General features: G+C 41.9%; 2 protein-coding genes and 2 non-coding genes across 5 annotated transcripts; 2 read left to right on the top strand and 2 right to left on the bottom strand.

Moving 5' to 3' along the window:
• Positions 1 to 13,290: 13,290 nt before the first annotated feature.
• Positions 13,291 to 28,534, top strand: RTRAF (RNA transcription, translation and transport factor). Its single transcript, XM_045567139.1, has 8 exons — positions 13,291 to 13,542; positions 15,169 to 15,293; positions 17,374 to 17,473; positions 22,299 to 22,385; positions 23,762 to 23,850; positions 25,924 to 25,992; positions 28,037 to 28,085; positions 28,209 to 28,534. The coding sequence occupies exons 1-8, from the start codon at positions 13,482 to 13,484 to the stop codon at positions 28,361 to 28,363; spliced, it is 735 nt and encodes a 244-aa protein (XP_045423095.1). The 5' UTR covers positions 13,291 to 13,481; the 3' UTR covers positions 28,364 to 28,534.
• A 94-nt stretch (positions 28,535 to 28,628) lies between these two features.
• NID2 (nidogen 2) lies at positions 28,629 to 87,396 on the bottom strand. Of its 2 annotated transcripts, none has more exons than XM_045567116.1 (21): positions 87,093 to 87,396; positions 86,133 to 86,441; positions 79,144 to 79,376; positions 73,187 to 73,926; positions 62,799 to 62,948; positions 62,151 to 62,399; positions 60,697 to 60,897; positions 59,050 to 59,280; positions 51,040 to 51,183; positions 49,837 to 49,965; positions 48,799 to 48,942; positions 41,821 to 41,940; positions 40,779 to 41,012; positions 37,122 to 37,343; positions 36,345 to 36,514; positions 33,522 to 33,651; positions 32,846 to 33,017; positions 31,873 to 32,030; positions 30,479 to 30,602; positions 29,515 to 29,627; positions 28,629 to 29,310 (listed from the first exon to the last, which is right to left on the bottom strand). In XM_045567116.1, exons 1-21 carry the CDS (start codon positions 87,318 to 87,320, stop codon positions 29,300 to 29,302), a joined length of 4,212 nt encoding a protein of 1,403 aa, XP_045423072.1. In that variant the 5' UTR covers positions 87,321 to 87,396; the 3' UTR covers positions 28,629 to 29,299. The 2 variants fall into 2 exon arrangements, with proteins under 2 accessions (XP_045423072.1, XP_045423082.1); XM_045567126.1 differs by having other exon boundaries at positions 86,133 to 86,365; positions 87,093 to 87,266.
• LOC123631258 lies at positions 60,161 to 60,224 on the bottom strand. The gene has a single exon (XR_006733102.1). It is a non-coding gene; the product is annotated as a U7 small nuclear RNA (small nuclear RNA).
• Positions 87,397 to 115,842: 28,446 nt separating the features above from the next.
• On the top strand, positions 115,843 to 115,949 carry LOC123631095. Its single transcript, XR_006732971.1, has one exon. It is a non-coding gene; the product is annotated as a U6 spliceosomal RNA (small nuclear RNA).
• The last annotated feature ends 9,501 nt before the right edge of the window (positions 115,950 to 125,450 follow it).

Here is a 125,450-nt window from a genome sequence, read left to right as displayed (position 1 = left end):
TTGCTCTTTCCCCTAAAAGTTTGCTGAAAGATCAACTCACAATTAAGGAAGATTAATAAGAGAAAGGTTTATTTACCATGAGCATTGGGAGGATCACAGTGATTACTTAATATCCCAATTTAGTTCAGATATTTTTATACCTGTCTTTTTGGAGGGGAGGGGAAATGAGGAGCACGGGTCATTCTGTTTAGAGGTGCTAGGGAGGACAAATGGATGGGGGAGACAGATTGACTTGTAAATGATTCTCTTTGCAAATTAAATTAACCTGAGGGACAGTTATTATATGTAAATGATTTGGGCCTAGTTGCATTGTTGATCACTTTTTCCTGCAATATACTGAGATAACAGGGAGAGGAAGGGAAGTCTGTTGTTCTTTTTCAAGGGCCTGTTAATCTCTAAAGGCCTAATTCAAAATACCAGGGAGTCATATTGTGGGATGAAATTTCCTGAGCTTCTTCAGTATAACCCATACAAACCAAAGCCCTAATAATTTGAGGAGGTCCTCAATAATTTTTAAAAGTGCAAAGGGATCATAAAGTTTGAGAACTGCTGTCTTATATAATGTCTTCTAGTTCAACTCTCTATTTTGCAGATGGGAAAATTTAAGTGTCATTCAAAATCATATAGCTATTTAGTGATAGAGTCATAAGTAGAACATAAATATAAGGAGGAGACATTCAAAATGGCAAGCTGGGGCCGGGTATGGTAACTCACACCTGTATCCTAGCACTTTGGGAGGCCAAGTTAGGAGGATCACTTGACCTCAGGAATTTGAGACCAGCCTGAGCAAGAGCGAGACCCTGTCTCTACTACAAAGAGAAAAATTAGCTGGGTGTTGTGGCTCATGCCTGTAGTACCAGATACTCAGGAGGCTGAGGTAGGAGGATTGCTTGAGCCCAGGAGTTTGAGGCTGCAGTGAGCTATGATGATGCCACTGTACTCTACCTCAGGGCAACTGAGTTAGACTCTGTCTCAAAGAAAAAAAAAAAGTCAAGCTGGAAGTGTCTTATGTTATCCCCTAGGATGCTGTACAAATGTTTTATAGAAAAACATCCCTGAATTCAATCTCACAATTATACGGCATATTAAAAGATAATTTTCCACCAGAAAAGTGTAAAATCATGACTACCATACAGATGTTAAATGAACACATCTCAAAGGTTTTGTTTAAGTCATTATTAGTAAGGAAACCAGGCAGATGTTACAACTGGTCAAAGCAAAAGTTAAAAAGCAGAGATATTTGCAGATAAGGAATACTGAAATGAATTTGCAAATCGATGTAATACTAGCTTCTTTCACAAAGAGGGTGACAAGTCAGTAGAGCCTCTGCTAGACAGAATTTAGTTGCATGTCCAAAGCAAGAATTATTTTGATTTGCTATCAGTTATCTACAACTTACAGCATTATAAAATAGCTCAAAGCAAAGAAAGACACAGAGCTCCCACAGAATCAGAATTAGATAACGTGGAAGACTATACTCTGGACAATGCATGGTTTTCCATTGAAGTGCAGGTTTTTCCTTACAATTAATTCTCTAGGTGCCAGGCACTGAGCTGAGCTAAGTGAGTCAGAAAAAGAACAACTTGGTGTGTACTCTGCTCTCAAAGATCTTTAAAAAAATTTTTTCAACCCTCAAGTGGAACCAGATTGATTGATTTTCAAACCCTCAAGTAAAACCAGATCAAGGATCTTGCAATCCATTCCTATTACATAACACATTGATAATGTTGGGGAGTACCCCGGTTCTCTCATAGCTAGACATAGACATTTCTTAGGGTTCATCTCCACCTATTGGCTAATAAAAGCTACCACAGTGTCTGCTGTGTTTCAGGTTCTTGACATCCTCCCTAAAACTCCACCAGGTAATAATACCCCCTCACATTACAGAATAGGAAACAGAAGCTAGAGAAGCTAAGTCACATGTCCGAAATCTCAACCGGTAAGGTTCTGTTTGGGTTCAAACTCCCATGTACCCAGCTCTATCTACACTCTCTCCCCTAATTTGATGCCAATCCAGTGGAGGGCCTCCTTGGCAAGAAATGCATTTTGCAGTTAATATTCATACCAGAAAGGACAGTAGTTGGATTGACCTTGAGAATCATGTGTTTTTTATTAACCCCTCAACTCAGTCCAGAATTTTCAACAGCTCTCTGCTCAACAGTAGACATAGTAGGACCTCAAAAAGATGTTTTGGATCCTTCATCTTTCTTGGAGGATGACTACTTCTACATGGTCCCAGGGAGAAGAATTTACAAATATATTCTCTCAGAGAGATGTGGACATTGTAGATGGAGTTTAAAGGTTAGGCTGAGGGTCGGCTTAGAGTAGGAGTTGGCAAACCACAGCCCAGGGGCCAAATCTGGTTGGCTTTTATGTGGTTTACAAGCTATTAATAATAATGGTTTTTACTGTAAGGGTGTGGAATTCACTAGGAGCTCACAGCACAGTAGAGAAAGATTTCTCACACAAAGATTGGGATATAAAGAAGTAAAAAGTTTATTTTGATTTCTTAGAAAGAGAGAGAGCAAGAAAGGGAGAGAGGGAGAGAGAGAGAGAGAAGGGAAAGAAAGAAAAGATAGAGGCCACAAAAAAAAAAAAGTACTAGTCCCTGAACAAAAGGTACACACACTTTTTATGGAAACAAACAAAAAAAATAGTGATTACTGTCAGCTGATAATAAAAATGATGTTAGAGTCATTGTGTCTAGATTTTCTCTTCTTTTTCCTTTGCTGGGAGATGTTCTTATTTATATTCTGGCGAAACTGGTCTGACGAGGAAAATTCGCAATTCTTTTCTGTCTACTCAACTCTGTTTAAAGACTATAAAAACACTCTCAACATGTGATCAATTAACAAAAAAAATCTCAGATGATTAATCTTAAAAACAAAAAACAAAAATTAAGATACATGCCTGTTACTTAACAAGAGTTAGATAATTTATTTTTCCCTGTTAATTTATTAACAAGGCTATCCTATCATTTACATTTTTTAATGAGTGAAAAAAATTAAAAGAAAAGGATGCCATTTGGTGACATGTGAAAATTATATGAAGTTCAAATTTCAGTGTTCATAAATTTTCATTAGAATACAGCTTCACCCATTCATTTCATATTTTCTGTGTTGGCTTCGAAGCTCTAAGGGCAGGTTTGAGAAGTTGTAACAGAAACTGTATAGTATGCAAAAGTGAAAATATCTATTATCTGGCCTTCTACAGAAAAAGTTTGCCAACTCCTGGCTTCGAGTCACTTTCTGTTTGAGAATAATTTCTCAGGAACCCCAGAGTGAGTAGTTCAGAAGGATTTCAACATGGCATGTCCTAAATGTTAGAATTACTTGAGGGAAATGGTGTTATTGCAAGAGTCTTGGTAAGAAGGCCAAGCCCCACCAGAGGCTTGAAATCCGAGCCTGATACCACCGTGGGAAGGTTCTCCGCTGGGTTTCCCGCAGTTGGCACCTCTATCCCTCCATGGCTGGTTTATGTCCTGTGGAATCTGCTTGCATTTACCATTAATTACAATAATTAAAATTAAGCGGTGCCTCCTGTGTGGGAATTTGGCAGTCCCTGACAGAAACGCTTGCAAATTGTTCTTCTTTCTTAAGAGCACCCTCTGCTGGTCAGTTCTCAGAAAGCGCCACAGCGTCACATTTCCATCGCAGATGGGTTTTGCTGCCGGGAAGAATCCAAAGGCAGATTTTTGCTTTATTATTATTATTTTTTTAAGACGGGATCTTGGCATATCGCCCTGGCTGGCCTCAAACTCCTGGGTTCAAGCGATTCTCTGTCCTCAGCCTCTCCAGTAGCTGGGACTACAGACGAACACCACCACACCTGGCTCAAAGGTAAATTTTGATTTAGAGACAAAACACTTTGGGTATTATCTGGGTGCCTGGTGGAGGTTTTCACAGTACATAGGCATTAACACCTGAGGATATAGAACTTCATTGTAGAACTTGGTGAGGGAACAAAACTGTCTCTGAATGCAACCTTTTGCATGCAAACCAGCAATCCCCTAGGTAAGCAAGTGAGCCCTAGGTAGGTAAAGCCTTGTTGCATGCTGGCTGCCCAGACAACCTGGTAATAGGGCAGAGCTGAGTTTATCGCTCCCACCATAAGGAAGTCTGAAAGGGCCTCAATAGAAGAGGAAGGTCTGATTCATTAAGACTCTGATGTCTGGTTTAAGGCAGATCTTTTCATGTGGGGGAGGGAGGCCTGATTCGTATTGGGTAAAGTTTGTGATCTAATAGTTTAGGGTTGTGGACACAGCAAGGTAATGTGAGTCTAGGAATGTAAACTGCCTGTGGATGACTTGATGAGACTTTCCAGAAATTCTTACAATGAAACATGAAGATTTGCAACCTTGCTCTTCCAGGACAAGAGTCTCTGAACTAGTAAAGTTGTGCTAAGGAAGGTGATGGAATAGTAGATAGTTTTGGTTCTGAGCCTCCTAAGATGGTGAGTGTAGTCTGGGAGGCCCAGTGGGGATGGAGTGTGGGCAGAGTCAGTGCCCTGGTGACTTGGGACAAAATATTGGGCCTTCTCTGGGTTTGCAGCTTTGTTAGGAGTGAATGGAACTGTGTTTATAACTCTTTGAGTGTGGGGATGTAGGGATTCTGCAGCTATAAGGTAGCCTGCCAGGAAAATTTGATCCTTGTAGGCCACTACAGTGTTGGTTTGACATGAGCACCCGCTTAAGGCTGGAGGGTGCCAAGGTGCATGAGAGACAGCTCCTCGGGATCCCGCCCCTCCTTGGGAGCAGCTCTACGGAGGCCTTCGTTAAAAAGGTGCACAGATGATAGCATTCAGGCTTGGCTGGGAAAATCAGGGAAACCTGTACAGAGTTAATGTCAAAACTGAGACTCAAAGGGTGACGGGAATGCACCAGGTTGGAAAAGGATGAAGGCAGGGAGACCTCTCAGTCCTGGGAAACTGGATCAGGAATGCTCCCAGCATGTTCTGGAAATGGCCAGTGGTTCCATGTGGCTGGAGTCCAGTCTGCTTTGGGAACAAGGGAAGGAAAGGAAGTTTGAAGCCAAGTGGACACAGGCCTTGTTGGAGAAGGTGTTGGGCTTTACCCTGGAGGTGGCATAGAGTCCTTGGAAAGGTTTTAGCAGAGAATTGTCATGATTTAATTTATTCTTTAGAATTCCACTCCAGCTGAGTGGTGAGTGGGTGCAAATGGACCAACAGCTAGAAAGCTGTAGTCTCAATAACAGAGGCTGAGGACCTTCACAAAGAAAGTGGCTTAGAAGATGAAGAGAAGGAAAGATTCATGATGAAGAGGTAAGATCACTGTGCCTTGGTGACCCATTGAAAGTGGGGAGGAGGAAGAGAGAAGGATTTCCAGCCCGGATTGTACATTAGACTTTGGTTCAATTAGCTGTGATGGGAAATGCGAGAGAACAAGCGGGTTTATTGTGGAAGGTGATAAGTCTGGTCTCAGACACGCGGGCTCTGAGGCACAGAGGATGGGGTTCTTCCAAGAAATGCAAAAATGGAGCTTCTCTGAGAGGTGGGAATTGCACAAGCAGATTTAGGCTTCACTGACAGGTAGAAAGATGAAGCCATGGAAGAGATATGGAATAGCTGAAATCAACAAAGGAGAGAGTATAAATAGAGAGTAAAGATAAAGGCACCCCCTGAAGGAATGCAGGGTCAATAGCTGAGCAAAGCTGGCCACCTTAGAAGTTCCTATGCTTCTCCCTCCAGGGACAGAGGTTCTTAGGACATGTACCTGTATCAAAATTGGGGGGGCACCTGCCCAGCGAAGAGGGCCATAGGACAATATAGAGGCATGTGCTTGGAAAAAGAAGGAAAAGAACCCTCCCACCTCACAGGATAGAACAGGGGAGGACAGAGAAGGTAATTAGTTTTCGTGGAACAGAGAATTTGGCCTATTTCTTACTCTGGATTTAATCAACTCCGTGCCTGAAAGGTTGGGAAACAACAGAAGTGGGAAAGAAATGCTTCCAAATGAAAGCTGCCTCCCTGGGGACCCAGCGTGCAAGCTGCAGGGGAAGCAGGGCTGTGCCTCGGCTGTCACTCGGGTCTCAGCGGCTGAGCAAGAACAAATGAATGGTCCTGAAGGGAAGCAGGGCAGGGTTGGGAATGCCTGTGTAGAGAGGTCAGCCCACGGGAAGCCCACAGCGTTCCCCGGGACAGCTGTTCTCAATCTCTCACGTCAGGGTCACCTGTAGGGCTTGTGGAAACGCAGATGGCCAGCCCCATGCTCAGAGGTTCAGAGCCAGCGAGGCTGGGGTGGAGCTGGAGGACGTGCAGCTCCAACGAGTTCCCAGCTGTGGCTGACGCTGCTGGTCCAGAGACCGGTCTTTCAGAACCGCTGGTCTATGAGATCCCCAAAGCGGGGTGCTATGGTTTGAATGGATCCCCCAAAACTTCATGTGTTGGGCAGGTGCTCTCCAATGCTGCAGTGTGGAGATGTGGGCCCCCATTTGCAGTCCGTGAGGTAGGCAGATGGGGCTGAGGGGCTCAGTTTCACAGGCCACACTGTGGCAGAGGGTCAGTGTTCCCTGGGCCACAGGGGGCACAGAAGTGGAGTTCCTGACACTGCATGGTATGGGAGCAGTGGGATGTTCCCATATGGCTGAGAGAACCTGCAGACCTGGCAGGGGGCACGAGGAAGGCACAGCAGTGACCCCAACAACCGTAGACTGGACAGAGATGAGAACATCCTAGGGGGTGCCAGGTTGGGCCAATGAGGAGACCAAACTGATCCGCAAGCTGCCACCCACTTCTTGGCATTCAGAAGTTCCCCCAAATTTAGGTGCAACCCCTGAAAAAAGAGATCATAACTGATTCATCGTAAATTGATGGTGATTTATCTTCCACCATGTGTGGAAAGGAGATGTGAAGCATAAACAAGGTTCACACTGTGGACTGTTGTATCACTTTCTCCAGAAAGCCTTGGAATGAACAGGCCGGGACAGACTTTATTTCCCAGGGTGCTATCAAAGACAGCTCATGACCAGAAGATCCATACTTTTTTGAAAACCAAATTCCAAATATTAATATTTCCTGACTGTGAGGGAAGAGTGTAAAAATGGCAGCAGCTTTAGAAACACACACTCCACTGAGCTCTAAAGTCTAAGGCTGCCAGAAAGTTGGGCTCTTGGGGGAAATAACTCAAACCCTCATTAACAATCTAAATTATTTATTCCTACAGAGTCATTAGTGGCACCAATGAGGTCAGGTCTCAGGTTCCACCAATGCCATCAGGGAAACTGTGCGTGATTACAGCTGGAAAGGAAAGGACGGGGGGATTGCTTTTCCTCGGCATTTGCTAACACTTGTGCCCAGCACTGAATATTAGAAACTGAGCATGCAACTCCCAGGGAGCTGCTGCTCTTATCTGCCAAAGCTAAAGTAGGAATGACCCAGCAAACGCAAAATAAACAGAAACAATGTGTTCAAGTAGAAATGAGTATAAACAGCAAAATTTTTCCTCTTAATTATTAAACTCCAATATAGTAGCCCATTTACAATATTTTCCAGGGAGCTTTTTAAAAGAAAAGATGTAGAGGTAAACTGCCTTGCTTTTTCTGAGCCTAAGACAGGAATTGAGGCCAGCATCTCTTTGGAAAATAGGAAAATCTGTTTGAAGTAAGAGTCACAATGGTATAGCTGGGAAATATGTCTTGATTGATAAGCAGCTATATCTCTGCCTTTCTTTCTAATGTGCTCATTCTCTCAGCTTTAGAATTTATTTTTCTGTAATTGAAAAATTATCCACATGGCTGTCCTTTTCCTCTAGCATTGTCGAGTAGTCAGTGGGAGGTATGAAAGTGAGTAGTTCATACAGCTGGTTCTCAATCGCCCAGATGATGGCTGAAAAGGGAGCAGAGTGCAATTTTCAACAGATAATCCCCCATACCTTATGCTACTAGACTATGCACACAGCTTTGGACACTTACCATTGCCGCTTTACCTGACCTTTGCGACAGCCTCCTAAACTGGTCTCCCAGCTTCTTACTCTCTGCCAGCTACATTCTGTTCTCCACATGGTAGCCAGAAGGATCTTACAGCCCAAGTCTCAAGCTTGTCACCCTTTGCAAACCCTTCAACGGCTTTCTGTTGCACATGGAATAAAGTCCCTACTTCTGACCCTGGCCTTCAGGCCCCTGCCGGGCTGTCCCTCCACTCTGTCATGCCCTCCTCGCTCCCCATCGGCACCCCCACCCTGCTGGCTCACTGCCCTCCCTGGGCTGGTCTTCCCCAGTGCCCTGACAAAGGGCCTTTAGCTCATGCTTTTGCTCACGCTCTGCCCCTTTCCCTCCTTTGGAAATCCAGTAACAGCTCAGATTTTATAACCAGCTGAGATTATAAAATATATGAGGCCTCCCCTGAACACCCTATTGAACGTAGATCCCTTTCTGTGGGTCTCTACCTCCTTTGCCTTGTTGTTGTTTCCTGTCTCCCTGTTGGACTGACAACACCAGTAAGGGGAGGATCAGGTCTGTCTTCTTCATCGTTATATCGCCAGTGTCTAGCATGGTACAAAAGAGGTGCTCAATAAATACCTGCTGAACGGATGAGCGGATGTTCTCCACCCTCACTCTTTACCCAGGTCTGACGTTCCCCTTAGTTGACCCATCATGAACTACCCGGGGCTTCACGTGTCATGAGCACAGAATAGTTACAAGAGACTTTGAAGGGGAAGATGGAGTATCTTGTGTTTTCCATCAAAATAGAATTTTACTTAAAACGTCCACAGGTCTGAGAGCCATGGTGGGATCAGGGCAAATCTGAAGGAGCTCCCCATCCCCCGCCTTCTCTATAGCTTGCAGGCTCGACTCAATGCTGTGGTTTTAGAATCCTGGAGGTCTGGCCCCAAAGTAAAGCCTGCCATTTGGAGTTTGCCTGTCAGGCCAATGCCTTTCCCAAGATGGTCAAAGGTTTTCTGAGGATCAGACTACCCAGCACTACAAGTATCCCTACAGTAGCAGCCCCTGCCTAACTCCTAGCATCTGGGAGAAAGACCAGTTCTCGGGAATTTGAAACAAAGGGAAATGGCTGAGCTTTTGTGGGCATCTCAGAGTTGGCAAGTCTGTCTGCAGGTTCACTGAGGTGCTAGGGAAAGGGGAGAGAGAACAGGAACATGCACAGGAGATCAGTAAAGCAGACGATACAAGTTTGGCTGTATGTCAGTCAATAGTATGTGGTATCATAATCTCTGCCTTATTCATTAACTGCATTCAAGCATTCAGAGGTGGCTTTTCTATAATTTTTAGGGGAAGCATCCACAGAATTCTATCATCCAAATGTTGATCTCTGTTGCTCCACCCCCAACCATGCTTCTCCAAGCCCTCTACTCTTTCAGGACTTTTTTAGGATACTACATATTCCTTGTTCTCTTAATCCTTTCAACCACTTTTCCCATACTCCAAGTCTCTTCCTCCTACTCCCACTTGAATACAAATACCAGGTTTTCCTAAGACTTAGTCTTCAGCCCTCTTTTCTTTCCCTCTTTCCTCAGGGAGCTCATTGCAATGCTTTCAACTACAACTTTATGCTGACGACTCCTCAATGGACATCTGTAGTCATGTCCACCCACTCATGTTCATTCCTGGCATCTCAGGAGTGACTATGGGCCGCATCTACCATCGCCTCAAACTCAACAGGTCCAGAAACTGATTATTCAGCTTCCCCAGACTGGTTCCCTCCTACCAGCACTCCTGTTTGTATGCATTTGTAGGGATTCACTCTTCATCACCTGTCCAATGCTCAACCTTCCAGAGATCCCCTTTAAGCCATCTGTCTCATTCTCAACCTATGTTGAGTCCCCTGTGGATCATTTCTTTTAAATCTCTCTGGACCTTGTCCTCACATTAGGACTACTTGAGTTGTAAGTGACAAAACCCCAAACCAATCTAGCTCAAGCACAAAAAGGAATTTATTGACTTGCATATCTGAAAAGTTGCATCTAGCCCCTCAGCAAATATTTTTTGGAATGGCCTCTCTCTACCTCTTGGCCCTGTTTTCCTCTGTGTTGTTTTCACAGTTTGACAAGCTTTTCCCCTGCAGTATCAGATTTGTTTGAACATATTGTTGTGGAATATGAATGCTTTCTGTTCCCTGTATGACTATGTAGGTTCCTATTCATTCCTATTCAATTTCTACCAATAAAATTGAGCTCCACTGCCCTGCTTTTTGCTTTTAACACTAAATCATGAAATTCCAGAGCCTGACCTTAAAAAAAAACCAAAAAGCAAGTCTTCATATTTAACAAAAAACAGCCTTAGAAAGAGATGAAGGAGATGTTCTCTCTTCAAGAGGCTCCCCCAGGTAGAGAGATCTTTCTGCATTATACAACTTGTTCAAACAAATTTCATGGAGTGTTCAATTGATAATATTCATTAGAATATAAAACTTGTTTTTCTGTACACTGTAGAGACTTTTGTGGATATTCCTAAGTGTTATCAACTTGTTCTGTTCACTGTCTTCGGAAGAATAATTTGAACAAAGTTATCTAGTAAAATTGCTAAGACTTTACAAAATGTTACAAGCTGTGAAAATAACCTTCAAAGAGTGACTCGTACCTCTGATGGTTGTCTTTCTTGATAATGTGTTGCCCTGGTAATAATGTTGAAATTTCCACCTCTACATTTCTGAAACCATATATACTCTTGCAAATATTTTAGGTTTTGTGAGCCACATGGTCTCTGTTGCATCTATTCTATGACACCATTAGCAGCTAGTAAGAAAATGGGCATGGATGTGTTCTGGTATGACTTTACTTATGGACACTGAAATTTGAATTCCATATAGTTTTCATGTGTCATAAAATATTCGTCATCTTTTGATTTTTCAACCATTTAAAAATGTAAAAACCATTCTTATCTTACATAGAACCCTCTTCCCCCAGATACTTATGGGGCTAACTCCCATACCTCCTTCAAGCCTTTCTTTAAAGTTCACCTTCTCAGTAAGGCCTAAGTTGACTGTCCCATCTAAAACCACAACCCTTACCATATCCCACTCTCTCAACCATACCCACCCCTACTTCTTACCCCCTTACCTTGTTATGATTTTCCCATAGGAATTAGCACCTGCTAAAATAGTAAATAATTTACTTATTTATGATTGTGCTGTTTGCCTTCCCCTGCCACATGTTTAGCTCCCTGAGGTAAAGAATATTGTTTATTAGCTGTCAGATACCTCCGAAGTGCCTAGAAGACTGTTTGGCATGCAGTTGACACTTAAAAACTTTGTTGAATAATTCAGAAGATGGATTAATGGTCTATCAAACCCCTGATCAACCATTAGATTGGAGCTCAGGTCACTGGATAATAAAAGTTAGTTTCCTCTTCTTGCAGTGCATAGAGGGCTTGGTCTTCAAAAATGGGATTATCTACAATTCACTTCTTGTTGGACACTTCATTCAGGATAGGCCAATTTGACTCTTTCAAATTCAGAGAAAAAAAGACAAATGGTTTTTTAAAATAAAAAAAAGAGATTGAATATTTATAATAAGCTACACTTGTTTTCCAAAATTTGTTTTATCCCCTGCCCAAGTCTGGTGGGTCTCTTCAGTGTTCTGCGTCTGAATCTTCCTCCAACTTCTCCACCCCTGGGGATGGTCCAGGCTGACGACCAGGGACAGTCTCCAGTGGTTGACAACTTGGAGTCCAGAAATAAAGACTAGGCCAGGTGCAAACAACTTAGTTTTTTGAATTAAAGGGTCACTTTCAGGAAACAAATGGTCAGAGCTGCTTTTCCTTTTTTTTTTTTTAAAAGAAATGCATTATTTGCAATTATATGTATCTCTTTATTATTTTCTGTTCCTTGATAAGTTTGTTTTTTCTTTTTTATGGCTATTATTTCATTAATTATACAACTAGCATGCACCACAGTATTTGATTACAGCTGCAACTTTGATCAAATTTTGTTGGAACTGAGACACTCTTGAACTTTTAAAAAATTTATTGTTTAAGTACCTTACTTGCAAAATATAGATTATCTTACAGCAGCCCCTTAAAACTGTATTCTGGCCTTATAGTACACTTTGTATTTCCCATAATTCACTTATCACATTCTAACTCTAGATTATAAGTATTTATTTACGCGTTTGTTATTACACTTAAACTTCCTGAAAATAGACTACAGTTTACTCATTTGTATGCTCCATAGATGCTAACAGTGTTTAATTAAAATCATGTTAAGATGAAATGAAACATATATAGTTGGTTTACCCGCAAAAACTTCAGTAGGGCCTCTTAACTTATAATGAGAGGCCTTTCTTAATCAGACCCCTGCCTTTGGCTATGGTCTCATCAGCTGTCATTCTTTCCCACCCTCCAGCCCCCAGAAGCTCTAGCCCCTCTGGCGCCTATTGTTGCTTATTTTTTGCCTTTGTACATCCACTTCCCTCAAAATAAGTTACCCTTTTGACTGTCTGGTGAACTCCTCACCACCTTCAAACAATAGTTCATACTTGTTTATTTGTTAATTGTTTATTTCCCTCATTAGCCTTTTAAACTCCATGAAAGCAGGGGCTTGGTCTGTCTTGCTCACTGCTGTCTCTGAAAATCAGGGGGACTGCTCAGGAAGGATGTTAAATATAATAAGAGTTTTTACTATTTCTAAGAGGCATCCAAGAACCACTGAAACATATTAAGCAGAAAAAGTTATGGACAGGTTTTTGCTTTAGAGAATACTCTTGTTGCAGGGTGCGGGGTGGATGAGGGGAGTGGATTGGAGAAGGCAAGACTGGCCCTAGTTAGATAATTAGAGTAAGCAAAAGTGATGAGAGCCTGATTTGCAGTAGTTATCAGCGAGGTCAGGGAGGCGGTGAGAGAATTGAGAGTTAGGAGAAACAGAATGGCAGGAATTGGTGACCTACTGGATGCTGTGACTGAGGATGCCAGGAGGAAAGGAGGACTCCCAGTTTCTGACTTCACTCAGCGGCTTGTGATATCTGGAACTATCACACAGTATTGCAGTTTTATGTTTCCAACTAGTCTGAAAGCATCTTAACTACAGGGACCTTGCTTTTTAGCCTTTGTATTAGCAACGTTAGAAGAGCACCTATTATGTAGGAGGAGCAATAAATAAATGAATGAATGTACTCAAACTACTAAACAGTAATTCTATAATCCAACGAGCAATGTGGCCAATAGCAAAAAAAACCCTCTATATACTATTCTCTGCACGTTGTATCAAGCAGGGGAGGAAACCAGCTTCCTAGTTGTTTTCTGCCTATTGTACGACTTGGAAGCTGACAATAAAGTTTATTTGAGCGTCGACGTGCCGCCGTGGCCCCGCCTTCCCAGCCGGAGCCGCGATTGGCGCGTATTTGCCGGGGGCCGCCGTTCTTAAGCAACGATTGGCGAAGGCCGCCGTCATTCCGGAGCGGCCCGGCGCCGGCCCGCCCTCTCGCCGCGTCGCCGGTGTCTGCGCCGCCCGCTCCACCTCGCTTCTCCTCTCCCGGCCGAGGCCCGGGGGGACCAGAGCGAGAAGCGGGGACGATGTTCCGACGCAAGCTGACGGCTCTCGACTACCACAACCCTGCCGGCTTCAACTGCAAAGGTGAGGCGGCGGCTCCGGCCCGGTCGCGTGTCCCTGACCCGGGCGGAAGTCCCCCCCTTAGCGCTCCCACCCCGTCTCCCCTCCGGGACCCTCGGCGGCCTTGTGTGCCCCGGGGGCCTCTGGGCCGCCGGCTTCCGGGCCCCCGCGCACCTCGGCTCTCTGCAGTCCCCCTCCCCAGCCCGGCCGCGCCCCCGGCCTCGGAGCCCCCTCACCCGCTCCAGCCTCGTCATCTCCACCTTCTGCACTTGCTTAACTCCATACCCCACTCCCACCCACTGCCCCACCGGGCCACCCAGGCACTGCCGCCTCAGCACACGAAAGGGAAAACCTTGCTCTTCCTCACTGACCCTTCAGCTCCGTGTAATTGGACGATACCGTGAACACCTGCTGTTACGGGCCAGCACGGTGCTGGATTCTGAGAAAGGTGCTGAGTAACTTGAAGACTAGTTCCCTGCCTGCCAGGAGCTGAGGGGTGGGTTGAGGGGCAGTCAAAACCCACGAAGCAGTTTGAGATCTAGATAGTACACAGTGAAATCTGGGACCGGCAGTGGAAGGGGAAGCACGTATAGTAACGGGCTAATTACGTTCTGTGGGTCGTGCAAAAAAGTTCATAGCAGGTGAGCAGGGAGGTTGAATTGTAAATGCGAAGTTATTTGGGATTTTACAGCATTAAAATTTTAAAAAGTAATAACAGTGCTACTCACTGTAACTCAGCTACCTTCCAGTACTCATTTCCTTCTATTAGTTCCTGGCCAGTTGTAGACTAGTAAGTTTGAGAGCGACCGAGTACAAGTTGTGATACTCAGACCATTGTATAATTCTCAAGACCTCATAATAGAAGCTTGAATTTGACTCAGAAATTGGAAGTAATTTCTAAACCAGGGTAGCAGTGTTTCATTGATCTCCTGTAGAAGCATATCAAATTACAGAATGTTGTTTTTCTTCTTTAACAAGAAAGGATTAGTGGCGATAGAGTCTAGATCTGGATTTGAATCTTTGAGCCTCAATTTTCTCATCTGTAAAATGGGACTATTACCTACCTCAAAAGAGTGTGGGCAGGATTAAATAAAAAATGTATGTACTTAATATGCAGATAACATTACGTGATAATAGTAATCATAGTATTTTTCTGAATTTTATCATTTAATTTCTTATACTTTGTTTATTAATTATTTATTTTACTTTATTATTTGTCATAAATTTAAGTCTCTCCCTTCTGCTCCCAAAGGAACTGGAATATTAGTAACACTTAAATGGCAAAACCTTGTGCCAGGCACTGTTTTTATCCACATTTATTTAATGTAATCTTCATAACAACTCTATGAAGTAAATTATTATTACCTTCATTTTGTAGCTGAAGAATCCGAGGTACACCAAATACAGGTGATTAGCCCAAGTTCACACAACCACTAGGTGTCTGGACCCAGAATTTGAATTCAGACCAGGATTTGAACAGATCATTGTTAATCTGTGGCTCCGGAGTCTGTACTTTCAACTCCTACTTCTGTCAGCTCACTTAATTTAGTATTCAGAGGTTAAAAAAATTCCACAGGACCCATTTATCTGTGGAGAAAGAAGTATTTTATCTAATGCTTCTAGTTATTTATATAATATTTTTTGTTGCAGATGAAACAGAATTTAGAAACTTTATTGTTTGGCTAGAAGACCAGAAAATCAGACACTACAAGATTGAAGATAGAGGTAATTTAAGAAACATCCACAGCAGTGACTGGCCCAAGTTCTTTGAAAAGGTAATAAATTAGGAAGTAAAATAAAAATACAGAGAGCTTTTCTAAGAATTTTTATGAAGATGAGCTTATAGATACTTTGTTCTTTTAAGATAAATAATAATGATCAGTGTTAAGAAAGCTGGATTTCAGGGATGTAGGTTTTTTCTTACCATGTTTCTTTTGATTTTAGAACAAATTATATTATCTATTCCTACCAAGCTTTTAATATTAGGATACAAATAATTTTCTCCAGAAACATCATGAAGTTTCTTAAATAAATAATGGTGTGTATTCCATAAATGGTAAATACTTCACTTTCATTTAATGGCCAAAATCAGATTTTGTATATTAGACTAAAAATATAGCAATAATACATTTATAGTACTATCTCCTATATTTAAAAAAGACATTATTGACATGCTTGAAAAGTAGAACTATATCGTATTTATGCTTATATTTAATATATACAGATATGCCTTGTGTATAGTAGAAATAGTCCTGAAAAGGTCTGTGTGTATATCGTATTTTTGCGGCTAGAATAATTTTCCCATTGACTTAGTTTGATTTTGGTAACATTTTTGAAAAAAAGAAATTGTTTTAAAATTAGTGTAAAAATCACATTTTACAGTGTCATTACTTACATTAAACATTTTCATCAGCTATATTACTTTGAGTAAGATACTTTTCTTTAAAAATATGGAAAGGGCTCAATTTTTCATTTGGTAAAGTAATGTGATAGGTCCCTAACTTTCTCCTTAAAATCAGTGATTTTATGAATTAAGGGATTGTATAAATCATATACCAGGGCAATGACTTTGGGCAAGTTTATTAACCTTTCTGTGCCTCAATTTTGTCATCAATAAATGGTAGTAACAATGGTACCTGTCACATAGTGGTGGATTTTTTGTTAATGAGTGATATACCTGTTCACAGAAGGGCTTGGCTCATTGCAACTGCTGTATACTTATTATTGCCACCGCCTCTACTACTACTGGATTATTTTCCTTTGCTCTTAAAGTATTTTTGAAGTTTTCAGTGGGCTTCTTAAGACTTTGAAATATATTGTTAGGATTTTATATTTGTTTATATTACATCTTATGGCTCATTCATATGTACAAAATAATACAAAGTTCTGCGTGTAGAATGGTATTTGAAAAATGTAGAAAAATTCTCTGAGGTAAGTAGGATAACTTAAACATAAATGTATCAGAACTTACCCAAACAGATATTATCCTTCAAGTTGGTTTCTTTGGAATGGTTATGTCATTGCTTAAAGCATATTTGGAAATTCTCTTTTGGAATTACTTTTAGATCATGAGTTACATCTTTTAAATATCCTTAGTATTGACAAATTTTTTATAGTTTGAAGTAGATTTTCTTTTTGAATCATAGCCAAATCTTGTGAATGAGGGGATTAATTTTTGATTAGAAAATAAATTATGGCTAAAAGTTACTGATTCATTAATTATCCCTGAAAGGATTTCCAAAAGGGAGTTGTAGAAGTTTTGACTAGTAACATTGTGCCGGAATTAGATTTTAAGGTCTGAAGAGGCTTATTTGAAGGACATTCATTGGGATATATAGCTTCTGATGTTTACTTAAAATACTCAGTTACACCCTTCTTCTGTGTAACATGGCTTACTCTATTCAGTGGCATTTCCATAATATGAAAATTAAAGTTTAGATAATAATTAACTTATTTGTACTTACTCCTTTTTTAAATTGTCCTTTTTATTTAATTGTTCTATGTGTATTGAGACATGGAATCAGAAAGTTTAGATTGAAGTCCCAGATCTAAGTTGTGCAATGATTGGCAAGTATCAGGATCTGTAGAGCTCAGTTTTCTCATCCATAAAGTGAGGAAGTTGTTCTAGATCAGTTCAAATTTCAAAAAAGCATGATGGAAATAATTCATTTTTTTCTTAAGATGGTACGCTTAAATGTTTCCTTTCTTTGGGTTATATAATCACATCAAAAGTGTAGTAATATAAATGTTATAAGAAATTCTTAGAGATCCAAACTAAGGTCTCTTTCAACTGTACCATTCTTTTGGTTCCTTGACTTTAGGATAATAATGAAACTGAATTTTTTTTTCTCACAGTATCTCAGAGATGTTAACTGTCCTTTCAAGATTCAAGATCGACAAGAAGCAATTGACTGGCTTCTTGGTTTAGCTGTTAGACTTGAATATGGAGATAATGGTATGTTTTGGGGGGATTGTGTGTTTTAAAGAGAGAGAGAGAGAGAGAGAGAGAGAGAGAGAGAGAGAGAAGAAAGATAGGAAAGAGGGAGAATGAAAATGTAGGGAACTTACCAGTTTGGTTTTTTGCCTCATACTGTTTTACCTTTAGTTCATTTTTATTACAAGATGTTAGAAGTACTTTCTATTGTCTTTCATTGATATTTACATTTTTCTTTTAGAATTTGGAAATGGTGTCGTCTGGAGAAGGCTAATTGACTGTCTTCTCACAAAGTAACATTACTTTGGTAAATTTGCCATCTTTCATAGTATGCACCTTAGCCTTTCAAGTTAAATTCTTGTTAGTGTTCGAGAATTGATGGGATTTTGGGGTGTTGTTGCAGCAGGTAATTTCATAAGAGACTGAAAAATGTCTAATGCCGACATACATTAATACACCATAGGCCAAAATGTGTTACTTCTGTTTGATGTCTTATCACAGATACTTCTGTCATTAGAAGCTTCTGAATATTAGTACCTATAGTAAAAAAAAATTTCCATTAAACTCATGTTTCCCCTCATGTTTCCCCCATTTTATTTTGAAAGGCCTGCCAACATCTGATCCTCTTATCTTAACTCCATACTCTCTGTTTTATGTTTTTGTCTTTTATGGTACTGTCAGTTCCAGTCCTTCTAATCATTTGCTTTTGAAGCCTTTTGATATCTTTGGCTTCTCCTTTTCCTTCCTGTCCTGCTCCCATTGATCTTTTTCCGTGTCTGTTGTATCTTTTCTTCTTCATTACCACTGCCATCACCCTAATTCAGGCTCTTGGCGTTTTCTGCCAAGAATATTGTTATATCTTCCAAACTAGTCACCCATTAGTGTCACCTTCTATTCTTAACTGCATGGCCCACCAAGCTAACTTTCTGAAGTATAAATCTGTTTTGGAGTGCTGCTTCTGGTTTTTAAAGAACAGCTCCAGTTCCATATTGAGAAACATTATTTCCCTTTGTCTGCAAAAGGAATTTCAGCTCCTTAGCCAGGTCTTTAAGGCCTTCGGTGACTGGTTCCAACTAGTATTTATGTATTTGACATCCCAGCCAAACTAGAATAACACTGATTCCTGTTTATATCTTTTTTTACTACCCTGAATTTCTTTGTTCACTTTTCCCTTGACAAATAATGCCATTTCAGTCTATCTCTACACATTGAAATCCTACCCATCTTTTTAAGATCCAGCTCAAATGCTATCTTAGTAGCAGTAATATTTCCCTCTGAACTTTCATAGCTTTTAACTTTATGCTTTTTAAGTCATTTGCCACTTTATGTTTTGCTTCTATGCCTTATTTGCCCCAGTAAATTGTAAGCTGATACTCAGCTTCGTTTCCTGCATGGTACCTCTATTAGTTTTCTCTCACTGCTGTAACAAATTACCACAAACTCAGTGATTTAAGACATAATTTATTGTCTTATTTTGGAATCAGAAATCCAACATCAGTCTCACTGTGCTAAAGTCAAGGTGTCAGCAGGACTGGTCCTTTTTGGAGACTCTAGGGGAAATCTGTTTCTTTGCCTTTTACACCTTCTAAAGGTTGCCTACATTCCTTGACTCTGGCCCCTTCCTCCATATTCAAATCTAGCAGCATAGCATTTTTCAATCTCTCTGACTCTGCTTCCATTGTCGTCTTTTTCTCTTTGACCCTCCTGCCTCCCTCTTACAAGAACATTGCAATTACACTGGGCCCACCTGGATAATCCAGGATAATCTCCCCATCTCAAGGTCTTTAATTTGATCATATCTGCAAGTCCTTTTTGCCATGTGAGGTAACATATACACAGGTTCCAGGAATTGGGACATGGATATCTTTGGGGGGAGTCATTATTCTGTCTGCCACAGTACCTGACATAGTTTCTTGCTCATAATAGCTTTAGTAGTTGTTTAATGAATGCAGTATATATGAATGTTTACATGTACTGATTTGGAATGTCAGTTTTTGCTAGTGCCTCAGACTTAAATTTCAGAAGCCTTATGGCAAAAATCTTAAGGAAAACTCTAATTTGAGACTTTTTCTTTACTTTCAATATTAGTTTCCAAAAAAAATACTTGTGCTTTTCTTCCTTTAGGAAATGTTGAAATCATAAGGCTTGTGGCCTTGATGTAGTATTAATTGATTTTGAGGACTTTTAACAAGGTCTTTTTATTTATCCTCCTCAGGTTGGTAGGAACTATAGGTGAGCTAATTTGTAATAAAGCATTCTCCAGTTTATCAAAAGTGTTTTTCAGCTATTCCCAAATAAATTCTTTGTCCCATCTCAATTTATTTCCATTTTACTTTTATTTATTCCATTTGTTCTATTTTTATAATCCTTCAACCTTCAGTGGTAGGTGCCATATGATCGTGTATCTCTACAGTTGATTATAAGTACATCTATTTCTCAGTAATAGTGTGGTTTAATGGATTAATAAAAAACTTATATATGAAAATGAAATCAATATATAATTGAAAAGTAAATGGTATCAAGAGTGTATTAAAAGTCTAAACTACAAAACAAGTTTTGTTTATTAAAATTTAGATTTCAAGAACAGACTTTTGAAAATTGATTAAAATAATACTGTTTTTTATCAGTAGGAGGTGCTGATGTTCTTTTGTGGTTTTACATTAATATATTGCCTTCTTGACTTTTTAGTTACTTATTTGAAATTTGCTGAAACCACTGTGAATTTCTATTATTTCTGCTTTACCATTTTTAAAGCCTTTTGCTAGCTTGTCGATTAAGGTGATTAAAATCAGACTTAAATTGTTTTCATTTACTTTTTTGATATTTCAGATTTGTAGAAAAATTGCACAAATAGTACAAAGAATTTTCATATACCCAGGTTCTGCAAGTTTAACATTTTACTTCATTTGCTTTATCCCTCTCTCTATACAGACACACACCCCATTTTTTTTCCTGAAAAAAAATTTTTTCCTCCTTACATTTGATAGTAAGTTGTAGGTGATTCCCTTTTACCATTAAATACGTCAATGTGCATGTCCTAAAAATGACTGTCTTATATAACCCCAGTACAATCGCCAAAATCAGAAAGTTAACTAGGATAAAATACTGTTATCTTTAGCTGTTGTTCACATTTCACCAACTGACCCCCCTCCCAAAAAAATACCCCAAAGCAGACCTGGATTATGCATTGCATTTAGTTGTTATATCTCTTTAGTCTCCTTTAATCTGGAACACTTGTTGTCTTTATTTGTGCTTGATGGAACTGACATTTATTTTGTAGAGTGTCCCTCAGTTTGGGTTTGTGTGGTGGTACCTCATGATTAGATTCAGGTTCAGGATTTATACTTCTGTTAGGAATAACACAGAAGTGATGTGTTCTTTTAAGTGCATAATATCAAGAGATATGTGATAGTGATATGTCCCATAACTAGTCATGTTAGCTTGGATCACTTCATTAAGGTTTCTCCACTGTAAAGTTACTATTTTCCCCTTTGTAATACCTTGCCGGAAGGTACTTTAAGACCCTGTCAGTATGCTTTTTTGCTCCTCAAATTTTCATTTGGTGATTCTTGCTTGGATCAGTTATTATGTTGATGATTGCCAAGAGGTGTTTTTCTAATTCAGTTATTCCTTCTACATTTATTTGTTGGCTTTCTACTGTAAGGAGGAGCTTTCCCATCTCTCCAGTGTATTTGTGTGTTTGTCTAAATCCGTGTGGATATATGGATTATTTTATTCAGTAGATCAGAACTTTTTATCATCACATATTTTGATGTTTATACTCCTCCAGATTTGGCCAATGGAAGCCTCTTCAGGCTAACTCCTGTCTGACTGAAATTTTAAGGCTTTTATTTTCCCCTCTTGTTTCATTAGCAAATCATGTAAACATTGTAGCCTAAGGTGCCATTTGGGGCATTAAGTTTAGTGAATTATTATATCATTAAGAGCTTTTGCTCATGAATTCTTTTTAAGTATTATTATTTTTCCAATGAAAGTAATAAAATCTACCTTTGGAATTCTGAATTTCACGTTTCCATCAGATAAGTTTTAGGTTTGTATATGATGGTGGTATATTTGAAGTGTTGCTTTTTTTTTTTTTTTTTTTTGGAAAGCAGGGTTTTTGGATTCTGTATACAACATTCAAAAGAAGATTGGGGATAAACTTATTTTTTATTGAGTTTGTATTTAATCTTATGTAACCTATACTTACCCTGCTCCTATTCTTCTTTGCCAAGTTTTAGAGGAAGCTCTAAAAGCAGACTTTTTCCCTCCTAAAATTTAGATGTTTGAAATGATTTCCCTTAGAAATATTAATAAAAAGATATTTGTGTCAAGTATTTCAGTAATTTTAGCTTAATCAAAAAGATTCAATCACACTGTTTTGTTAGATTTCCTATAGCAAAGGTTAATTTCGATTGGATGAGTTGTTTTCTGCTTATACAGATGGAGCATCCCTAATACAAAAATCCAAAATGCTTCAAAATTGGAAACTTTTTGAAAGCCAACATGAAAACACAAGTGGAAAACGTATATACCTACGTAACACAGACTTTGCTTCATGCACAAAATTATTAAGAATATTATGTAAAATTATCTTCAGACTATGTGTATAAGGTATATATGAAACATAAATGAATTTTGTGTGTAGACTTGTATCCTATTCCCAAGATATCTCATTCTGTATATCCAAATATTCCAAAATCCGAAACATTTCTGGTTCCAGGAATTTCTGAGAAGGGATACTCAACCTGTAATAAGTTTGGCTCATTTAAATTCAGTAAATTAGCAGTGTTTATTTTACCTCAAGTTGCAGTTCTACAGATTGTGTTTTTGCCTATTTTTATAGCTGAAAAATACAAGGACTCAGTACCCGATAACGCAAAACATGCTGACAGTGCAACTAAAAATGCAGAGCCATTGATCAATTTGGATGGTGAGTATATAAATGCATAAAATTGATCAACAGTTTTGGTTTCCTAAATGCTGTTCATTTTTATTTTATTTTTATTTTTTGAGACAGTCTTGCTCTGTTGGCTGGGCTAGAGGGCCATGGCATTAGCCTAGTGCACAACTACCTCAAACTCCTGGGCTCAAGCGATCCTGCTGCCTCAGCCTCCCAAGTAGCTGGGACTACAGGCGAGCACTACCACACCCAGCTAATTTTTTCTATTTTTAGTAGAGACAGGATCTTGCTCTTGCTCAGGCTGGTCTCCAACTCCTGAACTCAAGTGATCCACCTCCAAGAGTGCTAGGATTACAGGCATGAGCTACCACGCCTGATCCTTAAATGTTTTTTACATCTTAGAATGAAGTCCAAGTTTACTTGGTTTTAGTAAATTAAGAAGGCTCCATGCAGACAGCATTTATGTTGCTATTTTATTCTGTTTTTTATTGTCAGTTAATGTACTTCCTCCCCTTGCATATCAATATCTGAATGTTAAAATGCTGTTCTTTGATTTGTTCCTAGTAATTTGTGGTTTTGATTTCTATTTAACCACAGAGGTCATTGTTTGCCCTCCTGGATGTGTAAATTTTTTTAAATCCAATGACACTATAAGACAAGTGGTAACATTTTTCATTATTTTAAGTCCCAGGTGTCTTTTAGTAATTCTTTCCCCTTTTAAAAGTATGAAGATTCTAATTACCTAGATTATGGTATGTTAAATATTCTTTCACTGGCTGATTCATTATGACCTATAATTTGGGAGTTATCCTTTTGAATGAAAGAGCTTCTTGGACACTCCAGAGCTGCTGCTTAGAGAAAAGGTTTTGGCAAACTGCCCGTTGAAGGGATCTATGAATTAAAACTAACAGCCTTGGGAAGAAATGTTGATTAAAACTGCTACATAAATGGGCCTTGCAGAAAAATTTACAGGACAAGCCTAATGTGAGTTAAATTAGTCATTTAATGGATTTTTCAGTTTGGTCAATGAAATACAGATAGGAGGAACTTGTTCCTCCACTTGTTTGTAAATCGAGAAACATCTGTAGTCAAAAATATCTTAAGTGAGAAATGCATTTGATATTATGGTACCCATTGTAAAATTGAGAAATCCTAAGTCTACCCATCGTGAGTCTGGAACCCTCTGGATAGTAACGAGAAAACCATTTATCTCATCAATTTACCTAATTGTTGATACTCTACACTGCTTTATGTTTTTTCTCTTCAGCAGCAGTTTTAAAAATTAGATTCGTTATTACTAGAATATTTAAAATGTTTTTTGTAAGTTTATATGTTGACAAATATGTCTGATTATATGTTTGCAGAGCTATAAAGGGTTTTTTTTGTTCATTTTTAATCTTTTATAGTAAATAATCCTGATTTTAAGGCTGGTGTGATGGCTTTGGCTAACCTCCTTCAGATTCAACGTCATGATGATTACCTGGTAATGCTTAAGGTCAGCTGCATGTTCTTGATTCTTGATAGAAACTGCATGTAGAGAAATCTTCATTTTCAAAATATTAACTATTGATATTTAAATTTATTGATTAAAATACAGTAGAGGAATGTGGGACATAAAGCAGATTTCATTATTTTATCTGTATTGGATTGTCTAGTAATAACTAATATCAGGGAGTGTTTATTGTGTGCCTGGCACTGTGCTAAATCCTTTGCAAAGATGATCTCATTCAGTTCTCCCAACAGTCCTAGAGGTAGATGCTAATGTCCTTTTTAAAAAAAATTATACGTATATGAAGTAATGGAGACTTAAAGGGGATAGATAAATAATGTCCAAGATGACAGAAAGTGATAGAGCTGGGATTTTAAGCACTCTGACCCTGTGGTCCATTCTTTTTTTCACATTACTTCTGTTTAATTTGTCCTTTTAAGGATGCATCACCGGTATTCATTAAGATAGTGGAAAATGCCAAATTTAGTAGCAGTGAATTTGGTCAAAAATACATACCCCCAAAATCTCTTTGAAAAATGAATGTTTATGTCTTCTGAATCCTCCATCCTAGATAAGGACACTCAATTCATACCTCCACTTCAGGGATCCCAGTAATCTGAAAGAGTTCTCTTGTTTTTGAAAACATGTACTTCAGAAGATTTATTCTTAGTAATTGTGAAAGTACAGTGGGGTAGATTAGGGGAGTGGTACTTAAGATAATTAGGAAATTACTTTAGAGATTGTTACTGGTTTTACGAGGGATTAAAGAGCTTTCAGTCAGACCTTGTGCATGTATATTACTTTAACCTACTTTGTGATAAATTGAATAATTTCACTCTACCCAGAAGAGATTAAACCATAATTTACCCTACTTTTCAGAATTATATATATTTAATGTCAGTTTTAACAAGAGAAAGACTGTCCTATTCTTAAATTATTACAATTTTCTATACTGAATCTGAATCTTAACTTGGATTTTCTCAACCCAGATTGGATGCCAAAAGACAAAAAGTTGTTTTCAGTGAAATTTAGCTGTTGCAAAGGCTTGTTCTTTACCCAATTATGTAAATTGCCTTGGAACAGTTCTACAATGATCAGGTCAGCTTTAATCATGAACTAAGTGAGAAGAGACATAGACAATGCATAGCATATTTGGTGTGCTTTTGTTAGACTTTGAAAACCCAATGGGAGGAAGTATAAATCAGCTACAACAAAAAGCTCTATAAAATTCTAGTCCAAGCTGCATATTAGGCAACCCCTTTCAGTTGTTTTAAGAGGCATTCAAATAATACATGACAATATGGCAAACATCTAAGGTTTGCCAAATACAAGAATGAATATATTAACTGTTTGGCAACCAGACTGTTTAATACATTTGCATTCACTGTTAAATATTGTTTTAATTAATCTTTTTCAAATATACCATTTGGTTTTTATTAAAAATAGTTTTTCAAGTTTTCACTTATTTTTGAGTTGTAATTGTCATCCCTCTAAAATTCCATTTTAAGAATCTTGTTTTTTAAGTGTGTGTACATGCATGCATTTGTGCCTGCTATAATGAAATGCCTTGGTGGTTTATAAAAAAAACACCGACAATGTATCCTTTGAAAGGTCTGAAAACATTTTACTGTAGTGAAGTGAAAATAGCAAGGTATAAGCAATGTATATGATGGTGTATTCATGCATAAACATACTTGTAATTTAATGGAGTTTTTGTAAGGATACATAAAAATCTGGTAACAATGATTGTCTTCTGGAGGGATAGCTAGGCTCCGGTAGGAATGAGACCTGCTTTTAACTATATGTATCCTTCTATATTTAAAAAAAATTTTTTTTTAACCAGGGACATGTATTACCTATTCAAAAAATGTTTTTAATTGCATCATTCCATGTTATTAAAAATTAAAAGAGTGAAAAATTTCATTACAACAGCTTGGTTTTTTAAATTTTTAATTTATTAATTCAACTAGGTAATTGTAACCTCATCAGACTGTGCATCCTAATTCTCTAGGCTCAGAGAAGAAAGGATGCAGTTAAACAGCCTATAATTAGTAAAAACAATGTTTTGGGGTTTTTTAGGCAATTCGCATTTTGGTTCAGGAGCGCCTGACACAGGATGCAGTTGCTAAAGCAAATCAAACAAAAGAGGTATGTTTTTATAAATTCTAAATTAGTTACTAATGAAAATTTCTTCTGGTATTGTCACTAGTTTAAACTTTGCATGTATCTGTTTAAGGTATTCGTTCTACATTAGAACAACCTAGAGAAGGATAGCTTACTTCAGTGCAAATGAATTTGGTTCTTAAGCAAATTGAATGTATTCAGTCACTTGCGGGGCTGATAACTAATATCAGAGAGTGTTTACTGTGTGCCTGCCACAGTGGGGGCGTCGTTTTTCATTGAAAAATGAACTTCATGTTTATTGCATGTCATACCTCAGAAAGGCTACCAATAGCACATCTAATTTCCTGGCATAAAACAGGAAAGTAATTTGAGAAAGTTACTTGGTTAAGGTCACCTAGTTGGTCAGTGGTAGAGCTCAGGCAGTCTGATTTAAGAGCCTGTATTCGTGTGGAGGATGGGGGATAAGGTTTCATGTGTGGCAGTCTGTATGCTTTTTGGTTTGCCCAGGTGAGGGGGTAGAGGGCTCTATTGGATTGTAAGGTTCACGGTACAGGTGACAACCAGTACCGTCTTTCAGTCCTGCTTTGTAGGCTGAGAAAGCTATATACCATAACTACCTTCCCCTTAAAGATAATACTTCAGAGATATTTTTTATTATATCAGAAATCCAAATATCCCTAAAGTTTCATTGACTGAGACAGTGCAGAGAATGTCCTCAGGACTAGCTGTAGCTAGAGTATTTGAGAGTGTCTCTAGCACAACCATCATTCTGGACTTTGGTCCCCACTTCCATCTCGCAATGTCTTTTGTCCTTTGACCGCTTTACGCAGGCCCAGCAGTGTTAAAAGGTTACTAGTTCCAGGGCAATGTCTCTGAAAGACACTTTTTCTTCTAAAGGTTCTTATTAGCTTATTCATTATATATGAATCAGGCCACTGGAAATTAAAGATCAGCTTATTTCACCCACACTATAGAACAGACAGTAAATTGTTCTGGCATAATAAAATCATTCATTCATTCAGCAAAACTCTGTCTTTGGTTTAAAAGGCAGGCAAATAAGGGCATAGCCAAATCTCTTTGCTCTGGTTTGCAAATTAACATTCAGTTTTATTTTCAGTGCCATCTCAAAAGATACTACCCTATAATAATTTAGTGTACTTATTTATAACCATTCATAACTAGTATTTGAGGCATGTGGTAATTTTCAGGGATAGCTATTCCTTGGTGGTCTTTTGGCAGACAGGGAAAAATGGAGCTGCTGGTACCAGACCGTCATATAAAGCCACTCAATACATTTCTATTCTTTAATTTTGCTTACTGTACTTTCATACATATAACTTATTAGCTATTTTAAAACAGACAGAGCCTAGGTAGGTTTTCATTAATAGATTAGGCAAGTATTGAGCAGTGACTAAAGCATTTGCGTAGTGACAGCTTATATGTTTGAAAGTATAAGTAGTATTTTTTTTATTGGTAATGATTTTGTACAGTATAATCAGTGAAAGTCCAGATTGCCTGTCATTCTTATTTGGTATCATAAAAGTCACCATCTTTGATATGTCTGTAGGTGCTGACTGGTTAAATGGTTTAGTTTTTCAAAGTAATTTCCAAATGAACTATCGAAAGTTAAATTATACAATCTGATAAACATCATGCTGAGAAAAATGTACAGTTTGTAAAGAAATTAATGTGCTCAGAAAGAAACTTGAGGAAAGTAAAGTAGTCCTATTTTTCCCGGTACACTGCTTACCATAGTTAAAATGGAACTCTCCATAGCAGTAGTGACAAAGCCCTGCTGCAATACAGATGTATTATTTTATGTGCCTGGTCTAAAGGATTGGATGGGCTATAGAGCTTCCTGGTACATTTAAAGGCCCTTACTTCCTAATTGGTTGTTATATGGAAGAACTTGCTTGTCCCAAGATAAATTTAAACAGAAAATTCTTAGGCCCCTTGCCACTGTAGCTGAAAGAGTTAAAAATAACAGAATAGCTAGCTGTTTTTCATCGTTTTAGATGAGAAAAGATTGTTAATTAATATAGTCTCGTTTTGTCTTTTTTTACTAAAGGGCTTGCCTGTTGCTTTAGACAAACACATTCTTGGTTTTGACACAGGAGGTAAGTGATTTTGCTCTGATTAAACTGTTTTTAGAGACTTGGTGAATACTTGGGGGGAAAATGAGTAAATGGTCTTATAAATGCAAAAATTATATATTGATATAGTGTTCTTTTATAAAATAGATGCAGTTCTTAATGAAGCTGCTCAAATTCTACGATTGCTGCATATAGAAGAGCTCAGAGAGCTACAGACAAAAATTAATGAAGCCATAGTAGCTGTTCAGGCAATTATTGCTGATCCAAAGACAGACCACAGACTGGGGAAAGTTGGAAGATGAACACTGAGATTTCAGCTTCTCATCTACTTAGTACAGTTGGGAACCATGTACACTTCCGGCATGTGTTTGGAAATCAAATGTCACATTTTCAAGGGAGGAATCCCAGGAAATTGAGAATGTTCTAGAGATTTACCACCACTTTTTTCCTTAATAAAGTTTAGGAAAGTGGAATTTTTCTTTTTATTATGTATAATTAATCTGCTTCTTTCTCTTGTGGTTGAGGTAATGTGCCAACTTGGTCATAGAGACAATATAGATCCTTAAGTCATAGGAAAACTTAATTTTATTGGAATAATGTAGAAAATGTCTTTATTAATGTATTTTCTGTGGGTACTTCTATTCTATAGAGGCACTTACAAGGATCAGAAAATATAGATTGAATCATTCTAGCACCTTTTGATATAAATAGAAATGCACTGATGCAGAGGTAAAAAAATAATGTTAGACCTTTTGTTGGGAAACCATAAACACTTGGTCTTTCCCATCAGTTCTGCATTGCCTTCTCTATGTCAAGGTTTATGATCCTTAGGATTGTATATTTTTATACTCATCACATTTTAATTTCCTGGCCAGAAAAAATCCATAGCAAAAATCAGATTTAGAGTCTTAAACTCTAACTGGTTCTTAGTTGAATTTGACCTTTTAAATATGATAAATGTTTACAAAAAGTTGCTTTAATAAGCAACAGTTAAAATTCTATTACTTTAAAACTTGCAATAACAACCTTTGTTTTTAAAGATACAGTAGTAAAGATTGAGGTATAAACTTTTCACAAAATATACTTAGTGTTTTTGCACTAAAAATGTTCATCTTGTATGTCCAGGAACTTCTCGTGGCCAATTCCTTTTCCACTTTCTTCACCTTTGTTTGCAGTACATGTTCTTTAGGGTCCAGGTTCTGACTGTAAACACCAAGTCCACCTTTACATTGTCCTGTTTACTTTCTTCCTGTGAGGATAGAATAGCGGGGAAGGTGAGTATTTTATAACTAAGTTGCAACAGCAAGTGTCTTTCATTTTGTGTGTGGTTAAGCTAGGTAGATATGAGCTCTCAGTAGTGGCAGCAGGGGTAAGCTGGGCCAAGGGTAATCAAATTATATATATGTAATCTCCCTGCTAATCCAGAGGAGCATCATGAAGCACATCCATTTACCTGTGGGGCAATAGGGGTAGACTGCAGTTATCCCGTAGAGATGAGATCGCTGCTCTGGGAGATACTCGTCAGTAAACTGACCACTGTCTTTATTTACTGATATAACACCATCCCTGGTAACAGAAAGAATGAATTCATGGAGAATCAATCACTAGGTAAAAAAGATACAACGTTAGATACAGAGTCAGTTTCAATAGAGAGAAATCTCTGCCAGCCGTCTCTGCTCAGGGGTGATGCTGCTGCCACACTGAAGTTTGAGAACTGCTGGTCTAAAATCAGTTGTTCTCAATGCTAGCTGCACATGAGAATCTATTAAAATACTGTTTCTTGGGCCTTGTGCCAGACCAATTAAATCAGAATTATAGGGGATGGGGTAGAGGGCTTATACATGTACTTTTTATGTTCCCCAGTTCCTCATTTGAGAACTAGTCTAAATAGTATCTTTCAGTTTTCCTTCGTAGATATTATGTCCACGTCTTTTTAAAAAATCAATTTAGGTGGCACATACCACCTCCCAGCTACTTGGGAGACTGAGGCAGGAGGATCACTTGAGCCTAGGAGTTTGAGGTTGCTGTGAGCTGTGATGACACCATTGCACTTTACCTGGGGCGATGGAGCAAGACTATCTCAAGAAAAAAATATTACCTCATGGTGCCACTTAAAGGTAGCCTTTTATTCTCTGAAGAACAGATTTAGATTCATGTGCTTCCTTTTTAGATAGCTTATTATCAAATAGCTTTGCCACTTTTAAGCTACATGTGAGCAATACCATTAAATTTCTGGGTGAAGTAAAGGCACAATTTCAAAAGCAGTAACACTTGAAGGATGTTATCAGTTAATGAGATAATGAAACAAAAGCCTTAGCAGAGGACTTAATTACTAGTGTCAATTTTTGGTAAAACAAGTAGTATGTCCTCCAAAACAGTCTGCCTGCTCAGGCTTGTCCAGAGTGGGTTGGTCTCACCTCCTCCAGTCCGTGTGGTAGAAGTGATCTGCATAGCTAACAATGCTGAAGGGGTAGTTGAGGTTATTTTGAATGACACGCCGTCCAGTTCCATCAGGTAGTGTGCACTCCAGTTTTTTGGTTCCTTTTAAAACATTAAACGGGGAAAATGAGATCCTTTCACGTCATGGAGAAAAAAAGAAAAGCTGCTCTGCCAAAAATGACAGTGGCAGATAAATTCCTCCTCAGAATAAACAAAGGTATTAATAGGAAATAGGATATTTTACTTCCATTGTAATCATACAAATTAGCAACTATAAAATTTCCTGTTCTATTATTAGTCTCCAGTTTGTTGAATAGTATTTCAGTTTTTAATAGAGATTCAAACTTTCAAACCTTTTTTGGAAGAAAGGATTGCATTTACTGAAATCTGGGGAAGTTTCTTCCAAAGCAGGACTTGAGAGATAACTTATATGATTTCAAACTTTAGCTTATAAATTGTAAACCTAATATCTGAGTAAATACTTGCCCTCTGTAAGCAATGTATAATAGCCAAGGCAACCTTTTAACAAAAAATCCTTAAATACTTTTAAAGAGTATATTATTTTTTCAGTGGAAGGGAAGAAAAGCAACTAAAATGGTAACATGGCTCATATTTTTCAGTGTAAAGGAGTTGGTCTTACAAATTTTGCAATAGCTAAACAATTCAAGAATTTCCAAGTTTCATATTTCTTGTGGAGCTCTGGCTTAAATTTCAAATACTCTTTTAAAATGTAATTTGTTTTGGATGGGTTATAAACGTGATCCATCTGCATTATAGTGCCTTTAATTAGATTATATTTCTTCAAGAACAGTCTTTTTCATATTTAATATAAAAAACACACAGCATCTTTTCAATTATGCTAATAATGAAAAGCACACAACAGAAATAGATAAACCTGGGTATTAGCAACCCAGATTTATTACTAAAGGAAGCCACCCTGCTACATCACTTTTCAAAGAATGTCCTTGGCAATAATAACATACTGTTAGAGTAATAGATGTTTATAGATAAATTATACTGACCAAAAAAAATAACTTCCATTCATGTATCTAAGTTTGTCAATTCAACAGTGGCTAATATTTCTTTTTAACTCTTAAAAAGTATGCAGAGCGTTCACGTTGAGGTCAGGCAAGCAGTACAAACTTAACTGCCTGATTCAGATCCCTTTCTCCCTGCGAAAGATTATAAGGACCATTTTAAAATACTCTTTAAAAGTTTACAGACCAAAGGAGATTATGTGCTATACTGTTAAAAATTTATTTAACCCACAAGGATCTAAATTACAGGATTTGGTTTTATAGTAAAATCTAGTGCAGTGCTCACACTCTCTGTGAGGAAGGCTCATCTGTTTGCATTCCATCAGTAGTATTACCTGCATCCGCCCAGCAGAGCAGCTTGGAGAAGGGGTCAAAGGTTAAACCATTGGGTAATCCAATGTCTTTATTGATCAGAATTCTTCTGTTTTCTCCATCTAAAGAAGATGTTTCAATTTTAGGAGCCTCTCTATTCCAGTCTGTCCAGTACAAGTTGCTGTAAATTAAAAATCAACATTGTGAAAGAATAGCCATGCAGAGAAAGACCCACCTTCCCCAGTGTGTACACTTCAATGTTCACAACTACCTTTGAGGCTTTGCACTAAGTATTTCATAGTCAGAAGACACTTTGCTGAAAATTAAAGCTGAACACTTTCTTCACTGATTTGAAGGGCTTCTCCAGAATTTCATTTGGTAGAAGATCCATTTAAATGTGGCAAGAGTTTCTCAAGGTATAAAAATGCTCCCTGGTTCTATCAAGTACTGAAATATCGACCAAGTCCTATTGACCAGTTGGTGACCTTAGCACTTGTCACAGACAGGGAAAGTTTTTATCTTGACTTTTGCTACAATAAAAATGAAGCCAGAGAAATAAAATGCCCAGTGTGTGAGCTTTGGTTACTGTCACCATCTAAGGGAGGTAAACCCTACTGTGGCTTCTAAATGTGTTGCGGAAGGAGACCCACTTCACTTCCAGTTGAAGTGTCATCTCCTTGCCTGATCATTTGATCTAGAGTAGCCCCCAATCTCTCACAACACTCAGTTCACTACACATCACATTATAGTCTCATATTTTTCTTATTTGTTCACTCTTATTACCTCCTAATAGAATATAAGCTGCCTGAAAGAACAGACCTCATCTTTGGCTAGAACAGTGCCTGACCCCTAGTAGATCCTCAATAAATCTTTGTTAACTTAATGCATCTGAGGTTTTACTGTCTTGTTCTGACCTTCTCCACACGGTATTTAAAATCCAAGGGTTTAAATCAGGATGTACAGGTAACAGAGGGGAATTAGGGAAGCCCAACTGACCCTCGGATTGGATCCACAGCAATGGCGCGGGGATTCACCAGATCCGTGTGGAAGAGGACATTGCGCTCAGAGCCATCCAGCCGAGCCCTCTCTATCTTATCCAGGCCACTGTCTGTCCAGTACATCGTTCTGCGGAAGTGGTCGATGGCAAGTCCTTCGGGGCTTATCAGACCTGGAAATAAAGCAAAGGCAGGACTGGAGCATTTGCAGGGCATGAGGGATGAACGTGTAGCAGAGAGATTGCTGTTTGAACAGCTTAAAGACTGTTGGGCATTCTTTTTTCTTAAGTCCCAAGAACCAGGTTAATAGAGGAACAGGCCCTGTTGTTACTTTTTCTACCACGTCTAGCTTCTCTTGGACCAACAGACCTACCAGGCTGATGGCACCAGGCATCCACAGTGCTGGGGCCAGGCAGAATAAACCATCACCACACCCCAAATTCTTACCGTGAGTCTTTCTTTTGAAAAGGGCTCACGTAAGAATCACCTTTTCATTCCTTATATGTGAAAGTGTTTGTTTACAGAGGAGCTAGCCTTGTACAGCTCAATAAAGTGACTTGCCCAGAACTTAACCTTCCCTGTGGAGGAAGATGGAGGGGAGACTTCAGCATGAAATAGGCAAGTGACTTAGTAGAATCAAATGAAATGCAAAGATTCTGCTGAGTGAAGCTACTGACCTGAATTAACAATCGTCTCAGGCTCTGCTCCCAGTTCCAGACTGGCACGGCTGATTGTCCGCCCGGCAACATCTGTCCAGTACACCATCCTCTCCCGGCAGTCGTAATCGATTCCAACAACTATGGAGCCCTTTGTGCACCAAATCATAGAATTGGAAGAATTAGGACTCTTTAAATTTCCTGAGTTCACACTCAGCTGCCTCACTCATCTACGACTGTAGTGAGCAACCCTGCACAGTGGTCTTGCAAGCAGCAGAGAGGAGCAGCTGGACATGTGGGCTTTGGAGGCCCACTCCCTGGGGTCAAACCCATGCTCACCCACTTAATAGCTGTGTAACTTTGGTTACTTAACCTCTCTCTGCCTTGGTCTCCTCATTTGCAAACCAAGGCTAATAGCAGTACCTACTTCCTATAGTTGCTATAAAAATTAATACCATAAATGCTTGTAAAATGTCCCAATCTGTAATTAGCATACAGTAAGCCCCTCAATAAGTGCTGTTACAGTTGACAGTAACAACAAAGTGATTTAATGGAAAAAAAAAAATCAGCCCCTTCAGTCATTAGAGGGCATGATCTCAGCAAAATAAGTCTTTAGTATTTTACTGGGCAAAAACTGAATCCTTTCAAATGCCAGCCCTTTTTCAAAGAGCCTTTCTAAAATTTGACAACACATGTCCACAAAATCTACTCTCTCCTCCTTTGTTAATATGATGAGATCTTTCCTCTACCTGAGCTGCAATCACCCTTAACTTCTGTCCCTGACTCTTGGGATGCAAGTGTTCAGTTGTACTCTGTATAAAAAGAAAGCCTATAATTTGATGGGTTAAGGAACTGGGGTACGGTGGTCATCCAACCTCTGGCTGGGGAAGTCTGCCTCCATCCTTTATAGCTAAATAAATGGCAAAGTCTTTTTTTAAAAGTTCCAAGCCTGTGATATTCCTTTCCTCAACTCCATACAGTACTTGCTTCATTCAGTTTCTAATCCCGACTCCTGCTCTGAGAAGCCCAGATGTGCAGAGCCAACATCTAGGGACCATCTGGCTATCCCTGAGGTCACACCAGTTCTGCCTTGCCTAACAAAGCCTCTTGGGGCTTGGCTTGCCTTAGGCCTCTGTGAGAGCAATCGGCACAAGAGACTGCATCAAACAGGATTTGGCTCCTGTGGAAAAGCAACCAGTTCATTGGGGGGGGTGGGGGGGACCTAAGGTCAACTACACTTTTACTTGAAAATTAACAAGTCATTTGCCCCAGGCAACAGTACACATATTCATGTGAGCTCCCGTCAACCCAGAGAACCATGGGGTTCATAAACCCATGTAGAGACTTCCAAGTTTCTTGGACAAAAAGTTGCAGTTCAAGGAGATTTGCTTACAATATGCTTATAACCCATGTCCCATTTCTCTTACATCTCACTCCCACTACTTTCACCACCCTGCCTGTACCAGAGCCATGTTCAGAAGTGCAGTCATGCCACCTGACTTGGCTAGAATAAAAGATAGTTGGTGACAGCAACTTCTTAGTTTCTACCACTTCCAAAGAAACTTTTACAAAACAACATGCTAGATTTTACCAGTGAGAAAAAACCAAACTTGAATCTTAAAAAGAAAGGGAAAAAAAAAACCATCTCTTTCTAAACACTGGTTGCTTCTGAGCTGTTTTGGACCCAAATAAGGAGTTAGTTCATTAAGAGAAGTAAATGCAAACATGAACGCTTTACTTTCTCATGGGTGAGCAAGTGCCTGGCATGTGAAGTTTAAAATGGAATCAGATGATTTTTCCATCGTAAGTGTCAATGCCTTTCTAGGGAGCCCCCTTCACTTTTCCCCATTTTAGAGAAGAAATCCCTCTCTCCCAAATGGGGTGCCTTGGCAATCGGGAGGCTGCCGGGTTGCCGGCTCAGGAAAGCTCCATCCTCTCCTCTGCAGCATCACGTGCTCCCCAGATACTCATCTACACGGGAGTCAGAGAAGTTAGGAAAGGGGCGGGTCAAAGTGACAGAACCAAAATAGGAGGGGAGGGGGCCCAAACAGTGAGGTGACATTAACTGATTTCCCCTTGGAAATTATCAGCTGTGGCCGGGTGCGGTGGCTCAACGCCTGTAATCCTAGCACTCTGGGAGGCCGAGGCGGGTGGATCGCTTGAGGTCAGGAGTTCGAGACCAGCCTGAGCAAGAGTGAGACCCCTGTCTCTACCAAAAATAGAAAGAAATGATCGGGACAGCTAAAAATCTATATAGAAAAAATTAGCCGGGCAATCATGCCTGTAGTCCCAGCTACTCGGGAGGCTGAGGCAGTAGGATCGCTTAAGCCCAGGAGTTTGAGGTTGCTGTGAGCTAGGCTGACGCCATGGCACTCACTCTAGCCTGGGCGACAAAGCGAGACTCTGTCTCAAAAAAAAAAAAAAAATCTCAGCTGATCACAGGAAGCACACCTTGTAGCTAGTCCTCCTGTCGTTTTATTTCCAGGATCTCTGTGGCGATGTCTGTGACATGGAGAGAACCCTGGGGACTTGGGGTAAAATCCTGTCAATTTTCCCTTGGATCACCACACAGCTTCCACATCCTGTCAACTCTGAAATTCCCCTGCCATAGATCTGAAACCCCGTGCAGCAGCCCCGGTTAGTCAGACACGTCTCCCAGCAACACAGAGCCCAGTTCTGTGGCGCTGGCATCAGGCCTGTGAAGATGGACTGCAGCCCAGAGACCCTGCAGGACGTCCGCGCACCGCAGTCCTGCGCCGGCGACAGGGCTCCGCCGGCTCCGCTGTGCGCACACAGCCCCGCCCCCGCGCGCAGCCCCCCGCCCCCCGGAGAAATCCACTTTACATGCAGCGACAGCAGGGTCTTGGCTGCGTCTTTCTGAAGCCTGGTGCCATTGAGGGGCAAGTGGCCGATCTGCTGGCCCTGAGCATACAGCAGGAAGGTGCCCATGGCCGGAGGCGTCACGTCAGGCCGGGGCGTGGGCCGGACCGTGGGCGGAGCCACCGTGGGTATACCTGGCGGGGAGGACGGGCGGATGCAGAGGGAGAGGAGAGGAAACAAGGGCGGGTGGGGAGAGGGGAAGAAAAAGTTACTTTCCCACAAACCAGAGCCTCCAAAAACATAAAAAGGTCTTCACCCTAGACAGATGTGCTCCAGATGTTCTTCACAAGAAATTTTAATTTCTAGTTTTTTTCCAAGGATCAATTATGTAAATTACTTCCAATTACTAGGGAGGAAGACAACAAAATTCTTCCTCCAGAACAAAGCAGAACAGGGTTTTTTTGTTGTTTTTTTAAGGGGAAACACAGAACCAGTATTGTGTCAGCTTCTCTCTGGGGCCCGAGGGTGGCACATGTCGCCTTTCACCCTGGGCTGGGAGGGGACAATAATTGCTTGTTGAGCTGAGTTCCAGATGTTCTAATTACAGAAGCTGCTAATGACAAAAACCAAACACCAAATCCAAATTGGATCCTAGGTGGAGGACCAGATTGTAAATTAACACAGCATGCAGTGACGACCTGGTGACCCCTCACGTCCCCACCTTCACCCACAGCTGGCAGCATCCCTACAGAAAGACCTCAGATGCCACCGAGGTGAGGGAGGGCTGTCCCCAGCACTTACACGCAGGGGTGGTGCCTGGCTGGGAGCGCGTGCCCTGCACCTCTCTGCCGTCTCTGTCCACACACCAGCAGAAGTCGCTCTTCCCATGGCACTGCAGGGGGGTGAAGTGGCCCAGGTCATCGCACTGGGGCACATACTGGTCGTCCCGGGGTGAGCCACCGTAGTGCTCCAGCAGATTTTCCCTCCAGCGCTCACAGACAGTGCGGGGCCTCTGGGTGGGCTCTGAGCAGACAGGGAGTAAAAAGCCTTTGATTGCGAGCCAGGGACAGAATGCAGCATGTACTAGAGATCCCCATGCCTGGCCCCCCGTAACGAGGTCTCAGCCAAATCCTGGACATTGGACTTGGAAAGCAAATGTGTCCCTAAGATGTTCTCTGTGGGAATCAGAAGAAGAGATCATCTTGATGCTCCTGTCTCCCTGGGCCGGAGGGTCTGTCCTTGAGGTCCAGCACATCAGGAAAGAGGTGAGATGAGTGGTGCAGGCTTCTTGCCCGCGCCCAGGATGCCTCTGCTGACCCAGCACTTGTGCAGATACTCCTTGGGGACTCAGTGGCCTGGGTGATGATTAAAGCCAGTTTTTATTCTTTCCCACTTGCTTCAGGCTCCAGGACCTGCTGCTGAGAGGGCAATCTTGAGACTGGCCAGTGTGCGTGTTAGAACATGTTCCTGAAGCCCTGGCTGTGCCGCGTGACCCTCAGTAGCCATCCACTGGAAACCCGTATCGAGTAAAAGTGAAACTGAGTGGAGTAGGTGTGTGGAGCACGGCAGAAGTAGTGGCAAACAAAACTGACTCTTAGTCCAGTTCCTAGAAGTCCTTTAAGCCACCCTGCTCCTGGGATTATCTCAAAGTCGAACTTCTTCCTGCAGGCCCTAGTTTCCTGCCACGTTGTCCGGTCCCCTCTCTTTTCTCCAGCATCCTTCCCTCCTGTCCCCACCCTCACAGCTCACCCCCTGCTCAAACTCCTGCTGGCTCTGTGGCAGAGCAGTTTCCTCCCAGGCGGCTTCCACAGTGCTACCGAGGCCCTGCCCCAAACACGGTGGTTCTCTGAGAAGACTCTGATGCAGGTTGTTGAAATAACTGGTTTATTTATGGATGGGATTACCTAAAGCAACTTAAATAAAAGTAGCTGCTTCTCCTTTTTATAATTCCTGCAACTCAAAGCCCATGATCTGTAGACTCACACAGCCAAGTACCTACTTGCTACCACCACCTGCATGTATGATAGAAATCTAGAGGAAAGCTAACAAAAACCAGGCCCAGCCTTCCCTGTCAAACCTGCTCCTCTCTCCTAGTCTTCCATATTTGCAAATAGCACCTCCATTCTTCCACTGCTCCACCCTGTCACCCTTGACTCCCCTCTCTCCCTCGACACCTGATAAGTCAAACAATCTTGTCAGCTCTACCTTTAGAATCCACTCAGAATATCTACACTTCTCATACCCTACCCTGTCACACTGGTCAAGGCCCTGGTCCTCTTGTGCTGGGATTTCTGCAATAGCCTTCTTACTGGTTTTCCTTCTTACACTTGCCTCTGCCCTCCCTCCCCACCCCAAGCCAGTATAAACTCAACTAGCAGCCAGAATGGTCCATTTGAAACACAAAGGCATTTCATGTCACTCCTTTGCTCAAAATCCTCCAGTGACTCTGAAGAACAAGTTGGAAACATTATGCTTGGGCTCTAGCACCTACAATTCCTCTGGAAAAGCAGGAAGATTGTGAACAAAATCATCAGAGCTCAAACCCAACTACTTCAACTGCATCAGGGTTGGGGGAAGCAGATGCCCTTTAGTTGCTACTATAGCTTACGCATGGCCCATGAAAAGCAAAGCGCTTTTCAAGATCTCATGGAGAAGGTAGGATTCTGACTTCCTCACCCAAATGTGTCTCGAGGAACCCAGAGAGGGGAATGCTAGTTCCTCACACACTCACCATCCACCTCAAGGTGGGATTCCCTGGAGAAGTTCCCACTGCCACCCCCGCTCCATATTCTGAACTCAGAGGATCCATTTTTGGTTCAAGGGACCACCCAACAAGGCACATCTGTTTGGAATGCAGACACACAGCACAGCCAATGGGAAATGGGTGTCTCAAATCACTCATATGTAGACATCCCTTTCCTTCCATACTGTTCAAAGCTACTTCTCAATCGACTATGGATTTCTTTCTCTTTTGTCTCTGGTTGGCATGGGTGTAGATATTTTGAATTCTTGGGCACAGGGCATTCTTACCCCCCTCAAACTGACCCCATTATGCAGACGAGACTAGTCAGAAATGGCAGCCAAGGCCAAACCAGCAGCGGGAGAGAAGTCTGGGCATGAGAAAGTCTGCACAAAAGAACTGTCCCTATTTTAGTCTTAACTTCTCACAGCCTCCTGGCTCCTCTTTGAATCTCTGTCCTTAACACATGCTTGTCCTAATAAATTTCACAGAATTCTGAACCATTCCCCTAAGGCACCTCCCAACCATCTGATTCCTTCAAATCCCAGCTGGAGTTAGAACCAAGACTTTTCAAAGACAAGGCAGGAACAAAATAGGATTTCTCTGTAGCCTTTTCTTTTTTTTTTTAAGACCTGCAGAATCTTCTCCTAAAAATAGAGACAGAGGGATTAAGAGTATTACTGTGGATCAAGCAATTGCTATTTTTTACCTACGTGAATCTGAGAACCACCGGAGTCCCAGCCACAACAAGATTATAGAAAGAAGCAAAACTGTTGGTAATTCTGTTCTTCTTACTCTCACACATAAAAAACTGAGACTAGTATTTATGGAAGGAACTCTTCTCAATAGTAAAGATGGCTCTTTGGCTAGCAAGCTCACAAATACAGGACTCATTTCAGCTAAAACAGTATCAAACCAATCCTATGTTCTTCATAATAAAGTTCTTCTATAATAATAAAAAGAAGTTCTACCTTTCTCTGAACAGATCAAGGAGCAGAGAGCTACTGTGTCTGTCTGCTGTTGGTATCAACCATGAGCACTCAGTAACCACGCCCTGGCCAGCCGGGGAACTCTCAGTTGGCCACAGACATGTTTGTCCTCGGCATCTCACTTCATCTGGGCTAACAAAAACCAGATTCCTGTGCCTCTTCTGAGGGCAGCCGAGGCAAGAGTGATTCCCTGCCAACATGTTAGGCTAGGCTAGAGAGGGCTGAGGGTTTCAGGTTAGAAAACTAGCTGGATCCACCTACAGATGTCATACTTATTTTTCCTATTGATACTAACACAGATGTCATACTGTTTCTTGCGATTCAGGAGGCAGAATTAGGTAAGATAGTTACATAGGAAGGCAGTTTTCCTTCTAGACAAAATGCTGGTCTGTCCAGATCCTCTAGCCTCTGAGATCTCTCTAAGCTGCCATAACAGATCCAGGGTAGCAGCCTCAGCCAGACCTATATACTCAACTTCTGGTCTTGTACTGGGATGGGGTCTAAGAGATCACATATGTCACATGTATATATGTCCCTATAACTTGTGGGCATGTAGGCGTGCACGTGTTATTCAAGTGTTCCTGGGAGGAAAGAGGCTATGAAAGGATGGTGACCAGCCCTATGTCTACATGGTCTGGACAGGGGTTATAATCTACCTACCACCAGTGCCACTCTGTTCTTGAGCCCCAGGCCTAAGCTGGTACCAGGTTCCTTTCCTGGCTGGCTCACCTGGTGGTGGTCCACAGTGAGGCGGGGCAGAGCCAGGTGCAGTCCGGGTACCAGGGACTTCATTACCATCATGGTCCACACACCAGCAGAAGCCCGTGCTGCCGTGACACTGCAGTGGCAGGAAGTTGCCCTGCTCATCGCACTGGGGGACGTGGAGCCCGGCCCCAGGGTGGGCGTGCTGTGCTCGGGCATAGCGCTGCTGGTGTTCACAGGGTTTCAGGCCCGAGGTAGAGTCTTCCAGGACCAGGGCAGAGGGAGACACAAAGGAGAAATAAAAGGTATTGCAACCAGCCAACCTCTTTCACCAGCCAACCTCAAAGTCTCCTGTGTTGAAAAATTTTTTTTGTGCAATTGGTAGATGGCACGACATGAGAAAAACAGCAAGGCACTGGGATTGTGGGGCCCTGAATTATTATTTTAGCTCTGCCACTATCTACCTAGTTTCTCCCCAATTTTCCCAGTTCATTGGTAAGTCCCCAGCTGACTCTAAGTGTAAAGAAGCCAGGCCCTCCCCCATCAGCCCTCAGAGCCTGTTGCTGTCTGGATAAAATGAAGAGCAACCCATGGCATCTGTCCAAACACCCAGGAGACTCTGAAGAAAACAAGTCCAACTCCACTCATCCCCTGAGGCCCAGAGTTCAAGTCTCAGAAGCTCCAGGTCAATGGCTGTCATCAGACTGCACTGAGCTGGCCAAGTTCCCCAAAGCCGTCAACCGTGGGTGCTTATTCCCGGCTCACTAGCACATGTGGCTTCTGCTTAATAAACGTCACCTCAATACATCATCTGACTCATACTCATCGAGGCAAAGCAGATCACTAGGGCAGTTAACCAGAGCTGCTGCTGGGTAGGATGACGGAGGGAGCACCTACTCCAGGCCCTGGAGAACTCTCGGTGCACTAGGCGGCAGCAGGAGGTCACCGAGGGAAGAATCCAACGAAGGCCCCAGACCAGGCTAAACCAAGAGTGGGCTGATTGTCATAGAGATACACCACTGAAGGAGCCAGGAGATGAATGTGCCTAATCTGGCCCTGCAAACCTTACCAGGTGTGCACTGAAATCCATCCCCGTGATATCCAGGTTGGCAACGGCAGGAGAAGGAACCAGGGGTATTGTAGCAGGTAGCTGAGGGGTGACATCTGTTTTCTGCGCATTCATCGACATCTGCAGGTCAGGAACAGGAACAGAGGAGGGGAAGGAAGGAAGGAAGGAACAGCATGACCTCACTGCACACAATCTGTGCTACTACATGGTCTTGGTACATGTGGATCAATATCGACCTTTAGGTGTGAGCAGAAAAATGCTGACACCTAAAGGTAAGCTTAATACGGAAAAAAAAAAAAAAGTCAAGGAACATGTGAGTTAACACTGACTAAAAATGTTCAGTATAGAAATTAAACAGGTGGTCACTTGCAGAAAAAAATATCCTGCAGTATATTTTGAAAACATCTTTCATCTATAGTGAATTCCAGGAAGTTACCTTTGAACTAACATTTAGACTATAAATCATTAACTTCCTTTCCATAATGCTACAATACATATATGTAATGATAGTTTTTTTCCTTTCTCTGTTGGCACCATCTCCCTGTAACATTCAATAACAGAGGCAAAGGAGCCAGAGGCTGCTCCAAAGACTTTTTCAACTAAGAAACACATTCAGTCTTGTCTAATCAGAGCCCCACTATCTAGAATCCCCAATTATTCAGACATTTTCTTTACTGCCTACTTTTAGAAATATAGGAGAAAAAAGCCGGGCGTGGTGGCTCACGCCTGTAACCCTAGCACTCTGGGAGGCCAAGGCAGGTGGATCGCTCAAGGTCAGGAATTCGAGACCAGCCTGAGCAAGAGTGAGACCCCGTCTCTACTAAAAATAGAAAGAAATTATCTGGCCAACTAAAAATATATAGAGAAAAAATTAGCCGGGCATGGTGGCGCATGCCTGTAGTCCCAGCTACTCGGGAGGCTGAGGCAGAAGGATTGCTTAAGCCCAGGAGTTTGAGGTTGCTGTGAGCTAGGCTGATGCCATGGCACTCACTCTAGCCTGGGCAACAGAGTGAGACTCTGTCTCAAAAAAAAAAAAAAGAAAAAAGAAAAAATAAGAGAAATATTATCTGGGGTTTTGAAACAACACATAAAAAAAGAAAATCTAAATTCATCAGGCATATCAGCATAAACAATTCAGGCTCTTCCATTCTCCACCTGGTACCATGAGGATTAATGTCCATAATCATATTTTTCAAAACTGTAAAATCCTGATATTTGAAACAAAAGTCATTTGTATTCCGTTTATTTAATGAAATCAGCACATGCCAACAATAGCAAGTCACTCCCCCCATCCCCCAAAAAGAAACTGAGAAATGAATTGTTAAAACTAATGCTCAATGGATGAGATAAGCTCTCTTAAGAGGAAGTCTTCTAGAGTAAGAGGAAGATAAACAAAGGGTGTAGGTCTGATCAAGGCTTGGCTGAAAACAAAGCAGTAGTCACATTCATAATGATGAACAGAAATTTTTTTTTAAATGTGTGAATAGCAAAAATAATAAGATGGGACAGAATTTCATCAGTTTGGTACAGCCCATGGCAGAAACACATCAGCCTGGGAAACCAGAGATCTACAGCCCTAACTGTGATGGGACTGGCCTGGGGATGGGGGTGGCTCCTCACCTAGCCCCCCACGCCCCACATGAAACCCTTGTAGGCTTCTCTACACCACCTGTATTCTGACCACACTCTCACTGAGCCACCTCCTCATAACCAAGGTGCTACAGCCCTTCTGTTCGCTGAAGAAGAATCTCTTACATCATAATTAGCAAAGTAACATTCTGCTTATCCTCTGCCTCTGGGAAGTTTAGTTTACATATATCAGTTCCTTGGAGTCCAAAAAAATTCTGAATGCTCAACACTGGCCAAGTCTACCACCACCCAGAGAGGCCCTGCCTGGTGAGTAGCTGGGTGCCTTCATTTCACCTACAAAGGCAGGAAAGTAGGTATAAATTCATCTGCAAGGATAGACAACAACAAGGTGTTCCGGTTAGTGCCTCAATTACCCTAAAATAAGCCAATATTGTCGAATTTAATTATTCTTGAGGTTGGCTCTGTGTCTCCAAAACAACAACTCAAGTGCCCAGGGGGGCGAGGCTGGTGAGCATCCAATTCCTTGGGCCTGGCAGAGGCTATAAAACTGGCTGTGAAACCAAAGCTGTAAAAATTAGCATCCAGCCAAATGCAGGAAATTAAAGCTATTCACAATACGTTGTGCGTTAAAAGTACTTCTAATGGCAACAGGAACCCCAAGCAATGACAGGAAGCAGGAATTCCTGAGACACAAGGCCTATTTCTAGAACCCATGGAGCGGTTTCTTATGGTTATTTTTGAACTAAGAGAGAGGGGATTCCCCAGAGCTACGGTTCACTGATGTTCTTGGAACCCACGGCCAGCCCGAGGACAGCCTGCCCACAGCTGTGCTGCCACCGCTGCAGACACTAAGGTTTTGGGTAGACAGTAGCTGCTGAAGCTGACCAACCTGGAGGAGAAGGCCCCGAAGAGACTGCAGGCATCACAAGTGAGAAATCCCCGTCCGCATAAAGCTAGAGAAGGTGAAGGCTCCCGACCCGCAGGCCCTGACTCCTCGGAGGGCCTCACACCAAGATGGAAAATGAGCATCCAGCCGCTCCAGGGCCTCCCCTCGGGAGCACAAGCCCTGGCGGGGGTGCGGGGGGCCACAGCTTCTGTCTAAAGAGGGAGTCGTCTTTTCTACTTCACAGGCTATCATGCATCGAGAGAGAAAATACGGACAGACTTTCAGCCCCTCAGCAAGGGAGGAGCTTTCGTCATCGTACCACTGGGGCAGGGGCCACTGACTCTGCTTAACAGCCCCGGGCAGGGGTCTGCAGGACTGACAGAGACTGAGGTTAAGATGACACTGTTCAAGGAGTAGTAGAGTCCCTTTATCATTCAGGTAATGAAAGGTAGCTCACTCCCAGCACAGTTCTCTCTATTAAGCTGGTAAAGAACCAGTTTGGAAGATGTGTTTAAAATCCTCCATTTTAAGTTCATGCTTTGGGGCTTCGACATCCTTCTCAGGGCCCTAATTCTGAGCAAAACCAGCTGGAGCCGCTTGATAACAAACCCAACCTCTGGACTCCAGTTCCCCCACCCCCCACCGCACATTTGCCTTCGAGCTGGGTGAAATTCCCTGGTGCCGATTAACTTCAGCCCACAGGAGCCCCCATCTCTCTCTGCTCCCTGTTCAGTGGAGCACCCTGCTGGCTGTACCCCTGTGCGGCGTGTGATGACCCCACCCCAAACCTGAGTATAATAAACTTCCTTTCAAGCCTCATTTCATCACCTGCGACTGTACCAACTTTACTATACCATGCCCACCATCTATGCTCTTAGAACATAAAGCCTAAGAAAGAATAACATCAGTACCTTCCCTCAGCCCCCTCCTGAGTGATGACACCCCATCATTACAGATCAACACTCATCTGTAGCCCAGCTTCCTCAGCTCACACTTGCTTCCTCCCTGGGAAGGTCCCAATGCAAGACAATCTGCTTTTGCACCTGGCAAAGTCACCAAGCTCCCTAAGGACAGATATGCCTGAGAAATACCCAGCTTGCACCAATACAAGGTTGAAATGACTCCAGACTGAGGGAAACTAGAGAACATCTAACTCTACTTGGATAAAAGCCTCCTGCTAGTGACTCAGACCACACTAAGATCCCAAATCCAAGTGCAGCCTCACCAGGGAGCTTGGGTTTTAACAAGCTGTGCCTGGAGAAAAACCCACACACTTTGTTATTTTTAGTTTGATGGAGTAGAAGAATGTGTGCACTTCAAGAATGCACATTTCCCGCAAAAGAGAGCCTCCATCAAATATCCTTTGGTGACTGAAACACACATGCACTATGGAATACCTTTAAATATAGTGCGCGCACACAGTAATATATTAATATATTTATTCTCCAAGTTACTTTCATAATTAGCCTAGCCTGATTTACGCATGGGTCTTTAGAAAAATGGCTTGTTTTCTACTACCCCACAATCTGAAAGTTTGGAAGGCAACCACGTGGTAACTGGCTGTGGCAGGCAGCCTCTGACCCCTACCTGGTGGTATTCATGGTCTTGTGTAATCCTCTCCCCTCTAGTAACTTGCTTTTATCTAATACAATACAGCCACATTGGGGGGATGTCATTTTTGTGATGATGACTTCCCATCTTACTAGCAGACTTTCTAGCTGGCTTTAATAAAGTAAACTGTCATGTTAGAGAGGCGCATGTGGCAAGAAACTGAAGGCAGCCAATGACCAGCAAGGACTGAGGCTCTCAGTCCAACAGTCCTCAAAGAACCAACTCCTGTCCATAACCACGAGAGGATCTTTCCACAGTTAAGCCTTCAGATGAGACCGCAGACCTGCCGGTTGCCTTGACTGCAGCCTGGTGAGAGATCCTGAAGCAGGAACCCAGCTAAGCCATTCCCAGGCCCCAACCCACTGAATAGTACATGTGTATTGTTTTAAGCTGCTACATTTGGGGGTAATTTGTTATACAGCAATAGATAACTAATGCACTGCAGAGGCACCTGATGGGTTTGTGAGCTCCAGAGAGAATCCTAAAAGCAGAGAACCAGAAATAAAACAGGGACCACTGAAAATGACGGAAATGAGAGGGCAGCCACAAAGAGTGGCAATACTCTAAAATTCCCAACATAAAAAAATAGCTCATTTCAGGGTCCTTATGTGACCCCAGAAGGTAACCAAAGTCTTACAGGACAAGTGGAAGCAAAAAGAAGGGAGAGAGAATGATTCTAGAAAGGATTAGAGCAAGCAGTATCTTACCTAAATTAACATCCTGATTATTAATACCTATCACATCAAGGCTGCAATTAATTTTAACTTCTTTGTTTGAAACTAAAGAGCTAAAAAATTAAATACTTTCGAAGCACCACCTCTGCTGACCTGAGCAGCCAGATGTTTAAATATGAAATTCTACAGACAAGGTTTTTTTCTGCATTCTCATTTCTTAGAGCTGGTAGTGAGCTAAATGAAACTGAATAAGTTCCACAAAGGTGGAAAAAGCATTATTCCCACTGTCAGGCTTGTGGACCTCACCCTAATTCCATACCCATAGAGGGGATCCCCTGTCTGTCTGTAACAGGGGGAGCTCTTTGGCTGGTCAAGCATCTGTGAATGACAAATCTACCTCATTCTACTTTGGGAAATACTTGAGCTTTATCTAGAGCTGGGGGTGCTTATTAAAGAGGTTCATAGTCTTGTTACATGACTGGGCCAAATACCAAGATACACAGGAATCCAAGCTGAGAGTTACCACCTGTCTTAGTTTGCTTTCTGTTGCTTACAACAGAATACCTAAAACTGAGAAGTTTCTAAAGAAAAAGCATTTGTTTCTTATAATCTGGAGGCTGAGAAGTCCAAGGTTAAGGGGCCCCATCTGATGAGGGCCTTCTTGCTGCTGGGGACTCTGCAGAGTCCTGAGGTGGTGCAGGGCATCACATGGCCGGGGCTGAGTGTGCTAGCTCGGTTCTCTCTTGCTCTTCTTATAAAGCCCAGTCTACTCCCACGATAACCCATTAATCCACCAATCCATGAATGGAATAACCCATTCGTGACAGCAGAGCCCTCGTGACCCAGTCACCTCCTAAAGGTCCCACCTCTCAATACTGCCACACTGGGGGTTAAATTTCAACATGAGTTTTAGCAGGGGACAAATATTCAAATAATCCTTGCATAACTCAACTCCAAAAATATTTAGGAAGAAAAAAGGGCTGTACTGAACCACAGCTTTGGGTCACTTCAATATAAATTATGTTTCCGAGGAAACCCCACAGCAGAGCTTCTGCACAGCATACTGAGAACAGGGCTCAGGCGGCACCACATAGCCTGCCCCATCCAGAGAGGAGCAGAGGGCCGGGCTGCCACCACGCGTTTGTCCTGTCAGTGAGACATGTCCTCAGCCTGCTGAAACCTGAGGAAAGGGGGACAAGGCTGAGAATGGGACATCTGGGGAGGAGGAGCCCACACTCTTCACATCTGCTGCGACGCTCCCCGGAGTTCCCAGGCTGTTCTCAGCAACCAGCGCGGTGGGCCCCGGTGGTGGCGGCAGAGGCAGACGGCAGCTCAAGGAGAGCAAAGCCTGCCTTTTGTTTCTATGCCCCGCACAGGCCCTGTCTCATGCCAAACCCCTTTCCCACCATTCTCTCATCCCCACGGTCTCAGTTTCCCATAACTGTGTGAGGGGCTGACGTGAAACTGAGTTTCAAGCTGATCACATACCACTGGCTAAGTTTAGAAAATCTTTCATGGTTTATGTAGATTTACTGAATAATCTCTATATTGAAGAACTACTAATCCTAGTTTCACGAACGTTTATACCCAGAGAGTTATAGCTAGTCTTTAATTAATACCCACACATATTCTAAGTTAAATTTGCATGGTTAGTCCTGCATTTTGGTTTAGTGGTTTTATAAAATACTGTACGGAGTCTTAAAGATAGATTTCTGAGAGAAAAGTTCTGATGAATTAGGTATGCATAATATCTGTTTTATCTGTGGAATTCTTTCTTTTCTTCTCTCTTTTGAGAGAAGATAGGGAAAAATGAAAGAGAAAGAATTATATATGTGTGTGTTTAGAGACTGCATGGCAGAGCAGCTCAACTGAAAGCGCCGAGTTAAGCCACTACCACAGAGACCGAAGGATGGGGACTTCCCGACAGGAGCACACGCACCTCCCCACTAAGTTCCCAGCCTGCACTCGCTCCCTGGAACTGAGGGTCACAAGCTGGCAGGGCTCTGCGGTACTCCAGGAGCGTCTCCGTGAAGGCCAACCTTGTCCAAGGGAAATCACCCTCAGCTCCCCTTTCGGACTCAAAGGTTGCCTTTTCTCTTCCCTCTTTTGGCAACTGCAAGGATGTCTGAGTCAAAGGAAGGGAGAGGCCCGGTCTATGTGAAGATGTGGATCCAAGGCTGCTTTCCAAGCGGCTGAGGCGGACCCGCAGGTACTCACCGGAACACTGGTGCCCGGTGCCCGTGTACCCGGGCAGGCAGGCGCAGCTGAACGTGCTGCCTCCGTGGTGAATGCACCGGGCCTGCCCAGCGGGCGCACAGGTGTGACTGCCATCCTCGCAGGGGTTGGGAGGCGGGGCGACCACTGAAAAGAGAGAGAAGCAAGAACGTCTAGGAGCTCAGGCCTGTGGAGGGTGAGCCTCACTCCCCACAGCACGCCCGGGGTCTGTGAGGAATGCAGGTTCTCAGGCCCCACCCCAGAGCCAGTAAGTCACAATCTGAATTCTAGCAAGATTAGATGGTTCATACACATACTAAAGTTCGAGAAGTGCTGATACAGGTTTGTGGTGAAAATATTAAGCATGAACACATCCCAAACAGTCCTTGATTACAGTTTATAACACTCCAAAGCAATTGCCAAATACAAACACACACACACACACACACACACACACACACACACACACACACAGAGTTTCTCTCATCACAGCTTTTTCATGCCACTGGATTAAAGAGTGTATTTTTTTTCTATTATCATCTAGTTCTATCAATGGAATGAGTTTGGAATTCTAGTTCTTTTGGATCCATGTTTAGAGCTGAAGCATTTCCTGGGACCCTATTTATTAGGGTCTCTTCATTAGGGATGGAGGTCTTTTGCTGGACAAGTGGTATAAGCACCTGTGATCTACAAAGCTACCTCACTCTAATCTGAGAACTACTTGAGCTGTATCTAGAGCTGGGGGTGTTTACTAGAGGTTCATAGTCTTGTTACATGACTGGGCCAAATACCACGACACACAGGAATCCCAACTGAGCTGAACATCCTTGAATGATACCACCAAAAATATTTAGGGGGAAACAAAACAAACAGGGCTGAAACTAAGCCGTAGCTTTGGGTTATTTCTATGTAAATTGTGTTTTTGAGGATACCACATCCCAGAGCTGCTTTATAACAGACATGGAAACATTAGTGGGTTAGGGTTAAAGAGCAAGATTCAACACCATTCTGGCCAAAAAGAGAAATGATTCTGGTACTCACAGATGCAAGTGTGCTGGTCATCTGCAAATTCATAACCGCTCCGGCACTCACATCTATAGCTCCCAGGCAAGTTGATACATACAGAGTTGGGGCCACAGCGATGGAAGCCAGTTGCACATTCATTTACATCTAACAAAAAACAAGAACAGAAAGGTGCTGCTTAAGTCAAGGATCCCAGAAGTGAAGGTCTGAAAACTCAATGTTTTCTAACCACTATGATGATTCAATGGGACTGATGGTTGGTGGACTAAACATGAGTTGAAACACAGACTTTCTAAACATCAGGTATGAATGCACGTTGCAGATAATAAATAAAAATTTATTTCAAGTCATTCATGCATAGGCCATGGGGAAGCAATTTTCGAATGAATATTCTAAGAATTCTTTAAGTTTTTTAAAAATGATGGATACTTAGAAGAAAAACACACTAATGATTTCTTTAAAATATAAACAAATTTCTATTGCTGCTTTTTGGGCTATAATAGATGAAAGAAACACCATGTCTGAATTTAAACAAAACCAGAAATCATGCTTTTTAGTAAATCTAAGAACTACTTAATATAGGCTCAAAATTGGAAAACTCAAAATATCCAGGAATTGTAATAGTTGTTTTTTTTTTTGTTTCTTCCACAGCTCTAGCCCAAGATGCCCCTCCTTTCAAACCTAACTAGGCCATGCTTTAGTTTTTGTTTTGTTTTTTTTTTTTTTTTTTGAGACAGAGGCTCACTTTGTTGCCTGGGCTAGAGTGAGTGCTGTGGCGTCAGCCTAGCTCACAGCAACCTCAAACTCCTGGGCTCAAGCGATCCTCCTGCCTCAGCCTCCCCAGTAGCTGGGACTACAGGCATGCGCCACCATGCCCGGCTAATTTTTTTTCTATATATATATTTTAGTTGGCCAGATAATTTCTTTCTATTTTTAGTAGAGACGGGGTCTCGCTCTTGCTCAGGATGGTCTCGAACTCCTGAGCTCAAGCAATCCACCTGCCTCGGCCTCCCAGAGTGCCAGGATTACAGGCGTGAGCCACCGCGCCCGGCCTCCATGCTTTAGTTTTTAAGTAACTGCATTCAGATTAATAGCTGCTAAAATCACGGATCAATGGAGATCACAGAGATGGCAGATGCTCGTCTCCTCCAATGCCATGTTGCTGGTGAGGGCAAAGTGCAAACCAGGGCTACCTGAAAGACACAGAGATACGGCGCTTACCCACACAACTCCGTCCGTCTCCCTGGTATCCAGATGCACACTCACAGCTATAATCGACACCTGTCCCCGGATGGCACCGGGCTGTTGTGTCACATGTGTGGCTCCCATCATAGCAAGGATTCACTGGAGCGGGGTCTGAGTCCTCTGCATGGGTAGAAAGGAAATAAAAGCACGATCTGGCTGTTGCTAAGAGAATGACACGGAAGGAAGGAGACAGAAGAGTCCGTGGAACTGACTGTGTGCTCGTCTGCTTTGTGGCACACCTGGAGGCCTTACTAAATCATAAGTATCCAAAGCCAGGTGGGTCATCTGCTTCGCAGTTTTAAACTGCAGAACGGCTCCCCATTGCCTACCCTATAGACAACTGGTACCTTTTCTTGCTTTCAGTAGGTTTGGGCCCGGGGAATAAAAATGTCCAATACATCTTTTTATTTAGAAGTACTTTTGCTCTATCATCTCCTGTGACTCCCCGAATAATTCTGTGTGGTGAGCTGTTGCCTCCACGATGGGTCATTTTCACATGAGGAAAGTAAGTGAGAAACATGGGAAAAACTGCCTGAGCTCACAGAGTCAAGAAATGGTACAGCAAGGACTCAAATCCCGAACTTCTGTCTCTAAATTTGTCAATCTCTCACTAAAGTTCACTATTTTTATGGGTAAAATCCAATTAATAAAAGTATCTTGCTTTTTAAAGATTTCTAAACCAAATAAACAGAATGACTTTCCCAGTATTAACTCTCAGGAGTAACCTTGCCATGGACCCATCCACCCACTAGGTAGTGATGACTGAACATCTGAAATCTTCCCTAAAGAACTCTATTTCTAGATACAACGTAATAGCTAATGCTCCTTGAGCATTTATTAATATGTGCCAGGCACTGTTCTAAACTGTGTGCATATGCTATTCCATTACATTCTCAGAACTGCATGGTGAGGAAGGCATTATAATCATCATTTTTCTGAAGCACAGAGAGGTCAAGTAACCTGCCCAAGGTTGTACAGTCAGAAGAGGTAGATGGAGCTGAAATAAAATAAAAACCCAGACAATCTGGCTCCAAAGCTCATGCTTCCCAGCACTTTGCTGCAGCCATCACCGAAGGAGCCTCACAAAGTTATCTAGTCTAAGCCAATGGCACAGAGAGGTTGGAAGGGGCCCAGATGGGATGAATCCATTAACTTTGGGCACTTCTGTGTACTTCTGATTCCTCAGGTGTGAAACAGAGAAAACAATGCTTATATCTACCAGAACTCCTAAAAAAAATAAATTTTAGAAATCCAATACAATGCATTTGAAAGGTGATTCCCACTGGCAAGTCTACCCAGCTTCCAGTGACTGCATTCCTCCTTCTTCCTCAGTGGGGCCACTGTTCATCCTCATTTGAGGTTGTCACTTTGTCTCAGTCCCTAGGAATTCTAATAGTAGATTCAGAAGATTTCAGGAGCCCCAACCAAGCCTATAAGGCTTTATGTTGAGCCATCTCTGCTACTAAGGGGGCTCCATCTAACTTATAACAATCGCCTTGTACTTCTGTGCCCCAGTCCCTGTCTTGATAGCCAGCTTAATATATTCCAGGTCCCACCCTGCACTCCAGTCCCCTCGCTAACCCCAGACACCAGCACCATGGCATCTGCAGGCTGACCTCGGCAGCGCCACCTCCTGGATTCTCTAGCCTTTAGCTCTGTCTCACCCACATCTCCCCAGCCCCCCTCACCCTCGTGTGGGTGAGACCTGCCCAAGTGACTTCTACCCTAGACCTAGACCCCAGGTGCTTGCTGCTGCCGCCTGCCCTGCAGACCGGGCACCCTCCCAGGGTCCAGGACAGCGGGCATCTCCCCAGCGCTCACCCCCGCCCACGTTATGGCTCTTCTCATTTTCTCCGGTAGTCTGCCGTGAACTGAGATGTCTTGGCTGAGATAGCCGTGCTTTCTGGTAAACACCTGCCATCCACTTTGTAAGTAACACCACAGTGTGATCCTGTACCAGAAAATATGCCCATATTATCGATTCCCACAAACTCCCGCCATCTACTTTGTAAGTAACACCACCGTGTGGTCCTGTACCAGAAAATATTTCCATATTATTGATTCCCACATTATTGGCTGAAAACAAGGAGGGCTATGGGTTTATCCTTGGTTCACCTCAATGATGTTGGCTGGAGGAACAGTATCTTTGCCAAAACAGCGGACAAACGCTTCCAACGCTTTGTCAGCATAACCCTCGCTCCCCGAATCACGCAAACGTCCTTGGGAGTCCCTCCCTCAGGACCCCTTGGCAGGCAGAAGCAGCACAGCACTGGGGTTGTGGTTGCTGAGTTAACTTGAGAATATAGACCAGGTCCCTGACTCAGGCCCCAGCACACATAAGCCCAGAACAACAGGGTCATGTCCTTACCGAAGGCCCAGTGTGAGACAAGAACCTGAGTCTCCCCCACTGTTATTTCTCCATTTTAGAAGATTCTGTACAAAATGCCTGACATACCCCCATCAAAGGAGGAAGTAATCCTCAAAATGTTTTAATTTATAAATACTAATGCTTAGCCTTTTTATTGAGTACTTTCCAGCATCAAAATTTCACCATGGCACATTCCAGCAAAGATTAGTGAGTTCACATGGATGTCAAGAGCTTACCACTCTGCTAGGCATTACAAAAAAAATGCAGCTCAGAAGTTGACTAGCAAACATCCTACCTGAAATTAAGAAAATGTCCATAATTACATGATAACAATTTACAATGTACTTCACTGACAGGACTGCCTATATAATTTGCAGAGCCCAGTGTAAAAAAAAAAAAAAAAAAAGATGTGGAGCTCCTTGTCCAAAAATTAAGAATTTCATGACGACAACAGCAAAGCATGAAACCAAGCATGGAGCCTTCTGAGCACGGGCCCCTGTTCACTGAACTTGGCTTCCAAAAACGTTTTAAAAATACATTTCTAAAACCATTTCACGATTCACTCTCTATGGCTTGTTAGCTTTTCTCCTATTATAGTCAGCAAAGAACAGCATTATCCTTCTTAAGACATTTTGTTTTTCACCCTCACCCTCTTAAACTGTTAGACTCTGACAGAGGATCTGGAACTAATTTATTCATTTAATTAAGAGGGGAAGAGCGGTTTTCCTTAAAGGGACAGTCTGTTCAGCTTCACAGCACGGCCCTCTGCCCAAAGTCTCCCCACTTCTCCCAAAGGACCCCTCTACAGTGGAAGGACAGGAAGCATTTGGGGATCCTGTTCTGTGACTCCCACAAAAAAAGCCAACCCACGCTTGAAGCTCAAACAATCAGGGGCGGCACTGGTGGTCAGAGTGAGCAAGAGCTGCGGCCCTGGTTCCTCACCGGGAGAGGCACGCTGGATCTGCATCCTACCCTGGGAACCCGGCTCCCACACCGGGTGGTCAGGTACAGGCAGCTGTGTTGTTTTACACGCATTCCAACCAGATAACAGCTCCCTCTGGAAAAAGTGAAAGACTCAAGATAGTGCTATGCACTGAGAGAGGGAAAAAAAGAGCTTTTCATTTTGGTTTCCTTTGTTTTCTTTTTCCTCATGTTTCTCCTATTCGGGTAGAATGTACAGTATTGCTTTGGGTGGCTGAAGTAGGGTTCAAATGCAAAGGGTTTAAAAACACACATTGCCTCTTTTTAAATTTGGTCTAAATGATGAGGCAAGTTACAAGGCCAGCGGAGTACACAGGGAACAGCAGGGCCAAGAAGGGTAAGAGTGTGGGCTCTGGAGCTGGTGCCCAGATGTGAGTCCCAGCTCACACCACTTATTGTAAAATGGGATAATAATAATAATACGCTTCCCCATTGGGTAAAGGTTGTTGTACGGCTTAAAAGATTTAATTCATGTAAGGTATTTGGAACAGTGCTTGGCACCAAGTAAACCATCCTTTGCTATTATTACTTGACTTGGGTGGAAGGCAAACATCATAAAATTCTAAGGACAAATTAGCAACTTAGTACCTCTGCCAGTTTGCTGGCTTTCTCAGACCCTTTCTTACTCCCATTTGGTGTGTCTCTAGGAAAAAGACATCCAGAGATGTATCTTTTCCCTACATGATTCCAGAATCTGAATGGACTCTATGGGCCTCTGTTTCACTGACGGCTGTCATCACAGATCACATGTCTACACCCAGCGAAGGACTGAACCGGATGTATAAAGAGAGTGTTCCCCAGTAATTTTGTTTTAATCTCTCCTTAAGAAATCCCCAATAACAATCTTTTCCTTCCTAATTTGTAACACACATTCCTCTAAAATCAACTGACATTTTCACGTACTAATTGACAACCTTACAATCCCAGCTTTGGATACCCAATGCCTACATCTCCAAACAAGCTTCTAAACCAAACCAATCAAGCAAACCAATAAACTCATGATTCTCATAAGTCACTTCTGCATCCTAGAGAGTCTAGTCCTCTAGACCTTATGTCTTGTTATCATGTTGCTGAAGTGACTCTTCCTTTTTGAGCCTGCCGAGACTTAAGGAGCCCTCAGCCCCAGCAAGAAAGCACAGACCCGCTTGCTCATCAGTTACAGAGTCACCTCTGTGAAGCGCTAATTCTGGGCTGAACGGTATCAACATGGAGACTGAGTAAGGGCAACACTCTCTTTCTCCTCATATGGCTCAGCTCTTGCATTCTAGGGGAAAACAAGACCTACTGGTTTTCAGAATGAAAATGTCCCCTTGTTTTGACAAAGTCGTTTCCCATCTCCAGTTCCCTGACTTTACAAGCTCATCCTCTGGCTTGCCTAGGATATTTTCAAAAGATTAGCAGACTTTATCTTTTAGAACAGTTTTAGGCTTATAGAAAAATGGAGCAAAAAGTTCATATGCACCCCTATATCCCCATTCACACAATTTCCCTTATCACTAACATCATGCATTAGTGTGGTACATGTGTTATCATTGATAAATCAACATTGATATATTATTAATGCTCATAGTCTGTGTTAAGGCTCACTCTGTGTTGTAGTTCTATAGATTTTGACAAATGCATAATGGCCTATATCCAACATTACAGTTATCATACAGAATTTTGTCACTGCCCAAAAAATCCCATGTTCCACCTAGTCATATTTCTCCTCCTCCCTCTGATCCCTTGGCAACCACTGGTCTTTTTACTGTCTCCACAGTTGAACCTTTTATAGAATGTCATGTTTTTGGAATCACATGGGAGGTATGATGCCTTTTCAGACTGGCTTCTTTCACATAGCAGCGTGCATTTAAGTTTCCTCCGTGCCTTTTCATCCCTTGGTAGCTCTAGAACATTTTTATATGTATTTTTTTAAAATCAGTCTTCACAGATGAGGCTAATGCTCATTGAAATTTAAGAACAACTGCTTTAGGGTTTTGTTTCCACCATTGTTTTCTTTAATTGAGATATAACTCACATGCCACACAATTCACTCACCTAAAGTACATATTTTTAGTATATTCACAGAGTTGTGAAACCATTACACAATTTCAGAACATTTTCATCACTTCTGAAAGCAACCCTGTACCCTTTAGCTGTTAACTTCCTACACCCTCCCATTCCCTCCCCCACTCCCAGTCCTGGGCGACTACTAATCTACCTTTTGTCTCTGTGGATTTGCCCATTCTAGATATTCTACATGAATAGAAGCATGCAATACGCTGTCCTTTGCGACTGGCTACTTTCACTTAGGACGTTTTCTAAGTTCCTCCATGTTGCAGCATTAATACTTCATTCCTTTTTGTGGCTGAATAATATTACATCATATGAATAATTTTTTGTATCCATTCATCAGTAGATGGACATTTGGGTTGTTCTACATTTTGGTTATCATAAATAGTGTTGCTATGAATATTTGTGCACAAGATTTTGTTTCTCTCCTAGCAATAGCTAGAAGAATTGCTCTGTCAAAGGTAATTTCGTATATAACTTTTTGAGAAACTCCCATTTTTCATGGTAGCTGCACCATTTTATACTCATAGCAGCAATGTATGAGGGTTCCAATTTCTCCACTTCCTCACCAACACTTGTTATTACCCATTTTTTATTATAGTCCTCCACATGACAAAGTAGTATCTCATTGTGTGTTTGATTTGCATTTCTCTGATGACTAATAATGTTGAGCATCTTTTCATGTGTTCATGGAATATCTGTATGTTTTTTGGAGAAATGTCTTTCCAGATCCTTTGGCCATCTTTTAATTAGATTATTTATCTTTATTATTGAGTTGTAAGAGTACTTCATATATTCTAGAACAAAGCTCTTATTAAATATATGACTTAACATATTTTTTCCCATTCTATGGGTTATGTTTTCACTTTGTTGACAATGTCCTTTTAAAGCACAAAATTGTTTAATTTTGATGACAGCCAATTTTTTTTTTTTTTTTTTTTTGCCACTCATGCTTTGAATGTCATATCTAAGAAACCATTGCCAAATTCAAGGTCACAAAAATTTACCCCTATGTTTTCTTCTAAAATTTTTAGCTCTTACATTTAGGTTCTTGGTACATTTTGAGTTGATTGTTATATATGCTATGAGGTAGGGGGTTCAACTTTATTGTTTTATTTCAGAATTTTATGGGAGTACACACGTTTTGGTTATACAATTTGCTTTTGTATAGTTTGAGTCAAAGTTATAGGTGTGCCCTTCACCCAGTGTGCACTGTACCTGTTAGGTGTGGATTTTATTCTTTTGTATATGGTTATTCAGTTGTCCCAGCACCATCTGTTAAAAACTATTCTTTCTTCATTGAATTGTTCTGGCACCGTCGTCGAAGAAGCAATTGACTGTGAATGTGGGCATTTATTTCTGGATTCTCACTTCTATTCCATTGATCTGTATATCTAACCTATGCCAGTACCACACTGTCTTGATTACTCTAAGTTTTGGAAGTGAGTCTTCCAACTTCATGCTTCTAAGATTGTTTTGGCTATTTTGAGTTCTTTGAATTTCCATTTGAATTTTAGAATCTGTTTGTCAATTTCTGCAAAAAGCCAGCTGGGATTCTGATAGGGATTGTGTTGAATCAATAGATCACAATTTGGGAAGTATTACCATTTTAACAATATTAAGTCTTCCAATCCATGAACATGGAACATCTTCCCACTTATTTGGGTTTTCTCTAATTTGTTTTTAAAAACTGTTTTGTAGGTTGCAATGTACAAGTATTGTACTTCTTTTAAAAAAATTTATTCCTAAGCATTTTATTCTTTTTGAAATGGAATTTCTTAATTTTCAGTTTGCTCATTGCTACTATAGAGAAATACAATTTTTGTATATTGATCTTGTATCCTACAACATTGCTGAACTTGCTTATATTAGTTCTAATAGATTAGTGAATTACTTAGATTTCATACATAAAAGATCATATCATCTGAGAATAGAGAAAATTTTACTTCTTCCTTTCCAATTTAGATGCCTTTTATTTTATGTTCTTGCCTAATCGCCCTGGGTAGAACTTCCAATGCTGTTGAACAGACATGGCAAGAGCAGACATCCTTGTCTTGTACCTGATCTCAAAGGGAACACATCCAGTCTTTCACAAGTATGATGTTCCTGGGGGTTTTCACACACAAATTTCTATTTTGTTTTTCTAGGCACTGGCTCTTGGTTTGGTGAAATCTTTGTTATCCTTTAAGTTTTAGCTAAAATTTCACTTCGTCTGAGACATCTTCCCAGAACCTCCAGACTAGACTCATAGCACCCTATATCTATGACTATTGTAATAAATACTTGTCAGCATCACTCTCCCTCCTACCTTGGCCCCACCTTGCCCACCCACAGGCATATTCCTGATCGGCACATACAGTTGGGGGTGGCTGCAAACCAGCCTCACATACTGTGCTCTATGCCCCAACTTTGGCAGGGACATTGTTCCCTGTTCTAAAGGTTCCATTTCTGCCTCTGTCTCCACCTCAAAGACCCTGCTTTATTTATCCTTACACAATACCGAACAGAGAGTCTATAACCCTTAGTAACCTCTGAATTGTTCTAAGGGTCCTCAAAATTTTGCCCAACACAAAAGGAAACCTTACCTTCAACAGGGCCAATTTGATTGGTCACAGCAAATCTAAGTACTCTTTCTTCATCACTGTACAAGGCAAAAACCCGGTCCACGTTCAGCTGCTGGGTGGTGGGGCCGGCCGGGTGCCTGGGGGCGTGCCTGCACACCTGGTAAGTGATGTTCTGCTGGACGCGGTAGGACCGTGTTTGGTTGATTGCACCAAAAGTGAGAGAGTAGTCTCTGGAACTTGTGGAGGTCACGGCTGCAACAGACACATTACACAGGCAAACCTGTACATTTTTAAAAATATTAAATAGAGATTTTCACGTGGGGTGGCCTTTTCTGCACAGTTTTTCATCTAATTCTTGGAGCACGTTCCCTTGGGAACTTCCCGAGTTTACATGGGGAACTTGCAAGGAGATCTCAAGAACCCAAGTGGATGCACAGTCACAGGGCTGAGAGGGAGGAGGTACTACAATTGTTGCTGTCATAACCTGTTACTCTGTGCCGGCTGTGCTGGGTGCTCTGCACGTACTGCCTCAGTTATTTCTCACAACAGCCCAGTGAGGTGAGCACTGCAATCACGCGAGCGGAGGCTCACAGAGGTTGAGTAAGTAGCCCAAGAAGCAAGGCTGGTACATGGCAGAGCAGGAACTGACACTCAGGTCAGTCTGACTCTACATCCCAAATTTTTAATTAATCCGTCCTTTACACTGCACAGAGGTGATGGCTTCCAACACCTTGCACTCATTAAGTCTGAAAGGTTCTGGGGAAAGGAAAGGATCGTTTCTGAGCCTGGGAGTCGAGCCCAGGCCAGTCATCTGCCCATTAGCCATTCTGTGCACAGTCCAGACCGCCACTTCCTGTCCTCTTCCCTGCATCTCTCACAGCATCAAGGGGCATAAGCAAGGCACTGCTCAAACCAAACTGCTGTACTGCAGAACAGCAACTGTGATTGACGCAGTATCTCACATGCAGGTAGCGTCTTACAGAATACATCATGCTTTACACATTATTGACCATGTAAAGTACACAGAAAAAGTATTTTTATTCCCATGCTAAAGAGGAGAAAACAGCCTCTCAGATATTAAGTGGTCTTCCCCACAGATCACATTTTTGTTTATATTTATTTTTTATTGCATTGAGGTTTTTTCCAGTGAAAACCAGAAAACCTGCTAGAGAAATTCTAAAAGACCTGTAACACTTCCCACATATTTTAAATGGCAAATCAAGGATATGAATTCTTATCTTCTGACTTCAAATCTAACATTAGTTTTGTAATATTGTGCAACATCTCTGATTTTTAACACAAGCTGAAATCATCAACTGAAAAAGTTATAAAACAAATATAAATTTCACTGGTCAATATTTGCCCATGCCCCAGAGGGTAGGATGGTAAAAAAACTCTATATAATTACACCATCCCTCCCTACCCCATAGACAACATTGTTATTGTTTGAAAGTATTGGAATATTGATATTCCTGTGCATAGCAGCCAGCATTCTGCTCACTTATGATATATATTTGATAATAACAAGAATAAAAATGACATTGAGCCCACATTACGTGCCATGCACTGTTCTAGGACATTCCATGTGGTAACACATTTAATCCTCATACTATCTTGTGAGATAGGTGCTATCTCCATTTTATAGACGGGAAAACTGGTTACACCTACCCGAGTCCGAGTAATGGTAAAGCTCCTTGTAGGGTGAAACGTGGGCCGTGAAATTTGCTGGGATGTAAGGCACCTGCCCCTCAATGTTGGTCTTAATGCTCAGATAGTTCTCTTGGTCAAGTCCCTCGGCAGTTTGAGTTATACGAACCCTCTCCTCTCCTGGGTAAAAAGTAACTTCCATGTCATGGATAAAGGCAGCACCTGCAGAAGAAAAAAAAAAATTCAGCACAGCAATGAAAGAGGCCTTGCTTAAAGAATTACCAGTCCACACTGCCCCCTCCCGATTTCTACTGCTGTTGGATATGAAGGAGATTATCTGATATCCAAGACCATCAGCTGTTGGTTCCACAAGTTCCCCAGATTTTTGATTAAAGAGTATGGTTTCATCCCGCCTTACCTCACACTGCTTCTCTTTGTGGGAGCTTGTATTCTGTGAGAAATAAACTGTTGAGCATTCTCTACTTTTTCTCTAAGGTTGCCACACTAACCAAAAACAAACAAGGAAGGAAAAAAAAACCACCCCAAACCAAAAACAGGGCACCCAATTAAATTTGAATTTCAGATAAGGATGTCCCATGCAGCATTTGGGGGATACTTATATAAGAAAGTTATTGTTTATTTGAAATTCAAATTTAACTAGGTGTACTATGTTTTATCTACCTACTTTTGACCCAAGGTTTTATTCAAATCTTAATTAAAGGCAAGATCCTAAAGACAGCTCTTGTGCTCTGCAGTTGGAGATGGAGGAAGAACTTTTCTCACAGCACTTTATTTTCATGCAATAGAGATAAAACCACAGGGAAATAAGCCTTTTCAGGTGAGGAGGTGAGAAACTGAAAAGTATCCGCTGCACCCTGGCTATCAAAGGGTAGTCCTCCCTCCAGCAGCAGTGGCATCTCCCGGGAGCTTGTTAGAGCAGCAAAGCAGACCTCACCCCAGGCCTACTGGATCAGAATTTGCATTTTCACGGAACCTCCAGGTAACTTGCATGCAGGTAAAAGTCTGAGACGCACTGGCCTATACTACGACAGGTCAGGGATGTGGGGTGGGAGAAGAGGAAGGGCATTCCTTCCAATGAAATAAAATCATCTCCAAGTGCCCTGGAAGTGCCACTTTTGCATCCCCATTTCACAGACCTGTGCACAATAACTCAAACAAAGCCTGACAAATAATGCTTCAACAAATTGAGGTAGGAGAACACAAATGCTCCAAATGGAATCATCTTATTTCTCAAAATAGCTGGGAGAACATTTAGAAGAAATTACTTTCAAAAAGTCAGTTGTGTGAGGCCAAACCATTCCCAGCTACCTCTGGACAGAAAACCACACACTCGTGGCTCTAGAATGTTAAACAAGCAAACCCTCTTTCCCTGTGTAAAGACCCAAGACAACATTCCAAGGAGCAACACAGCAAAGCAGTGAATGGTACCAACCCTTTCAGAGCCCCTAACTCACCTGTGAGGCTGAAGCCATTCTCAGAGCCTGGTTTTTCTAAAGCAAAGAGCCAGCCAAACAGGCCTCCGATTGGAGTGAGGGGCAGAAGGGCCTGGGCCGCTGGCTGCGGGATGTGGCTGATGGCCGTGTAGGCCCTGCCATCGTTGCCCACGACGTAGGCGTGCAGGTCCATGTCGGTGAAGCGCACGGCGGTCGTGTGGCCCACGCGGAGGTGGCCGCTCACTTTCCCATTGACTCGATGAGGTGCCCCTGAAAGACAGCAAATCCAGTCAGCTGTGGGCATCGTCCAGGCTAGGGATTTGTGCACACAGATAAAATAATTCCCCTGACAACTTCCCAAACTTACTCTTTCGCAAGTCATTTTAATGAATGCCAAAGCAGTCCATTTTCCATCTACGAAACAGTCCTGCCTGTGATCTCTTTTCTCCCATCCTCCTTCTCTCCCCTCCACTTTGGCTCTAATGAGCTGGCAAAAAGAAGGAAGCATTTCTGGATAATCCTCCAATTGGGAAGTCAGCCCAAACCAGTTACTTCCTCAAACATTTATTGAGCACCTGCAAGTTATTTACTAGCACTGTAAGTAGTGGAGATGTCAGGGCCACAGAGCAGCAGGAGTATGTGCACGGCAGCCCCAGCCGAGTAAATCACCTTCCGGCAGACACTGCTTCCCGTTTCCATAGAAGCTGGACTGGCAGTGGCAGCAAAAGCCGGTAGCGTAGTCTGTGCAGAAGGCATGCCGGGAGCACTGTCCGTGGTTGTGTTCGCAGGTTTCCTTGTTGGCCGCATTATACGTGAAGACTGAAAAATAAAACAAACTTGCATTACAAGGACTAAGTGATTCCAGCATCATTGCTGCCAAGCTGCATCGTGGACACAGCATCTGCGCCATAAAAGCAGTTTAGATTGTAATAAACAAATAGGGTTTTGATGTTTAAGAGACAGGAATAACATTCAACCCAGGGGAATTAACTTGCTTTGGCTGCTCCCGTCCAGCTGGGAGACACAGCCTCGCTGCAGAGTGGGTGAGCTGAGACGAAGCTGCACCCCCGGGCCCGAGTGCAATAAAATGAAAGCAAACCAGTAAGACAGTTAGGTTGATGTTTAAGAAACCACCATTTTTTTTGGGAATCAAAAGTGGCCAAATATCAACAAGTTTATATGGTTCAACTTGATAGTAATGACCTCCTGAGAGGAGGACATAAGAAAGGAGCTTAGCAATAACCATTCTTCTCTTCTTTTAGGTAACCCTGAACTTAAAAAACCTAGCTGGTCTGCTACCTAGATTTATTTTTTTCCCTGAGAGGGAAAGGTCTTAAAATGTTTGGGGAGAAGGGGATGCAGGAGGGCAAAGGAACAGGGAATCAAGCTGCTAGAACTCTCTATGTCCTAGGCAGGGTTCACTGCGATGGGTGTGGCACAGGCATTGTTTCCATTCATTAATAGAGAGCCTGGGCCACAGTCACAGGTCTCCTAGGAAGCCAGGGTGGACCAGGGTAGCTCAGTGCTCCTGTAGCCGTTTGTTCTATTTCCCACTTATTCTGTCCATAAAAAAAAAAAAAAAAAAAAAAAAGGAAAAAGGAGAGGGCCATTTGTGCTACAAAGAAACAGGGGAATTGGAGCAAATGCCATTGTCCATAAAGGAAATGCCAAGGGGGTAGTGTGTGGCTAGGGGTCTTGGATGGACAGGAGGGGGCTTTCTCCAGGACTCGGGGGATATGCCAATCCCAAGCATGGCCACCAGGAGGCAAAGTGGCCGCGCACAGCTCCGCCTCCGTGCCCCCAGGAGCGGGAGCTGGAGACTGCAGGAGCACGCTGAGAAATTCACGAGGAATTCTAGGGCGAGACACTGGTGGCTGGCATGAAGTGCCAGGAAGGAGGGAGGATACCCTACACTTAGGAAAAACCAGGTGGTCATTGTGTTCCAGGTTCAGGTCTGAAGAGGAGGAAGCAGGAGGGGAAGGAAGAAGTTGAAAGATCAATATTTACCCAGGATTCCAGGGGAGAACAGAAAACAAACTAACAGGGGAAGATGGAGCCTCATATAGGTAACAACATAGCCAGGATAAAGACTTGTATCAGCAAATAAAAATATAACAACGCTAACATCTAAACAGTGTTTAACATATGCCAGATACTATTCTACAAACTTAACTTTTAATTTGCACAAGGGCCCTAGGTAGCAGGGCCTATTTTTTAATCCCTGTTTGCAGATAAAGAAACTGAGGCACGGAGGATTAAAGTGACTCACCTGAAGTCACAGCAAGTGGCAAAGGTGGGATTTGGACCCAGGAAGCCTGGCTTCAGAATCTTAACTACCAAGTACCTGTAGCACGAGCTCTAGGTTAGAGATCTGACCAGGTGTTTGCGGTTAATCAGCGTAGGCTTCAACAAGTATGATCTGAGTCGTACCTTATCAATCAGGCTTAACGGTAGACAAGAGCAGAGATTATCCAGATGAAGATTACAGCATGTTGGAAAAAAGCATAAGCGAGAAGTGAGAGCAGTGGCGGCAGCAGTAACTTCTGGGCAGTGGCTGCGTGCTGCTCACAGATCCGAGAAAAGGCAGCACGCTGGGGGCCGGCAGGACAGACAGACAACCTTGATGCAAGTGGAAAATCGGATTAGGAACGTAGTAAGAATGAAGTTAGTGACTCAAGAGTTGGTACAGGGCCTTGATGACATAGCTGAGAAATTCCAGTTTGATAAAAATAGAAAATTAGGCATAACTCAACTTTTATTTCAAACAGGAAAGTGACATAAAACTTAAGGCAGAAAAAAAAAACAGATCATGACAAAAATATTATAGAGGTTGCCGTGGAGAAAACGATATATCACTATCTACCATTGACTTAAAGGAAAAAAACCCATTTTGAGTAAAAAGAAATGAATGTAACTTGGGAGTGTCAAAGTCTTAGGTTTCTCCAACTCAAAGTGACAACTAAATGTAAACAAGCATCTCTTTGAGGGACTCGACACTGGCGAGTGTTCTCACTGCACAAAGTGGCCGTCAGGACTCGCTCCGGCGCTCACGGTATGAGGGGCTGCAGAGGGTCCCAGGATTTGGGACTCAACCTCAGCTTTCGCTCAGGGGCTCTGTGGAAACTATGGAAATTCACTGACTCTGCCTCAGCTTCCTCATCTTGAAACTCAGGAAGACTCCCCCTTCCTCACACCTGCATTGCCAGAAATCATGTTTTAATGTACTTCTGAGCACCAAGGTAAAAAGGCAATCTGATGCAGGTCTACAGGGTAGTCATTTTCAGGACATTCGGGTAAAAATAAGAGCAAACTCTACACACTGCTCTGCCCACAGCTAAGGAAATGAGGGTTAGTATTGCATCGCTGATACTTTGGTTATTATGTGAAGACTTGTTCTTTGGTCCAGTTGCTATTCTCAGACTGGGTCTAAAACAGGGAGAGAGGCAATGGAGGAGAGACTACAGCTATGCAGAAGTAACTAAAACACGAGGTGTAGTCGTAGCTTTTATATAAGTAAAAAGAGAGAGGAGCAGCCCAGCCCGCAGCTTACAAACATAGCTGTGCAAAGGCTTATAAATTGGTTGGAAACCAGACTGTCTTTTTCTATAATGATAGAAATAATGGTAATGGTTAGGCTCCCAAGAAAGGCTATTGTGACACTCAAACTATGATTATGATGAATTAACTAGTTATTGGTAAGCAAACCTGGGAATCTTTTAAAACAGTTTTTCATGGAAAGCCGTACTTTTAGGATGGAACTTACCGAGCCCGGAACACAAACTCGTCCAACGAAGGAAGGAAGGAAGGAAAGTGAACTTAACCAGGGGGAATTGCAAGCTCCCTTTATAAGCCTTCTGCCACACCTGCATTCATGCCCAGGGGCACACACAGGTTTGCACACTTAGCACTTACAACGGCAGCTTGTTAGGTGAAAGGTAATGCCCCTTGCAATTTTTATCCATTCATTCAACATATGTATTGAGCATGCACTTTAGGCCTATCCCTGGTCTAGAAATTGGGGATTCAGCAAGAATCAAAAGAGATAAAAATTCCTGTCCTGTGCTGGGCAGCAGTCAATAAACAAGCACATTATTTAGGATGGTGGACATGTTAAGAGCTTTGCAGAGAAAGAAAGCAGGGAAGGACAAGACAGCAGGAGTAGCAAGTGCACTTGGCTCTTTTAAATAGCGTGGTCAGGGAAGACCTCAGGAGAGGACCATGTTTGGGCAGAGGCCTGGAGGAGGCAACGCATTAGCCTCCGGCAGGAGTTGGAAGAGGGCACTATGTTGGGCAGGAAGGGCACATGGGCACAGAAGAGGGATAGTGAGAGGAGAGCTAGCCTGAGACTTTCCCACTGGGCCTCAGGGGTCACAGGAAGGAGCTGAGCTTTCATCTGAGTGAGACGGGAAGCCACTGGAGGGTTTTGAGCATAAGAGTGACATGACCTGACTATGGTAAATCAGAAGGAGCCGGTGCCTTGGTAGTAAGAAGTGCCCATAGAGAGGATGAGAAGGGACCAGATCTGGGATACTTTGGAATTGGAACCAACAGGGTTTACTGATGGATTGCATGTGCATGGGGTGTGAGAGGCAGAGAGGGAGGAGTCCAGGATGACGTTAGATCTTGGTGTGGGAAACTGGAAGGGTGGAGCTGCCAGTTAGGGAGGCTTAGGAGGGGCAGGCTTGCAGGGGTTCAGGAGTTCTGGCAACAGCCCAAGGCATCAGAGACATTCACCCCAGCCTTGACAGCAACTTGCACCCTCAGCACGGTGCCATCCCACCCTTCACAGGGAGAGCTGCATTCCTCCTGGGGGCTTCTGGGGACCACTGCAACAGGATCACCTGAAATGCCTGTTACAAATGCAAGTTCTTGTAATCCTAGCAGTCTGGGAGGCCAAGGTGGGAGGATCACTCAAATTCAGGAGTTCGAGACCAGCCTGAGCAAGAGCGAGACACCCCCCGCCTCCACCTCTAAGAAAAATAGAAAAAATTAGCCAGGTGTCATGGCACATGCTTGTAGTCCCAGGTACTTGGGAGGCCGAAGCAGGAGGATTGCCTGAGCCCTGGAGTTTGAGGTTGCTGTGAGCTAGGCTAAAGCCACAGCACTCTAGCCCGGGTGACAGAGCAAGACTCTGTCTCAAAAAAAAAAAAAAAAAAATGCAAGTTCTGAGGGCCCACTTAGACCCACCAGGTGCATCCCAGGAATCTGCGCCTGAGACACTCCACAAGTGATTCTTAGGCCAGCTGGTGTTGACACACAGGATATCCACAAGCCTACCATTTCTGAGCTAGGGATTGCTCATAACGTAGTTAAGCAATTTAATCTGACCAATTCGTGGTTCCTGGGGTGGGTAAAATGGCAGGGAATGCTCTTGGCAGTCATTCCTGGCCATCTGGGAGTGCAGCTCTGTGCTGAGGGCGCAGTGGGGCCTCCATCCACAAGGATGCAACATGAAGACCCTTGAGGGAAGGCAGCGCAGAAGCACAGCAGCCAGCCCCTCCCCTGCAGAGGTGGAGGCCAGCCCTGGAAATGTGATCCTACGGGCAGCTCTTTGCCAAGGGCAAGAAAAGCGAGACTTCTGGACAATACAACTTCTCAGATTTCTTTGGGAAGCAGTAACAGTATTACCATTACTGTAAGTTTTTGTAGTCAGGTCTACATTATTCATATTAAATCAAAGATGCTGTATTGTCATATAAGAATTCTATAATGTCTCCTAGAGCAGTGGTTCTCAGCAGGGGTGGGGAGGTGGGGAGGGGAAAGAGGGAGTTAGGGCCTGGCACGGTGGCTCACGCCTGTCTCTGGGAGGCCCAGGCGGACAGATTGTTTGAGCTCAGGAGTTCGAGACCAGCCCGAGCAAGAGCAAGATCCCGTTTCTACTAAAAATAGAAATAAATTATATGGACAGCTAAAATATATATATAGAAAAAATTAGCCAGGCATAGTGGTGCATGCCTGTAGTCCCAGCTACTTGGGAGGCTGAGGCAGAAGGATTGCTTGAGCCCAGGAGTTGGAGGTTGCTGTGAGCTAGGCTGATGCCATGGCACTCACTCTAGCCAGGGCAACAGAGTGAAACTCTGTCTCAAAAAAAAGAGGGAGTTAGAATCATCTAGAGACAAATAAAGTGATTCCTATAGGCCCAGCATTGAACCCATGCTAGTTGGAATAGATCTCTGCATTTAGTTCAGATTGCATTTAAATTCAAAGATGCTGAACTTCTTGAAGGCTTGGAATCAAGGTCTGGATCCCAGCTCAATGAGATGTGCAATAACATCCTTTTCAGTGGTCATTTGTATGTCCTTTCCATTATAGTTTTGAGCGTATTGTCACACACTTCTCTCTATTTTGGCAAAAAGATATTACCTCCATTTCATAGATGAGAAAACTGAGGCCCACAGAAATTAAATGACCATCTGGCTTTAAATTTCATGCTCCCTCCATTACACCAGCAGTACTCAAGTTCAGGGGGCATTGGAATCAGGGGACCAGGCTTAAAAATGCAGATTCTGGTTACGAAAGTGGAGGAAGGGCATGGAAATCAGTGTTTTTAGCGAGGACCCAGGTGAGTGAGAGGAAGGTGGAAGAGAGCCCACATTGTGAGAAATACGGTTTCTATTCCACGGCCTTGTGTCTCCTGACCCTGCCCACATGGGCAGGCTGTTGCCAGACCCTCTGGGGTCCACGCTCTGCCAGGAAGCTCCTGTCACAGAAAGTCAAAAACAATACAGTGACAAGTCTGCTGGCATCTCGGGGCACAGCGGGAGGGAAGAGACTGGCCAGGCCCGAATGAGCTTTGTCACAGATTTGTTAACTGAGGATTCGTAGTTGCTAAAGGATCTTAACATGAAGATTCTTTAAATCTCGCTTGTTTTTTCTATCTACTGCTTTTTTTTTTTTCACTCTTCCCATATCTTTAATAGAATGAAAAATAGGGTGGGGATACATAAGGGGAAAGAAACAAAGGCACTGCCAAAGTACTGGAGACTTGTCCTAGTTGGGAGTTTTTAACAAAAATGCAAAATTCTCCTCTGCACTTGTTCTGACCCATCCGTCAATCTCCATTTTCCCAGAAACCCGTAAGCACTTGTCTGCAGCCCTTGGCCCACCTGCCCTCCTCCACCGGGGGCTCCAGCCCAGCCACACGGGCAGCCCCACGGCGCCAACTGGGTTCACTGTGCTGACACGAGGGCTTCACGCACAGGGTTGACCCAAGGCAGCTGGAGTGACTTTTACTCTTGACAACTTTCACTGCCACCTCAAGAAAAAGAACTGATGCTTTCGCTGCAGGACAGCTTCTTCTGAATTTCCTAACCTCCCAGAATGATTGACTAGTTAGAAAAACCATATCCAACTTTATAATGAAAAACAGTGGTATGCTTTTTCCTCCAGTTTTCATGTTTAGTTTTGATGTGTGTGTCGGGCGGTGGGGGGGCACACTGATCAGGACCCTGGGTTGGCTGTCACGACACTAACAGGCTGTCCCCACTTCTCGTGAGGGAACAGGCCCCTGCCAGGAATCTTTCCATGCTGGTGTCTTAACAGGTGCAGGGTCCCTCCCAGTTCACCCACAGACCCTCAGCAGCCTGGAGGTGCACCCAGGAGAGGGGCTTTTGTGCCTGGAAGACTGGACTGGGCAGCAGGGCCTATTCGAATTCGTTCCAGGGTGGAAGTCAAGTGGGCAACACACTCCTGCAGCGTTTGCCAAGACTAGACCACATGGGGTTTCTGAAAGCCAGGTGTCCCCCTCTTTCTAATTCATCATGTAGATGGAGATTAAATTAAACTGCTTTTGTACCACCTCAGCCAGCTTAGAACATCTAAGACCCTTGAAAGTCAACCTCATTCCTTGCTGCTGACAATACAGGCAGTCCCGGGTCCCAGGCACGGCCTCAACATTACTCTCTCTCTCTGCCCCTCTCTCCGCTTCCACCTCTGCACCTATACTCTTGTCACTCCTCTGTCCAGAATGCTTTCACACTTTTCCCCTCTCTTAACTCAAACTCTGACTCCAAGGCCTGGCTCAAACCCCTCCTCCTTCTCAAAGACTTCCCTCCCTACAGTTATACTCACAGAGAGTGCCCTTGGCTCTCTGTTTCACCTTACAGCTTTCTCTAAGTCTTTCATGGCTTTGCTGCAGTCTTGGTCTTCCTCTTCATAGTCAAGTCAGTAAGTATTTCCAGGCTTCAGCTCTGTCTCTGTAGAATGGGAAGGATAATAGTATCCACCTCATAGGGAAGTTCTGAGGACTAACCGTGATGATGCCATCTAAAGCCAAATTCCCACTTAGAATGGCAGGGAGTACTCAGTAAAAGCTACAATAACTCCCACTAGCACCTAGTTTAGAGAAGGGTACATGGCAGGTGCTCGGGTAACTTTTGGCTTAACAGCAAATCTACTGGTGCTCTCAGGAAGAACAAGACTCCCCAGACACAGGATGCTGACACATCCATGTATTGCTGGTTCTGTGATCTATGAAAACAGAACCAGAGTGTCACTAGGACATTCCTACCTGGTATAGACATAGTCTAAAAAGAATCTAGGTTTGCTTATTTATTTTTTTTTTAGAGATGGGGTCTTGCTATGTTGGCCAAGCTAGTCTCCAATTCCTGAGCTCAAGCAATCCACCTCAGCCTCTGTAGTAGCTGAGATTTAGGTGTAAGATGCTCAGCTTGGCTAAGAATCTAGGTTTCTGAATGAAAAAAGTCTGTAAAAAGAGTCCCTAAAGAGAAAAAAATTAAGAGGAAAAATATTTTCTGGGCCTTTAACTTAATCTTAATTTCTTGGTTTAGCAAGATGACTAATATGAAGCTTAAAAGGGAAACTATAATAAAATGCATTATTTCCATGCCCAATATTCCAGTTCTCACATGTATGTAATGAGGTCCTCATTACCTCCATTTTATAGCTGAGGAAAGCAGGGTATATGGCTTGCCCCAGACAACATAGCAGAGCTGGGAATCAATCTCGAGTCCACCTAGCACCAAAACCATGCACTTTCTATTGCATTAACAGAGAAGGCCAGGCAGATGGCTCCTGGCTGGGTACTTAGTACCAGGCAATGATCTGTGAGTCTCTGCCACGCCCACACCACCCGCTTCCCACAGTGAGCCCACACTTGTCTAATGGGCCTCTGGGGACCCAGTGTTTCATTTGAAAAAAATGGTCACTGCCCTCCCCCCAAAGTATTTACCAATTGCATGCTTCTCTACTTCACACATCTCCCTAAAGCCCTTTTTTAGAAAAAGGTGGGGTTTTTTCCCTCCAAGTTTCAAAAACTAGAGTTTTTTTTTCCCCTAAATGTCTCAGGGTATTAACCAGCTTTTTCACAGGCATTTTGCCATTTCTAAAATGTCAACAGTAGACTCCATCCAGCAGAGGATAAATGCCATAGTTCATGCCCCACAAGGGTCATGGCTGCAGCCTTCTGTTCTCTGCTCCCTAAGCCTCCCGCAGCCTGACGCGGGGCATGCAGTCCCTTCTAACTCTTTGCTAGTGGACTTTGTGGATCTGCTTCTTAATATCCTCAAGCTCTTTCCAGGGCAGGAAACCACAACTCACAAATGAAAAGGCCATTCAGGAATGCATCTTTACCTCAAAAATCCCTTTGTGAAAATCTTCGATACTTGGTGTGCTAAGGTTTATTTAGATACAAAGAACTCACACTGGAAATTCGGGAGATTATCAGAAGGATCTGAAGGTTCTGAAGCCTCCCAAGAAAATTCACATCTTCAACTTTATGGAAATGTGACCCCTTAGGCACAAATTAAGGCAAAATTCCTTGATAAGCACATTCTTCATTCTCTATCCATCCTCTACCCGATTCCTACTGATTTAAATCTTCCACAATTAACAGCAGCCACCATGTATTAAGAGTCAAGTAGTGAAAGAATTTCACATACGTTATCTCGTTTAATCCTCCCAACAATCCATGAGCAATGGGAGGCTTGGTGGTTCCATGAGTTGCCTCAGGTCACCCGGCCAGTGTGGCACCCAGGATTCAAGCTCAGGTCTGACACCAAGCTCTCCCTCTAATCCTTGCACAGTGCCACATTAGCACAAAATATTGTCTTCCCTCCTGAAAAAGTGCTTCTCCAAGCAATAGCCTGCAGATCCACGTCACAGCAGAAGGTCCTCTTTGCTAAGTCAGCATGTTTTTGCCACAACAGGGATAGGAAACAGAAAAGATGGAAAAAAAATTAGGATCAGAAGAAAGCTGTCACCTCTGACCTCTCTCCTACCGTTAGAGGTCAGAGGAGCAGTCCTGGGAACAAATGGAATGAATCTGTGGTCAGTTTCCCCTTCATGTCTTTCCATCCCTGACTGGGAAGAAAGAGCTGGCGTGACAAGTCTCTCCCAGGAAGAGAGGGCTGCACGGGGCTCCGTGTCTGCGTTGCTTAACACGCTCCGCTGTCGGCAGCTCCCTCCGCGCCTCTCCCTCTGGTCAGTGAGTCATGAAATGAGGACAAGGCTCCAGGGAGCTGCATGCCGAAGCTGCACAGCCATGAACCAGAAATGACAACAGACACAGGTGTTTAGTCATTTTCTCTCCCCGTGGGCTGTCCTCTCCCACACACTGCAAGTGTATCTTCCTAAGCAAGGGGAGCACGAGGGTTGGCCCATAACTAAGTATGAATCTGGCATGTCCATCTGAGCCAGCACAACTCAATGCTTAAAACGAAAGCAGTAAGCCCTCTGCCACTGGAATGTGGTGAAGCCTCAAAATATTTTACCTTTGCTGAACTTTCAAACTGAAATACTTCATTACGATTGAAAGCGTGGCTGGCATAAGAAACCCAGTTCTTCCCCACTCACTTCATGAGGCCTATTTTTTTAAAACATTACTAATGATCAAGGGATTCTAAACAGAATCCGCCTGCCAAGATTTATTCGGCAAAGGAAATTTACTCTATCTCCTGAAACACAGGGATTAAAAATCAGTTCTAATCTTCTCTTTGCTAAACTTTTCACCTACTCACTTAAAGAGAAAAACCACAACTCTATGCCAAACCAGCACTGTTCAAATGAAACCTCAGCACCCAGTTTGCTAACACACTTACCCTGGGTGTTGGAACCGATGTCATCTTCCACTCCTACTACATATGTCCCTCGACTCACGGGTGGGGTGTGACCCGGCACAGGGTAATTTGGAAGAACAACGTCTCCTTCAGGATGGGCTGGAGGAACATCCCTTTCTGAAGGCACGGCCCCCCCACCTGGGTGGGGCTGGATGCTTCTGTTTCCAGGGTGGGGTGGTGGGGCGTCCCAGGAAGGAGCCAGTGACTCTCCGTCCACCTCTGGTGGAGCCAGGCTTCTGGTCCCTGTCTGGTCTGAAGACTCAACTTTTAAATTGGGGGCCTCTGCTTCCTCCAAAGATACCCCCTGTTTGGTCTGAGGGTCCAAGGTGGCAGATTCCGTTTCAGGGTAGAATGGCCAATCACTAGGTGTTGGGTATGGCGAAGGGGAGGCCAGGGCAGACTCTGGAGGGGAGATCCCACCTCCTGCAGGCTCCGAATCAGCTTCTGGGTGGAAGGCAGCATCAATGCTGCTGTGGCTGTTGGATGCCTCCTCTGGTTCGCTTGGCGGGTATTCCACCTCCTCTTCATTTCCATCATAATAATCCAAGTTGTCCTCTGTGTAGTCGCTCTCTAGGGCTGCAGCATGGCTGAAGGAACGCTCCAAGGGAGCCGAAGAGTGGGCAGTGGAAAGTTCTCCAGCTGTTGCTGGCTTAACGTTATCCAATGGGGAGGCGCTGCCAATATGGAAAGCCCACACTCCAGGGATGCCCAGGTTGCTTAGTCTAAATAAAAAGGAAACAGTTCATTGTAACAAAAGTGCCCACTCACCCTCCTTCCTACAAAGGTGAGCAATTTATTTTAAAACCAAAAGACTACTAAGAGCTGATTTAGAGTTTGCACTGGTGTATAAAACCATATAGAAGCAAGCTTATATGGTAACTAAAATCGTGGACTTGTGATGTAGACTACCTTTTATTTAACAATATGTTTCAAAGGCAGTGTGCCATAGAATGCCAGACCATCAAGTTATCAATCTGCTCTACAATCCGAATCGTTTATCTCAAATCTGGCTATTTGAAAACAAATAGCGAGTGTGGGAATTTTTCCTCTACTTGTCTGGAAACTTGTAGCAGACTCAAGAAAACGTATGCTTAAAAATCTCTGCCAAATACTGAAACAGTAACAACTACTACATGCTTTTGAAAGTTGGTTATGTGCCAGCCCTGTGACAAGTGCTGAACATCCTTCAATATAATCTGCAAGGTGAGGATGGTGATTGTGCTCAATTTTACAGAGGGGAAAATAGGTTTAGAGAGGTTAACTAATCTTCTTAAGATCACATAACTAATATCAATAATTGGCAGAGCCTGGGCATGAATTGAGTGCTAACATCAAAGCCCATGGCTCTAAACATCTACATTATGTTATGCCAGAAGATGAATACCATATACTACAGTCAATCAGCATCTGAATTATCATTACTTTATGGAATGTTAAAGACATCTCACTGTTTATTCACATGGACTAATCAACTAATTAATCCACATAGAATGGTGAGTCAATATAAAAAAATTCAAAGAAATATAAATGCCCAAGTCTAAAAAAACAATGTGAGCAAATGCTAAAGTTAAGGGGAAAATAAAAAAGCAGCTTAATCAAAATATGAAGGATAATAGGTGAGAGGTCTTTCCAGAAACATCTGGAAACAGCTCACTAGAATTTACTCTTGAAACAGCTCACTCATTTTCTCCATGAGAAAAGAACATGGACACTATTCAGTCTTTCAAATATCCCAATAATCCATTATTTTAGGCAATGAAACATCCTAAAGAGGACAACTGCATCCTACAGAAAACAACTGCATATTCTAAAAATATGGGAAATCTTGAGCAAACAAAGGTCTAGCTAGCTTAAATACACCAGTTTTTGTACTCTCTGATGTTTGTACAAAATACTATGTGCAAATTCTCCCACGCTATGGAATTTCCTCAAAAATTAGTCAAAGATGAGTAAGAGTTTAATGACTAATAAGATAATAAGAAATTCATTGAATTGTACAAGAACAAAAGACCTTTCCTCCTTTGGGTAGGTACTCATCATGTTCATGTGGATTTCTACAGTAAAAATATTTTTCAACACAATTCCAGAATATCGTTCTCACGTGTGTGTGTATGTATATGTGTGTATGGATGTGCTCTTGTTGCTGGTGCTGTAGTTCATTTAGGGAAAGAGAAGCATAGAAAGCATAACTGTGATCCTGTGTGCAATATGCTGTGTATATTTGGCAAGTACATAAGAATTAATGTTGGTGTTTACCAGCAAGCAAATAAGAAAAACTAAAGAAGAGAAAATCCTGACGATCTGAGGATATTGAGTATATTGTCACATTAGAGATATTGCAGCTGTGAAATTTACTCTTGAAGTTAGAAACAGAAAACTATAAAAGCTTCAAAGAATAGGAGAATACAAACTATGGCAGATAAAAGCTAAATAAAATAACCTTCTACTTAGATAGAAATCACTATCCTGGCTTTTGTCATTATGCATGATAGGAAAGTAACCAATCTGAGTTCATTTTAAAATCCAAGGTCATTTGGAAAGCTTAGTGATAGAAAGAACTTTATTTCCTAGAAAGAAAAGCGAGGCTACAAAACAGGATTATACCATCTTCCTCCCTGGGATGTTAGGAGAATTAAGTGAGAAAACCACATGAAATGCCTACCATGGACCCTGCACATAATAAGTACTTAGTAACTACTGTCTTTCTTCCAGAAGATAGAAAAGTATAATTTAAAAAATGCACATATGTGCATTCATATTTAAATTTTCAGAAGAAGAATATGACAAACATTATGAATTATACAATCTATGACCTTTGAGCTTACAAGAACGAGACAAGTGTGAGCAACAGAAAGATTCCATTGACTAAGAAAATAACTTTACTTTTTAGAGATACATACCACAGTATTTAAGAATGAACTGGCATAATGTTTGTGACTATAAAACATTTAAACAACAAAAAAAGATGAATATGGCAAAATATTTATAATATATAAATCTAAATGATGGGCATTTGGGAGTTCATTTAGCTAGACTCCCCACTTTTCTGTATATTTTTGAAAATTTTAATAATGAAAAGTAAACAAAAAGATTATATAGAGAGACATTTCTATAATTTTGAAGTACAGAAGGTCTTTCTAAGAATAACATCAAGACCCAAAATTATAAAGGAGAAGACCAATAACTTTGATAACCCAAAACTTACAACTTATAAATCATAAGTAAGTTCAAAGACAAACAACACCTGGATCAAATATTCACAACACATGAGAAGCTTACTATCCTTACTATATTTTTTCTTATTTATGAGAGCTCTTTCTAAATACCCCAGTAGAAAAGGATAAGGACAAACAAGTCACACACCAAAAAAAGATATACATAATCATGTGTCACCTAACAATGAGGACACAGTCTGAGAAATCCATCGTTAGGCCATTTCATTGTTGTATGAACACCACAAAGAGTACTTACACAAACCCACATGGTATATCCTACTACACACCTACGCTATATGGTATAGCCTATTGCTCCTAGACTACAAACCTGTACAGCTTATTACTGTACTGAATACTGTAGGCAACTATAGCACAGTGGTAAGTATTTCTGTATCTAAACCTATCTAAACACAGAAAAGGTATCATAAAAATATAGTATTATAATCTTATGGGATCACTGTCATATATACCATCTGCTATTGACCAAAATGTCATTACATGGCACATGATTGTAAATGGACATTAAAGATATGAAAAGGTATTTAGTTTTGCTAGTATGAAAGAAATTAGAGTGAAAATATGAACATTTTATATGTATCAGATTTGCAAACATTATAAAGAACAAAAGCCTGTAGGCAATAGACTCTGCTGATCAACATCTCTTAATTATTGGTGAGCATATAATTTGGTAAAACATTCCTGAAGGAAATTTTTTAATATACATCAAAACATTTAACTGCATATAACCTTTCTCAACAATTCCACTTTTAAGAATTTAAAGAAGAAATGAGAATGTGAACAATGCATATTATATTGTTTACTGCAATGATATTTATAACAAGAAAAATCAGAAACATGTTAAATGTTTAAGTTGTCTTTATAATATAGAACATATATTATATGATGTTTTGTAGCCTTAAAATGATAATATAGACAGATATCTGACTGAAAGATCCCTAAAGATAGTGAAAAATGTGAAAATGCCACATGTATAGCAAAAGAACAATTTTGGTTTAGAAAAGTTTTTGTATATACCTAAAATTCTGGAAAAGACTGTTAACACTAATTATCACCTGAAGTGGGTATTTTGTACTTTTATTTCACATTATTCTGCATTGCTTGTACTTTATTTTATTTTATATTAAGCATGGATTACACTAAAGAAAAATCTGTCAGTCATTTGGCCCTGTATCTTACTCTGCTCTCACCAAGCAAGTCAGAGGTTTCTGGGAAGCATCAAAGATGAAAATAAGGAAAGGCGCAAAGGAGTAAATGGAAGTGCTGTGTGTGTGTGTGTGTGTGTGTGTGTGGTGTATGCGCGTGGGTGTTAGTTCTAAGTGGTCTTTACAGCTGTGGTGGGAGAACACAGTGGCTTCTTCCCACAGGCTTTTTGATCCCTTCTGCCTCCTGGACCCTGTGCAGCCATCAGCACTTATTCCAGTGCTCTGTAGTTTGTCTGTCTGCCCTAGTAGGGTACAAGGCGCTGGTGTGCAGGGCCTGTGCCTTGGAAATCTTTGTAGTTCAAGTGCTTGGCTTGCTGTGAGCTCTCTATAATGCCTGCGGAGTAGAGAATCTGTGAGCTCCCAAGTAGAAGAGGAGGGTGGAACCGGAGAAGGAGTAAGGAGCTGAGTTTGCTCCAGAGTCGAAACTAAGCGGCAGCCTACATGGAGACCTAAAGGGACTCAGCATAAAATAAGTAGTTCAGAGTTCTGGACTTGGGTTTGGATTTTGCTTTTGTCACTTAACTTTGAGATCCCAGGCAACTTACTTAACTTCCCTAAGCTCCTCTATAAACTCGAGAAAACAGTAATACTTACCTCTTAAATTGTTGTGAGTTTTAATTAAGATAACACCTGGAAAGTGTTTAGCACAATGTTTGGCAAATAGTAAGCACTCTATAAATGTCATCTCTGAGTAACTGTACTTGGCTTTGGTGCCCTCTTTCTGGTAGTGAGTAGAGCAAAGCAGGGGTCATGCAAAAGTGGAAGGTGTTCCTACACCCAGGAATGATTTAATGAAACTGAGAAGCAGTTAAGGGAGGCCAGGAAGTAAACAACATGCTCTGGCTGGCTTCTGGATTCAGGGAAGGAATAAATGCAATGACCAAAAAAAATCCCCCAAACCCTGAATTCAATAAACATCCTACCGGACCGTCTGGACTGACAAAACACGGCAAGGCTTATTATTGCACCAGCAGAGTAAGTCACCGATGGGACTGAGGAATGGGTTCAATGGATTTCAGGTAATGAAGTCAGAGAGAAACCCTGAGACTTCTGAAAACCGACCAACACATTTTATTTATTTTTTCTAAATTACATTACTCAATTTAATTTTTAACACTCTCTGTCCAAAAGACTAACTCACAATGTCTCCTCCTGGGAAATGATTAATCTGGCAAAGCTCAAATTGGGTAGTTATGTTACTGGATATTTTTATGTGGCTCCAAGAGCAATGTTTTTCCTAGCATGCCTCAGTGGCTCTACAAACACACACACATACACAGTTCTGTTTCCAGTATCTATACTCAACAGGACAGGACAAATAAAAGACCTTTCATATTTTAGTGAACTTGATCCTATGAGGGTATAATCTAGTTCCTGGTTTTGACCTGATGCCTTGCTTGGAAGCCACCAAGATATCTAATGGTCTTACGGTCACTTTTAAGGGACCTCCTAAAAGTTCTTATATGCAAATAGGAAAGGGCTTCAGCTCCATGTTACTTACTGGTAGAGATTTTTCACAGACTGTTCAGTGCTGGTCAAGCCGAAATACGGTCCTTCTCTCTTTAGGTCATCAGCCTCCCCTCGGCAGAAGCCCACCCGAGCTGGCAGCTGGAGCTGCACGTTGTAAGACTCCTTGGGGCGTGTTCCAAAGAACTGAAGGCCATGGGCAGGATAAAGAAAGAGGGCGTAGGTATCAGACCCATCAGATGCCAGAACTACCTGGAAAGTGTTCAGCTGTGGGGGGAAAAAAATAGGAAACATCCTTAAAAAAACAAACAAACAAAAGAAGAAAAACAGAATGTAACCAAAGCATCATAAAGTGCAAAGGATTTCCCCCTTCCCAGGACTTTTCCAAATTGTCTTTCAACATAACCTTCTTTAAAATTTCCTCTTCAAGTTACAAATCATTTTATAAGCAATATTACTTATTACTAAAAGCATCTTTTATCAATTTTAGATTAATAGTTGAAATACACATAGGTAAAACATAGGCTAAAACAATAAAAATTTGAAGTTTTCAAATTTCTCTCATCCAAATCTCTTTCAGAGCTAAGAACAAGTAGCAAAATAAACTTGTCCATTCCCACAGTCACTGCCCTAGTTTACAACCCTAGGCACTCAGCATCTCTCATCTGGATCATTCATTCATCAGTTTATGAAATGCCCATTATGGGCAGGCACTGCGTTAGGCACTGGCTGATGAATGGCCTCCTTACTCTTCTCACAGCCTCACTCTCTTTTCTCGCCCATTACCCTTCCACACCAGCAGCAGAGTTATCCTCATTTCACAGCTGAGGAAAGGGAGACACAGGCTCACAGGGTCAGGTAGCAAGTTCGCAGTGCCAGGCAGCCAGCTCCAGAGTCTGTGCCCTGCACCACTTGGCCATTCTAACCACTCCTCAGCACACCCGTGATTTGTAACCTGGCTCCAAACTCCTTCCCAGGCTTGGTTCCACTGCATCTTCGTCAGACTATTTAATAGTCCCCACTAGCACCATGTCTCTGCTGCTGCTACACTTTGCTCATGTTTCCCTGTGCCCAGAAATCCTCATAACCTTCAAATGCTGCCACTCAGAGGTGTTTTGGATTCCCTGTAAAATTATGTTTGTTCTCTGACCCTCCATAACACCTTTGTGAGTGTTCCTAGTTAGCATTTACCTGATTTTGCTTGGTTAGTGGTTTACATATATGTAAACTCCATTCATTTATTCATTTGTACATTCATTCAAACAGCTAAGTGCCTACTAAGCACCAGACATTAGCTCAATGCTGAAGATAGAAAGAAGCAAAGGACAAAGAGATGCTGCCCAGGACAGTCTCACACTTTAGGAGAGGGGCTCAGCCTTGGCTGAAATTTTAAGAGTTATTGGAGAAGGTAGTGGAGGCTACAGAGGAGAATGTGTGCCCAAGGCCTCAGGTGGGGGTGGGGAGGCGTTGCGGAGGCGGCCTGTGAATGTTATAAACACTGCCGGAGCCAAGGCAGACCAGAGAGACAGACCAGGAGCCTGAATTAGCCACAAACTGACACCCAGGCCCTTCTAGAATCACTCTTTAACATTCCACTTACATTTGCATTTTCAACAACACAGATTTCTGCCTTTACTTTCATCCAGCTATCTGCTCCCCAACCCTACAAAAGACCTGTTAACGGTGCTTGTTTATCTCAAAAAGATGTTATATTTAGGACTCTGAGACTACCTCTCTCACTATATCACACTCCTTTTGCAATTTGCTAAGGAACTGGGGAGGTATTTTTAAAATACTACTAACTTCATACATAACGTGACTCTCAGAAACGTTATTTATTTGATAAGTGTTATATTACCTCCCCATTTTGCTAGACAGACAAAATTAGGCACAGAGAAGAACATTATAGTTTACTAAATAAAACAGCAAGGAGGGAATGTTCACTTCCTTTAGTTCTGTCCTAAGTCCTCTACCCTGATAAGTTGTTCTAGTTCTTTTCTAATGTTAAGTTTTCTTTTCAATGTTTAATTCCAAAGTATGGTTTTGAGGTTTTGCTGATAGAACAAAGAAATGTAGGTGTTAACATGCTTTTCAAGACAAAACAAAAGACAATAAACCTTTCTTTTACTCTCTAACATAGAAAAAGTCATCTTGTTGCTTCATTCATTCATTCATTCATTCAGTTCACAAAGTAATAGACAGGCGGTCTGGCATATTTGTTAATCTTCTAGTTGTTGATTGTTTCATCAGCAAAGCTTGACTTTCCCAAAAACAAAAGGCAAAGAATGTTTTCTATAGTTTCTCAAAGCTAAAAAGCCTTAACTGCTGCCAAATGTAAACAAAGGCTGTTCTGCATCATGTCTGTACATAAGATATTCTACATCATCAATTAATGTGGACTCAATAACTTCAGAGCTTTGCTTGAGTCAGCACAAATAAAGATCAACTAGGGAAAGAAAAGTACTCAAGGAACGTAAAAGAACCTTGTTTTAAAAAGCTAAGCTTTCAAAGCTCTTGGTATTGATCACCCACAATAAATGTAAGATAGCAGAAAATCCTGGTTCTAAGTTTAGAGAAATTCTGTAAGATAAGGAGGTTGTATAGATTGTGAAGAATTGAATGGAAGGGGGGAGGTGGGGGGAGAAGTAAACAGAGCTGTGACAGGAAAAGTCTGGCTTTTTGCTGTGCAGGCCGGGTATTTAGCATTTCATTTTTTTCGTTCATTCAGCCAACAAATTCATTTCAATTAAAATTTATTCAGCATCTTCTATATGCCATCGCTGACACAAACACTTATTATAGGTGGCAAGTATTTAATTTCCTCGTTTCGACTGTAATAGGCCAATATCAGAGGAAGAAAACAATTTCCTTTTAAGTAGAATTTACGATCCCAACTCCAAAAGAGTTGGGCTGTTTAAAAGCCACCCACACACCAAACGATCACTTGTCAAGTTCTCTGTCTGTTCTACAAAATTCTACATCTAATTGCTAAAGAGCCCACTTCATGAGGTCCTGAAGGGCTCTCCTCTCCAAGCACTCCTTGACTGGCTTCCAAACAGGAAAGGTCCTCGCATTCCTAGATACAAGCCTCTGCAAGAGCCCACAGGCTCTGTCTCTGAAGGGAAACCCTCAGATGGGCTGCCAAACCCGACAAAAGGGTCACTGGTTCCCACCTCCTCCAGGAACCCAGGGCAGAGAGAGGGGCCTCCACAAGGAGAGGAGCAGCACAGAGAGGATCATCACCAGTGGCTGCAGCTTCAAGGTTTCTGCCATCCTGTTATCAGAAAGAGAAAAGCCAGAACTCTCAGCAGAAAACCAGGCAGGAGTCTGACTGTTCCTTCCAGGTATGGGGACATTACCAATCGATGATGATTTGACACTCAGCAGAGCCAAGCTGATGCATATAACACATGCCCTTCTAAGAGTTTCTAATTTTTGCAATTCATTTAGTTAATTGCAGCCATCTGGCAAAAAAATCAGAGTGGTGCCATCTCTCTTCCCAAGTTAAAATGAAAAGTAAGAACTCGGGTGACTCCTACAGGGGTCACAAAGTTCTCTTTCCTGTCTTCCTTAGGGCCACATGCCCTCTGGAGTTGGATCATTGACTTCCCGCCTCCAGTGTTTGGTGTGAAAACTAACCTGCCTCCATTCCTTCCTACAATTCTTCGCCTCCCATTGCCTATAAGACACTGTCACATGCATGATCCTCCCTAATTTATTTTTCTGCACTAAATCCTACAGATCCTGCCAAAAATTTAAAGATAATTGCTCAGTGCTATCATATACTTAATATTATATCCTTTCTGACACTTAGTCTTCAGCAAAACTTAGCATTTCTTCAGCCAATTTCCATGTATGTCTCTATTCTCTCTGTCCTCAGCTGTATCTCACACTCAGGTCAAACTCTCTCAGATAGACTGTAAACCTCCACTCTTCTGGACCTTAGCTCCACATGTCAAAAAGCTACAACAAAATCCTGCTTCTACTTCTCATTTCTCATTGGACTCCAACCCCCTCCATCAATGACTGTCATCCTTTGAACCAAGTCAACATGCCTCAGTCCCCATGTTGAGGATTTCATTGGGCAATGTCTCAGTCCGTTTTCTGTTGCTTAAGATAGAATACCTGAAACTGGGTAATTCATAAAGAAAAGGAATTTATTTCTTACAGTTATGGAGGCTGAGAAGTCTAACATCAAGGGGTTGCATCTGGTGAGGGGACTTCTTGCTGGTGGGGACTCTCTCCAGAGTCCCAGAGGCACTCAGGGCATCACATGATGAGAGGGCTGAGTGTGCTATCTCAGTTCTCTCTCCCTCTTCTTATAAAGCCACCAGTCCCAACTCCCATGATACTCCATTACTCCATGAATGGATTAATCCATTCATGAGAGCAAAGCCCTCACAACTCAATCACATTTAAAGGCCCTACCTCTCAATACTGCCACATTAGGGATTAAGTTTCCACATGAATTTCACAGGGGACAAACTTTCAAACCATAGGGGGCAACCTTCCACTCATCTGTCTTATGTCACTGCCTCACGACTCCATTCATTTCTCCAGCCTCAGCTCACTCAACCTTCTCCCAGGACATGCCCTCGCTCAGAACAATGTTTTCTGCTCCTCATTCTTAATAACCATTCTTTCAGCCCTTTTGACCCAACTTAAATTCCAGACCAAGAAAACAGTCCCCACAATACTCAGATATGTGTAACCTAGTTCTCTATAACCTCCATCCTAAAATGACAACAAAATAGTCCTCCTCCTTCCAAAAAGAGACAGCTAAAGTAAACACTAGTCCTCTTTATGTCTTCAATCAGTAAGTATTTTGAAGGTCAACACCTTGACTTCTCTGTTCTATGAAGTGCCTATAACAGTTCAAGAAATCTCAGATTACTTAAATTGATAAACACTATTTGTTCAAATATTTTTCAGATGCAATTATACCTTGACATTCCTGTGATATCAGATACAACATCCTGTCACACCCAACACGCATATTCATGGAGAGAAAGGGCACCAACTGAAATTGTTTTAAATGGTAAAGATGCCATTCCTCTGATATCTTCCAGTTTCCAGTAACTTTGCAATATAAGGTTAGTATGCCAAGATTTAAGAGAGCCATGTAGTGCTCACACAGTCCTTCAAGCAAAGTAGATTACTGCTTGCCAAAATCTATCTCCAAAGAACTATTAAAACAAGAACTAAAGTCCCAGAACTCTTTAAAATATTCAGAAGAACCTTCAACATGGGTAATTGAAAAAACATCCCCTATCCAAACAGAATCCTCATCTCCTTTCTACATGAAACAGATTCTGAAGCCAACTCAGCATATGGCAATGTCTGAAGAAAGATTTTAATTAGAAAAGTAAAAGAGACATGGAATCCACAAAACTTTCCCCATCCTAACTCTCCCTGCTCAAGAAAGGCCCAGACAAAGGTAATTCAGGAAAACTTGTATTTAAACAGTCCTTGTGCAAAGGACGTATATATCATGGCATCCTTACAGGATAGAGATCAGTGACAATGGGCAAGCAACTTAGCCTCCCAGAGAGGACATGTGCCATCTTTGAGAGCTAAGAAACACTCTGAAGAGTTAAAATTGAAATAAATCACAGTTTCAGTCATAGAGTATGACATTTTAGATTCAAGTCTAAATTCATAGAAGTCTTTCCCTACTCCAGGAATAAGGTGTTTCTCCACTTACCAAACCACCCTAACCCTAACCCAATGCCCATTTGGAGTACTTCAAGAGTTGCTGACAAGAGTAAACACTAGGCTGGGCACAGTGGCTCACGCCTGTAATCCTAGCACTCTGGGAAGCCGAGGCAGGTGGATCGCTCGACGTCAGGAGTTCAAGACCAGCCTGAGCAAGAGGGAGACCCACCCCCCCACCCCCGTCTCTACTAAAAATAGAAAGAAATTATCTGGCCAACTAAAAATATATATACAAAAAATTAGCCAGGCATGGTGGCACATGCCTGTAGTCCCAGCTACTCGGGAGGCTGAGGCAGTAGGATCGCTTGAGCTCAGGAGTTTGACGTTGCTATGAGCTAGGCTGACGCCATGGCACTCTAGCCTCGGCAACAGAGTGAGACTCTGTCTCAAAAAAAAAAAAAAGACTAAACACTGGGGGCCTGGGTTCTTTTACTTTCTCCAGGTAGAGACTGTAAAAAACATCTAGGATAGTCTCCTGTAAACTAAGGAACACATAAACTGGTGCCTGGAAGGCAATTAGGCAAAAACTACCAATTGGTAGCTTGTCCTACCAATCACACTTCCTGGACTATCAACAAAGAACATGTGCAAAGATTTAGCTTTTTAAAAAGTGCTTCATGCTTTTATTTATAATAATGAAAAGTTGGAAATAACCTTAATGACCAACAGGAACACCGGTTTAGTAAACTGTGGTAAATCCACTAGATATAGTATTATACAGTCATTACAAATGCTGTTGTATAAATATGTTTATTGACAATGAAACATATTCACAATACACTATTCGGTGGGAAAAAAAAATGGTATGTGCAGTGTGAACCCATGGTTGTTAACAGCAATAGAGACGTGCATAAGAAAAAAATTCTGGAAAGCATACCCAAGAAAGCATTTAACAGTGGTGGGGAAATCAGTGGTTGTTCTTTTTTAAATTCCCTGTATTTTCTGACTTTTGCTTCAATGAGTATATAGTTAGAAATACTAGTATACTTAGAGGTGATTTTTAAAATAAGCAACCAAACAGTAAACGGCTTTATGCTCTGAGGGGTTCCCAGATCTGCACTCTGGGTCTCATATCCCCTAAGCAGTTTTTCTCAATAGAGTGACCACCCGTCAGAGCCTCAGAAGATGTCTAGAGACAACAGCCTTCTTCGCTTTCAAACCACTTCAGCCCTAGTGCCACCAAATGATACATCAGGTTCAGCGCGAGAGCAGACTCAGAGGAAATTCCCAGCGGGTCCCTGGGTTTCCGCCCAGAATTCAAGCCCATCCCTCAATTCGCTCGGTGGTCAAGCATCCCTGGGCACTTACCTCCCCCGAGGGCGCCGCCCCTCGTGTGACCTCCTCATAGGCGCCCACCTGCTCCCAGGTGGCCAGGAAGACATGGGTGGGGGTGAAGCGTGCGGCGGAGCGCGGGAAGCCTGCGCGCACATAGCGGGCGGCCAGGCCCAGCACCGGCGGGGAGGTGTCCTCGCGGTACAGGACCCGGCCCCTGCCGTTGCTCGTGTCGATGTCGGCCAGGAAAGGGGCGATGGCCGGGAAGTCTGTGGGGAAATCATCGTCCACATACTGAGTCTCCCTGGGGAAGTCCTGGGTGGAGATGATGCCGTTGGTGCCCACCTAGGAGAGGGGCAAAAAAGTGACGCTCGCTCAAGCCCAAGGGCGGCCACCCTGTCGCGCAAGGAAGGAAGGGGACTGCCCAGGGCAAGAAGCTTCCCCTCTCTCACCGACTAGGGAGTCAAGGGTCAGGCGACCAACGCAACTTCGGCGACGGTTCCATCCCCTACCACTACCCCACAGAATGGTGCAATAGGTCCAGGCGCCCTAAACCCCGTTAACCATCTTCTAACCGCCGCCCCCCCCCCCCCCGTGACAACCCTGGAGCCCCACGTCCCTGGGGAGAAAGCCTCCCGGTCCGAGAAGGGAACACCCCACTTCTACAGACGTGCACAGCCTTCTCGCGGTCCTAACTGCAAACCCCAGTGGCCACCGTAGCAACGCCACCACCTTTTCTGCCTGGGACGCGTACATGGCTGCGAACAATTCTCGCTCTCCCCCTCGAGGTAATTCTTGCTCCTCACAGCTGCCGGTCAGGCAGCAGCATCTCTTCCTAACTGGGTCCCACCAAAGGGGCGCTGGGGTACAACCGGGGGTGGGGGCTGATTCCTCCCCTCAAGGGCAAGGTTTCGGTGAGACTGACCCTGTATCAACCCCTGGGAAGAATCTGGGAGAAAAGTGCCGAGTCGCGCTGTGGGAGGGGGCTGAACTTACGTAGAGATTGCTGAACTGGGCTTCGTAGAAGCGCAAGGGAATTGCCAACTTCACCGCGGCTGAGCTTTCGTCGTCGCCTTCCGGCAGGAGCTGGTCCCCCCATAACTCCCCGTGGGGAAAGAGCTCGCCCGGGTGCAGCGCCGCGACCCGCGACAGCAGCAGCAGCAGCAGCAGTAGCAGAGGTGGCGATGGCAGCGCCGGCCGCCCGGCCGCCCGGTCCCCCCGCATGCTCGCTCGGCCCGTGGTCTGCCCCGCCGCAGAGCGCGTCCCGCCCGGCCCGGCCCGCCTGCCCGCTGGCCGCGCCGCGCCACCCTCGAACCTGGAACCCCGGGCACCCGGGCGGGGCGGGATTCCAGGCCCGCCCAGCGCGCTGGTTGGCTGCGGCCCTCGGTCGGCGACCAATCACCGACTCTGAGAAAGTTCGGCAGCTGCCACCACATCTGTTTCTCGTTAAGTTTCTAAGGCAGCGGTCGCGGGAGCGGCAGGGCTGGCGAGGTAAAAGCCAGTGGCCGGGGCTGCTCCGAGTCGCTCCTCCTCCGGTCCGCTCCTGAGAGCCTGTGGGGTCAGCTGCCCCGACGAGCCACCCCCCCCCAACCCCTGGGACCAAATAGCCCGCAAGGCCCGAGGGCAGCGGCGTTGCAGGAGGTGACCTCAGCGCGCAGGGCCCCCGCGGCGGTGTGTGCGGCGCGGGCTGCGCTGGAGGAGCGGGGGCGGGAGCTGCAGTTACGGTATGAGGTTTGCACCCTGCCCTGGGGGCTCGGGCGACCCTGGCCCCCAGGGCCAGCCTCTCGGTCCGATTAGCAAAGGGGCATTGTCGCAGTCTCCTCGGCCGCTTCGCTCCACCCAGAGTCGCCCCGAGAAGAAGCGCGCCTTTGTACGAAGCGGGAGGGACTGACGCCTAAGTTCCGTCCCCCTCCCGGAGGCTGGCCGCAGGGGAGGACCGGGCCCGCTCTGAAAATCCCTTCCCCGGGGAAAACCGCAGCGGGAAAGACCATGAAACGCGCCTGTGTGTGATCCGCTCTGTTTGGGGCGTAGGGCGAGGCATTCCGTCAGGGCACCAAGCGGACAGGGGCGGGCCGCCCGGGTGGGGGGCCCTGGGCTCTCTCGCCCGCCGCCCGCGCCGTCTGGGCTGCCCTCGCCGGCGGCCGCGGGCGGTAACCCGAGCTGCTCCGCAGGACTGGAAACCGCGCGCCGCCGCTAAGCCGGCTGCGCAGGAGAGGGGGACCCCATCCACCGTAAACGTCACCTCTGCGAAGCCTCAGGAGCCGGAGGAGATTTTATTACCGTTTTTATCAAGAGGTTGAAACTTCCCAGTCTGTTTTCTCTCTCAGGCCCCCCCATAGGGTCCTTAGAAGCAATGGTATTTAAAAAGAAAGGAAAAAAGCAAACCCTGGAAAATTCCTTAAGGGACTCTGGAGAGACAGATTTCTCTTTGTAGGTGTTTATTCCAATTTTACAAACTCTTATGGGCCCTCAGGATCCTGACCAAACGCTAAAAACCTTGACGATATCAGACTGTGAGACTCGCAACCATAAACACAAAATGGAAAACTGGCCCAAAGCAGTTTGCTTCCTCAGACTGTGGAGAGTTGTATATTTGCTGTTATAAAAATATCTTTATGCTTGCACATATATTTTCTCATTCTTTCTGGGGTCAGGTATTTTCATTTTACTGAGGATGAAATGAAGGCTCAAACCCATTAGGTGACTTAACTTGCCCAGGGTCACCTGAAGTTACTCCCTGATATAAAATCCTTCACTGGCCCCCTGTAGTTTTTCTAAATCAGCTAATAATGAGAGTAATTTACATTTGTTCAGTGCTACTTAGCCAGAAGCTATTGGGGCAGGCAGACTCTAAGATGGTCACCAATGATCCCAATTTCTTGGTGATCCCTCCCTTGCATAATCCCTATCTCAGAACAGCTGACTGACCTGTGACTTCTAACAGAGAGCGGCAGCGTGAAAAGACATCACTTCAATGGCATCAGGCTAAATAAGATTGTGACTTCTGTCTTGCTAGCAGACTCTCTGTCACTGACTTTGATGAACAAGGTGCCATGCTGGCTGACACCTCAGCCCTGGCTGACACTTTGATTGCAGCCTTGTGAAAGATCCTGAAGCAGAGGACTCAGCTAAGCCAATGCCGGGATTGCAGATCCACAGAAACTGTGAGAATTATAATGCGTATTAACACTTTAAGCTATTATGTTTTGAGATAATTTGTTATGCAGCAATAGACAGCTAGATACAGCCAGACACTGTTTGAGGGAAACTAAGGCTTAGAGGGGTTAAAAAAAAAAATCAGTTATTATCACATTGCTGGTAAGTACCAGAGCTGAGATTTGAACCCAGTTCTTTCTGATCTCTAAACCTCTACTTATAACCACTAAGTCATATTGTAGCAAGGCCCTTTGGAAAGTAGCTTTAGCCTATGTCTCTAACTTTGTCTTCTGCCACAGCCACCTTTCAGCTGACACTTTAGGTCTCAAAAGCAACATCCTATTTTGTGATTTAGAACATCCTCACGTGCAAGTCCTTTTATCTCCAGTGAGATTTCCTAGTCAATCTCAAGCTAACACCTACTCTTCCTTCAAGACTTGAACCCCAACCCCCCTCCTTCAGGAGGCTTTCTGGAAACCACAGTTTGATTTAGAAGCCCTTTCTCCTTGCTTCCCTGTGCCCTGCGCTTGCCATGATCATATCGTCTATGACACATATCTCCTACAATCCTGATCTCCACATGTCCCCCTCACCACCACCGCGGCGTCTTGAGGGCAGGGATTTTGTCTTATTCAGTGCCTGCCACAATGCCTGCCTGGCTCATTAGATGTGTAAGAAATGTTTGTTGAATGAGTGAAGACAAGCAAGCCAGCCTGGGACTAGGACCCAGGTCTGCTGGCTCAAACTGCAACATTCTTTCCCCTACACCACCTTTCCTGCTAATGGGACCTGACTCTTGTAATCCTCTTTGCCAGGCTGCCTAGCAACTCACCTACCACTGCTCTCCAGTTTTTCTCATTCTTTCATTCATTCATCCATTCAACAATAATTTCCTGCGAGTTTACCATCACAGACACAACTCTGCAAGAAATAAAGGAGTACAAGATGTGGCCCCTGACCTTAAACAGCTTATGATCTGGTTAGAAAAACGGAGCATAAATATGAAAAGAGAAGCAATGTTACAATGTAGCATGCATTTAATAGCAACATAGGCAAAAAGAGCCCTTGAACCAAGAGAGTATCACTAGTTTTGAATCTGCTGCTATCTGAGTACAAAGAAATAGATCCAAGGAGCTAAAATGAGCAGTCTTGTTTCCCTGTCTGCATAAGGTGGCTGAATTCTCCCTGAAATAGGGGCTTTGGACAGCTGTGCTTAAGGAGACATTCCTTTGAGCCTTTATTCTAATATTATTTTTAAAAGACTGTATGGCACCAAGAGTAGTTTCTCCTTTAAAATGTCACTTTGTGTCTTGGAGAAAAGAAAAAATCTGTCATAGCTATTTCACTGGTCAAAGTAAATACTGAAGAAATACTTCTCTTGTATCCACAGCTCCCTTTGCAAGAGTAGAATTTCCATGACCTGCCAGACTGACTGAAGAGGCAGAGGCCCCTTTCAGGCTAGAAGTTATGGAGGACTTCTGTACCAGTTTTTAGCCCTCTTGGGTTGGGTCCTCACAGTTCAGTCCTCAAAGATCTGAGCATTGCTTGAGAAGTACAATTATTTAGTTGCAAAGCTTTTCATCCCAAACTAGGGATGGTACCAGATGTTTTGCCAATAGACCTCAGCAAAAGTCTCCATAGTTATATTAGTTTGTGGCTATATTTCTGTTATAAATACCAAGACTTCAAGAATGATGACACTTCCTGTTATTTTAATCAAGAGAATGAAAACACATTTGCTCCACAGTGTGGCAAATAGATGTTGGTATTCAAGAGCAAATTCTATGTATACCACGGAGTGGTGTTGTGTATATGTTTATATTGGAGGTGGTCCTGGCAGAAAATGTCCCAGTTCTTGTTGCACAGTGATTCTTTGCATAATTTTACTATGCATTAAATTCCAGGGTGGGTGTGCTAGCATGTAGAAAAAAATAGATTTGAGCAAATTAGCATATCTTCCCAGACTCAGGCTTAATTAAAATTAGGTTAAGCCTAAGAAAAACCATGGAGTAAGTATTTAAATGTGCAATATGAGTCTTTCAATCTTTTGATAATGAATCACTGCAGATGCAGTTTTGCCACAACATATTTAAACAGAGAGAGGGTTGGTGTAACAGACACCATTGGATTTCCCAACAGCATTACCCTTTCATTCCTTGGTTTCAGAAACCCCATATTGTTCAGGTAAAGGGTACAGCAAGCCCAGGAGTGGTTGGCTCCTCTCTTAGCCCTGGCAGATGAAGTAAGATTGGTGGAAGTCAATCACGATTATGCCTTTCCCCTTGCAGTGATGTCTCCTGTATCTTCAACCCTTTCCTGTTGGCGCTTTCCCCTATGCCTCTAACCACATCCCAGTCTTACTTGTAAAAATCCTACTTCCTTGTTGGCTTAGTTTTATTTCTCTTACTTTCAAGCACTCCACTGAAAAGGAATTTATTCTTGCTGCCTGCTTCACTCCACAACAAAAATCATCTTTCCACCTCCATCACTGAACTGTACAGGCAAAGACCAACAGTGAAATTATACTAATCACACTACCCAACCTGACAGTTACCTTTTAGTCTTTATCTTACTGGATCTTTTTGGTGCTTCTGATCCTACTGGCCACTCACTTCTAGACATCCTCTATTCCTTTCACATCTCTGGCCATTTCTTTGTGGTATCTCCTGTGAGGTTCTTATCTTCTGCCTTCAGTATCTAAAAATACAGCATTACGATGGCCTACTGCTGCTCTTCTCTCTCCATGCAGTCCTTGGGTGTCTTGATTCCTCTAATGGCCTCGCCTCCCATGACCTTCAAATAAATCCTCAGCCCTCAGCCTTCACTTGAGTTTTGAACTTATATCCAATTACCTGTTGAACATCTCCCTGAGATAACACCTGAAGCCCACGTCTAGAAGAACTAGATCCATTACTCAGAATTTCTGAGTTTTCAGTTTCAGTTAATGACAACAATATCCACTCCTTCTTTGTCACTGTTAACCTGTCTCAGGTCCTCATCATCTCTCAGCTGCTAGCTTTTGTGGCAGAAATAATAGGTTAGCTTCCTGAGTACGTACTTCCAACCTCCTTCTCCCCTGCCCACATTTTCCTCGGCTTCTCTTGCAGTCAAAGGTGACCATCTGGTATAGTCCTGACTAACTACTAGAAATCTGATGGAAGTCTGCTGGTTTCTGGAAAGGCTCTTGTGTTGATAATGAAAGGAAATAGTAGCATCTTTCCCCATTCTTACTGCCTTAAACATGGATGTGATGTTTTGAACTTGGCCAGCCATCCTCTGACTGTAAAGTGACAACTATGAGGACAAAAGCATGGCCAAGCAAAAACACAGAAAGCAGATAAGTATCTGAGCCACTCAGTCACCAGACACCTTGTCATGTGAGAAAACAAACCGTTAATTGCTTAAGCCGTGGTTACATGCAGCAGTACCAAGTCCTACCTGATACAGTCTTTCCCTAAATTCTTTCTCTATGTGCATCTAAAAACACTTCTGACCATCATACATCCCTGCCTAGCACCTGTTAACAGATCTCCCTCTCTTTTGGGTAAAGCTACAGCCATCCGGCCAGGGTAGGAAGGTCCTCGTAGCTTGGCTTCTGTCTGTCATCTCCTGCCTTTCCTGCCTTACATCTTTATCAATGCTGAACTGTTTCTAGGTTCCCATCCACACCAGCAGCCGGCCCCTGGTGTGCCTCCGTGTGTGCTGTTCCTTGCCTGCAACACCCTTCCCATCTCTGAAGATCTCTTGTTCCCTCCAGTACTCAGTTTAGACATTGCATCCAGCTGCAGCCTCTCTTGGGTCCAGCTTCCACGAAGAACCTCTCCTCTGTGCATCCCCAACACCTGGGCACACCCCTGTCTTAGCTCCTCACCTGAAACACTGAAATGGATCATTTATGTCTGTCCCTTCAACTGGCTAAAGGGCCTCAAGAGTAGTTTTCATGTAATGAGACACTATTGTGTATCTTTATTTCTTGTGTCCTCTTATCTATTTAGTATCTCCATTTCAGACTGTTTCTTATCATGAGCATAGGAGAGAGACGGGCCTTAGAAATGTATTCCTTGACAGTTCCACTTGGACACCGGAATGTGAACCAACACTTGAGGACCGGACTGTCTCTTCCTCATTCTGTGTCTCATGGGTCTAGCACAGGACCTACTTGTTACAGAAGGGCTATTCAGCAAACCTTTGTTGATTTGAGTTGAAAAAAAGTGCTGTGAAGAAATCTTTCATAACTCCTAGACATTTTTTTAGTAATCCACTCCCTGATTCTTCACATATTTGTTACCTTCTCGATTCTTGCTGGAAAAAATAGGGATTAAAAGGTTTGGCTTTTTATGTTAGCAGATGAGAGCCATTCACTGCTAATTATATTTGAAGATGTTATTGCTAATGGCATTATTTTCCTCTAGAAAGAATAGTGTAGAAAGGCCAAGACTGCTCTCCCCTCCTGTAACTCCTACTGAAAGCACAGGCTGAACCACACAATTTAGCACTTAATTTTTTATTAATAACATTGGTATCCATCTTTTTCACAAAGACTTCTCTCCCCACGCATACTGTAAGTTCCTCAAAGGTTCTACTTTTCACTTCCTTTAAGATTCCTACCACTGCCTAACACAATGTTGAATAAATAAAGACTGGTCAACTTCTAATGAATTGGGTGACGCCCAAGAGTGACGCCAGCGTGTGCTGTCTCCATTGGGTAGTGGCTGCGGCTGTGTTTCCAGAGGTTATTGACCTTGGCTGCTTCTTTCCTAGACATGCTGTGCTTCTTACAAAATTGAGTCACCTCATTTCTGTTGCATGTGACCTGCTGGCCACTGTCACTTCCTCTAGAAGTTGGTGCATGAGTCAGAACAATGCTAATGAAGCCAATAATAATAATAAAAGAAGCCTTAACTGAAACTTTATAATGTACACCAGCAGTCCCCAACCTTTTTGGCACCAGGGACCATTTTCACGGAAGACAATTTTTCCACGGACCAGGGAGGGGGTATCGTTTTGGGATGATTCAAGTGCATTACATTTATTGTGCACTTTATTTCTATTATTATTACATTGTAATATATGATGCAATAATTACACAATTCACTATAGGTTGGGGACCCCTGATGAACAGGGCTCTGGCTAAGGACCATAAATGCAATATATGCATTATTTCATTCACCCAACGAACATGCCCGTTTGCAGATAAAGAAAATGAGCTGAGAGGCATTAAGTAACTTGATCAAGAACCCAGCCAGCGAGGGTTGAAAGCAGAATTTCATCCCAGAAGGTCTGACTCTAGGACCCAAACTTTTTACCACCTAAGACTATAGAGCTGGTGTTCTGGTAGCCTGGTTGCTTTGCTCAGGAACATGGTCATAGACTGTACCTCTAATTCTGCCAACCTGATGAAAGAATTCTAATATTCCCTGTCATTTATAAAGTTGGAATTGTATTATCTTTATCGAATACCATTTTATAAATGCTCAGAAAATTTTAAATATCTAAACTTTGTAGAGGAAACATGACCCCATACCCTTAATGAGTTTGTAATCTAGATTTGAAAATAATAATAACTATAATTTATTATTTGTTATGCAGCAGAGACTCTAATACGTTATTTGCAATCCTTATGACAACCTACAAGAGAAGTAAAATGAGATTCTGAGAATTTAAGTGACTTGCTCAGGCTACAACAGCTAGTAGTAGCTGAACTGGGATAGGAATGCCCCCAAGGGGCCACATCACACACAAACATAGTTATGCTTCATTAATCTGGTAACAGGAACCTGGTTCAGAACCATCCAGAATGACTGTGAACTCCGAAATGCATCAGAAATCCTCCGAGCATGAACATCAGAAATCACAATAAAGAATGAAGAAAAGAGAAATGGGAAAGCTACAAAACTCTTCAGTCTTTGATTCCATTGAGAAAGATATATCCCCAAGCAGTAGAATGTCCACATCAGACACTATTCATGTTTCTTGATATGTAATACCACCGCCAAAATTAGCATGGGGAAGAACAAGCTCTCACATCTTAAATAATGTACAGTGGGCTACATTCCAAAGCTGCTCTTCTTTTTTCTTTTTTACCATGGACACACAGACTGATGGATAGCCCGTGAGTTCCATAGCGTGCATTTCCCACTGACAAAGTCAGCTGGGAAGGGAGCCCCTTCCTCTGCAGGTTTGATTACCAAGGAGCTGGAGCAGACCTCAGAAACAGCTGTGCTTCTCAACAATAGCTGCACATCAGAATCACCTGGGGAACTTTTTAAACTCTCAAAGCCCAAACCACATCCCAAACCAATTAAATCAGAATTCCTTGAAATCAGAACTAAGATTGAGTCCCACTGTTGTATAGACACCTTATACATACATTTTTCTTTGGTCAAAGTACTGATTGGTTGAATCTATTTTCAATACTTTTTCAAGATAAAATGGTCTCTTTTATAGTTTATGGTGAAAAGCAGTAAGATTTAAGGAAATTCTTCAAGAGTTTGCACAGATTCAATACTTTTGTTGTGGGGTGGAAATATGATTTTACCATCTCTGTGGCCAATTTTTATAGGAAAGTAGAAGGAAAAAGCAAGTCTCCCAAATTTTCCCAGTTATATGTCAACTTTGTTAACATACATCTGTGGCTTACAGAGCTTCCTTTGATGAACCACACTAAATATTTCCATGTCAGGCAGCAGGCAGAGAATTTGGTCAGGAATTAACCACAATCCAACCCTTGGCAATAGTTTCCAGGACACATCTGATATTTGAGACACAGCCTAAGGGACATATCATTTCTCTATATTCCATCCTTGTATTAAGTTAGATCATCAGAAAATAATGTACTTGGATTGTATTTTAGCACCTGCAAAAAAAAAAAAAAAAAACTTGACTAAGACTTCACTTTTGACTTTTTACAGAAGGTCTTTATAAGAAAAATCAACTTGATATACTTTTCAGTATCTTTCTGTAAAACTACATTCAAAGACATTGTCTACTATTTTAATGAATTTTCTCATATAAGGTTTATAAGAAAAATGTCTCCTAAAATTTGGGACCAGGACTAAGTGCATAGCCAGTCAAACTGGGTGCCTCTTAATTACACTTTGAGAAACTCCATGTAGATCACTTGGCACCAGCCACGAAACCCAAGAGTTTAATCGAGATTTCATTTCATTTTAGAAAAGCATTTGAGTTGGATATCAGTTATTCAAATTTGTTGTGCTGAACACTGAACAAGTCTCCCTTCACGCCAACCCAGTCGTCCTCCCATTCCATTGCTGTCCATGGCACCACTATTTCCTCTGACACTCAAGCTGGAAATGACCATGTGACTTCCCACTCTCCCTCTCGCTGATATTCAGTCGCTTGACAAGTGCCACAGATCATAAATCCACGGAGATCAAAATTTCATCTATTTTAGCCCCGATGCATTCCCAGCCTCTACCGCAATACCTGACATGCAGTAAATGTGCAATAAATATTTATTGAAAGAATGATGTGGTGACTCATGCCTATAATCTCAGCTACTTGGGAGGCTGAGACAGGAGGATCGCTTGAGGCCAGGAGTTTGAGGCCATCCTGGGCAACATATCAAGATCTCATCTCTAAAAAAATAAATAAAAATTAAAAAAATAAAAAGAATGAAGTTCATAGACACGCTTCCTGAAAAGTGTCTTGCCCCCTTCTCATTCTCACTGTCATCATACAGGCACAACTCTCACCACCTTTTCCATGACAGTTACATCACATGACAGGTTATATCTTGTCATGATATAACCCTCACTGGCCCTTCTTATTCTAATCTATTCCTGCTTCAGTCCACACACTCCAGTCTATTGAGTTCAGCTGCTGCTGATTAAGCGTCCTAAAATACCTTAATATGCCCCATTCTTAGCTCAAAGGCATCCCTTGACCTAGCATTCAAGATGAGTGTTTGATATTATTCTTACGTCTGCTTCCAATAATAACTACATGGAAACAGAAGAGGGAGCGGAGGCCCTACCATGGTAGCTATGAAGGAAGAACTGGAAAGGGTGAGGGTGGGGACAAAGAGCCAATGCCCCTTTCAGGTCGTGGGAATGAAAGAAGGGCATGGACATGAAAGCAGGTGGAATCAGTGAAGCACCACAGAGAGGGTGTTTTATTTGTCAGTAATAGATGTCCGTGAAGATAACCCCAAGCAGAAAAAAGAGAAAAAAAGAAAAAGAAAAAAAAAATAACCTCGAGTCAGAAAGAGAAAGAAAGAGAGAGAGAAAGAGAGAGAGAGAAAGAAAGGAAGGAAGGAAGGAAGGAAGGAAGGAAGGAAGGAAGGAAGGAAGGAAGGAAGGAAGGAAGGAAGAAAGAAAGAAAGAAAGAATTTCAGCCTGTCAGAGCAACAGCTGTCTCATTTTAGAAAGACTCTGTTATAGGTTTTGGTTCATAATCTTACCAGATTAGAACAATCCTTACGTTTACAAAGGAGTTTGTGGTTTACGATGTGTGATTCACATGCGTCATCTCTTGTCAGTCATACCAACATCCTTGACAGATGAGCATTAGTATCCTCATGGAGAGGGTGGGTGACTTGCCCAAAGTCACCTAGCTAGTAAGGGGCGGTACCTGATGTAATCTGCACTGTGGAATTTTGTTTGTTTGTCTGCAGACACATTATTTACCTCTGTGTTATCCTGAACCAAAACCCTGGGCTTTGGATGTGAAGTTCGGTGCATTAGACACTCCACCACGGCTGTCTCTTTTCTCTAGCACTCTCCATTGCTGTAAGTAGCCCTGGAGTAATCATGCACTGTAAGTAGTAGTAATAATAATAATACATATCTTTTATCAAATGTTTCAAGATCCAGGCATGCATTATTTCATTTAATCCTCCTAGCAACTCTTTAAAGAGAATAATATTTTTATCACCTTTTATATCTATGAAGTGAGGCTCAGAGAAAAAAATTAGCTAACACAGCTACTAAGTGGTACGCCTGAGATCTGAACCTGAGTAGGCTGACTCAAAACCCTGAGTACTTAACATCATGATCCCATATTCCCTAGAACCTTATGAACATCTCTGCCTTTCTAAATTGTCCTTTAATAGTGTCATTTGGTCAGGCGTGGCAGCTTATGCCTGTAATCCTAACTTTGAGAGGGAGAGGTGGGAGCATTGCTTAAACCCAGGAATTCCAGGTTACAGTGACCTATGATGACACCACTGCACTCTAGCTGGTACAACAGAGTGAGACCCTGTCAAAAAAAAAAAGTGTCATTTGTCTCCCCTTGCCATTTCTTTACCTTTTATTCTGTATATGAACATACAGTGTACTGATAAATAGGGACATATATCAATTAATGATTCAGGAAAAATCCTAAGCATTATGTACCCTTGAACTCCATTATGGATTTGATCTACTTGGATTTCACACATTTTCTTCCTTATTTCATAGACTTGTCACCTTTTAAGACTGAAGGGGGCCTGAGAAATCCTGTAATCTAACCCCCTCATTGTGGTATGACAAAACTGACTCAGAATGATTCAGTCACTCATTCAAGTGTCATAGCACAAGCAGGAACAGAGAAGATGTTCAATTTCCCAGTCTAGTGGTCAGTGAGCCAAAGTTCCAGCCCTCCTGTCCCACATCAAGCCAGAGATAAACAGAGACAGAACAGAACCCTCTCTCCGATCAGCGCAGAGAACCAGTGACGTGCTTTTTCTAAGCTTTCTGGCTACTACCTCTTCAAACACAAAATACATAGGAAGGGCTTAAGAGCCCTTTGTCCACTTGACCTAGATATCAGAGCATTAACTTGCTAGTTGGGATTGTAAAGGCCTTCTTTAGCCCCTACTTGAAGCATCTGGCTGCCACAGAAAACAGAGTAACAGGTAGAATGAAATACGCAGAAAGCTGGCTTCATGCTCTTCCTTCTTTTCTGGCAGGAGGGGGAAGGTGGTCTATTACAAGAAGGGGAATAAAAATAAAACAATAGACAGGCACTTGGAGGAGGGCCCCTCCACTAGCTTAGACCCTCAGGGGTGCTGTTATGTGAAGTGGTCACCTTGTTAAGAACATCTGGTGCACCACAGCCATTACTTACGGTGCCATTTTAAAGCCTTATTTACACAGAACAGTCTGGTTCAGCCTCTATTTACAAACCCAAATTTGTCAGGCCTGAATCATTAATAAGCTGCGTGAATAGGGTCGGCCTCTTCTTTAGGCTGAGCTGGGACAAGGAAAGCTTAGCCTTACAGCCTCTGGCTCAGCAGATTCTGTTGTGTTATTTTTGGCTTTTTTCTCCTCCTCCTCCTTCTTTTCCTCTTATTTTTGTTTTGTTTTGTTTTAATTGCCCCTCCATATGACAAACTTAAAGGAAAAATCTAATTGGGAATAGTGCAGTTATTTTGCCACATACTATGCTAATTGTTGAAGAGATATAATTTCATGCTGCCCATAAATGCTACAGTTTACATTTTGGAGCCTGAGCAGATACACACAGTGACAATCTACAAAGCTGGCAGAGGAGAGAGAACCTGCCTGTGGCCCTCAAGTGCCTTTTTCGTTCATAGTTTTGACAGAAGAAAGACAGAGATTGAGGATTTTAAGACATACATGATCAAACAATCTTTTGTATCTGACTAACTGAGGTGTAAGGAAAGTTAACCCTTTGCCTGCCTGGTGTTAAAGCCCCCGTGGACGTCACCTGCAATCTGTGTAGCGCATTTGTGAATAACTGAGCGTTGACCTCCACTTAACAGTTTGCAGTAGTGTGGAGAGTTTCCAAGCTATGGTTCTGAACTCCCAATCTTCCCTCAAGTAGCAAGAATATTACAGTTAATTTATATTTGGCAACCACCTTTGTCAATCCAAAAGTAATTTCGCTTAACTCTACCCAGAAAATTTACAGGATGAATCAAGACTTATTGAGAGATTAAAAAAAAAACAAAACATTAATTAGATCTTTTTTAATAGCGTGTTTCTTTTTTAAAAGTTATTTAAAAATTTATAGCCAGTAAAATTTACTTTTTTGGTGTACAGTTCTACGCGTTTTGACAAATGCTTAGAGATGTGTAACCACCACCACAATCCAGGTACAGAATGGTTCCATCACCCTAAAACATTCCCTAATGCTCCACTTTCCTCACTCCACCTCTAATCCCTGGCTACCACTGTCTATTGGTTCTCCGACCCTATAAAGGCACCTATAAGTGGAGTCTTTTCCATAATGTCATATAAATGGAATCTAGCCTTTTGAGCCTGGTTTCTTTCGCTTAGCATAATGCATTTGAGATTGACCCATGTTGTTGCATAAATCAACAGTATGTCCCTTTTTATTGCTAAGTAGTATTCTATTTATGGGTGTACCACAGTCTGTTTATTCATTCACCAGTTGAAGGACATTGAGCTGTTTTCCAGATATTGGTGCTTATGAATAAATCAGCTACAAACATTTATGTACAGATTTTTGTGTGAAGATAATTTTTTCTTTCTCTTTTTCTAGGAGTGGAATTCCCAGATTCCCATAAGCATACATATGCTAAATGTATGCTTAACTTTATAAGAAACTACCGAACTTTTTAATCCAGAGGGGCTGTACCATTTTATATTCACATGGGCAATGTGTAAATGTTCTAGTTTCTCCACATCCTCTCCAGCATTTGGTGTTATCGCTATTTTTTACTTTAGCCATTATGATAAGTGTGTAGTGGTACCTCATTGTAGTTTTAATTTGTGTTTCTCTAATTATTAAGGGTATTGAAAGCATCTTTTCATATAATTATTTGATGTCTATATATCCACATTTTTAAAGTTTTTATTTTATTTCAAACATGATACATCCTTGTCATTAAAAATTAAATTATAGAAATATGTTATATAGAATACAAAGATTTTTCTATAATTTTCATTTGTAGATATAGCTATTGTTAACAACTCAATGTATATTCCTCCCCTTTTTCTCCATGTATATGCAAATATATATTATTTATATAAGTTTTTTGTAAAAATAATGGCATTTTATATATACCACTTGAGAAAGTGCTTTTATCACTTAACAATAATTTTGTATAGTCTTCCACATCAGTATATTGTATAGATCTACCCCTGTTTTTCCTGATGACTCTGTGGTATTCAGATGTATGCTTTATTTATTTATTATATTTTCTAGTAGAATATAAATCAGGTTTTTGATGTCAAAAAAGTCACATTTTGACATCTATATGTTTGAACATAATAGCAATTGTATTTCTAGTATATTCTAGTAAAATTTTGAAGCTGTACAAACTTCATGATGAAATTATACATTGCACATTGCCCAGCTTTGAACTGAAAATTATGTTGCAGCAATAAGGACAATTTTAGAAAGATGTGACCAGTTAAATTATGTTGAAATATGAAACAAGTTCCAGTTAATTTCATGTTAATATCTTAAGAGACTTGGAACATGGGTAGCTGCTGTATCATAAGGAACAGCAAGACTAGCAAGGAATTTATTATACTGTGTTATTGCTCCCCAAGGCTTTCCATATTAAACAAACTAATTCTGGTATGAACTTTCAATTATTTTACTTAAAGGCAATTCCTTTCTGCATCAATCATACCTATTAACTCATAATATTCTCATGGGGGTTAAAGTACTATCAGTGTCCTCTTTTTTTATTTATTTGGTTATTTCTAGTGACTTAACCTTAGGCCCCTATGCTTGCTTACATTTAGAGAGATAAAAGGAAAATACTAACAACCTGTTCATCCTTAAGTAGAAGATTCTTTTGGTCTTGGTCTTTTTAGCCATAGATAGGCATATTTAATCCTAGAAGGCTATACAGAGGTAAGAAAGAAAAAGGAAATATCAGAGACCTTAGTGGGTATTTCCTCTTCCACTCTTGTCTCTTAAGAGTATTTAATCTCTTGATTTTCTAAGCAAATCTTTTGCAGCTGCTTAGTTCTCTCTTCGTGCCAAGGACCCTTTGTTTATACTAACTGCACCCAAAGAATTCTTACACAAGTTGTACTACTTAAGGTCTTTTGCAAGTCTCAGACTTTATCACATCTTTGGAGAAACAGAACCATACTTTTCTTTCTCAACATTCCTTCTGGTCAAAGGAGAATGTAAAGGATTTAATTCTTTAAATATCAAGTCTTAACCCAATAGCGCTTGTGATCTGTATGCATCAATGTATCAGAAAACCTTATTAAGCCTGTGGCTGGATGCACCTACCATTTACACGCAAAGTGAATTTAGGGTGCCCCAAGAAGGGACCTGGGGCGATACTTTAGTCCATCTGGATTCAAGTGGTTGTCTTTCTTCACCTTAAAACCAGCAATAATGAAAAAATCTAAGAAACAAAACAAAACAACTAGACCAAGCTCTTCTAGAAAAGACTAGTTCCAGATATTCATCTGTCAGTTCACAACTTCTCAGTTCCATGAAAAACAATTATTTTGAACACATTTTTAAGGACCTTGAAGATTTAAAAAAATTAGGTATCATTTAAAAAAAATCATCAACCTCCAAATTACACAGTAAATTGAGCTAATTCTCAACTCAACATTTTTCCTAAAAGCTCAATGGCTGTGACCAAAGAAGTTCCTTTTGTTCAGCTATGTCTGTTCAACCCCCAAACCTAATATTATACAAACATCTGGATCATAAATGCCACTTTATGTTGAACAGTTGACATTTGTTGAACCATTTTAGGGACGAGATAGCCAAAGCCAGGAGGGGTCTGGTAACACCTCCCAGACCATGTAACTCTCCAGCAGGCGAGGACAGACTCAAGTCTGGACCCTTTGATCCTTCCATGTTATTTCCACTGTACGACAGTAATTTTACCCAAAATATTCAGATTTTAAAAATCAAAACCACAGCTAATCATTCTGATGTTTGCTCTTCCAGATATAGGTCATTGTATCACGTTCAGTCGTTACTCTAAATCAGAGTGTTATAGAGAATCATTCAAAATCAAAGCAATTAGATAATTTATTTGCATCTTTCCAAGGAGGAAAGATATTGATGATCCAATACATACACATATAGTCAATGTGTACTTTTTTGTATTAACAGTATTTGAGATTTTCTGAAGCACAAATATTGATGTGACTCAACTCTCAAGTCAGCTGATGCTATGCATTTATTCCTAGTGTTTATGTGAAAGCAGGTGGTCAATTGTTGCTCCCTCAGAGATATGAGAGACTTTTGCATATTAGGTAGGCATCACTCATATCAACTTTTCTATGGAAGATTAAGGGCACTGAAATGTAGGATGTATTAAAAAAAAAAACTAAATGGAGATGGTTTTGTGATTGACTTAGTGTTCTAAGTCATGCATGAGGTAGTTGTTCAGGGTATCATTCTTCTACAGTCTCTGAATTTTAGAAATGTATTGTTTTACTAGTTGTGCATTAAGGAGAACTATATAGCTAGTCCCTTAAAATCCCAATGTAATAGAAACAATGGTTAGAAACTCTGAATATTAGTTGATCTGGTAGCAATAAAGAAATCTTTACAGATACTAAAGAAAAGTGCAGATAACTCCTCTCTGAAAGGACATAAATTTACTATAAATCCAATTTCACTGCATAATTGGCCCCAGTTTTGAAAACTCAGAAAACATCTCTCCCAATACATCATAGTATCAGAAGAACAAGAATGTTTCTTGAGTGTTTGTAATCTGTATTTTCACCGGTGTGCATACGGTGGGTTTTGAAATGCTTTATTCAGATTATGTGTGAACTTGATTTGTTTTAATAAATAAAGCTGAATGGTTTTTAATGTAGGTATGAGGTCACTGATATTATATTTTTTGGCATCATGTAGATAAAACGTCATCTCTGTCCAGTCTTACTTGACTAACATTACTTCTTTCCAGTCCCTATTTATTTCTCAGTTTCCCCCCAAAAGCTCATCATCTACATGGTTCATACACTTAGGTCCAGCCTTAGTCTAGCCATGCCACTCCCTCATTTGTGTGCTGTGTGAACTTCACCAAATCTCTTAAACTCTCTGAGCCTGTGTTTCATTGTGTGAAATAAGGAAAGCAATGGCAGTCTCCTCAAAATGGCTGTAGGGAAAATCAAGTGAGAAATCGCCCAGGACGCTCTTAGGGCAGTGCCTGACTGGGTTAGGTCTCCACAGCAGCGTTCTGAAAAGGCACCCTGTAGGAACAAGTTATGGCGATACAAAGAGTAGAATGACTATGAATTTACCACCAAACCACAGGTGACACAAATTTGCTTCAAGCCCCAAAATGTATTTGATGACAATATAACACACAAGGTAAGGAGTATCATGCTGGGGTTGGCTGGTACCAGCAAGAATCGATTTTGTGCATTTCTTCCCAACTCTGTGTTCAATGAGGTCAAGTTGGTAGCTTAAAATCAATCACGGTGAGAATATTTATACCACACGAAACCAGCAAACATGATAAAGCAAGCCTCTCCCTCCCCACAAGAGAGCTGGTGGTTAAACATTCGCCAGAACACCACTGATACAGATCAAGTTTGAAGTCAAACAAATCTAGGTTTGCATCCAAGCCCTGACACTTATTAGTATCCCCTGGAGGGGCTCCTTCAGCCCCTGAGGGTCCCTCACCTGGAAAATGGGGATAATAGTACTATATTTAGTTTAAAGGACTGTTGGAAAGATCCAGTGATGTAAGGCATGTGAAACACTTAAACCAAGACTTAGCAAATAGTCACATCAAATAGTAGATGACAATAGTTACTATTATTGTTGTTAGAAAGTCTGGAGTATTTTAAGTATCAGGTGTGTCCTATATATTTCACTTCCTTTGAGTAATACTTAACAAAGACATGAATATGATTTTAGAGTGAACTCGTTGGCCTACATTGGGAAAGAATTTGTTTTGTGGGGAAAAAAATTCTATTCAAGTTCCTTTATTGTTTCTGTTTCAGAAAATATTTAAACAAATGTGAACATCTAAACAAAGACAGTTTTAAAGCAAAAAACCCAAGTGCTCTGAGTCTCCTCTGAGCATTTTTCAACAATGTTGGGCCCCAAGCCAGAACATGTTAGAAACTTTTTGAACCTACCCCACCCTGCCTCCACAGCAGTCCTCCCCCATAGAAAAGAATTTGATACAATGCCAAGAAGGGAATCTTCCTCCCAAGAATATCTTAAGGCCTTCATCCTTTTTGTTTAAAAAAAAATAGCTAAAAACTTACGATATTACAGACTTCAAAATACCCAAGGGCACAGAACACAGAGAAAAAATACTGTAGTTCAGTAGAAGAAATCTGTAGTTCAGAGGCATGTGAATGGAGGGCTTAGGCCTCACGTCACTCTTGCTGTAGGACAGGAATAGCCCAGACAACCACCGGGCTGGACTCCTTGTCCACACCCAAGTTCCCCTTCAGCTCCCCTAACACTAAGGGAGTATCTGGTCAGCCTCCTGTTGCTGCCCTTGACCCCTTGCAGCTGGGGGAAGGGCTGTCCATTCATTCCTTGCTCTGCTGCCAGGACATGCACAAGGTGCGGCAGGAAAAGGAGAGAGCAGACGTGGTGGAGCCCGGAAGCCACACCCATTAGCTGGTGAAAGAAGGATGTGGAAGGAATGGCCCCTGGAAGGTCCTCCAGCATTGGGGACGTTCTCCCACTTCCACTTTATCCCCACCATCTGCCTCCTCCTTTTGCTGGAGGGACTGCCAACATAACGCGCTCACTGCACCCTCACTAGAGCAGGGCAAAATACAAGCTGCGCTGTGGGCAGCTGCCTCTTTATTCTTATACAGAATTTCCCGGGCACATCTATACATGAGCTGCACCACTGCCCCAAACAGGACTTTAGAATTACGCTTTGTTCTACTGATATGACTCAAAGAGGTGAAATCCTTTTTCTGAGGTTGCACAGCTTGTTAATTAACTGTGTGTCTAGAGTTAGATTTTTTTTTACTTCCTTCCAAGAGCAACTTTTCCCAGTCCACACAGTGACTGGAACTTTTCACTTCTAAGATCTTAAATTTCAAGTCTCCTTCTCTGAGTTGATTTTGTGAGTTCTACTTCCTCAGGCTAACCTTGAACCAAATTCCCTTACAGGGACACCCATCCACTTCTGCTTTCCATCAGCACCAACCTCATCTGGATTCACTTCTCCCCACGCAGAGGCTGGACCCCTGTGGGCCTGGCTCCACAGGTCACAGGTCTAATCTGCCTTATCTGGGTCTCCCCAGCCTTGGACTCTTCCCACTTGTAATCTCAGGCTGCTGGGCCTGGCTGGGTTCATGCCACCTTAGCTTGGCACTCATTGCTGCTCGGAACCCCATCGATCATCCTTCCTGCGCTCACCCCAACACTCACCACGGAAACTCTACTGGCTTTTCCCACTCACCCAGTCCCCTTTGCCTCCCCGCTTCTCTGAAAAGTCTGGAGAACTCCTGAATCACACGACATTAAGAACTAGTAGAGCCATTAAGTGGATCTCCTCCTACAGAGAAGGAATCAAGATCACTGATCTTCAGAACTTAATGAGTACTTCAAGGCAGAGACAGAATGTCATTTATTCAATATTGCAGAGCCAGCCAGGCAGATTTTGGAGTAATGCCGCCTTCCTCTTGTCTCCCACCTTTAACTGCTCTCTACCCATACATCATCTTCCCCACTTCAAAATGTCCATCATTCTTCTCTCTTTTCGCTCAGCAAGTATATTTTGAGCATCTACCGTACATTCAGCATGAAGGAGGTGCTAGTCCTAAAGAGATGAATAAATCATACCCCTCACCTCCCACATCTACACCTCCCTCCTAGGAGTACCAAGTTTAGCCTATCCTATTTTAAATAAGGAATTCTTCTCATCCCCCCAAATTACATTTATTTGTTAAAAATATCTATTACATGTCTACTGTAAACTCTATGTCAGTGTCTTCCTTTATAAATTATGAACCTCAACTTCTTAAACTTCTATTTTATACAAAGAGCCAGTAGATTTTAGAGATTTTAGGCGGAGCTACTCTACTGCTTTAGCAGAGAAAGCAGAGACTGAAGCTGCATTATACCTCACTGCTCTGGCAGGGGTGTAATCTCAGGAAGCAGGAGTGAGGGGCAAGAAGAAGGAAGGAAGGAAGGAGACTCAATGTACGGATACTCTACAGAGTTTTCTGCCATTGCATTCAACTGATGCCTTGATCTTGTGGGACCATCGTTTTAAAAAGCCATGACATTTCACACCTGTAATCCCAGCAGTTTGGGGAGCCAAGATGGGAGGATCTCTTAAGGCCAGGAGTTCAAGACCAGCCTGAACAACATAGCAAGACCCCATCTCTACAAAAAATAGAAAAATTAGCTGGGCATGCTGGTGTGCATTTGTAGTCCCAGCTACTTGGGAGGCTGAGGCAGGAGGATCACTTGAGCCCAGGAGTTTGAGGCTGCAGTGAACTATGATGATGCCACTACACTCTAGCCTGGGCAATAGAGTGAGACCCTGTCTTTAAAAAAAAAAAAAAGCCATGATATAAACTGTGTTTAGGGTAGGGACAAAAGGTGAAGAATTTATCTATCAGTTTCCATCTTCCACTGGCTGAAAGTCTGCTCCGTGGGACATTATTGCCTTCTGCACTTCCAGGCTGTACATATCTGAGGACTGAGTAGGGGTCTGTCCACGCCTCAGCATCAATCAGGAAGCCATTGGGCTGGAGACAAGAGGGGTACATCATGCAGAAAGGGTGAGGCCCTGGTCCCCACAGTGGGACTTGAACAAGACCAGATGAGGCTTGATGAAGGTATCTATTAACAATACACCTACCATCCACCTCCCTCCGCTCTCTGTTTCCTTATGAAGACAAGAATGACAAAAGTTGTTTGAAGCTGTTATTGAGCTTTCTTCAGCCTATAATTCTATAGTTATGAGTCAGAAAGGGCTCTGTTGGATGAGCTTAATACTGACCACCCAACCAGCTAATCATATTCATATAAAACTCACATCTTAGTATCCTTGAGGATCAGGGTTGATAGGACTGATCTTCTAATTGATCAGATAACCACTTGAAATACTGCAAAATACAGATGTTGTAAGCCTTCTTCATTTGAACTTGAATTTTTTAATTTTTTTATTTCCGTGAACTTGAATTTTAATCACTAAATGCCTACTATTAAGAATTGAAACACATAGTCTCTAGGCAAAGGATATGCTTTTACTGCAATGTACTAGGAGTGGTCTTTATAGATTATTAGTCTCAATAAATCTTCACCAGAAAGAATGGATTAAGAATGAATCTAAATGAAAATCATCATCTTTGGCATACGTTTTCAATAGCCAATCAGATTATATCTATAATTCTGCATGGCAGATGTGGTTACTCCCCCAATCATCTTTGTTAGCAGAATCCAGATTTTGTTTCCATAGCCACCTGCCCTGCAGCAGCCCAGTATTAAGTCCTAATCAGTCTAAATCTGTTATGGCACGCTCATTCATCTTGCTAGTAATTCGTTTGGGCATGGACACATGACACCACCTGGCCAGTGAGATATGAAGGAGAGCCAGCTGAGGGACTTTTGGGAAAGATTATACCTGACAAAAGGTAAACAAGAATGAGGAATGACCTTATTGTCATTGGATGTTGGTGAGGGAGAATGGGATGCTTAGAGTTTCTGCAGCCATCCTGTGACTGGGAGGAGAGCCAGCCTGAAGATGATGCTGACATCCTGAGGAGGTATGACAGAGCTGGACAGATACTGGATTCTTGAGGATGTCTTTTAGCCACGAAACTAACCAAACCTGGAGATGCCCAAGCTGTGTATTTGCTACTAGGGTTAATAAATCCTTCATTGTTTGGGCTAGTTGAGTTAGGGTCTCTGTTACTTACAGTTGAAAGCAACTTGATATAGCAGGTCAAATTAAGTGCTTTACAAAGGGATACAGCTTACAATTAATTTATATTGACAAGATCACCAGAAAGGCACACTGCTTAAAATTAGAAGTTTTATGATAATTTTATTTAGATTTTTCTATGACTTTGGTGGGAAATTAATATTATCTTTTTTAAAATTTTCCAATCTAAAATGATCTTTTCTGTGCCACAGAACTTTGGAGTCCTGGAGTCTTGATTGCTCACATATCTGTAAGTTAGAGTAGACCCAGAAATGTTTGCTGAGAATGATTTTCATTCCTCCATGCAGAGATGAAGTAGACACTTATTCAGACGACAATCCCAGTTAGGTTCCTTAATTCCAGTAAGAGGATCATAATCCTACCCTTGGCTCTATTGATTGCAGAACATTTGGATGTGGCTTTAATTAGCAACCCAGGATATCCCACTCCAAGTTTTTGCTAAATACTACAGCTTTCAACTCTCTGCAGTCCAAGACTTTTCCAGAGCTCAGCTGCAAGAATGAAGTGTGCCAAAAGGCATATAATCCATCATTCTACTGGAGATTAGCAACTTGGCCCTTGGCTCAAGCAAACTGTCTAGAAACCATGGCTGTAATGAAATGCCTCCTTCTCCCTCCCAAGCTGTCCATCAACCATAAAATTACATTTTGAGGTTATATTTTCAACTGAATAATGTTAAAGAAACAGCCACCTAAATTTTGTACTATAAGGTAACTACTGAAGCAATGGGCCAAAATCTGAGTCAAGTCCTAGTCAAAGAAACATAGTTCGGCAACCAAAAAGTAATTTCAAAATAATTCAGACTCTTGTGTTTCTTAAACACAGTGAATCTGATACTCACTTCACAGCAATATTTCTTAAAATCTCATCTGTAAGTTCATCATCTTGATTGTGGTGGTATTTTCATGAATGTCAACTTATATCAAAACTTATCAAATTTTTTAAATATGTGTGGTTTATTGTATGTCAATTATACCTCAATAAAGTTGTGAAAAGCAATAAATAAAACTACCAGAAAATAACGCCACTTGTGTTCAACCATCACACAAGACCTCACAGTTCCTACAGAGTCTCTCAACTCCCAAATCTTTGGAAAAATTCCTGACTTGTCCTAACCTGCCTACCTATTGTCTTTCTCCACCTGTATTAGTCAGTGTTCTCCAGAAAAACAGAACCAATTGCACATAAATACATGTGAGATTTATTATGGGAATTGGCTCAGATGATTATGGAGACTGAGAAGTATCACATCTGCTGTCTATAAACTGCAGAACTGGGAAAGCCAGTAATGTAATTCAGTCCAAATCTGAAGGCCTGAGAAACAGGAGCACTGATGCCCAAAGGCAGGAGGAGACTGATGTCCCAGCCTAAACAGAGAGAGCAAATTCACCCTTCCTCTGCCTTTTGGTTCTAGTCAGGCCCTCAGTGGGTTGGATGATGCCTGCTCACATTGATGAGAGCATCTTATTTACTCAGTTTACTGATTCAAATGCTAATCTCTTCCAGAAACACCCTCACAGACACACCCGGAAATGATGTATTACCAGCTATCTGGGCATCCCTTAGCCTAGTCAAGTTGACACATAAGATTAACCATCATACCACACCACCCCCTCTCCTATCAATTCTTCATCATGAAACCTCAGAAAAACTAGTCTGCCAACCACAGGATCCTGCTCAGAAAACAAGAGAGAAGGACAGCCAAAACCAGAGTCTTTTGGAGGAGAGGTGAAAGCAGAGGGAGGAGAGGTGAAAGCAGAGAAAGGAGAGGTAGGAACACTCATATTTTGCAGCCCTCACAAAGAAATGTCCTCAAATTTTAAAAATGTCCTATAATTAAATGTGCCACTGGACAATCCCAACCATGTAGAGTGTGGATCTGGGTATATACCTTTACTTGGAGTTTTCTTAAGAAAGTGAGCATTCATATATATGAATATGGAAACAAATTTCAAATTGAACATTTTATATGAGTTCTTATCTTGTTTTCTTTTGTTTTGTTTCTAATGAAACAATCTCTATTTAGTGACCATGCACCAATACATTATCCCTTAATTTGCAGCTCCAAGTGGATCAAGTCTTAAGTTTGATTGGCCCCCATTCCAAAGTATCAAGACCAACTGTGCTCTTAGCCTAACAGTCAGCATGAAGCTGTGCTCTCTGCTTATACCTGCAGTGATGATTTAAGTCTAGCACACAGCAGCCCTTTCATACATCCATAAAACTATGACCTGCATCCTCCAGTCTCAGAGTGGTGCCTGCATTCAAGGAAAAAACTCCAGCAACCAGCTAAGATTTCAAAATAAAGACATCCCTGACTAGTATTTTTCAAACACTATGAAAGGTATATAATTACTATTATAACTGTTTCCTAAAGTAATTTTATTCTTGTACTTTTTTTTTTACGCCTCATGGCTTTCCCAAGCCAACCTGTCCTCCTAAAACACCTTAAAGGGCCCCTCTCCCAGCCCCAGTTCACACATATCTTGGCTTCTCATTCTTCTCCCTTTCCTCTCAATTAGTCATCAACAAAATCCAGGGAAAAAAGTCTGCAACGGCAAAATTGTCTTCAAGTGGTGGAGGAAGAGAAGAAACAGTATGCAAAGCCAAAATACTCTTAAGGAGTCGGAGGCAGGGGAAAGCTGGTGACATTCATCCCGTAATAAATTTTCTCCATCACAAATCCCTGCTGAGTTAGACAAGGGAGTACATCATCTGTTACATCATTGTGTCCTCTTTCTGTGAGCACAGGAAAACACGCACATTTCAGTATCATGAAAAGCTGTGCTTCTCCTGAACAGCAGATTCATTTTTATGGATGCTGGCAATCCTCTGCCGGTAGTGCTTTTGTGTCTGCACAGGTCATTAAGAAGTCTACGCCAAATTTACACCAGAACTCTAGTAACATGCAATATGGTATCTACAGTATGCAAACCCATGTGCTATTAATAATGTCACATCTGGATTTAATATTTCCTATGCTTATTTTTTTAATCTACCAATTCACTCATCTATTTATATTCTGTGTAATTTTATAAATGGTTTCAGATCCATTGCAGAATGAGGTGGCATATTAAATGAATGAATGAACGAGTAGAAACATTTGTATCTTTCCCTCTATTTCTTCCTTTACAAGGTTGTACCTGCCTTCTGTGCTTGATTTTTCTACGTCAGCTCTAACGACGCCATCCCTATTTCTGTCTGGGGTTCCCCTCCTTCTTGCAGTGACCTGGGATCATAAGCTAGAAGTCATCTTTGGCTTCCCCTTTGCCTTCTCTCTCAGGTGGTCACTAAGTCCTGCCAGTCCTTACTTCAACAGCTGCTGCAAATCTGTCCCTTCTTTTCCATTCTCAATGCCAGATCCTTGCCCAGGCCCTCATCAAGTCATGCCTAGACCATTGCAATATTTTCCTAACTAATTTCCTTGGCTGCAGACCTTCTCCATTCCAAATCATCATACAGATGTGCATCATTATTCCTAAAGCACCACCCAATGCATATAAACTTCTTTTTTTTTTTTTTTGGTCTTTCCTAAATTCAAGCCCCCAATTTTTTTAAATGTTAAGATTCTTTTACATCAAACTATCTTTGAAGTTTTCCAGGTGGTCCCCAGGTAACCACAAAGATTTAGCTCCTCACCTTATGAAAGGAGAGATGCTAAAACAATAAGGTATATTTCGTGACCTTCATATTTTAAAGAGCTCTCTCAACTACATAAACGACTGAAATAAATATGTCAATGCCTGCTTTCAGAATCTAGTCCAAATCAGGCTTTTTCTTTCTTAAGCGAAGACTAAACTAACCCTCCATGTGGACATTTCCTAACTATCATTAAAGCCTTCTCACAATTTGGGCATAAAAGACAATGTTAATTTTAAGGGTACTTATTAAAAACTAGGAACTTATCATAAACCCACTGCCTACCTTACTGTTCCTCTTGACCCTCATCTTGGGCTTACCCACCTTGTTTTATCTGCAGTAGGCAGCCCAATTTATTTTTGATCAACACATCTAGGCAGGTTGATTGTCATTTATAAAATTCTTGTATTGTCTGTTTCCTACACACTAATTAAATTCTGCTCTGATCTAAACCCAGGAACCCTACCTTCTGTTCCTAATACGGACGATTCTCATGATGTCCAAGCACTGCTCTAAGTATGCCCTGTTCTGCTTTGACTGATATTCTACTCCGATGACAACCCTAATATGATATTATTTGGTGATTTCTCACATCTTAAGAATAATCAATGGATGCCTGTAGTCCCAGCTATTCAGGAGGCTGAGGCAGGAAGATTGCTTGAGCCCAGGAGTTTGAGGCTGTAGTGAGCTATGATGACGTCACTGCACTCTAGCCCAGGCAACTGGGTAAGATTCTGACTCAAAAAAAAAAAAAAATTTACAGACATGTTTTAAGATATATTACCAACATATTATTCCTGAAGCTCTAAGAATATAAAATGAGCTAATGGCATCTTATAATTAAAACTGTCCCAGTTTTCCATTTTAATGGGATCTGTTAAAATCTCTATAAATACTCACTGTATAAAATTGTTACATAAAGCCCTGTGAGACCCGACTCGACTCTTCCTCTGACAGATTCCATTTGGAACATTCTGGTCCTGTCAGATATGATCAGGTGGATATGCACTCATAAATACAACAAATGCGAGCTGCGGTTTCAAAAGGTACATTGCTGGATCCACCGTGTGATACAGAGTTAGGAGACCAAATATATTCAAACAGATTCCAATGAAAGTTAGCCTTAAAATATGCTGGAAAAGGCCATTTCAGGTATTCTTAACCACAAGTACTGTTCTTTAAGTTCCAAGACATACATGCTTCCCAGTAAACATACTTAGGATCATCAATCTGGATCCTACAATCTGTACCACTGTTCTTCTGACCCCCAGGTTCACTAAAAACCCTCCAGAAGCAGAGAACCTCTGGAAATCCTCAGCTTCCTCCCCAATCCTCTTTAGATGGAAAAGATGACTTACTTTAGGTGTAGACAGTTTCCTTTCAATACCTTTGAATCAACTTCTATGATTGGGTTAAATGACTTATAATTTGACTTAAGTTTTACTGTTTGTCTCTTTCTTCTTTACTTCTTTCCTTTTGTGTCAATTATTTTTGTTCTCTTGCTTTTGTTCTTTTTTTTTTTTCTTTGTTTCTTTTTTTGAGACAAGATCTTGCTCTGTTGCCCAGGCTGGAGTGCAGTGGTCTGATCTGATCATAGCTCACTGCAACCTCAAACTCCTGGCTCAAGCAATCCTTCTGCCCTAGCCTCCTGGGTAGCTGGGACTATAGGCGCATGCTGCCACATCTGGCTACTTTTTAAATTTCTTGTGGAGACAGGGTCTCACTGTGTTGCACAGGCTGGTCTTGAACTCCTGACCTCAAGCGATCCTCCTACCTCAGCCTCTCAAAGTTTAGGATCACAGTCATGAGCTAACATGTCTCGTCACTCTCTTCCTAACTGCTTCTTTTCCTATAAAATACTCTAAGCTAAATTTGTCTTTCTCAAAGAATTGCAGGGACCACAAATCTTGCTAAATATTAAATTTGATATATAGCCTCAAAACTCACTAACATATATATTTTAACTTTTGACACATCTTTATGTTTTAATAGGATCGTTGGCCCCAACCAATTAGCTGCTATTACTGACATTTCTCAGAGCCTCAAAAGAATCCAAGGGCATCAGAAAATAAGGGAACATGAGACTAATTATGTAAACTGTGGTCCAATTATTTTTCTGTAAAGCTCTGCAGGAATCATTGCATGATTTTTTTTAACTCTCCCAGGGATTTTGTCCTCAAAAATCAGACGAATTAAGATCAGACTGTTATCAGCATCTATTGCCATTAAACAATACCTCAGTGGATAGCCCTAAGTTTACTCTTCTTGAATAACGACACAGCCTTCATGTCCTGAACATATGAAAATATCACCTGTTCTTTAGACACGGTAATCTAGTTTTTCCAAGTATTCAAAGCCATTCTTCCATTGCTCATATTTTATTGAGAGCTTGACATGGCAACTCATCCAGAATGGTCTAATATAGTGGATTTCATTGGTTTACACAAGGATTCCTGAACTATAATATATAATATACAATTTATCTCTGACAATGTCCCCAATATTAAAAATAAAAACTCAAACTTGAGTTGATCAGGAGTCTGGTATAAATTTGGTGCCTAAAATAGTACTAAATAATAAAATTGCTCAAAACTATTTATTGGCCAGTTAAGATGAAGTCTGATAATATTTAATGCATTTTATTGTACCTGAGTAAATACATCAAAAACAATCAATCAATAAAGGGGATAAAAGTCATTTGCTTAATTAAAACTGATCAAACCAATCCTTGAGACTTATTCTCCTGATTAGGCCTAGGCTAACTAAAAATTCAATGCAAAATAGGAGGCCAGGTGCAATGGTTCACATTTGTAATCCTAGCACTTTGGGAGGCCAAGACCAAAGGATCACTTGAGGCCAAGAGTTTGCAACCAGCCTGGGCAACATAACAAGACCCCTGTCTCCACAAAAAAATAAAAAATTAGCCGGGCATGGTGGTGCATGCCTGTAGTCCTAGCTACTCGGGAGGCTGAGATGGGAGGCTTGCTTGAGCCTCGGAATTCAAGGTTACTATGAGCTATGATTGTACCACTGTACTCTAGCCTAGGTGACATAGTGAGACTCTAAAAACAAATAATAATTTAAAAAGTATGTCCCACTACAACCATTATGGAGCCATAAAAATTAAAAACAAACAAATATGTGCTTGCTTTGGCAGCATATACACTAAAATTGGAATGATACAGAGAAGATTAGCATGGCCCCTGTGCAAAGATGACACGCAAACTCATGAAACATTCCATATTTTAAAAATAAATAAATAAATGAACCATAGACAGAAAAAAACAGTTTCCAATGTTCCTTTGGTATCTGTAATTATCCTCATACATGTTTGTCTTCCTCTGCTTTTTACTGATGACATTACACAAAAAGAGACTGAGGCCCTCGTGGAAATTCTGCTTCTTTAGGATTTTGTTTTGACAGACTTGTATGCTTGTTGATTGTCTGTCTCCCCCACTAGAAATGTAAGTTCCATGAGAAGAGGAACTTTGCCTTGTGCACCATTGTACCCTTGGTCTGCCTAGATGTAAAAGTGCTTGGCATGTAATAGATGCTAATGACAATTTGTTGAATAAATGGGTTTCCCTCTTTTGCTCAGGTAGAGGACAATGTAGAAGTATTCTCAGCACTTGGAAGGAACAGCCCAGCTGGCCTCTTGGTGGTGACCCCATGTGTGGCTGTGACAGGGGCCATGCAGGGCGAGCAGTGTTTCAAAACAGAGAAGAGACACCTCTGTGGGGCTGTCAGAACCAGGGCTCAGAACACTGGCTTTGTCACTCACTGTTGCTTCAGTAGCCAAGATTGGGTGTTGGACACCAGGGCGTGTCTTTGGGAATTCCAAAGATCTGTTTAGGGAGAGGCTTTTGAAGAGATTGGACTTCTTGCAGTCAACTGCCATCAAGGCTTAGATGTGTGTATTAATGGGACCACAGTTGTATTTGTCAGTATTAGACACTGGGATTACATGTATACTTTCCATTTTGAATATGTATAATCAGCCTTCCTGACTTATTTGTAAATTTCTCAAGGGCAGGCAGTCAGTATGTATGGGGGTTTTATTTGGCTGCTGATGAAATGAAAACAACCTTTAGAGGTCTAAATCCAGGGAAATGAAGAACAATTAAAAGTAGGTCAAGCTCTTCCTCTCTCATCCTATGCTCTACTCATAAGGCCCCTGAAAATAATTGTTTATTTATTTATTTTGAGACAGAGTCTCACTTTGTTGCCCAGGCTAGAGTGCTGTGGCATCAGCCTAGCTCACAGCAACCTCAAACTCCTGGGCTCAAGCAATCCTCCTGCCTCAGCCTCCCGAGTAGCTGGGACTACAGGCATGCACCACCATGCCCGGCTAATTTTTTCTACATATATTTTTAGTTGTCCAGCTAATTTCTTTCTGTTTTTAGTAGAGACGGGGTCTCGCTCTTGCTCAGGCCATTCTCGAACTCCTGAGCTCAAACAATCCACCCACCTCGGCCTCCCAGAGTGCTAGGATTACAGGCATGAGCCACCACACCCGGCCTAAAAATAATTGTTCAACCATATGATATTAGAAAATGTAGCAGCAAGAAGGTTGACTGGATTGACATAATTGAGCATCTAATGTGATCTGACGATGGTATCTGCTTAATTTTCAGAATAGTAAAAAATAAGCTGCTATGTTTCTGTTTAGTATTCAGAGAGAGAAGCCCCAAACGAACCTGACCAAGAACAAAGGGTCGAGCCCAATTTAGCTACTGACTTCTTGTGTGATCCTGAATCCATTATTCAACTTCTTTCCAACTATATTTCCTCCTCTGTTAAACAGGGACATTTTTGTCTGTGTCTCACAGAGTTGTTATACAGGTTAATAAAAGGTAATATAATATAGTAAGTACTTACAATGTAAACTACTCTATATTAAAAGTGCTGGAGTACCCCCATCAGTCATTGAATGCACTTGAAGCAGTATTTAGGCTGTGGGCTATTTGCTGTTACTGAAAAAACCATATGGTCCTCTACGGTGCAAACTTATCCAGGTAACAAGGTCATTGCTTTGCAAAAATATGTTGAAAGTAAAGAGTCCTCTCTCTGCACAAAATGTGAGGGAAGCCATTGTTTTCAGTCCAGAAATGTTCAACTACAATTTCCAAAGCATTTCCAAAAGCAGAAGGGAAATTTAACATGCTGGACCTTTGAAAGTTACATCTGGCTCAAGCCAGTAACTCACCCATTTGCTTTTATTTCAACTCCTGGCTCGGAACAAGCAGTGTGATCACTGCTCATCCCTACAGACTGTGTCACTCACTGTTAACCTCAGCCTCTTGCTAATGCCAGGAAGCATCATCGCACAGGAAGCATTTCTTACAGACTAGGCTAAAAAGCTGAATAGATTAATCGACAAATGTTAGGGAAAAATTGTAAATAAGATCTATGCACAGGACGTAAGACATTTGTAAACACTCCAAATAGCTTCAAATATTTCCTGTTTTCCTTCTTACTTATCACCATCCCATCAGCAACGCAGTACAGTTTGATGTTTGATAAATACAAATTTAAGAAAAAGAAACAATTTTATTTCCTTGTGAGTGTAGGACAGGCAAGCCACTGAGAAGGCTCTGTGTCTTTTAATGTCAGGATAAATGGCAGAATCAGAGAACAGGAAGGAATATCAGGTAAATGTTTAAATGGCAGACACCTAGGAGGTTTTCCATTTTATCTTAAAGGATTTTGCAAAGATGGATATTCTATTACCATTTTAAGTGGTCTAATGCTTGAACTCTCTTAGGTCAACAGAAAGTTTCTCTTCTTTGCTATGAGTTTAGCATATATTCCATCTCCTCTGAAGGGGCAGAAAACAACTCTCTAGCATTAACTTCTTGATTACCATTGAAATATGTAATACTGATGTGTATTTATATATAAATATGTAATACTGCTCTGTATTTATATGTAAATATGTAAAACCTATATAGCACCTTTATAAGGATGAATGAGGAAAGATACCTCCTCTGGGTGGATGCTTGTTCTGACAAGCAGATGGTGCCTTAGTATGAAAAAAAAGGTGCTCCTCCTCCTGATGAATTCAGCCTGAGACATTGGCCTTCTTGGCTGCAACCCCTTGTGCAGTGCACAAACTCCACAACCGTATAGAGTAATTCTTCAGTGCTCCAGATAGTCATTGTCACAGCAGGGCTTTCCAGCAATAAAGGTATCTCAAATCTGCATGGTTCTTTAGAGTTTACAAAATTCTTTCTGGAAGAAAGAATTATCTCTAATTCCTCCAAGAATCATTTAAGGAGATACTATCTCTGTTTCATAGATAAGGAAGCCTAGAGAGGTTAAAGTACAGGGCTGGGAAGGGGCAAGTCCAGGCAGTGGAAACCAAGCCTTCTGTTTCACACCCAGTCCTGCTCCACAGCATCAAAGCTGCTCCTTCTTTCTTCCCCAGTTTAAACACACCAGCTTTTTAGAGCATGGGGCTCCAAAACCCAGACTGATGAGTCAACAAGAACCAAGAAGTGCAGCTCTCAAGGCTGAGTGAAGTGTGGCTCTCAAGTTGATAGGAGTGTCCTTACTACTACAGCTTGCCCACGGTTCCTTCTCTCAAGGATGTGACGTTACTACTTAACACTACAATTTCATCAGAATGCCATGCTTACCCTCGAGCTTTCCACATTTGCATAATACCTGTAACATTTCATTTTAGATCCCAAATGCCCACTTAAACTTAATCGTTTGTCACATCCATTCTTTTTTTATTTCAGCTCATTATGGGGGTATAAAAGTTCAGGTTATATATATTGCCCATGCCCCCCCATCCCCCTGAGTCTGAGCTTCAAGCGTGTCCATTCCCTAGACAGTGCACATCACACTCATCACGTAGGTATGCACCCCTCCCCTCCCCCCATCTCCCATCCCCCCCTCCCCGAGTCAGAACTTCAAGCATGTCCATTCCCCAGACAGTGCGCATCGCACTCATCAAGTAGGTATACACCCACCCCCTCCCCCAGCCTCCTCTGTCAGATACCCAATTGGTGTTATTCCCAACAAATTAAGGACTCAATACCCTTCAAAATAGCAACAAGGAAAATAAAATGCCTAGGAATATATTTAACTAAGAAGGTAAAGGACCTCTATAGGGAGAACTATGAAACACTGAGGAAGGAAATTGCAGAGCATATAAATAGGTGGAAAACCATACCATGCTCGTGGATCGGAAGAATCAACATTGTTAAAATGTCTATACTGCCCACAGTAATCTACAGATTCAATGCAATCCCTATTAAATTACCAACATCATTTTTCACAGATATAGAAAAAATAATTTTACACTTTGTATGGAACCAGAGAAGACCCCGTTTAGCAAAAGCAATTTTAAGCAACAAAAAGAAAATGGGAGGTATTAATTTGCCAGACTTCAAACTATACTACAAGGCTGTGATTATTAAAACTGCTTGGTATTGGCACAAGGGCAGGGACACAGACCAGTGGAACAGAACAGAAAATCCAAATATAAAACCATCCTCATATAGCCATCTAATCTTTGACAAAGCAGACAAAAACATACTCTGGGGGAAAGATTCCTTATTTAATAAATGGTCCTGGGAAAACTGGATAGCCACATGTAGAAGACTAAAACAGGACCCACAGCTTTCACCTCTCACAAAAATCAAATCATGGTGGATAACAGACTTAAACCTTAGGAAACTTGGAAACTTAGGAAACCTTGGGAAACTATTAGAATTCTAGAAGAAAATGTAGGAAAGACTCTTACAGACATTGGCCTAGGCAAAGAATTTATGAAGAAGACTGCTAAGGCAATCACAGCAACAACAAAAATAAATAAATGGGACCTGATTAAATTAAAAAGCTTCTGCACAGCCAAAGAAACAGTCATGAGAGTAAACAGACAACCTACAGAATGGGAAAAAATTTTCACATACTACACATCAGATAAAGGACTGATAACAAGAATCTATTTAGAACTCAGGAAAATCAGCAAGAAAAAATCAAACAACCCTATCAAAAAGTCGGCAAAGGACATGAATAGAAATTTTTCAAAAGAAGATATAAAAATGGCTAACAAACATATGAAAAAATGTTCAACATCTCTAATCATCAGGGAAATGCAAATCAAAACCACAATGAGATATCACTTAACTCCAGTGAGAATGGCCTTTATCAAAAAGTCCCAAAACAACACATGTTGGCGTGGATACGGAGAGACAGGAACACTCATACACTGCTGGTGGGACTGTAAACTAGTGCAACCCCTACGGAAAACAATATGGAGATACCTTAAACAGATTCCAGTAGACCTACCATTCGATCCAGCAATCCCATTACTGGGCATCTACCCAGAAGAACAAAAGTCATTCTATAAAAAAGACACCTGCACCTGAATGTTTATAGCAGCACAATTCACAATCGAAAAGATGTGGAAAAAACCCAAATGCCCATCAATTCATGAATGGATTAGCAAAATGTGGTATATGTATACCATGGAATATTACTCAGGTATAAGAAATAACGGTGATATGGCATCTCTTTGGTTCACCTAGAGAGTTGGAACACCTAAGTGCACATTTGTCACATCCAATTTTAATCCGTTTTCTGACACTCCCTCTTCATCCTGCCTGATTTAGTGGCATCTACAAATTTAACCAATGTAAGCTCAATATTTGATTGATTTCAAGTCATGTGGATGTCTCTGTCTTAGATCTTCCAGTCTTGATAGAATCCTTGGCAAGGGTGTTAAATTATGTAAGGCCATGTCTCTGAATGCGTTAGAGCAAGGGTCAACAAGCTTTTTTTGTAACAGGCCAAACAGTGACTATTTTAGGTTCTGCAGGACATATGGTCTCTATCACAACTACTCAACCATTGTAGCCCCAAAACAGCTACACACAATTCACAAGCACACGGGTATGACTGTGTTCCAATACAGAACCATTTATGGGCACTAAAATTTGTATTTCATATAATTTTCACATGTCACAAAATATTATTTTCCTTTTAATTTTTTCTGCTCTTTTAAATATCTAACAATTCTTAGTTCACAGACTATATAAAAACAGGCTAGGCTTTGGCTAGGTTTGCTAACCCCGACATAGAGCTCAATACCTACATTAAGATACTGTGAGCTAGAGACAGCTATAACTTCCATCCTCCCCTTCACAATTTTCCAGGCAGTAAAATCACTAGTATCAAATCTAAAAGCCCAGAGGTAGAAAATAATAAAATTGCCTTTAATGAAATAGATTTCATATTCAATCTAGAAATAACTACTGCCTTCAAGTTTGGTTACACATGGCTGTAGCTAAGTATACTCATTTATTCACATGAGGTTTCAGATTTTCATACTTCCCCTTTCCCTTCAGACTTTGGCTTCATGAAGTGCTCACAGAGAAAACATATGAAAAGATTTTTTACTCCATGTTAATAATAAATAGCTCCGGGCAGAGAGCACTGGCCGCTCTCTGTGTTGCCCTTGGCTCTGGAGTCGGGGTGGCCACGCTGACTTCTTCTTCCTGTCCTGGGTGATTTTCCAGGTCTGTGGTACTTGGTTTCTAGGTTGGTTGCACGCTTCTGTGAGTTGAATAATTGATTCAGATTCAGGATGGTGGATTCTGGACAAATTCTTTTTCAAGAGGAATTTTAAGCTGATGGAATGAACTGGGGAGAAAGAACTGATAGAGAAATAGAGAAACTACATGTGGCAGAAAATTCAAAGCGTCCTCCCAGACTAGGGGCCTCATTAGGACTCTGCACCTGAAAACACCGCGCACTAGAAGATGGAAAATCCGCATCCTGTGGATTTAGCTATTTGGGGCTTTAGCTATGATGTCTGGATCCTAGACTGATGTCTGAACCTTTGCCTCCACTCCTTTGCCTCATCCTGTCCTCAGGTATCTCTGCTTCTGGTTTGCCCAGTGTGGGGATTTCTCGGTTCCTGCCCTAACTCTTGCCTCCAATTCTGGCCTCCAACTCCGTTGGTGTGGCTATCCTTCTGACTTAGTGATTCTCTTTCCCTGATGTTCTGCTCTTTTCAAAGGGCAAAGTTGGGTTCTTAGGGAGGAGAAGAATGCAAATTAAAATGAGATGGTATCATGTTTCTGTATCAAATCAGTAATGCACATAAATGTATATTTTCATTATATATAGTTATAATTATATATGTAGTTAATTCTGTTAAGTGTGCCATGAAACATTTGCACACCTACCTTGCACAATGTAGGCAGGTGTGCAAATAAGAACACTGGATAACCCTGTTAGGATATAATTTGATACCATACATCAAAAGCCTTAAAATTGTTTGTATCCTTCCATTGCATAGCCCGTTTCTAGGAATATATCCTAAAAGAATCCTTAATATAGGAAAAAGTCTTTCAGCACAGATATATTCACCTTAACATAATTATGATAGAAAACAGATAACCTAAATATCCAACCATCGGGAAAAGACTTAGCTGTATTGTATATATTTGATGCGAAGCATATTTATAATACAATAAAAAGGGAAAAAAGCTGGATACAAGATTGTGTATACTGTATTACTTCCACCATTTAAGAGGGTGTTTGCATCAAAAAGATTGGAAGAAAATATTCCAAATACTAGTTACTTTCCTGTTTGTAGTTGTATGCGCTTCACATGTACTACTATACGCACACTGGTACAGTCAGAGGAAAACACATGGAAAGGCTGGTAACATAACATATTGCCTTTACAAAGCATCTGAACATAGAGTTGCATACACAAAATAAGTGCAATTATTTAAAAAAAATCCAAACTCTACATCAAGGACATCAAACTTAAATACCTACAGGACCCAAACCAGCAACATAAACAAATAAAAGAAACCACAAAGGGACAATGGCAAACTGGCAAGCGTGTGCCCCTTCTGACACTGGCCACCTCTCCTCAACTCCTGCCTTTTGGGAATGCAGGCTCAATTTTTCAACAAGAACCCTTTATCTGGATTAAATGTGATATCTCTTAATTTTTGCATGCTAACGTCATCGAATTTAAACCAAAAATATATTACATAGGCCAAATAAAACATGCCAGCTTTTTTTTTTCTTTTTCCAAAGTTTGCACATTGACCCCTTCTGCTCTGTATCCGGGTAAAGACATTGCAGGCACAGAGTGGTTAGAGAGAATCAGATCAAAACGGAAACAGCCACCGTGGCTGGATGATGGGATTCTGGTGATGTCTGCTCTTTCTTATGCTTCCACATATTCTAAATTTTCTGGAATATGTATGGATACTTTTATAATGGAAATATGAAAACATTGTTTTTCACCAAATCACAATTTCTTTCTTTCTTTTTTTTTTTTTTAAGATTTCTCAGAACCTGGAGCTTCTTTTTCTTCTTTCCCTCTACATGTGATGGCTGTTAAATTAAACATTTAATTTTTTTTACAGGCAGATGTTATACAGAGAGCACCAACAGAGCCATACGGAGATACAAGACTTGCAGACGCCGGCATAAAACGTGGCAACTGTGTGAAATGGACAGCGGAACAGGCTGTCACTCCATCTTTGCTCCTGCTCCCTTGCCCTCTTCCTACTGACACCCAATCAAAAGTAGGGATCACATCCCTTGAGCCTGCTTTATTACAAGAGTGCAGCCAAGGAGGGCAGGGAAGTAAGTAAAGTTACGGAATTTATGATATTATAGGAAGAGTTGAAGTCGTGGAAAAAGTGAACGATTTTACATTCTACCCAGAATTATTTTAATAATTCTACTTTGAAAGCTGAGCTATTTCTCCAGATATTAAAAAGAGAAAAAAAGTAACAAAAGGCCATCTGCAATTCTACTCAAGACAGAGCCACAGATGTTAGAGAAAAAGTATAAAGGAAGTCAGATTTGCTCTTCTACAAGTTCAAGAGCCATTAAGAGCCCTTTTAATTTCCTTTACCTTCTCCTTGTATGTTCAAAGGAATAGTTCAAGTTCCACTTTGTGCTCGGAGGTGGCATGGCCTGTGCATGGCGGGAGTCATATTTTCATTCTTCCCTTTGCTTCTCCGTGTACTCCATTTTCAGGCCTAACTCAGAGCCCCTGGGAAGCTTCCCGCTTGGGCCTAAGGAGCCTGAGCCAGGGTTGGGGAGGTGGGCTTGCTTGGAGTCCTGGGGCACAATGTCCAGCAGGGGGTAATGAGGTGAAGTGGTTGTGGAAGGGCTTTGTATGACTTTGAATTTCTGCCAGGATTTCTAACAGTCCCTGAATTTTTCCCTGAAAGGCTATGTGTTTGTCTCAGGGCTGGTATATGTTTAATGATCAGTTCTCCTGATCTGAGAAGAGCCCTGATTTACAGCATTTCCTGATTTTTGCAGTGTCAATATTCTCATCATAGCTGATTTTAAGCTACCAACCTGATGTCCCCAAAAGCAGAGCCAGGAAGAGATGTGTACAGCGGTTCCTCCAGCACACTGATCCGTGATGGTTCAGCCAAAGGGTCTGTTGCTTCCCAGTAGGGTTGCTAAGCCCTCTTAAGAAGTTTTTGTTATGAAGAAGTCCAGCTCAAGTCTCCATTGCTGCTTTCGCTTCCTTTGTTTAGACAAAAAGCACAGTCTAACTCTGTGATCTTTTAAAACTTAGATTGTTTAAACTTAAAATATTTTAACCAGTGTTGCTCTTTTCCTATGGTTTATCTTTTAATTTTATTGATTTTATTTTTTTACCGTTGTTTATTTCAGATGGAGAACACTGGATTTGGAATCACCCCTTCCCTAAAAGAGGTAGAGAGTTCACACCGTGATCCATA

Source organism: Lemur catta, chromosome 1, assembly GCF_020740605.2.
Source record: "Lemur catta isolate mLemCat1 chromosome 1, mLemCat1.pri, whole genome shotgun sequence".
Lineage (NCBI taxonomy): Eukaryota > Metazoa > Chordata > Mammalia > Primates > Lemuridae > Lemur > Lemur catta.
The sequence above is the reverse complement of the archived record's forward strand: the minus strand, read 5'-3'. Positions and strand labels throughout refer to the sequence as shown.

What these genes read in the sequence shown, in the direction of transcription:
- RTRAF (XM_045567139.1), top strand. Translation starts at nt 13,482, where the DNA reads ATGTTCCGACGCAAGCTGACGGCTCTCGACTACCACAACCCTGCCGGC. An exon ending in ATTACCTGGTAATGCTTAAG is followed by an intron (nt 23,851 to 25,923) that starts GTCAGCTGCATG and finishes GGGGTTTTTTAG; the next exon opens with GCAATTCGCATTTTGGTTCA. An exon ending in AAGCAAATCAAACAAAAGAG is followed by an intron (nt 25,993 to 28,036) that starts GTATGTTTTTAT and finishes TTTTTACTAAAG; the next exon opens with GGCTTGCCTGTTGCTTTAGA.
- NID2 (XM_045567116.1), bottom strand. Translation starts at nt 87,320, where the DNA reads ATGCGGGGGGACCGGGCGGCCGGGCGGCCGGCGCTGCCATCGCCACCT. An exon ending in CATCGGTTCCAACACCCAGG is followed by an intron (nt 62,949 to 73,186) that starts GTAAGTGTGTTA and finishes TTTATTTTTCAG; the next exon opens with TCTTCACGTATAATGCGGCC. An exon ending in GCCAGGCACCACCCCTGCGT is followed by an intron (nt 36,515 to 37,121) that starts GTAAGTGCTGGG and finishes CCTCCCCGCCAG; the next exon opens with GTATACCCACGGTGGCTCCG.